The sequence below is a fragment of the Diorhabda sublineata genome, chromosome 7 (assembly GCF_026230105.1).
Source record: "Diorhabda sublineata isolate icDioSubl1.1 chromosome 7, icDioSubl1.1, whole genome shotgun sequence".
NCBI classification, from domain to species: domain Eukaryota; kingdom Metazoa; phylum Arthropoda; class Insecta; order Coleoptera; family Chrysomelidae; genus Diorhabda; species Diorhabda sublineata.
The window spans coordinates 12,185,812-12,329,990 of record NC_079480.1 but is presented as its reverse complement, the minus strand read 5'-3'; the positions used below and the strand labels follow the sequence as shown (position 1 = coordinate 12,329,990).

At 32.0% G+C, this 144,179-nt stretch overlaps 3 protein-coding genes and 1 non-coding gene across 11 annotated transcripts; 3 read left to right on the top strand and 1 right to left on the bottom strand.

Annotated features, from left to right (window-relative positions):
- Positions 1 to 26,307: 26,307 nt before the first annotated feature.
- Positions 26,308 to 125,131, top strand: LOC130446506 (multiple C2 and transmembrane domain-containing protein). 7 transcript variants are annotated; one of them, XM_056782806.1, is made up of 16 exons: positions 40,100 to 40,206; positions 43,946 to 44,121; positions 44,792 to 44,988; positions 53,201 to 53,345; positions 60,473 to 60,603; positions 61,918 to 62,035; positions 82,924 to 83,093; positions 85,476 to 85,640; positions 99,242 to 99,393; positions 101,956 to 102,111; positions 104,594 to 104,780; positions 104,912 to 105,185; positions 105,258 to 105,540; positions 105,878 to 106,204; positions 108,651 to 108,858; positions 120,609 to 125,131. In XM_056782806.1, exons 2-16 carry the CDS (start codon positions 43,953 to 43,955, stop codon positions 120,768 to 120,770), a joined length of 2,844 nt encoding a protein of 947 aa, XP_056638784.1. In that variant the 5' UTR covers positions 40,100 to 40,206; positions 43,946 to 43,952; the 3' UTR covers positions 120,771 to 125,131. The 7 variants fall into 7 exon arrangements, with proteins under 7 accessions (XP_056638787.1, XP_056638786.1, XP_056638784.1 ...); XM_056782810.1 differs by having other exon boundaries at positions 120,594 to 120,696; XM_056782807.1 differs by lacking the exon at positions 40,100 to 40,206 and adding an exon at positions 41,493 to 41,596 and having other exon boundaries at positions 43,825 to 44,121.
- Positions 51,218 to 51,291, top strand: Trnan-guu (transfer RNA asparagine (anticodon GUU)). Its single transcript has one exon. It is a non-coding gene; the product is annotated as a tRNA-Asn (tRNA).
- On the bottom strand, positions 64,266 to 81,069 carry LOC130446507 (uncharacterized). 2 transcript variants are annotated; one of them, XM_056782814.1, is made up of 5 exons: positions 80,930 to 81,069; positions 75,466 to 75,744; positions 70,101 to 70,370; positions 66,462 to 67,478; positions 64,266 to 64,508 (listed from the first exon to the last, which is right to left on the bottom strand). In XM_056782814.1, exons 1-4 carry the CDS (start codon positions 80,949 to 80,951, stop codon positions 66,496 to 66,498), a joined length of 1,554 nt encoding a protein of 517 aa, XP_056638792.1. In that variant the 5' UTR covers positions 80,952 to 81,069; the 3' UTR covers positions 64,266 to 64,508; positions 66,462 to 66,495. The 2 variants fall into 2 exon arrangements, with proteins under 2 accessions (XP_056638792.1, XP_056638793.1); XM_056782815.1 differs by having other exon boundaries at positions 75,466 to 75,741; positions 80,930 to 80,952.
- Positions 125,132 to 126,475: 1,344 nt separating the features above from the next.
- LOC130446738 (golgin subfamily A member 7) lies at positions 126,476 to 133,519 on the top strand. Its single transcript, XM_056783146.1, has 3 exons — positions 126,476 to 126,753; positions 128,141 to 128,293; positions 128,465 to 133,519. The coding sequence occupies exons 1-3, from the start codon at positions 126,607 to 126,609 to the stop codon at positions 128,603 to 128,605; spliced, it is 441 nt and encodes a 146-aa protein (XP_056639124.1). The 5' UTR covers positions 126,476 to 126,606; the 3' UTR covers positions 128,606 to 133,519.
- The last annotated feature ends 10,660 nt before the right edge of the window (positions 133,520 to 144,179 follow it).

Below are 144,179 nucleotides of genomic sequence, written 5' to 3'. Positions count from 1 at the left end.
AAAGAATTGAAAACAAAAATCAATAATGAAAAATCTCAAAAAGAGAGTGCAAAACAAAAATGAATAATTGAAAAGATCAAAAAGAGATTGGAAAACAAAAATCAATAATTGAAAAATTTAAAAAGGGAGTGGAAAACAGAAATCAACAATGGAAAAAATCAAAAAGAAAGTGGAAAACAAAAATCAATAATGGAAAAGTTCAAAAAGAGAGTGGAAAAGAAAAATCAATAATGGAAAAACTCAGAAAGAGTGGAAAACAAAAATCAATAATGGAAAATCTCAAAAAGAGAGTGCAAAACAAAAATGAATAATTGAAAAGATCAAAAAGAAAGTGGAAAACAAAAATCAATAATGGAAAAGTTCAAAAAGAGAGTGGAAAACAAAAATCAATAATTGAAAAATTTAAAAAGAGAGTGGAAAAGAAAAATCAATAATGGAAAAACTCAAAAAGAGTGGCAAACAAAAATCAATAATGGAAAATCTCAAAAAGAGAGTGCAAAACAAAAATGAATAATTGAAAAGATCAAAAAGAGAGTGGAAAACAAAAATCAATAATTGAAAAGATCAAAAAGAGTGTGGAAAACAAAAATCAATAATTGAAAAATTTAAAAAGGGAGTGGAAAACAGAAATCAACAATGGAAAAAATCAAAAAGAAAGTGGAAAACAAAAATCAATAATGGAAAAGTTCAAAAAGAGAGTGGAAAAGAAAAATCAATAATGGAAAAACTCAAAAAGAGTGGAAAACAAAAATCAATAATGGAAAATCTCAAAAAGAGAGTGCAAAACAAAAATGAATAATTGAAAAGATCAAAAAGAGAGTGGAAAACAAAAATCAATAATTGAAAAATTTAAAAAGGGAGTGGAAAACAGAAATCAACAATGGAAAAATCAAAAAGAAAGTGGAAAACAAAAATCAATAATGGAAAAGTTCAAAAAGAGAGTGGAAAACAAAAATCAATAATTGAAAAATTTAAAAAGAGAGTGGAAAAGAAAAATCAATAATGGAAAAACTCAAAAAGAGAGTGGAAAACAAAAATCAATAATTGAAAAATTTAAAAAAAGAGTGGAAAACAAAAATCAATAATGGAAAATCTCAAAAAGAGAGTGCAAAACAAAAATGAATAATTGAAAAGATCAAAAAGGGAGTGCAAAACAAAAATGAATAATTGAAAAGATCAAAAAGAGATTGGAAAACAAAAATCAATAATTGAAAAATTTAAAAAGGGAGTGGAAAACAGAAATCAACAATGGAAAAAATCAAAAAGAAAGTGGAAAACAAAAATCAATAATGGAAAAGTTCAAAAAGAGAGTGGAAAAGAAAAATCAATAATGGAAAAACTCAGAAAGAGTGGAAAACAAAAATCAATAATGGAAAATCTCAAAAAGAGAGTGCAAAACAAAAATGAATAATTGAAAAGATCAAAAAGAAAGTGGAAAACAAAAATCAATAATGGAAAAGTTCAAAAAGAGAGTGGAAAACAAAAATCAATAATTGAAAAATTTAAAAAGAGAGTGGAAAAGAAAAATCAATAATGGAAAAACTCAAAAAGAGTGGAAAACAAAAATCAATAATGGAAAATCTCAAAAAGAGAGTGCAAAACAAAAATGAATAATTGAAAAGATCAAAAAGAGAGTGGAAAACAAAAATCAATAATTGAAAAGATCAAAAAGAGTGTGGAAAACAAAAATCAATAATTGAAAAATTTAAAAAGGGAGTGGAAAACAGAAATCAACAATGGAAAAAATCAAAAAGAAAGTGGAAAACAAAAATCAATAATGGAAAAGTTCAAAAAGAGAGTGGAAAAGAAAAATCAATAATGGAAAAACTCAAAAAGAGTGGAAAACAAAAATCAATAATGGAAAATCTCAAAAAGAGAGTGCAAAACAAAAATGAATAATTGAAAAGATCAAAAAGAGAGTGGAAAACAAAAATCAATAATTGAAAAATTTAAAAAGGGAGTGGAAAACAGAAATCAACAATGGAAAAATCAAAAAGAAAGTGGAAAACAAAAATCAATAATGGAAAAGTTCAAAAAGAGAGTGGAAAACAAAAATCAATAATTGAAAAGATCAAAAAGAGAGTGGAAAACAAAAATCAATAATTGAAAAATTTAAAAAGGGAGTGGAAAACAGAAATCAATAATTGAAAAGATCAAAAAGAGAGTGGAAAACAAAAATCAATAATTGAAAAGATCAAAAAGAGAGTGGAAAACAAAAATCAATAATTGAAAAATTTAAAAAGGGAGTGGAAAACAGAAATCAATAATTGAAAAGATCAAAAAGAGAGTGGAAAACAAAAATCAATAATTGAAAAGATCAAAAAGAGAGTGGAAAACAAAAATCAATAATTGAAAAATTTAAAAAGGGAGTGGAAAACAGAAATCAACAATGGAAAAAATCAAAAAGAAAGTGGAAAACAAAAATTAATAATGGAAAAATCAAAAAGATAGGTAGGAATAAGAATATTTTAGATAGAAAAATGGAAACAAGGAACATAATTAAAATTAATTGGATAAAGCAAATGAAGACGCAAAAAGAGAAAAAGGTTTAGAACGGAAAGATAGGGGTTGAGGTCATTTATTTCTTTTTTAATAAATAAATAAAAAGTACGTATTCCTTACTTTTAAGGATCAATTTGAAGTACGATACATATTTGGAATCAGCTCATAAAGTTAAATCCGGTAATTTAAAAAAAGATGGGGCTACATACATAGACCTTGTTCATTAGAATATAAAAGAAGAGTAGAAAACAAAAATCGATAATGGAAAAATCAGAAAGATATGTAGGAATGGAAATATTATTAAAAAAAAATGGAGACAAGAAACATCATTAAAATGAATTGGATAAAGCAAATAGAGATATGTGAAATATGGTCTGTTTTAGGAATAATCATTTATTATTTTATTTTATAAATAAATTGAGGTATGTATTCATCGATTTGAAGTATGATACATTTATGGAATCAGCTCATAAAGGAAAATCCGGTTATTAAAAAAAAGATGGGCATTCTATATAAACAAAGCGATAATAAATGTAAACAGGGTCTGAAGAACATAACTTAGTCATTGAAACGTGGTTCAGACAATGAAATTGTGGGTATTGGTAGCGGTAACGTCAAAAATGTGTTCGGTGAATCATTCCTCAATGTTTTAAGAAATTTATCAGAAAAATTGTGTTCAGTGCTCCTCATCATTATCATCATCAAGCCTTTCAATCCATTGGATTATGGCAATCGTTTATAGCGCTTTAAAACCTTTTTTTGTGAGGTGGATTACTCTTAGTTTTCTATTTTTGTTTTCTTTATAATTTATCGTTTGCCTTGGTTGCTTTTGTTATTATTTTTCATGTTTTCCAAAATAAGTGAAGTTAATTTCTGCTTGCAGCTTCATTTCTATTTATAAATTTTGCTTCGTTAAGATTTTCCACCCCATCTGAGTTCATACAATCATTAGCTTATACCTGCGAGGATAATCATTTAGCTGATCTCAATCAAATTTTCTTTGCAAGCAGCAAATACATTCACAAAACAAACAATTTATTTTAGACAGCACTCATCTTTTAATCAGAGATAATAGTCATATTTTAGATCTGTTGGTAAATTTCATCGAGGATATTGAAATAAATATTTAGGTAGAATCATTGAGAATTTCTAGTTGATAGACTCACTCTCTAACTCACCCCATCTGAGTGTCAATTATACTGATTATGATAATACAAAACACGTGACACAAAAAAGCTGAGAGAATTAAGCAACCAAAGAATCATCATAATTAAGAAAATTAAAACTTGAAGTTACTTAGTAAGAGCAACTGTTTTTATGACTTTTTTTGATTGTTTTGGTGCAACAACGAATATTATCCTGTAACCGAAAAACAAAGCATAGAAATTCTTATGGTGGTAGATTACGGCTCTAGATTCTAAAGTCACAAAGAAGCAGAATTTGATGAAATAGGAAGCGTGAGGGTTGCTTTTAAATCTGAAAGGCCAGGATTAAGCAATGATGCAAAGCTAGATATTTTTTTATCATTAGAAGACTACCCTGGCGCAACTACAATAGAAATTGCTTCACAATAACATGCTAGTCGTTAGAAGTGAAGTTTTTGAAGAAAGAAAACTGCACCCATACAAAATTTAACTTGTTAACCAACGCTCAGGAGACGATCCGAACAGACGTTTGGAATTTTGTAAAATCTTTATGAGGCATTGTAATGAAAATACAAATTTTGTTAAGAGTGCAAAATTTTCGCTACTTAGCTCGAAAGAATCCCCACTAGATTCAGAAATAACACACCCAACCCTCCCAAAAAATTAATGGGTGAAAACATTGGGGGAAGATTTATAGGTACTTTATTTTTCACTAGAATTTAACAGCAGATCGATATTTGGAACATCTTTCTTCATTTTTTTATTTATAGAGTCGCGTCCAACCGACCACACAATTTAGAAAACATTCTAAGGGAACGAATTAGACATGGAATTATCGAAAATTCTGTTAGATTTACCATCTAGGCCCATGTCAGATAGTGAACGGGACACAGTTTCCTGAGGTTATAAGCTTCAAGTTTACAACTATACTTTTTAAATTAATTAAGCAACCCAATTGAATATGGTACACCGCGAGGTTAAGAAAAGCAGAAATTTTCAATGTCATGATCTAAATTTGTATAGATTCCTTCTGTAAAAGAAGTTATTTTATTTTCTACGCTTCTATTTTGACTGGATTAAAATTGGAAGTTATATCAATCGAAAGTTGAATTAAACGTGTTTTTAGTAACAATACAAATATTTTTACAATGCTTAATATTAAGGGAACATTCGAACTCATTGGTAGATACCACATTGTAGTAATATATATTAATCAAAAAAGTTAGTTGCTTACTTAATTCATAGAAAGAGCTTTAATTATTTTATCACTTACGTTTTCTTCACCAGAGGACTTATTAATTATTAAAGTTTTTTCAAAAGCCACATGACGATTTATCTGGAAAAAATAAAATAAAATAAATAAATAAATACTCACCTGAGAATATTGTTATTGTTGGAATACTCTGTATTCATTTCGTAATGCACAACCTCGAGACAATGTTTACTAAATGAATATACCTTCAACTCTTCTACGTTACACACGCATTATCACATGTTTGTCGATTAAATTATGACATGTCCGACACTTTTCTCGAGTTGGAGGGAAAAAAAATTTGAAGAAGAAGCCTCCGTTCCTATTGGTGTCGCGTCGCAGACTGTTTTTTTATTTTTGCGGTCGATATCGGAGGAAACCTGATGATGGTGGGCCATCATCATACTTGGAAGTCGTATAACGTTTCCTCTTTCAGGTGACGTTACTCAGTAGCACGTGCTTTGCGTTAGATACGCGGTAGGATAGGCCAGATTTAGAGGTACCACCCGCGGAACTATTACGAGGGGAAATGAACATGTAATATAGTTCGGTATGTGATATATACACAAGTAATTCTACTGATGGAGCATTGACATCAGATTTACAAACCTTGAAAGAGTATTGAATACATCAATAACACTAAATACTTTTTATGTCATACGAACTTTGTGATGATTATTTAAGTTGGTGTAATCTCTTGGGGATATATAAGAATTTTGTTTCAATGACGTCCAGTTTTTTATTACTGCTACTTATTCATTTCTGATCTCTTTATTTGAATAACATCGATTGCCTTTTTCAAAAGATTAACTACAAGAAATACCTAATAGTTTCTTTAAATTGACCGTACTAAAAGTGGACGCAAGCTTTATTAACTGTGTTGTTTTTAGGGAATTATTGGAATCAATGTGTATTTTTTGCTAAAATCAGTTCTTTCAAGTAATAATTTGAATTTTTATTTAGTTTTACATCGGTAAGTACAAATATAATACATCATCAACTCGTTAACTTTAGATATTTTATAATACCTAATAAGTGGTAAATAGTATTTATAATTGTGAACAATTCTTAAAACTCTATAGAATTTTTAAAATTGCGTCAAACAAGTGTCTGATTATACTTGTAACGGTATATTAATCAATAATTATTTTCAAAAAATGGCCGGAAAACATCTAAAAGGTGATATCAGACAGTTTACTTTTTATTAATTTTTGTCTTTCATTTAGTATCTTTCATTAAGAATGAAACGTCTGGGCATTAAACGAATCAAAAGTGATGAATGAATTTATTAGTGAACCAATCCAGCGATGTTTGATTTCAGGCATTCGGCATCAATCACTCGCACTCCGAATGAACGAAAAATCCAAAAAAGAAACGTATGAACACGAAGAGAACGTTCACTCGAGTTCGTTTGACGATATATTCGAGGAAATCAGGGAATAAAATTCATTTTTTTGTCATTTTGTGTGTGTCTTGAGAGCATGGAATGAAAAAAGAGAACATTTACTTGAGTGATCATTCATTCGAATGAGCCGAAAAGTGAACCGTCTGATATCACCTTAATTCACATTATCACTTGTTTTAAAGCAAACAATGTGAGCCCGGTTCGAGACCTGAACTATTAAGGTGATATCAGACGGTTCACTTTTTATTAATTTCTGTCTTTCGTTCAGCATCTTTTATTAAGAATGAAACGTCTAGGCATTAAACGAATCAAAAGTGATGAATGAATTTATTAGTGAACCAATCCAGCGATGTTTGATTTCAGGCATTCGGCATCAATCACTCGCACTCCGAATGAACGAAAAATCGAAAAATGAAACGTATGAACACGTTCACTCGAGTTCATTTGACGATATATTGTTTCGGCTACTACTCTACAATTTCGAATTTAATGCCATAGAACTTATTTGGGCCAATTGAAAGATATATTATACTAAGTGTATTGATGGAAGGGTCTTGAGTATGTGGAAAAGTGAAGTGCAAATATTTGGGATAATTGTGTTAGACACAAAAAATAATTGAAGACTGGTTTACTCGAGATCGAAATTTGGAAAATATTGAATTGAACCAATAATAATAAATATTGGTGAAGCTAGCTAAAGCAAGATTTTCAGCTGAAATTCCACCGTCTTAATCAAGTATCCTGCTATCAACGTTACGTTAGTGTGAAGCTACTAAAGCTTCTAATATAAATCAGTTTATGAAATTTTTGATTTTAAAATTTATTCACCCTGTATATTAATATTTTTATTAAAAGAGTTTTGCCAAGTATAAAATTTAAAAGTTAAATACCTAATAAATTACCAATTCGACCTTTGGAATATTAGTCATAATGATTATTTCTACTGAGTACGCAGAAATTATGATTTGGTTCAGATGAATACTGGTGCCGAAGTATAAGTCACGTGATGGAACACTTCCAACGATCCGAATTTACTTTTGTTACATCGTAAATATAGAACCAAAGTGTTATCGCAACCCTCACAGTCGTGTGTGTGGAGAAATAACTTTTACATCTCAGCAAAAACAACATTAATGATTCTTAGCAGTCTTTGGAGCTGTTCAATCGGAATAAATTAGAATTTACACATCGATATGTTACAATGGATGGAGCATGCCTCTATCATATCCAATCCATAGTCAATCTGGTGGACTGCATTCGATGAAATGATCTCAAAACATGGAAAGACGCAAAAGTCGGCTGGCATTAGTATTTTGGGTTATACATGATATAATATTCATAGGATATCTTAAAAAGAGAAAAACCATAAACAGCGACTATTAACTATCGTTATTGGATCGTTTGAGTGAAGAAATCGCGTAAAAACGACCCTATTTGAAGAAGAAGAAGAAGTTGCTGTTTTATTAAGACAATGCACGATAGCAAAATTGCAAGAATTAGACTTCTAATTGTTTCCGCATCCCCGTATTTTCTAGATTTGTTTTCGCGACTTTTTCTGTTCTTAGAAATTAAAAAATATGCTCAATTATATTAAAGTGAATGTGAAGAATGATAAATTTAGCTATTTAACTTCTACTTACTATTGTAGATTTATTGACCGTACTCAATGTCTTACTTAAGCGGTTCCATATGTTACTTATCCTTATTTTTGTATTGATGTGACTCTGACGATCCTAAATATAATGAATTATAGCTTTTGTATACAATAGGATTAGTATTTAAAAGTGTAATTACCAGCATAGTGCTTTCTTAATAGTCTTGACATACAACGAGAGTTAGATTATTGAAACCACTTTATTTATTTATATTTTATGTTAATAAATAGTTTTTCCAAAGATTTGAATCAAATTATTTAACACATGCGTAAAGCTGTGTCTGCTGGGTCACCTGCTTTTCTACCAGACCGGATAGATTTATGAATTAATTTTTTCCAAAAGTCGTTAAAAAAGGACTTTCTAGCATAGGCAATCCTAGCACTTTAAGTTACAGTCACATATTGTTGTAGAAGGTAAATTTCTTTGTCTTTTAGTTTACATTCTATGTACTTTGTACGGAATCACATTCCATGTGAGTGTGACATTTCTCCAGGTGATTTTGTGTAATGAAAAATTTTTTTTTATTATTGCTAAAGGTAATAAAGCATTATTCAAGTTTGCATTGCAATTTTGAACACAACAGCTATCGGAATATAAAATAACAGGCAATAATATTTAACTAAAAATATTTTCTAGAGGGTCTACTGAGCATGGAGCAAGAACAGAGGCTTCAAGCGTGCTAGTTGCCTCATCGAACCTTACTTGCTAAATTGTATAATGTAAAATTATGTACGCAAAATTCACCTTTCTAATAAATTGCTAGCTTGAAGATACCAGGCAAATTTTAGTGATTCAACATCCTGTATGAATACATGGTAAGCTTCGGACTGAGCAATAGTTTGGTCAGTTTCTCGTTTTAAAAATATGACAGACTAACGTCTTGTGCGTTGTTGAGAAGCGAGCCGGCTTACGCGCTGTTACTACTTTCTGAATTACAGCTTCTGATTGGCTGAAACCTATATTTTGTTACCAATGATTCGACGCGCAATGACTAGCTCCATCGAATGAAATTAAAATGTGAAAACCGCCAATTTTCGATTTGAGTGATGTCGTCAGCTAATGGATATTTGGTACTGCATTGTCTGCCATGGTGTTATTGCTATGTTTATTGTAGATTTATTAATGAATCTACTTTCTGAATACTGTTACAGAGACTGAAGATACACACCTTCAGATAACTTGGTTATCGAAACGCGCGTCAGACAGTGTAATTGTGAGTGTTGGTGTAAACAGTCTTCAGTTTCGTCGAAACGTGCCTCGGTCAGTGTAATTGTGCGAACGGTTCCAGAAATTCCAGCTTAGTTGTATTTTATTTGTCAAAAATAACTCCTATATATTTATAGTTTTCACATCTTGTTATAATTTTGTTGCTTTCTAGTTGTATGTCGGTTGTGACCTCTCCTATATCTAAGTATTGTGTCTTTTTTACGTTCATCTACAACCTCCATCTTTTATATTATTTCTTTAGTTTTGGGTGCCATGTATTTCGAGTTATCTCTATCGTTTGCACATATTAACTGATCATCTGCAAATTGGAAGGTGCGTAAGTATCTTCGTCGATTTGTATCTGTATTCTATGGTATTTCTTCTTCCAATTTAGAACTTTTGAAACATATATTTTGAAAATTGTTGGGAAGATGCAGCACCCCTATCATTTCAGGCCTTTGTTGATTGTCGATTATTTCGATACTTTATTTAGTTTGGAGATTGTGACCAGAATAAAATTCTATTTCAAACAATTATACAATGAATAACTATTAAAACATTCATACAATATTTTCCAACGCGTTTTTTCTACTTTATCTTCCGTATAAAGTCAACATTACAGTTTTGTATCAACCGATAAATTAATGAATATGAATATGTATATTCACGACGGAAAAACTTTCTCAATATCTACCATATGTAAAATAATTATACCATATCATTTTTTTTCTCTTCAACTGATTAGCTACTACAAAAATTTCACTGTTTACAAATCGTAACTTCTAACGGTTTCTTTTTCAGTAAAACAACGGAGTCCCGTATTTACCTACATTAAGTGAATAATCTACATTGATACCCGTATGTTCCAGCAGAAATCAATTGTTTGGAGAAGTAGTTAGTATATACAGTGTGACATATTTAAATTGGACACTCACATGTAAAATAAACTTCTACACGAAATTTCAAATTTTTAATCCAGTGTTTTATTAGATGAAAGTGAATTTCCATTCTTACTTGAAGAAGAAAGAAATTCTGTGGAAGGAAAAAATAATGATACTTCATGGCGTCCCATTTTAAAGTAGTATTACAATAGACAAACTGACGTTTATTTTCAATCAACCGTACTTACGAGGATAGTCCCATAAGTACCAACAAAGAAAGCCTAAAAATTTTGTTGAAAAATGTATTTATTTTTCAAAGTAATCTTCTTTTAGCTCCATATATTTTTTCAGCGATGTTAAATAAGCTAGATACCCTTTTTATAATAAGTATCGTCAAGCTCCTCATTAACTGCAGACATCACCTCTTCTTTGTTGGAAAATCTTCGACCACCGAGCCATTTTTTCAAGTCTGTGAACAGAAAATAATCCGAGGGAGCTAAATCTCGTAAATAGGGTGCATGAGGTTGCAGCTCAAACTTTAATTCATTAATTTTTTGCCATTGCAATAATGGTGCATCGTCTTGAAGAAACAACACTTTCTTGTTAACCGTTCTTGCTTGATAATACTCGCAATTGATAGTTTTTTCTTTTTCAAGATAGTCAATGAAAATTATCCCACGTGCATCCCAAAAAACGTTGCCTTCAGATGAAACGGTTTTTGTCTTCTTTGGAGCCGGTTTTCCCTTTTGAATCCATCGTTTTGTTTCGGGTATGAAGTGATGAACCTTCGTGTCATCCATGGTTATGAAACAGCGCGAAAAAATTCGGCTTTATTTCTGTTAAACAATGGATGGAAACATCTTCACGACGCTATTCCATTGTAAGCAAATGCGTCACCCATTTGCGCACAGCTTTTTCTTGTCCTAATTTTCAATTAATATGAGTTGTACCACACTTTTTGAAATGACTACTATGTCTGCTAACTCGCGCACTTTACGTCAATGATCATCCAGTACCGCTTCGTTGATTTTCTGCAACATTTCTGTAGTCGTCACCTCATTTGGTTGAACATTGCAATGCTGGTTTTTGCAAGTCGTGCGGCATCGTTTAACCTCTGCTATCCAATATTCCACTGTTGATAACGAAGGAGTAGTATCACCCAGAGTAGAATCTTGATTAGCTTTTATATTGATTGGGATAAGGCATTGTTAATAAAATACTAAACAACGTGAGGTCTTCAAACTTGAAACATATGCTGTATAGATTGTGTACTTTCTAATACAGTGATATTTTACAAGCAGCTATCGTCATCTTTAGGTTAGGCCAAAACCTAAGACGCGACTTGAACAAGCTAGAGTAGCCATGTTGCAATCTAGAGCTGCTCAAACACATGAACAGCGTGGGAATCGATTGAATCAAGATTGTGAATATCATTCTCAAACCGGTGACAAATGCCATATAAGACATGACCAAATAGAGTCTATCTCTTTGCAATTTGATTTTTCAATTAAACAATAAATAGAACATCAAAATTTTGATCACAATATTTTACTAATACAATTACAAGGATAAAATAAAGTCCATTCGGCCTGTTACGTTTTTTTCAAATGTTTTGAATCTTCCTGAGTTTACTTATTGCAGCCCCGTATTCACTTTTGTTCTGATTATAACGCTCAAGTTTTGAAGAAATTAATTTACTGTCGTCCTCACACTATATGAGAAAAATTTAATAAAATCTCCGTGTTGATTCTAAAACGTCCTCTATCTACATTCTATAACCCCAAAATCCAGGTCGAAATCAACGTTAATTTTAGTAAATTTGTGGTGTTATTCTTTCTTATATCGTTGTTCTACAGCTACGTTGAAGTTAGCTGCAACCGAGGAATCAACTGGTGGACCACTCCATTAAAACCATCCTCAACACTTTGTTGTTTTACTTTCCTGGCTGGATATTCTTTCTCAGGTAATGGTATTCGGCCTCAGTTGAAGTATTTAAATACCTGGTACTTCGATGGGGTGAACAATTAATATTGAATTCAACGCCGTCAGCTTTTTAACGAATGACTCTAAAAGTAAGCAAAAAAAGATGAAAAATTGGGAATACGTTATGAATCAAAATAATAAAAACTACACGGACACGATTATTCAAATTAATATTTGTTCATAAGAACAATAAAAATTCATAAATACATCTAAATGTTCTTGATTTTACGTCTCTTTTATTTTAATAATAATTTTTCTAAGAAATACATTGAAAAAATTTATAAATTTATCAAAATGTAATAACATTCGAATTGATTGTTCAAGAAAGAAATTATATCGAAAATAAGAACTGTGACATGGTAAATCGGTACGTAACTTCTTATTTGATTTTCTGATTTAATTGAGTCACACAGTATATATAAATACCTGTATAAATAACAATATGTTATTCATTGGGCACAACCAGAACTTCATATAAGAACCTAAATGGAATTTTGTAATAATTTAATATTGTTTTATTACAGGAAGTAGATAGCGGATCATAATTTTCTGTGACACACACAATAAACCCAGAAAAATACGAGGGAGCTGAAAGTGTTTCTCAGTAAGATCACTGTTAGTATACCGAGTTTACATTAAAACCAAACAATTTTTTGTATATTTTATTTATATAGGAAATAGATTTTTTATTAAAGAATATTACAAACTATAAATAGTCTCGTTTATGGGTTTTTTTAACTTAAAAAAGTTTTCTTTAACAGATATTTTGATAAAAATCGAAATTGGTTAGAATTGCCAAGTTTTTTATCTGTTGCATCAAGACAATTTATAAAAAAACATAGTACATAGTAAATTAAATATAATAAACAAAAACCTTACATTATGTTGTGAACTAAGTTTGTTTATTTATCTAACGCTTTTAAGTTTATTAAAAAAAGCAGTAGAGACTACTATTTTCTTCTTTCTACTGTATACAGTCTTAAAAATTTCAAATATATTGTTATTCTTAACAATTTGGTTTGAGTTATTTATATTTTTCATCTGTAGCATCTAAACCTTCCAATATTCAACATTTTGAAGTCAATTCATTGGCCTATAATGATTTTGGTGACAGGAATTTTAGACCTGATTTCAAGCATGTCTTAAATGGCGATATCATGAATGCAATCGTTTTTTCCTACCACCTTTAAAACCAGATATAAATGGTTACAAAATTTTTTAAAAATATTTGTTTTTTAAGTGATTTTCTCGAATGAAATTGACTTGGTTAATCTCATATGATTTCCCAGCAGTTTTATGCCTTGGTTCTCCTTGCTCTTTACTTAGTTCTCCTTAATTGTATTGGAATGGATCTAGGTGCTTTTGGGATAATTTCATACTCACATCAAATCCTAAATTTTCAAATAGAACCAGCTTATATCCTACTAATTCTACATAGTTGTCAGCCTTATAGTATCCGAGGTAATTTTGTACAGCTGCTACCAGATTTTTTCACAAGCCTTCTCACATCATGAATAGAAGTCTCCAATTTAGTGGTATCTTTTATTAATCTATATCTACAAAAGAGGATGTCCTGAGTGACTGACTGATTCATTCACTCATCAACGCCCAGCCAAGGCTATTAACGATAGAGACATGAAATTTTGAGGGTATGTTTGTATCGGTGTGTAGAGGTGCACTAATAAAGAATTTTGCGAAATTTCGATTTTAAAAGGGTAAAACGGGGTATGTTTGCAAATTCGATTTTTTCGTTTTTCGAATTGAGATATCGACTTCGTTTTTGCACTAAAACATTCTCGGTACAAATACCTAAAAACCAATTTCTGCGATTTTCAATTCATTTGATGGAGAATGCAAGGAGTTTCGATCTATAGATTCTGTGTTACAAGGTCCAGGTTTCCCGCTACATAGACTTATTCTAAAGGTTGAAACACCGATAATGTTGTTACGAAATCTCAATCCTCCTAAACTGTGCAACGGTACGAGACTACTTGTGAACGCTCTTCAGAAAAACGTAATCGAGGCTACAATTATAACCGTTGCAATTTAAAAGAATGCTATTCCCTATTAGAGTCTGTTTTACGACGACAATTAATAAATCACAAGGTCAATCTTTGAAAGTGGCAGGAATCGATTTGAGAGAGACTGTTTCTCCCATGGTCAATTTTATGTAGCCTGTTCACGAGTAAGTTCTCCGTCAAGTTTAGTTATTTTAGCAAAAGATGGCAAAACAACTAATGTGGTTTACATAAAAGTATTGACATAAATTATATATCATCATTGTTACTTTAATAATAAATCATTTATTTAATAACTTTATGTTAATTAAATGTATGTATGTATTTGTTATATTATTTAGCGTATAAATAATAAATGTGTGCAATTTTTAAATGATAATTTGTCTTTTCTTTATAACGCTTCCAAATTGAATTTATGCATAGGATACATAAGTCATTTCTCATTGAATAATCCCTATATTACGCGAGGTTCAATAAATCTCGGTCGAAGCCGCGACGGGTTTTGCTAGTCGACATATATTTGAGGTCCATCAAAGACACCTACTTTTAGGTTTTCAGTTCTTACACTCCTGTGAAATAAACTGAAAACATTGATCAGCTTTGTCAAAAGCTTCAACAAATTATTTCATCGGTCCTAATTTTATATGTAATGGTGGTAGAATGTTTTTTTCTCTAGATACCAATGGTTCATTCATAACATTTCTGTCCTCAAAAGCATCCCATCTCTGATATACAAATTTTTTTGAGTTCAATGACGTGGCTTGGTTCTAATATCCCAGAGATTGATAAAGCATAGGTATGTATAGTACAAACACTCTAAATGGCTAAATAAAAAATTAACCATCTTGAAATCGTTGCAGTATACCCAGCTTAGTTGCGTATGTTTCATTTTCTGAAAAAATTTTGAAGTAACCTCATATTTTTCTTTCATTCATGTTGGAAGAGCAATTGGAAAGGTAGCATATTTATTTCCATGATGTTGAAGGTCTGTTTTGTTCCTTCATTTAATACTGGGACGTCTTTTATTCCACTCACTTTACAGTAATAGAAAAAATTTTAATGAGATAAAACGAACTGCGATAAGTTTTGTTCTTGTACAATATGTAGACACTCCAACGTGATGGAATGCAGTAATGAATGCAGTTCTTCTACCATGATATGGATATCTGAAATTACTCTCATACGTATAGTAACTGATGCTTTTGGGAAAAGATGACTAACAAAAAATAACTACCGAAATCTTAAAACCAGTAGTGACGCTGAGGGTCAACTCCTACAGTTGCCTTACCTCTTGGGCTCCAAATCTCTGTAAATTAGCAACAGAATGTAAATTACCCAGATGACAATGGCCTAAGAGAATTCAAGTAATGTTCTCTTACAAGATCCAACGGATTTTCTATTTGACAAGGAAATTCAAGTTCAACTTGTCCAGCAGATGGAGAATAACATCAAAATGTGGTCAAACAAGTCTTTACATGGTGAGATCTACCACATGAATGGATTACCTATGAAGATATGGGTTTATTATGAAGTTTAGGCTAGTAGCCTTACCGCGATCCAGTTTGCTGAGCCGTACAAGATAATAACCGTACATATCAGCACAGTTCGTGCAATGAAAATTATGAAATTACAAAGCATAATCACCGAATCAAAGATGGAAAGCTACCCAAGGCTATTAATGAGCTAGCTGGTGAAAGAAGGGTAGAGTTGTTCTAGATACTTGAACATACGGTACTCGGACACGAATCTGTAGTGATAATCACTAACTAGCGAGTTAAGAGCACCTTAAACTGTAGGAAAGGGAAAAATAAGAAGGCATTGTTCAAGTCATATGGCTGCAATTAATAGAGAATTACAAATTACGAGAAAGCTGGATATCACTGAAAAATTACTGGTACTGCCGCTGATCTGCACTATCGTTTTAATGGAATGGGGGACGATTATAAAAAATTATATAAAAACCCTTCCTGTCAATTTTGTTTGATCTATCTATCATATGATTAGATACCTCATTTTATAAATTTATTATTTTTATAAATACTTTTGAAAATATGTATATATTAAGCGAGAAAGTATTCGTTAAAAGGCAATCGAATTATTATAAATTGGATGGTATTTAACATTGTTATTTAGACAGATACATTTGATTGTAGTTGTAAATGGAGCTTATAAACAAATCATTATTATACCTCGTTAACTTGCTACAACTGAATATTGAATTATAAAACGTAAATAGACGAGTAAAATGTACCTACCTGTAAGGGCGTTTGGTTTAAACAGAGTACCAGACGTGATATCATCCCTTTTTGTATCCTATTGGTTTTTTTGTTTGGAAAACGACATTTTGAAAGCAAAAACCATAAAGGAGAATAAATTATTTACAAATAAAACAAAAGAAAAAAACATTTCGATTCCAAAGTATCTTTATAAATAATAAAGGTAGTCAGAATAGTCTGAACTAGAGTCATCATTTGATTTCATTATGAAGGGTTGTAAATAGGGTAATTTCACATATTCATCTTCTTCAATAACATGTTCAACACAGTTTTTCCAAAGCTCTTGGCGGTCTGTTGCTAGAAATTTCTTTACGAGTTCTACAACATCTTTACTCAGTTCTGGAGACTGATTGTGTTTTCGTAATTCTGATTGAAAGTTTGCCCATATTAACTCTATTCGTTCTGGGGGAAGGCATGGTAGGGGAAATTAAATCGACTGAAGCGTTCATAGTGGTCACTTTGAACATTACGGGAGGCTATTATAACCGAAATTATAAACAAATACACGTTAAAATTTTTTGTTTGTTTTAATTATAATAAATAAAAATGGGTCACCAGAGTTGTTGTGTAGTGGATTGTAAAAATACTAGCAGAAAAAGTGAGTGCAAATTTTATAAATTTCCAACCGCTACATGGAAAATAAATTAATAGAATCGGTGGATAGCTGCAGTTAAAAGGTTCGAGTTCACCTTTGTTATCAAAAATAATAATTCGGAGTATTGTAAATATTTTTCTTTGTTATAATTTTCCATTTTTAAACCCTATTTACGTAGTTGAGCTGCTGTCAATTTTACTAGGATTTAGCATGTCTGAAACCAAACTTTCAACTGGTTTGCTGCATAAAACTTTGATATTATGAACGTTGGAACTTGCAGAAATTCTTAAGCGTCTAGCTTGAAACCAATTGTTGCAAGAAGATTGCTAGATTGCTTAACAGTTTCACAAGACAAATTAACTATTTCATCATCCGATAATTGCACGTTTTTCAAATAAAACTTTCGGAGGTTTGTATCCAGTTCATACTTACTTTCATAAATAAAATACTCTTCGCAAAAAATTAATAAATTATTGACACATGCAGCACATTCTTTTCTTTTTCTAAATTGAATTCTACTTGGGTCAACAGAGAATTGATGACATTTCTTACTGTATGTTTATTTTTTTTTGTCAATTGTGCCTCCATGATTCGTTTTAATGTTGAATCGACTTCAAATTTAGTTACTGAAACGTTCTGAGGTTCATGTAATCTAATGTACTTAAGTGGAATCATGTTTACTGCATTCTGTTTTATATTTATCATTATATGTACTTACTTGTGTTTTTGGCTTGTTCAAGATAATTATAAAATTGTAGTAAGTATTAAATTTTTTTGACGACTAACTACTATTTATTATACTTTTTTCCAAAATTTTTCCGTTTGTTATTGAAAAACGTAATAAAACATGCTCTAACAGCCTCCTATAGTTCATATTTACTGTGGCGCTGCAGTCACACTCGGAGCGAATAGGGTTAAATATGCAATAGTAACGAGGTAGTCCGAGAGTATAACCTTGTTCATGCATAGCTTGTCAATATAATAAATTTTCTATAATTTTAGACCTTTAATGTCTTACGTATAAAATCTTGAGTAGCTTTGTTAACTGATTGTTCCTTGCATAACTGTCTTGTGCAATTGATATTGGAAGAGCCATACCAACCTTGGGAATGGTGAGTTGAGAGCTTAATTTCTCCAATTATCTGCTAAAGGTCATAATTGTCTACTACCATGACTATATTTTCATGAAAATATTTCAAATGCAACTTTTTATATTTATTTTCTGTACATATATTACTTTTTGTTGCCTCGGTGTTTAGAATTCTCCGAGAAAAGAAAATTAGTAGTCAGATCTTGTAAATTCACCGACACTTAGACATATTGTTTGGTGATAATCGATGTCCAGCTCGTATATTCCATTGGTACCTACTTAATGAATTCTGCCGGAAACCTTTACATACGTGACTTCCATATGTTGTGTTGTGTTGATGACTTTATACGGTTGAATATTTTATTTCTGTATATTGTTTCTGTATCTTAGAATACAAATTAAATACATCATAAAATGATGACGAATACTTGCCAGTTACTAAGGGACAATAACTTATGCGGTATTGGTATGGAGGAATCGTAATATAGCCATAGAGGAAGATACCATAAGGTTTTTAAAGGCAATGACTTTGTTTTTAAGGAATTTAAACTTACATTTTATCACTTAATTGATGTTGCATGCGTAAGAATTATAATATAATATACTAGTGAAAAATCGAAAGATACACCCAACTCAGATATTGGGCGTTAGGACTCGAAATTCTGCAGATGTGGGTGGTGAACATAGGTTGATACAAGTGAAAATCCGCTTGACAATAACACCAAGACGTGAATTGAAAAAAATAACTAGACAAAGAATCAATATAGAATCACTATGGGAATATTTCACAAAAAAACTATATCAAGACAGAATTACACAAAAGCTACATCAGAACCCAATGAATAAAACAGAAGACTTAAAAGATAGTTGGAATAAAATAATGAATAATATACAATATGCTGCACAAGAAGCCTAACACGCGACATAATACATAAGAGAACACCATGGTTTACAAAAGAAGTGAAAGATAAATGCAAAGATAAACAGAATGTTTATTTGAAGTTCAAAATGCAACGAAACCCAAGAACAATACATACTAATCCGAAATGAGACTAATCTACTAGTAAGATTGACTAAAGATGACTATTAGGAACGGTTCTCCAAAAGATTAGAAAGTGATTTTTATGGTGCTCAGAAACAAATGTGGCGTTTCCTGCGGATACAGCGGAAAGAGATAACAGAATTTGCAGAAACTAACAAAATACCTCAAGAAGAATGGGAAAGATATGTGACAGAATTATTTAAAGGAAATGACAACCATAAACATATTAATATATCACAAATAAGAGAAGAATTACATATCAGTCAGCAAGAAGTACAAAAAGCCCTTGAAGCTCTGAAAAATAGGAAGTCACCCCGGCAAGACGGTATACCAAAAGGGCTACTAACATACGGAGGAGACAGTTTAACAAACAGCACTTACGAATCTGATCCAAAAAATTATACTGCACTGCAAGATACCTGACAGATGGAGAACTAGTACAATGATTCCGATGTTTAAGAAGGTGATAACAAGTGCCCAAATAACTATAGGGACATAAACTTATTGGACACAACTTTGAAACTAGTAATAATAAACAAAATTAACGCAATTACATTTTTGTCGGAAGAACAAAAAGGCTTTAGATCCGGAAGGTCATGCGTGGACGCTGTATTCATATTGAAACAAGTAATTGAGAAATCCATAGAATATAACCAGCATATCTGTGTTTCATAGACCTTCAGAAAGCGTTTGACCGTATTCAACTTGAAGATGTTATACATCTGCTATATAATAGAGACATCCCGATAAATATAGTTCAGACCATCGAGAACATCTATTCCCATAACCAAGTCCAAGCCAGAATTAATAACAAAATGACAAATGCTGTACCTGTAAATAACGGCATCAAACAAGGTGACTCATTAAGCCTCCTTTTATTCAATAAAATAATGGACGACGTTATAAAAAAAGTAAGACAGGACAAAGGATACCAGATGGTAGCAAACAACTTAAAATACTTTGCTACGCGGATGATGCCGTACTGTTCGCTGAATCCGAGGACGATCTCCAGAGACTAGTAGACATCTTCAACACAGTAGGTTATGATAATTTCAGCTGAGAAATCAAAATGCATTACAACGTCTAGGGAACCTATACACTGCAAAATAGAAATTGATGGTCATGCAATACAATAGGTACTAAAATTTAGATATTTAGGAATAGGCATAACGAGCTACGGAGATGTCGAGAATGAGGTGCGACAGCAAGTCATCAAAAGAAATAAAGTAGCAGGATGCCTCATCAGCACTATTTGGAAAAATAAACATCTTACAAAAGAGAGAAAAAGCAGAATATATAAAACAACAATTAGACTTATAATGACATACACAGCAGAGACAAGATCCGAGACAACAGAAATGAAAGGACTCAGGAAAATAACAGGGTAATAACATGGGGAAATAAAAATGTGGAGATATAGTTGACGTTCAATAGAAAACAGTATAACATTTTTTAGAATATAATTTAATGTAATTGTTATAGTTCAAATGAGGTAGAAATTAATCGTTTTTTCTAATGTTTTTAATAGATTCCCTCTAAAGTTAATATATTTTAGACGTTACATTTTGTACGTGTATCTATTTTTGTGAAGCATAACAGCGCGCAAAATATGAAATGATACTGTTACGAACAAGTCCACAATATAAGCCGTGAAGCCGGTCTTGTCCGGTTATAATGAAAGTCTAAAATTTGGCAAAAGCGGAATTCGTTTGAGGTTTGTATATGTTTTTTTCATAGCGATGATTAATTTACATTTTTTCCAACTAATTTCTAGGAGGTTTTGTTAATCATTTGCTTACTTTCTAGGATTGTAGAAATATCGTTTCTGCTATTTATTCGAGCTTGTTTAGATGTGAGAGTTAATTTATAATAAATAGTTAATTATATAAGTTAGTGAATAATTAATTATTATATAAGTTATTGAGTCTAGTGTTAGTGTTTGAATAAATCAAGTGAGTAAAAGACAGTGTTCATAAAATCACCCCACCGATAGAAAAAGTATAAATAAATAAAAAGAACATTAGAATACAAAATTGTAGTTTTTTTCCTACCAATTCCTATGTCCTATTTCCAGACGCACTAAGCACTAAAAATATTCTACAAGTTTTTTTTTCTATGCTGTGTGCCCATGAAAAACCACACCACCATTCTTCTCATTATAATTTTGTACTGAATAAACTGATCTCCATCACTATTAATCTAACAGATCATCACAACAGATCTTCCTGTCTAAATGGTCGAATAAACTGTTCTTTAAAATGGCAAAATCTACCACCAAATAGATAGGAACATTCGAAAATAACTTAACAATATTACAAAAAACGAACTTCAACTGAAAACCCAAATAAATCTTACCTTAGATCCATTTGCGGTTTGTGACATTACATGCACTGCCTCTGTAAGCCCCGAAATCCTGCTGATAATCTCCGAATTTTCCTTGACTCTATCCTAATAATCTACAGTGCTCATAGTGGAAGTGTTTTTGGTCTATAATTGTCGCAGAGCTTTGGGTCTCTTTGTAAAGAATGGAATGATCAGTCCCATATTCTATTCTATAGACATATTGTTCTTTTATTATATCCTTAATGACATCGTATTTTATTTTTGTTTGAAGTTATATATTTTTGTAGTTAGACTTTCTTCGCCTCCATTATTTATTAAACCATATCTTTCTGTTGCTTACTTTTGCTTTAGCCGCCCAATTACTCCAACGTATTTTTCATATGATGGTGCCTTTTCGTTAGTATATTATTGTTCAATTGTTTCTTTGAAAGCGACTTCAAAGAATGTTACCAAATCCTTTCTTTTTAATTATTATATATGGACGTATTTCGGGGTGTGACATATGAAGACTGTTTGTATCTTTTATCAGCCTTGCTTGTAAATTTTCTCCCTCATTGTCGATGTGGTTAAACCACGAAAAGATTATATCTTTTAACTAAATCTATTACTATTTGTTATGTTTCAAAATTCCTTTCTTCTGTGGTGGTGTTATTTTAATAAACTTAGTTTTATTCTCATTACATCATAGGTTAACAAGTTCTTGTTTTTCTTGGTATATCGTCCAAGGACGCTGGTATTGCATTAGTTTTTGGTGTCTATATTCTGGTCCAAGTAAAGTTTTTTGGTCATATATCTTTCAATTGTAGCTCGTATAATGTGTAATTTGAAACATAGCATAATTACATAAACCACAACATTTTTTCTGAAGTGTAGGATCCTACTTATGTTTTTTTTAGATATATATTAGTTTTCTTAGATATGTAGTTGAAATATGCAGATATAAATTAATCTTCTACATTTTGTTTTCTATAAAAAGTATTATTTTTGCTTATATTGAGCCTTTTCTTATAAAAGGATATTTTAAAGTTTTTATAAAACCTAGGTATTCTCACATTCTTATATATTATATAATAATACATAGTGACATCTGTTGCTGGCTACAATAATTCATTGTGAAACGAAAAAGATGGCTACGGTTAAACATTGAATCTAGAATGATTGTTGATAGATGGCGCGGAAACAGTGTTGCCAGAGCTAGTACAATAATTGTACAATTTTAGTACATTTTAGTGTATTTTATACGCTAGTACATTTTTCCTTTTTTCTAATACATTTTCCCTGCGTTCGTTTTCTCCCAATTTCTCCCACTGGGAGCATGTACTATACCAGAGGCGTTGATATCCAATAAGTTATTCTATAATAGAATACAATTTTATTTTTGAGTTTGAAATTTTATTTTTTTATTTCATTACTTACCTTTTATCTTTATCGTTGATTTCTGCAAATATAAAGTTATTTTATATTTTCGTTTAATAAAATAAACTAGAAATTGTACTAGATTGTAACAATAATTAGAAAACAGAGCCAAGTTGATTTATATTTATAACGTGAGATTTTTGTACTGCATTACTAATTTTATCGGTAAACTTTATATAAATTTTTCATCCTTAAAATAATAATTGACACAGTCTATAACATTTTTGGAAAAAAAAAATTTAATTTGAACTTATGTTTATACATCTTTCTATAATTTTATTAAATTTGTTTAAAGTTGGTACAATCTAGTACATTTTCTAGTTAAATTGTGGCAACACTGCGCGGAAAGCAAAATATTCATACACAAGATGGATGCAATGATGCTGTTATTTAATCAAGAAAAACGTATTGAAACGAAGACTTAACATCAGAGCCGTAATTCTCAGGTCCTCGTTTGGAGTGATATCGATGTCGTTGAATGCAAGAGTATCGAAATTCATTCTCATGCTCTCTCCTTGCAAATAGATATTTCCAACCTATCATTTTTATTGAAACAGTGTTTTAATAATGTTATAATTGTAAATAAATTTTCGCAGTGTTAATTTTTCAGTTTCTGCAGTAAATTAAGGATAATTATAAATTATTGGGAATTCCCTGTATGGATTCTTTGTGTTATACAAGTGTGGAAAGCTCCGGATACTAGTGTTCTATCATCTAAAGGACATTGTTGACTTTCAAACATTGCTTTTCCTATTTTTTGATATCAGTTACACAATAAAATAAAACAATTAAACACCACGGCGGAAATCGGCGCGATAATGCGAATAATATTTTCTCTCTCGTTCGGGATACTTTATCTATACTGCGCATACTTGAGAATGCGCAGAACCGAGCTGGAACCTCTGAGGTTAGAGAAATCGTTGATTTTCATAACCAAAGTGCAAGAATGTTGTACAAAACAATACTACCAATACAGAGTGATCAAACGTATTCTGTACTCATAACCTCACAAAATTAACGAATTAAATTAAAAAGTTAAAAGTTGGCGAACTCTTAGTTTAATTTTAATGTCAATTTTCTTCATGAAGTACAAGTGGTATTTTAGTGTCTTCCAACAAGTAATTTAATTTGTTAATTTAATAGTAATTTTTAATTTAGGCTGCATAAATCAAGTTTGAATGATTTATAATTGTAGTCATATATAAAGGATAGATATAAAGTAGTAATTGATGATCTTCTGTGTATTGGACCGTTGGAAGAACTAGAAGAATCTGAAGAAAGTGTTGCAAAGCCCCAATGAGTGTTTTAATAGAACTTCTAATACAACTCAATTTAAAAAAATATTTCAGCTAACCAAAGAAACTTTCAGTTATGTTTTGAGACAACAATAATGTATCTGGTCGAACCTGTAAAAACTAAAGTAGTAAGACCTGTTTTAGTTTTTATTTGGTTTCGTATAAATTATAGGTAGTTAATATAAAATTGATATACTATTGAAAGTTATTAATGCTTTCTAAATGTTAAAATGAAATGATTTCATTTAGTTATTAACAAAATTGAACTTTTTTCGTACTAGTAGTTACCAGTAAGATGTAGGTAATAATTATTGTGGTATATCCCAATCATCAGTGAGTCGATGCATTCAATGGACAGGAAATAATGGATGCATTCATAAAATTCCCCCAAACAATTCCTGAGTTGAATGATATTAGACGAAAGTGAAAAATGTTTTTGAGAATAGAATTTTTTGCGTTCTTTTGATATCACGAGTACAGAACTAGAATAGAATATTGTGCAACAAGTGGGAAAAGTTTAACTTTTCTCACGAATGTGGAAAAGTACTTTTCCCACATGCGAGTTTACCGCTCGTGAAATAATATACTATTAACTTTTATTGAACATTTTTTTTGTCAACTGCTTTGTTACTTAATGAATATACTGTTCTGAACTCGTCCAAGACATAGGGTGTGAAGTCGGTTCTATCCGGTTATAATAGAATTCTTAATTTTGACCCGTTTCATGCTTGTTTTTATATGTTTTTATCATAGCAGGCGATTTGTTTACATTGTTTCTTTTCAACTAAATTCTAGATCTTGTTATTTATATATGTTTTTAGAATTCAAAAAATGCGTTTCTGTTATATATACAAAATATTCTATATTCAAATGAGGTGATCCCGTCTCTAGGATAGATAGAAAACTGAAAAATATTTGGGGTTTGACCACTCATCCGTATTCAAGATAAATTATAGACATTTTCTACGATTTTGCCGCAACTATTGGCAACGTTGTATTGAAAATTTATACGAATATCTTTTGGAAGCTGATACGTTCAATGAATTTGTTTTTATGTCTGACTCCCATACAGGGCGCTAGTTACACGGCTCGTATCAAGTAGTATACCTTTTTGGTGTAAAATTAAATGATGTACAAGTTCACTTCAAATTTTGCTGATTAAATTTAATATTGAAAAAATCATGTTCAATACTACTTGGTATAGACCGTGTAACTAGCTCCCTCTATGAGTATCAGACATAAAAACATGTTTATTGAATGTATCAGCTTCTAACAACAAATTTGTTTAAAATATTTATACAATGTTGCCAGTAGTAGTTGATGCAAAATCGTAAAAAATATGTATATGTATTTTTTTTCTTCAATGCACTTTATTTTGAATACGATTTTTTACCAAGCAAACCCCAAATATTTTTCAGTTTTCTATCTAATTCTAAAGACGGAATCACCTTTTCTGGAAACACCATGTATATAAAGCATGTTTAGCGGAGTTAGTTTAGTTTATAATAAATAATTATAGTGAAATAGAAGATTAACCAGTGAATTTGCATTTGAATAAATTAGAAAAGTAATTATACAAGTAGTGATAAGATAATTATTTTATAAGTTAGTTAAGTCAAGTGTTTAAATAAATTAAATAAGTAAAAGTCATTCACACCACGAATAAAAAGAATGTAAATAAGTAAGAAAAACATTATAATACTGTGTAATTGAATTGAACAGCAAAATCGTAGCAGTTCTATTTCTTATGTGTCAGAGCTAACGTAATTAATCAAATCGCCTATCGAGTCCAAATGATTTGATTCATCAATTACCAGATTACTCGTATCCATCGTTTCCTACGCAGGATCTGGTTCATTTTACTGTCGGTTTCTCCTGATTTTAACCTGCATTGATCACGTGACATAACGTATTGTAGGTATACAACCCCGAACGTCAATATATATTTTTTTTTATCGAAAACATTTGATTATTATTATCTCATGATCTAATTAAATTGGATCTGACTCATTTTATCGACGAATAGTTTTTTTATTATGCTTTTCGTAGTTTCATTGAGCTTTATTATTTTGACAGATCGATATCCTGGAGCCGTTATGTCAGTAACCACGCGGACGTTGGGGGTATAGCACGCTTTTCTTCCCTTATAACCTAAAAAACACGCGGCGGACTATATTCTCGGTAGAACGATGCCCCTATCGGCTATAAATTTTCGTTTATTTATGTATATTTATTATCGTAAATCGTGGTGGAGATTTTTAAGATTCGGAAGTGTAGTTATGTAATTAGAAGTATAAATTGTTACTTTGATATTTGCATCTTCCTTAGAAATGATTCCGTCTAAATACTGTGATTCTACTTCTTCCAGTAAGATGTATTTATTTTTAAATATTGTGTTTCAATTGAAAACGGACATTTCATTCGGGAAATTACAATAATCAACAAAGTGAACAAACAAACACAACTATAAAAACAAAACCACACACTCCCATACATTATTCAAATATGACTTAGGGTAGGTATTAGAATATTGAATACTTTAATAACATGACTTGTTGATAATATTCATTTATTTACAAATATGGATTTATACGAGAATATTGATGAGTAATGACAGTTATTACTTTTGTCAATGGATCCTTATTTCACACCATCACGCGGAAACGGCTGGACCGATTTTTTTTGTTGTTTTGGTTATCTACAGGTGAAGGTTTTTATGAAAGAAAAAATTTAAAAAATGGCGCGGAAAATTAGAAAATTTGAGAATACTTTTTTAATAATACTAACTTCTACTATAACCTTATAATCCGGTCAATTTAGACATTCGAAGTTACATAAATTCCCGTCAAGCTGAAAATCAGAAAAATTGTTTAAAAAATGATTGAATATAGAATTTGAATGAGCCCCATCATTTCCGTGTATGGATAAAATTTTATTCAAGGTCAAACGTCAAAAAAATGAGTTTTTCAGCAAAACGATGAGTTTTATCATAAAAATACCTTAGACGAAAATTGTAGATCATAAAATTATCTTAAAAATGTATCAATACTTTTTTTCCTACAAACCACTGTTTCTGAGATATAACGATTCAAAAAGTTGTAAAAGTTGTCGTATTTAATGGTTTCACCAATATATTTTCAGCAGTAAACTTTTCTTACAACATTGAAATGAACCGAGACTTGTTGTGAGTATTTGTAAGAAATTTCTGTTGACTGGAACTGTCATAAGTCCATGAAATAAATTATCAATTGACGAAGATGTTGCTAAAGTTCGACGATGTTGTTCTGCAGCTTTGGTATTTCTCGTACAATCATAGCCATTAAATACGACAGTAAATCTGAAACATTATAACTTTTATAACTTTTTGAATTGTTATATCTCAGAAACGGTGGCTCGTAGGAAAAAAAGTATTGATACGTTTATTGTAGATAAGTTTATGATTTCTCTGATTTCGTCTTTTTTGACCTTTGATCTTTTTTTCTTCTTCTTCTTCCTGCTGTATATAGGCATCATTACCTGTTTTTCTTCACGTCATTGCCTCTGCTTAGTCACCTGGGAGGTTGTCACTCCATCTTTTCCTAGGTCTTCCAAGGCTTCTTTGTCCTGCTGGTGATTTGTCCCTTGATATTTTCACAATTCGTTCTTCCGTCATGCGGTCAATGTGCTCATTCCATTTTATCTTTCTATCCAGTACCCAGTCATTGATGTTATCTATCCCGCATGTTCGTCTTATGTTTTCACTCCTTTCTCTATCCATTAGTTTTCTTCCCGCTATTCTTCGAACTATTTTCATTTCTGTAGTCTCCAATATCCGTTTCGTTTAAGAGGTCTCAGGTCGGGTCTCTGCTGCATAGGATAATATAGGTCTGATTGCGGTCTTGTATATGCGGGCTTTTGCTTCAGTTCGAATGTATTTATTTCGTCATATTGTCTCATTTAGGTATGCTTCTGCTCTTGAGGCTCTTGTAGCTTGATTTATTAATTCCGTCTCCACGTCCCCGTGTTCAGACCTTTTTTTCCACACACGAAAATGATAGGGAACATCAACATTTTATTTTCAATTGTAGTTTAAACAATTTCATTGATTTGCATCTCGATGGGAATTTATGTAGCTACACTCTTGGTTTTTGTTCTATTTCTTCTTGGTCTATTTTGTGACTTATTGGCTGGAAGACTGTAGTGAGATGATTTGCAAATAAATCAGCTTTTCTTTGTTGCTTCTAGCCCACTGTTCGTATTCGTTTTTTGTCCAGGTAGGGTTGTTACCTGGGTTTTTTTTAAATTTTATATTGGCTTCCAAATGGAATTACCTATTTTTGTTAATTTATCCCTTTAATTTATGACTAAGTCGAAGTTTTTTTTTGTCTACAGGAATGTAGCTCATTTGCCATCTTGCCTGAATCTGTTTCTTTTCGTAGCAAAAACTTATATAGATATATAGTTTTAATAACAAAATTGAGATTTCTAGCAGAATATTGAATTGCCCATTGTGGAATTAACTCCTCAAGAAATATCAAACCTTTTTCATCAGCAGCAATGTTTGAAACATTATCTACCTGATGGGTTTTTAAACCCGATGGGAAGTCCATTTAAGAATGCTTGCCTTGAGGATTGTATGGAAGAATCCACCACTTGAAGAAGATATTCTCGAAATGTTCGCTGCTTTAGAAATAAAGTAATCAACAGTCTTGTTATCATTTTCTTGCATTTCATTTTTATAATTAATCACAATCATTTGTTTTTCTCTAGCGTTTAAATGAAGCTTTTTATCTCTCTTCTTAGACGGAGTATAGCTAATATCAACATCTTCATCATTAGTCTCCATGTCAGACATGTTTTTAGAAAATTACACAACAGACAAATACAAAAAATCTAACTGCAGTATGATAATACGATGCCGTCCCTGCACTATACCTGATCTAGCGGTTATAGTAGCGATGCGACACTTAACACGCGACTTTTTATTTGTGGTATATTATGGTGCCTCTGATTTGGACCAATAACGATGTCGCGCGCCACGTTTCGCCCAGAATGTTCACGTGCTGATTACGCACTGATCATTTTTTTTTCGATAAATAGACTTTAGTCTCGGAGTTTATTGCCAGCCCTTGCCATATTGTTGAAAAAATTATCAATATATTTCCAGATAGTTGTAAAAACTTAACTTTTAACAGTGACGAATCGTCTTTTATTTATATAAACAACTTTTTCTTCATGTTTCTACGTACCTTAGTATGTCTCCTTTCATCTGGTTGTTTATTTCGGGCTGCATAATTGCTCGATATTCTTTTTCTTGTGGTTGTTCTGGTCTTCTTAGTATTTTTAGTTCTTCTTCGCCTTTCTGTGTTACGTTCATTACTTTGTGTGCCTAAATTATTGTGGCCTTTATTATTGTCTTGTAAACTGAATGAGTTGTCTTTTCTTTTTATATGTCTCTGATTTGATGTCTTTTACTATGTCTTCTTTTTTTATCAGATTTCTTAGTTCGTGTTACATATTCATTTTCTTGTTGTTTTAGACCTAGTATTAATCTCAGTATTTTTTCTTTCTATTATTTTTAGTTTTTCTTGGACTCTCTGATTTAGGCTCATTACTTTGGCTGCTTTGGCCTCCTTGTTATGCCTAATATTTCCAGTATAATATGGTACCTGCTTCAATGACCTCATTTATCTTTTTATTTCTTCCGTTTTTCTCGTCTACTATACCTTTAAGTTATTAGAATGTATTTGTTATTTGAAACGTATATAAACTTTTATTTCTGTCTCATTTGCACTCATCATATATTTTGTTTTGTCTTGGTTATTGCGTGGTTTTCTGGTTTTTGATTCCTCACTTACCTTTGCTAATGCTTCTTCTAAACCCCACCACACTAAAGCAGAAATAAGTAAAGAAAATTCGGATTGATCCATCAAGAAAAACGCTTTCCAGCGGCGGATACTTTCATTTGCAGAAAATTCCACACAATGACTCGCTTACACGATTATCAAATAGGAGCTCAACACGGCTCAAATTTTAGTGGAAATCTCTCAATGCATGTATTGACATCTTCAGGTCGAGGTCCGAAACTTTTCAAACAATCCTTATTGTTATTGAAAGAAATCGAAATTTACTTCAATGCAAAATCAAAATTGACTTGTTTTTTTTCTCAATTTTTGTTAGTGTTTACTAAAAGGACAATATCAATATCAGGATATTTGTTGCGTGTAGCATAAAAAACTAAAATAGGTGGTCAGAATTCTCAAACAATTTATCAAATTCGCGTGATGCATGTCAAGTGTTATTATTGCACCCAACAAAAAATCAATATTTCAACAAATATATGAGACCTTAGTACTGGTCGCATGGGGGAAGGAAGTTTTTATAAATTAATATTATTTGGTTTACGTAACAAAGTGGAAGTTTCTCGTGAAATACCTGCTTAGTCAATTATTCCTGTTGAAAACAAGATTTTATTATTCGATAGTCTCCCTGAATTTCAATTTAGTTGTTCCATTGATATTCTAATTTATGAATTTCATCTTTTGATGTGGAAATATAAAGGAGGTGTCGAAATACGATCCCACGGTTACTATTACATCGACTTGCAAATGGTTTCCATGCTTGATTTTTTTATTGCAAGAGTACTCAAGATGAGAGAGTGATGAAAAATTAGTTTTTCTTGTATAAAACACAGAAGAAGCATACTTTCTTTTGAATTTTTAATTAACGTATGCACGAATGATGCTATATTCTCTTACTCTCACTCCACTGCCACAACTTTTTGTTATTTTTCTAAGGCTTTCGATAGTGGTAATCATAATATTTCAATAAACAAATTGCAGTACTACGGTTTCAGGGGAATATCTCTCGCATGGTTTAAGTCGTATCTTTCCAACAGAAATCAGATTGTAAGGGTTGATAGACATAACGATATCATCTTGCAAGCCAATAGAATGTGGAATACCCCAAGGCTCAATACTAAGCTCTATTTAGTTTCTTCTGTTTATAAACGATATCGCATATCTAGACATCTCTAGTGACCTAATCACCCTTAAATCATGGTGCGATTCTAATCTTCTCTGTTTCAATGTTTCTAAAACCAAAGTTTCATCATATAAAAATACATTGCAGCCTTTTTTATCAACCCTCTGTCGGTTGCAACCTTATTTTATTGAAAAGCTGTCGCAATGTATCAAATTGATACATCTAACTTTAGCTTAGAATTACACTAAGAGCATTAGTTCTTCTATCAAGCTTAGTTGTAGATTAAATCCAACATTTATTTTGCTCATTCTTTTATTTGTTTGTTTAAGTATGTTGTGATCACAAAAAAATATATTTCTGCCAATCCCCGGAAACGTAATTTACGGGTAAAAAATTATTGACAGCAATGTCGCAATGTATCTGTTTGATACATGATTGTAAAATTTACTAACGAGTCAAATGTGTCTGGTTTTAGTTGTTGTGTTTTTTAAATTTATTTTCATAATTCATATTTTTAGTATGATTTGAAATATTTATGAAAAAAACTTACACAAAAATATAACCTCCGTAGGTAGGAATTCATATAAAATGATATTATTTCTTACATTGTAGATTGGCAACATAAATAAAATCTGGCATTCTTATATGACACAAACAAAAAATATGTATTTTTAGAAATATAAATCTAAATATCTCTAAATAAAAATATTTAGAGAAGCGATCTTTTATTTAGTCTTCTTTTTCTTATAACCTTCAGTGACATGGTGTGCTCACTGGAGTTGTATGTTCGCCACAAATATATCGCTTACAATTCTTGCAAATGGTTTTGGTCAATCTGGTTGTTCATGATGTGTAACATTAAGCACAGCGACGACGCTTTGTTGGAGCTACGGTATCTTCTGCAGCCACTGGTCCAGCTTCTTCATTGGGCTCTTCCGCTGGTTTGAATCTTCTGAGACCTTCAGATAGAGAACGTCTTGTGTCATAAGACTTTTTGTGGTAAGTTGTGGTAAGGCTAATCCGTGACTCAGTTTCCGAAAAAACTTCGAATATTCTCCTGTCCATTTCCGATTGAAATAACTTGGGCATTGATGCCTGCAGAGCTTATCGACAACGTCGACTTAGTTTTATTATAATATATGACCATCTCTGGTATTGCAGCTTGTACTGACTCCTGATCTATGGCATCATCGTAATGCTAAGGAGATATAACAAGAACATTTTGATTCTTTTTTGGTAGGTAGGAAACAAGAGTTGGTTGTTCTCCAAAACCAAACATACTTGACTGTGGCGGTCACCCCTTGACATTCAGTAGTTCTACTGGCAGTTCTCTTTTATTTCATAGTTCAGTAACAATTTGCTCATCTGTAAACCAATTATCCGCCATTTTTATTGGCGTGTAAAGTTCCTACCAGATATAATAGGCCTATGAAAGCTTTGAGTTCGGTCATGTCCGTATCATTTGCATCAAGTTGCCGGCCAAATGATCCTTTACTTCAAGTTGAATGTACTGATATATGAACTTGACTAGGTATTCCTTGTAGCATTTCATCAGAAAAAATATGACTCCAACATTCTATAGGTATCTTAGCTAGTCGTGCTTCATGTATTACTCTTGGGAGACGTGTTACAATATTAGAGCCATGGGATTCCATAAAACTCAAGTACAAAGATTTTATGAGAGCCTCTACAATAAACGCAAATTTGTACCCAGCCGAATATATAATACGAATGAAAATGGAGTGAATACTGTACCAAAGAAAATACCAAAAGTAATATCGGTGAAAGGAAAAAAGCTGGTGGGAAAAATAGTTTCTGCTGAAAGAGGCTAAACTATTACACTAGTTTGCACAATGAGTGCAGCTGGGAACTATGTTCCTCCAGCATTTATTTTTCCCCGAAAGAGAAACCAAGGTTATTTGCTTAATAATGCACCCGAAGGTAGTATTGGAATGGCTTCTGATTCAGGATTCATAAATAAATCTGTTTCTAGAATACCTACGCCACTTTAAAGACGATGATCAGCCAACCAAAGATAATCCTACCTTGTTAATTTTGGACAACCATAGCAGCCATATCTCTCTGGATGCTATACTGTTTTGTCGTGATAATGGCATTCACATGCTTACTCTCCCATCTCACAGTAGTCACAAGATGCAGCCCTTAAATCGTGGGTTTTTTGGGCCTCTGAAAATAAAATTCGCTTACGCATGTGATAAATGGCTAAGCCAACATCCAGGCCACGTGATTGGACAAACAGAAATATCTCAATTGGTGAATGAGGCCTTCCAAAAAGTAGCAACGCTTAGCAATGCTGATTCAAGTTTCAAAGTTTCTGGAATCTGGCCAATAGACAGAGGCATTTTTTCGGAGGAAGATTTCGTGGCAGCTTCTGTAACTGACATGATTCCTGCCCAAAATTTAGAAGAGATGTTGCCAACTACAGCAGTACAGGAACCTTTACAAGAAGATTCAATTCCATCACGCGCACGACATTTGACAAACTTCGCAGCATCCACCCCTTCTACACAGCCAACACAAGAAGTTTTGTAAAGTGCAGTAACGACTTCATACCTTGACATCATCGAATGCTGACAAGCAAATTCAAGAAAACTTCTTACAAATCTCCCAATCATATTCAGCGATAAACACAACTATGACCAGTCCAGCCACCACTGCATTTACATCAACATGTGTAGCACGCGCATATAATTCATACCATTGTCGTCTATACAAGCTCTGTCGAAAGCAATATCACAAAATCGATGACGAAAATGCAAAAAGTTAATAATTGCTACTGATAGTTCCTTTAAATCTGAGTTAGAAACTAAGAAAAAAGAGGGAGAAGAGAAATTATCCAAAAAGAAAATACGACTAGATTTAAAAGAAAGACTAAAAACTAAGAAAACCACTTCAAAATCATCTGAGACTGCCAAAAAAAATAATATTAAAAGTGCGCGTTTAGAACGGTTTTTGTTTTCTATAGTTTCTTAAAATATAAGCTACTGACAATACTGTTATTGTGTCTAAGTTGACGACAAATAAACAGTCTTTCTAATTAACACAGTTTTATTCCATTCTACAAGTAATTTCAGAGTTTTTGAAGCGTCAAAGTTTAAATGCGCACACTTGATCCACATGATTCTATGCGGCTCAGTGCGTCGTTCTTTGCGCGTGGTAGCTTCATCCATCTTATAGTTTTGTCTTTTCCGAGGTAAAATAAATATAAAATAACATTAAGCTATAATAATTAGGCCAAATATAGCTTACTACAGTCAAAGTAAAATAACACTTACGCGTTATGTCGCAATGTATCAATATGAAACAATAGGTTCGTTACTAAATACACTCAATCACTACAACGTTGAGAATATGACTGAGCGATAGACTAATACGGCATAGGAAGGTACTATGAAGGAGGAATCTCTCCAGTTTAGGGTTCTTTAATCAAATTGAATATTGGCGACCGACCGAGGGTTAAATAACACCACCACAGACATCGTTGAATCTATAAAATTCGTAGAGGTTATTGTGGACAATTCATATTGCCGCCTTATCTAAAAAATTAAGAGGTGGATAAGATCAGTTTCCAAAGAACTGATCTTATCCATCTTCTTAACAGTTTATCGTGCCCTTTTCTTTTGGGGTACGTGTGGTGCGAATTTGAGCGAATCTTCAAACTACAAAAGAGAGCTTACTCGGACTAAACAGCAGGACTAACTGCAGGGACTTCTTTAAAAGATTAAAAATTCTAACTCTTCCTTGGATTTAGAGGCTTTCAATAAGTAGTAAGTAAAAGCTTATTTTAAGTGATTTGATCATCTTACACAAAATACATGTTTATTTGAAAGTACTTTTTGTTACAACCACCATACAGGTACATGCTTATGAAGTTTTACGGTCTTAGTCTATTATTATCAATTCTGTTGTGTCTTTTCTTTATTTCTGTTTTTTTTTCTTATACCATAGTCTAAAATAATCCATGATTTATGTTTTTTTATATCTTAGCAACTAGCTACAGAAAGTAGTTTGAAATTAAATACATAACACAGAGAAAAGTAAGAAATATTTATACATTATAAACTTCTTCAAAATTTTTATTTGATTATACATTAAAAAACATGGAATTTATCATATCGTCGGATCACCGCCCAAAAATTCCTTTTTAGATTTTGTTTAAAGTGTGTACTTGCATTTAATCACTTTAAATAATTTATGAACTCGAAGTAGTGTTGAAGTACGTGAAGTAAATTTATTTATTGATACCACATACTCATCTTCTTCTTTGATAACAATTTCAACATAGTTTTTTCAAAGCCTTTAGCGGTCTGCTGCTAGAACTTTCTAGTTCTATAATCTCTTTACTCAGTTTTGGAGACTGATTACATTTTCATAATTCTGATTTTACGTTTGCCCATATTAAATATAGGGTTAAATTTGCAATGGTAAAGAGGTAGTCTGAGAAGAATATAACCCTTTTCTTTGCACACAAATTTTCTCTAACTTTAAACCTTTAATAACAGTAAGAAATTCTTTGTTTGTTGGGCCCTTTTCACAATACCTGACAGAGAGAGGAATATTTTTTTCAGACTTAAATGCTAAAACGATTACAGACTGTGCTGGAATGTTAGTCAAAAGCTGCTCATGAAATCATAATGCGCTTCCCTTTGCATTCGAATATATTTAAAACAACTCTCTCTATTTATTTAAAGAAATTTATGAATTAAATGAATCTCACCAAGTCACGCCACTGTTTATCGCAGAGTGTCTGGTAGGAATATTTCAAAGAAATTATGTACATACAGCTTCTGCCAATAGCAATTCATTTATATTTACGATTCGATGTTTTCATTGGTAAACAATGGAGATGATGAGTCCACGTGGTCTGACGTTTTCTTAGATATTCACCGAATTTATACGGGGAGTAAACATTATTTTTCATTTCTAATTTTGGTATAAGTGCCGTACGTATTATGAAAAATTGATTGTTCCTCGCATAACTGTCTACTGCAATTGTGATATTGGAAGAACTATACTTGGTACTGGGTAATTTTTGGTATCGAGTGAAATTACTTATTACTTCAAGAGCTATCTATTAGTACTTCTTACTTATTAATTCCGGGAAAAATAATTTATTAGGCTACATGTACTGGTTGCTGAGAGAACTTTTTCCAAATAGTTATATCAACACTGTTTTCTAGCTGCGAAAAATTCCCTGTTTTGTTTATCAGTTTTACTTGTACTGTTTGGTGGGTGCCCATAGTTTTTTGCAAACTATTTTGTTTCAATAAACTGATAAAAACCTGATATTTTTTAAATATCGTTGTATGTCAAGGTTATTACTGTTTTTAAGCTATTGCTTTTTTCCTTTATTTTGATAAGCTATTGATTAATAGTATCTAAAAATACAAATGAGTCACTTTATAATCATCAACTATTCGAAACTATTGTAACTAACCCACACATTATTAAAAGTTGGAATACTAAGAACAGAAATTAACATTATGCAATGGAAAGATACAAAATCACAATCCTTATCTCAACTTCAAATAACTGAGATCAACAATTAAGGAAAAATATTAAAAGATATAAATGAATAATGAGACATGGCTGCTGGATGCGTTATGCTTAAATTTATATCAGAGAAATGGTAGCCCTTGAAATAATTATGGAAAATACTAGCTGACCCGGCAGACATCGTACTGTCCCAATGATAAATAAAAGATCTAAACTTTTGTATGGAATAAAACTTTTGTACGAAATACACTGTAAATATACAAAAGGAATCATTTTTTCATTAAAAAAAATTAAAAAAGCTCGGTATGAATGAAGTTTTCTTATTTATTATTATTTTCGATTAATTACTCATGATGTTGCTTAATTACAAAACGGAGTTTCAATTCCATATTGACAGACAAACACAGTTATGATACAGTCTGTCAATAAGTTGTCTAATAAACCTTATTTTTTGTTTTGTCTTGTGGTGCGTTAATTTATGATTATCGGAAAATCCAGACGTACCAAACGTTTAAAATTGAATAGTAAATCCGTTATAATCATTGGTACACACGGGATCATGACATCCTTTTCTTTGTAATTCCCCTTTATGATTGTTGCCTCAATGATGATATTCATCAACTTTGTCACAGTGAATCTTGTTTCATTGCACAGTCGATGTAGATTAATGTTATGCAGCATGATGGCAATTGATACTACTTTTAACTGCAAATTGTGAGGTGGTAATCCATGGTAATCCAATTCCAGTGAATTTAAAAACCCCGTGGGATAATTGACTACGTTATCCTGGTTCATAACGGTGTCGACTGATTTGAAGGAAACCAACTGTCCCGGAAGAAATTTCTGAATGGTCGCATTGAGATCCTCGACATGTTTCACCCAGCCAATTATGGTTATTTAACTGTTACGCTATGTCTGGGAAAAGACGCTAAATAAGATCCTCTTTTGAGTCTGGGTAGTCATTTGCATTTTGTTGCAAAAATATTCGCATGTTAGCAATAAAGTGTCACTATCATAAAAGACCAACAAAAAAGAGCACATAACTTGGTATGTCTTTGTCTGAGGTATCGATCGAAATAGAGAATGAATCGACATATTAGTTGGTTATCAAATGTTAAATATTATGTTTGCATTCAGAAATTTAATTTTTGACAAAATATTAGGGGAAAACAAAATTGTTGTTTTTATTTAGAGCATTTTCATATTTATTCAACGTTTAAACCCTCTCTGGACTTTAACAAATAATTCAAGTCCAAAATTAGCCAAATCGGTCCAGCCGTTCTCGAGTTTTAGCGAGACTAACGAACAGCATTTCATTTTTTTACATATAGATGTATTTAAATTATGTAAAATTTATTAATTTATTAACTATATGCATAAAATTGAACATTTTTTGTCTATGCGTTATTCTTTTAAACAATATAAAAAACAAAATTAAATTTTGATAATTTGTGCTTAGATTCAACCGAAAGGAGAAAATTTTTAATTTTTTAAATTGTTTGTAATTTTTTTAATTTTAAATATAAAGGTTTCTATTCACTGAAAATCGAGTTATCGATGTGGCACCAATAGTTTTTGCAAAATGGCAATTAAGCCATAGGAGGCCCTTTTTTCAAAGGGCCATTCTTGCTCACAGGATCGTCCTATCATCATTTGGAAAGTCGCGTTGGAAAGAAAAAGAGTTGACTAAAAATCCCTCATCTTAGTTTTTTGAATTTTTGTTTTTTGACCTCAAAAAAGTGTCCATAAAAGGGGTAAAAAAATTTATAAACAATTTATTGGTTTATAAACATTATATAAAAATATCGTAATACCAATGTCATAATCGGAAAGCTGGAAGTTTAATTTGGGGCGAAGCCGCGAAAGCGAGTGGGGATAACCAGAAAAAGCAAAGACGGCGCTCTCAACAATGCTCAGACAGACTGCGGGTCGCTGAAAAATTTTAATTATCTCAGTAACTATTGGGCCGATTTTGATTTGAACAGTTATTCATACTGGCATAAAATTCTTTGCATTCTAGGTGAAAATATTCAATTTTCTGGGGAAATATTTCGTATTTACTGCTTTACTTGAATAAACTTACGAAAAAAAGGCTTTTGGAGACAAAATTAATAGAAAAAAAACAACGCTATCGTGTTCTAGGGGTTAAATAAAAGTTATGTGCATAAAATTCAACATTTTTGGAGTGTACTCCTTAAGAATCGATTTGCATATATAAGGGGCCCGGTATGAGAAAAATGTGAGGAGTAAAATCTATCGATGAATGACTTTGTTACGTTTTTGGTGCGCACCTTATGATGCGCAACTTTCTAATTTGTCAGTGTCGACATACTCATATTGCAGTTTTTATTATAAATATCAATAATTAATATTGTTATTGTGAAGTTTTAATTTTTATCATTGTGTTCCGCTAAAGTGAATTGAAAGTATTTTCAAATAACTATGGCAGAAAGAGGTGTAGATGATATTGCCGGAACATCTAGCAAACACGTGGTTGCAAGGTACGTTATAATTCATGTATTATATGTATGAGCATGTGCAATTTGTGTTTATTAAATATTTTAATAATTATCGATGTAGTTCATATAAATATATATTTGAAAACAACACATAAAATTAGATAATCAACCCAATATGAATTATCGAGATTATTGACTATTGTAAAAAGTTTAATGTAAAATATTTCGTCGATTAGTTATAATAAATGTATATGAAATGAATAAATTGTATAAATATATATTTATATATGTATATTATTTTCATTAATTAACAAATTTACCCTTTTATACAGTATCAATCTTTTTTAAGTTAAATAAACTCTTTTTGCGTCTGGTTAGACTATCGAACTTAAGGAGTAAACTGCGTCGGAGCTGACACACACAATTCTCTACAATATTGCATAGGCTCAGCGCAAAACACAAAAAACAAAATTTGTACCGATTTTTAGGTGTTTTTATTGTTTAAAAAAATAACGCATAGACAAAAAATGTTAAATTTTATGCACATAACTTTTATTTAATTACTAGAACACGATGGCGTTGTTTTTTACTGATTTTTGTTTTTACTAGCATTTTGTGCGTCCGTCTGTCTGTTACATCGATACCTCCTCACAGGAAGCATGTAGCAGTTTGGGTCTTTTCGAATTTAATTCTTGTATAACTGTAGAAGAAATTGAGGCAATATTAGGAAAAGATTAATAAAATTAATTATAATGTGATTTTAAAGATAGTTGAAAATTTGTTACTAAATTTTATCAACGATATTAAAATTAATATTTAGGTAGAATCATTGAAGAATTCTGTGGCTGATAGACTTGCTTTCAAGCCGTTTTCTTTTACACATACAATTATAAATGTAATTATAAAAGTAAGTACACTTGTGGTTTATTTTTTTAATTCTTATGGCAAAGTTTCACGACAATACTTTTATATCATACCTTCGTTATCACAAACTTTTATCATTTTTGTTATTTCCTATAATTTGTAGTTCGTTTTCAACTAGTATTCTACCGGCGCGGCGGCGGTTTTAACGGGCGTTTAATGTTTTTAATTTTCGCGTTTACGTTTTATATTCACCGTTTATGTTGTTTCAATGGAAAGGATAATTGATTAATCAGTTGATGGTATCTATTGTAAAATTATCACGAAACCTGCTTAAAATTTTGTTTAGTTTATTATTGTTTAGTGTATTTCACTCGAGTTGTTTTATTCAGAACGTAATAAAACGATTGTAGTTTTCCTCTAAATAAGATTATCAAATAATTAATTAAATTCTCTTTTTCTTTTCGTATATCTTGGAAAATGAAAATCAATTTTGCTGCTAATTATTCATTGAAATTATACTTTGGTGTTGCTTTTTGAGAATTGTTCTATTTGCTTTTTAAATCTGCAATAAGTCTGATATCAAAATTTTGAGCGGCTGTACAATATTTTTATGTTTGGTTGTCAATTTTAATTGGAAAAAAATTAACTATCGAATTATTTGACAATACGAAGTGGGCGTACTTTGGATTACATTGTCGTTAAGTTCTTAAGGTAAATTTACTTAATCTTCCACCAACGTCAATTTAAGTTCTTAGAAAATATTAGAGGCTGGATTTTTTTGTTGAAACATTTTTTCCAAATTATCTCCATTTACATCTATCGGATTCATCTACAGTGATCGTGCCAGCCAGTTGTTTAACCGTCGCCGATAAGTTTGTACACGATTTCTAATGCTTTTAATATGTTGTTGATTAGTTCTTCAGGTAAATTGTCACAAACTTCTACCACCTTCTTCGCAGATAGCTCCGGTCATATTCTATGGGATTCATGTACTGATCGTGCTGACTAAGCCATTTGAATGATGCCTACCTGATTAAGATAGTCTTTCACTGTATGTTAAGTCTGGAGGCGTGCGTTATCATACATGAAATTGTCGCTTATAAATGAAACAAAAGGTATAAAATTCGATTTAATCAATAGACCTCAATAGTGTTAATCACAGCTCTCAAACATACCGTTATGACCCACCACCATATGACCATATGTCTGTACATTTTCTTACTCCATCCTCGGAACTTGCAGAAAAACTCATTTAATAAAACATTTAATCGTCTTTTAATTTTCATTTACGCTGACTTTACGGGCTTTTTCTAAAAAATTTCGGTTCTGTACAGCTGTTTGATGATGATTCGTGAAGTCAAAGATGCCAGTTGCCCGATTTCTATTCAGTCTCTCTATAATTTCAGACGCTGCGAACACCTAATGCAGTAGGAGGATTCTTCCACAGCCTTAGCTGGTGAATCACTCATTATGCATCATAACACCTACTAAAGTTCATAGCAGAATAAAGAACAAACTTTAAATCAACAAATTCTTCAACAAGTGTCAATTATCGTCCAAGCTCTCAAATTAAATTTAGGATCAGAAACAATCTGTTATGAAGATATTAGCATTTAAACTAAAACTATATATAAATTATAAAATGGAATTTGTTAGAATGGGTATTAACTCCCAAAAGTAATGTTGAAGGTAATAGTTATTGGAAATATCTGGATTGAAATAATTTTGAACATTGATTATCATAAGTTTAGAACAAAATTGATTATATGTTTGGAGTTTGGAGGAAAAACAAGACATTTGCATGAAAGCTTTGAGCCTTGTTGTCAACATTTTCGTTACCTATAATACATATATAAGTGATAATTAGAAGCTATACATCATTTTAATGTATAACATCTATTCTATATACTATAGAGGGTGTCCTATTTTCTTCTTTTTAAACATAAAATCTTGAAAGCTCAACAATTTGGTTTCTTACCAAATGAATCTAATGACTTTATGTTTTCCATTCTTAAAGGCCGCTTGACATGATGCAATACAACTAGCAATGCAAGACGCAATATTTCTTGATATAAATCATGCGCAGATGAAGTTCATCTGATTGTTTCATGCAAGATCTTGACATTATCTTCTTTGTACCATTTTTATTGCGTGCAAGTTGCAATCTAGTTATTTTTGGCTCAACAGATAAGCTGACTTTCGTAAAACTTAGCTCTGTTATTTTCATTGTTAAACTAGGTACAAAATATTAGATAAAATTTGAGGTTACGAATTTGTTCACTTTTACTGTTTACAAAGACTCTCATGCAATTTCTTGCTCGTTATATTGCATTTTGTCATACTATGCGCCAATAGGAAGTAGGATTTACCTTGACGTTGCTAATCAGCGATATGTTTTATCTACACACGTATTTTTAACTAAAGTAATTTTCAAGTACTCAGTAGCAAATGTGAGCAACAATTCTATGATATCGACATATGCATGGAGCATTGCACATGTGCAAGTGGAGTCCACGGAAAACTCCGTGAGCATCAGGCTGCTGTGTTTTCTTTTTATACTGATCTTATTGCAACTGAGGTTAAAATCATAGGTACTTGATGGCAGCTTTGGCATTAGGATATAACGCCAAGGAAAGGGACTTTTATGCACCGCTTGTTGAAAGTAAGCCCATCAGCTGCTCAAATAATACAGATTTAAATGAAATAGGTTTAAATTATGAAAATTATGGTGCTGTAAATGAAAATACTGAAACAATATCAGTCCCAGGAAGCAAAAATGATAATGATAATGAGTTTAAACATTTCCTAGAACAGCATACTAAGTTTGGTATATGTAAAGTACTTTTTAAACAGATGTTTAAAAAGGTTAGATAAATCTAAAACAAAAAATAGTTCGGATACATTTTTAAGTACGTGCGGTAGTACCTTTGGCCTACGCAATCGAGCTGGTGCTTCAAAGAGTTCAACCGACATCCATCTCCAGTCGCACTAAACATAAAAATGTTACTGTAATAATTTAAAATGTTTTATATAAATAATAAACTAATAAAGCCTGTATTGTTCCTTTTACCATATCTTTTCTTTTCTATCAGCAAGCTAATGAATGAACGTGCACATGCTTAGATAAAATATACCGCTGATTAGCAACGTCAAGGAAAATCCTACCTCCTATTGGCAATAGTGCGCATAGTATTCCCAGGGAGACAAAATCGACCCGCGATTAGCAATGTTTGTACAAAACGTACCAGCGATTAGGAACAACCAATGAGAGACCTTAATTCATAGCCTATTGTTAATCAATGATAAATTCTGCCTAAATGCCACCAGCTAGTGATCACGACTAACTCTCCTAATAGTAGTATTCTCGCCCAGTTTACGACTCCGCGTGAACCCGCCTTAAGAAGAAATGCAAACTTAGTGGTTATTCAGTGGAAACAACATGGAGGATTTTCGACGCCAGTGCCTTCGATGGTACGCGGCAGAACTAATAATTTTCGCTGTTAATTTAAATTTTTAACACAGGATATTTACGGTATTCTATATTATTCATTTTCACCGGGTTCTGATTCCGCGACGGTGACATTACTTACATTACATTACATACTTCTCTTTTTATTTAGAGTGTAAAGTAACAATTATTGATATTTGTCGACTTCATTTGAATCGATTATCGAAAGTTACGCGACTTTATTCGAGCGACACTCAATCATCGTTTTGGGAAGAACTCGTATATCAATTTGACATTTTTCGTGTGATTAATGGTACTTTGAAAACTTGTGAGGTTTTCTGTGATTTTCTCTTATGTCTGATGTATCATTTATAACTGTAAATTGAACGCAACAAATATTATTTAGCGTTAAAACCCTATTCATTTTGAAGCTCCCCAATAGTTAATTTATCCAAAAATTCTCGTGTAGAATGAAACCAATTAACTAACTAGGTCTACTTCGAGTACAATAACAGGCAAATATATATTTCCAAATACACTAGTACTTTTTGCTGAAAAAACTCAATTGTTTTATTACAAATAATAATAAGCTAGAGAATGGCAAGCTTGTCGATAAATAAACCTGAAAAAATGGAAATGTTGAGTAGTATTCAAGAGGAGATAAATAAGGATGAAACTGATGTGATAACTGAAGAAATTTCGAAACGAAATAACTTTCAAGAGACGGATGAACAGAAACTATCACATTCTGTTGACGAAGAGAAAAGTAGGTGAATTTCAAGCAGTGGCAATTAAATAATATCCTATTAAATTACTGAATTTTCTTAAACATATGTTGAATTCATTATAAAATGCCGTAAAACGTTCTCTTCTCCTTATTTGAATGGATGCCGCATCATTTTATCATGTTAAATCGGTTGTGTGCAGCGTTTTCTCACTATACGGTCTTAAATTAAATTAAATTAAATTCCACTAAAATCCATTTTCAAGCGATAATCGTGTGCATGCGTTTTGCTAGGTCACCCCTTAAGATCAGATTTATCTTTTGCATTTTTATCTTAAGTTCGTTTTTTTTCTTACTGAGACATTACTTAATTTTGACTGTCTCAATTTTTTCTCGTAAAACCACTTTTTGTAGTTTGATATACCTAAATAGTAACTGAAATATCTGTACATCACTTTCATGAAAAAATCAAAAATAACCTGGAACGGAACTGGTCATTAGTCAACATTTTCCACCACTAAATTTACGGCAATATCTTTCTTCATTAAAAGCTTACTGGCTACTGTCTGAACCTATATTGGTCAATTCCTCGATTTGTGAAACTGCCCAATGATGGACACCAGTTTATGATAGTTCAATACGAGATTTCGAACATGCCTTTAAAGTTAAAAAGTATTTCTAAAACATTAACTGTTCATTGATTTGATTTCAGAAAGAGCTCTGGAGATATGTGAGCTGGACAACATGTCATCGTCACCCACGATGGGGAGTAGACAATTAAGTAAATCGACATCGGAGTTGAGTAGTCCCAGAGAAGCACCGGATTTTCGACCACAATCCGCTGCACCTCCAGAAACTTCTCATTTATCAGTTTATCAAAAAGCACACAGTTTTCTTGCACAAATAAAAGTAAGTTGGTATTGGATATGAAAGTTTCGAAGGGGATCATATGATAATGTTATTAATGAAACGTTCAGCTCTCCAATTATCTATTAACCATTTTTCAATCAACAAAATCGTATCAATAAAGATAACAAAAAAATTGTTCACATTTTATTATTAACATATCTGCATAAAAACCAACACGTAACAGAGATTCCAACTTCCAAAAAGCCGTAAAACTATATAAAAAAATTTGTCATAAGAATAAAAAAGCCACCAAGGATATTTATTGTAATGGAGACTCGCTAATTATCGTAATGCTGTGAAAGAAACATAGTCTGTTGTGAATAATCCAAGAAATAATGCTTCTTTCTCAAGAACTCCAACAGATAACCTCAATAATTACTTTGTAAATGTAATCAACAGTTTAATGAATTCTATAACTCCTTCTCCGTGGTCCGCTTTCATTTCATTTCACTTTTAGCAGAACTTTGTGTCATAATTAAATATAAATTCTCCTCTAATACCGATGGGCATACATGTCAAGTCTGCAGGAATACACATTGAATCAACTTACCACATTAATAAACCTTTCGTTTCAAAATGGCACTTTTCCAAATTATCTTAAACCGGCGGTAATTATATCTTTGTATAAAGGAGAAAGCAAGGATCGCAAATAGAGAAATGATGCTATATTCTCTCTCCAAAGTAATGTTTACTCCAGTATAAAGAATCAACACTGCACTGCAAATAGCTTGTGCACTATGTGGTTTAATATGAAAATATTTTCTTTTAATCAAGTGAAAGATAAAAAAAAATAGGATTTTAAGGTTAGATCACCTCTAATGAACCCTCCAAATGGTTCGATCGCCTTTTACTTTGGTATTTTTAAGTTAGAGGGTTACATGAAATTAATTTATGTCTCTACTTAGAAGCCCTGTAATTCCTCAGAGACGCATCTTGGTACAGAGGTAAAATGCCCCCAATCGTCACATTTTCGGCTCCCCTACATCCTCTACTCATTTTTAAACCATCCAATGAAAGTCTAATTATTTAGAGAACTATTGAGCTAAATTTTTCATAGTTATGGATAACATGACTACAAAAACTGTTTATTCTTTGTTCTAAAGTCTATTTTATGATTTTTTAGTTAATTATAAAATAAGAAAGAAAAAGAAAAATAGTAATAATATATTTGATTTTTTTCATAAGATTGAGGCCTTTACGTTCACCTAGTTTCGCTAGATGGTACGCGAGTGATAAATAACGATCAGGTATTTTGTACAAGTCTAGAAAAACGTCTTTAAGAAAGTATACATATGGTGCTGATGTTTTTTGTTATATATGTGGTCAATTTATTGAAGTTTTGATATACACTACACATTTAAGACATCTTCTATTCTCTATGAAGCCTGCAAACCATTTTTTGATTGCCCAGTTCAGGATCAGGACAAGCTAAATGATTCTCATGTTGCTTGTAGTTATGGTAAAACATGTTTAAGAGGCAAGCAGTTTTCAATTATTCGAAGATTCAAATGTAGTAGACGGAAATTTTTATTTCCATATTATATAGGTCGATTTCGAAGTAAGAAGAGGTCCATGGAATTTGAAATACCAAGGATATATCCCTATGAACACGACTTGACAGGAAACACCAAAAACATTACTATTAGTTCCAATGAAAATAATTCCAATTAAGAGATTTTGCATACAGCAAAACAACTATAAAACCATATTATAAATACAGAAGAATTTAACGATTTGATAAAAGATTTAAATATACCAAAAAATAAAGCGGAGCTGTACTTAGTTTTTGCAATGACATTAAACGATTAAAAGTTGTTTTATCACACAACGAAAATAAATTCCTATATCTTCCAATCGTTTACTCAAAACATCTTAAAGGAATGGGGGTGAGATTACAAAGCGGATATATAAAGTGTTATCTGTACTCTGTATCCCTGCAGGGATAGCAGAGGGGATGATAAGCATTATATTCAACGGTCATAAAAAATTTTAGAATTTTAGAAATTTTAGAATTTCATTTCAACCGGACAGGGAAGGCTTCACGGCCTATGTCCTGGACTTGTTCGTAGCAATATGTTTAAATATTTTGTGCCAAAACTATTGGAGACATTTGTTATTTTGTGGTATGCGAACTAATAGGATTTAGGATATAATTCTTTCCTAGAACATTATCAAAAAAAATGAAGTAGCTATTGACTAGCTGGCTCTCTCCATATCCTCTATCAGGTCTAATCTGGCTTGATATGTAAATTACACCCCCTGACGACTATTCGAAACGGACGTCACAATGTCAAGGAAAAGAATGGAGAAATTTAATGGCCTTCTGAAGCGTAAATTTGCACTATGGAGGAGTCGATATAACACGACAAAACGTACCTTGAAACTGAGCTCTCGAAGAAGATGTTGCTATTGGGTATCTGCATAAAGATTCTTCCTGAGGATTGACTTTCGAAGTCGTCTACAAAGTCGTGTAGTTCCCGATGTATCAAGTTATTATTGAACACAGATATTAAGACAGTTAGTCTTCATTCATTTTGGTTTCTAAGAATTTCCTTTTTGAAAACAATAAGTAGGGAGAACTAAGTATCATCGAATCATTCTATATACAAAGAGGACAAGACTTTTATAAATAATATATTAATTCTTGAGAATGCCAATGGACCTTACTTATTGGTACGAGAGGTATTACTTAAGTATTGAGATAAGGCAACACTGATGTGAATAAGTCAAATTTGACATTGCCATTATAAAGTTCGGCATTTTATTAGTGACTTTCGACGTGGATTAAATCAGCAGCAGTGTGCCGGGTAACTCGCTTCGACTTTTGGTGATGAAGCACTATCTCGAGTCACCAGTGATGAATTTCGTGAAGGTCGTCCAAAATCGGCTTTTCTGCCAGAAAATATTGTATGAATATTTGGCTATTCATAAGATTATATATATTATATAGCAGCAATCGACTATATGGGAGTTCAAATAACAACAAAATTTGTTGTGCAGGAAGCAAATAATCGCCTACTTTTTTGGAATTACAGGACATGTCGTCAACTTTCCATTAGAACAACCTAGAACGGTCAATTCTGAATGGTACATTATCATTTGATTGCCAGAGATACTAGAAAAATCAGAAAAACAATCGCAGATGACGAATCATGTACCACCACATCAATGCGAGCTCTCACGTTAGTCAACGTTTTTGAACAGTCAGAACAGTCGAATTGATGGATTATCCACCGTACAGTCCTTGTTTGGCTCTAAATGATTTCTTCTTATTCACGCAGATCAAAAATAAATTGAGAGGTCAACGTTTTTTTACACCTGAAGAAACGATTGATATTTTGAAAAATAATAAAGCCATATCCAATTATAAATATTTGTTTTTATTTGTATATCTCGAAACTTAATTAGCAACCTTCGTATTATGGTTTATAATATCTGACAACTGACAGATAAAATGTATGACAATGAGATTTTTCAAAGTTAAAGCAGTTTCTATTGAATGATTTTTAAATATTTACATATTTTGGTCTATATTGGAAGTTCTCTGATTTTAATAAAACTGAAGTGAATCAAAGTACAAAAATAGTATTAACTGAAGTGAAATATGTGTGGTTATGTATAAATTTTTAGTTATGCATCGGTTAACCTGCTATATTCAATACGCTTCGACATATTCTAATTTTTGTGATGAACTTAACAGAGTGGAATTGACGTCCACAAGCGTTCGCGTCATTACCTACTATCAATATTCAGAAACGTCCAAAGCCAAGTTACGCTTCCGTAGTCTTAGTAATTAAAAATCAAAATGTTAAGAGAATATTTGGGGTCGAATCCACGTCTAATTTACATAATTTATTGGAAACATTTTAATTACGTTTATATTAATTGGAAGTTAAAAGTTACTTCTTTACTTTTTTGTTGATTACTTATTTTGCATACTTAAGGTGCGAATCAACGTAAGTCTAGTTTTCAAAACAACGCGTGTTTTAAAAATTTAATGGAAACTTCAACAATCCAAGAAACATTGAGTCTATTCTAAATTTCAACCTTTTAAAAAATTTTAATTAGTTTTACGTGTATGTAAATAAATTTTTTATCTCGATTCTGGCCTACTTTGAACGATCAGATTTAATTTAAGCTTCACAAACTTATGCATATATAATTCGATCAAAATAAATTATAGCTTGAAAAACTAAAAGACTGCTTTTAGCAACAATTAAAACAAAAAGTGAAAAATTACTTCGCGGCACGAGACTAAAATTACTGATAAGAAAATTAACACCACTATTATAAAAAAAGCGTTGGGTGCTTTCTATAACATTTTAAAACATCATTCGAAACCGTGTTTCAAATGAAATTAGTAAAAAATTATAACGGGTAACATCGAATCCTAAATTTCAAAATTTTGAGAAAGTTGGGTGAATGGGAAAAGCGAGAATAGATGAAAGGGAAGACCTACTTATAAGTAATTTGAGGAGAGGGAAAAATAATTGAGAAGACCTGGAATGGGAATCGAATCCAGATCTATCGGTCATGCGATAGTTATTCTTAGTCTATCAGACCGTGTTGGTCGAATGTATCAACCCATCCCTTGGTCGAATTGTTGAACATTGTGCTTTTTGGATTTTGGTCTACGAGGATGGTCCCAAAAGTATCTGGCCCAACAAAGGAAATACAAATATTTGGAAGCGAAGTATAGTTATTTTTCAACGTAATCTCCTTTTAGCTCAGCGATGTTCAATAAGTTCGATAACATTTTTATAATAGGAATCGAGAAGCTCCTCAAAATAACCATTAACTCTCTAACATTGCCTATTTATTGACCGCCCATCCATTTTTTCAAGTCTGGAAACAGAAAATAAACCGAGGGGGCTGAATTTAGCGAATGGGGTGCAAGGCTTAATATTGGTGGGGCTGAAGCCTTTCAAACAATATTCAAAAATTGACCGAAAACGTTCAATAATGATGGCTGCCAAACAGAGACTGAACAATGTGGTGTCTTCAAACTTGAAACATTTGCTTCATAAATTTTGTCAGGCCAGGTACTTCTAGGTACTTCCTTGTATATAAAATTATGTCATAATGCACAAAACTTATTAGTAGCATACATTTTTTCTTTTATGGTACATGCGAAACCAACGTAGCATCTTGCATGAAGGAATCTATTGGCATTTTATATTCAAAAATTTTCTTGACGCGAGTACGATTTCCGTGGCGCTTGGATTTTTCTATGCGATTTTGTAAATAGACCCAAAATAAGTCGAAAATGAGGAATAAAATTTTTCGATATCTCACTTCGTTTTCGAGATATGGATACTTGAAGTTGGAAAAATTTATTTTTATTTTATATTTGTATATAACCTAACCTAACCTAATCTAACCTCACCTAACCTTCTCGTGGTGCACTTGAGTGTAAAAAGTTCAAAACTTGTGAATTTTTTACAGCCAAAATTGTCTAAAAAATTTTTTTCTTCGTGTGAGGATTATTTTAGTTTTATTTTATTATTAATTTTTTTTCTTATGGGGGACTTCATATTGAATTTGAAGTAATAAAATATTCATTTGAAACAAAGTATTGCATGCCATCTGTTCAATAAAGCGAATTTTGAACTAACGTTTGATTATAACTTTAATTATCGATATCTCGAAAACGAAGCGAGATATCAAAAAATTTCATTCTTCATTTTCGATTTATTTTAGCCTAATTAAGCCAAATCCTTTTAAATCGCTGTGCTACGTACTTTACCCTCTTCCTTTTATTGTTAAGAGAAGTCTCATCCGTGGTAAGTTTATTTTCATTGAGATTTAGTGCTAGCTCAAATGAAGAACACCAGTTATCCATTGTACCGGTGTGGCTATAATTTATTATTATTAAATTATAATAAATCACCTCCAAAATTTTGTCGCATGAATTGAGAAATACCCTATACATAGAAATGTTAAGAATAACTTTTAAAAAACTTTATTTTTTACACAATGACTTACTTTCTCACAATTTTCTGTTAATGATAGTTATAAGTTTGCATAAATAAGTAAAAAAGAACAACAATAACAATTTGTATGAGAGAATATATTTTAGTTTGGGTATTTTTAGATAAATGTAGTATATTTCAAAAATTCCTCTATAAAATATTTTCATAACTGATGAAAAGTTACTATAATCATAATGAAATAATAATATATATCTATTCATTGATATATATACGTGTATAAAATATTTCCACTCATGGCCTCCGTGGCGCAATCGGCTAGCGCGTTCGGCTGTTAACCGAAAGGTTGGTGGTTCGAGCCCACCCGGGGGCGGAATCTTTTTTATTTTTATCGCAATTTTTAATAATTAGAAGGTAGATTATATATTAAATATAGGGATGGAAAATCGAATGTCACAATTTATTAGAAATAAATTACTTATAATCACTATAAAAATATAACGAATTTATACAGGGTGTTCCGGTACTGGTGACAAAAAATTCTGGAGTGAGTTGATGACGTGAAAATAATGCTGTGACATAAAAAATTTCTCATACGACCCCTCGTTTCTGAGCTATAGGCTTTTGAATCTGCGAAATTAGAACTGAAGGCGGCTCATGCCTAATGATTAACAATCCGTAACTTTTACAGGGACAACCTGTACAATCCAAAGATGGCGAGAATAAATGTTTCGTTTTTTTTAATCTTTAAATTGAAGATAAAATTTATGATTTAGGAGATAAGTAGATTTTTAGATCGTTCTACATGCCAAAGAAACCGTTCGCTATAAAGTGAAATTTGAAGAAAATTATCATAAATTGTAATTATTAATACTCACAGGAGGTATTAAAACACAACCAAATATTTCTTGGAGAAATAATGAATGAATAAATAAACATTTGTTCTGCATAATATCGGAGATTATCCAGACTGGCTTACGCTGGTTTCTAGTTAATACATTTGTTGGAAAAGTACTGTTTACTATTTTTTTTATCAACGTCACTTTGAATATTGAATCCTATGAATTTCAAATTTTACAAGAATTTTGTACAGCTCAAAGCCACCACAAATCTCAATTAATTATTTCCCAGGCGATGAATACATAAGTATTCGAAAATTATTTCCAATAACACATAAGATATTGTTGAAAAGAAAATATGATGATTAGGTAATTGAATCAAGTTTATTTTTTAAAAATAACATCATCTAAATGACGGCCCTCTCAAAGACGACACTTCTTTGATCACGAACGCAGATTCGTGAAAACTCTTGTCAATAAATCTGGAGTGATAGCTGCCATTTTCTGGCGGATATTTTCCTTTAAAGGCGTCAAGTCAGGGCTACGTGGGGGCCTGGGATATAAGGTCTGTCTCACAGCCGCATAGAGTCATTTGATGTGTGGCAGGTCGCTCCGTCTTGTTGGAACTCTCTCGTATTCGCGATTCATGATCTTGCAACTTCTGGAGGCAAATATCCCTCTAACATCGCAACATAGTGAAGAAGAAAAGGCCAATAATTCTTGAGATTGTTGCCCATACTGTTGCTTTCGGACTATGCTGTTTCATTTTTGGATTTTTTTCGGTTCAATAACAACAATTTCGTCAGTTTACGAACCCATTTGAATGAAAATGAGCCTCATCTGGAAAAAGGATGTTGTCAAAAGTGGAAAATCTTCAGCAAATGTCAACCATGTTCCAAAGTCGATTCCTGCGTTAACTGGAACTTATAAGGATGCAGCTTAAGATTCAACTTCAAAACTCGCTATAAACATCGTCGCGACAAGTTTAAAGCCGCCAACGCCTCCGAGTAGAGAAATGCGGATTTTTTCCTTAACCCTATCAATATTGTTTGTGGTCCTAGACGTTCTTGGACTACCTTTTGCTGGTGGTTAAGTTCGAAACGCTTAACCCATATTTCAATCACATTTGCACTTGGAGCTTCATTAATGTGTCTTAATCCATATTCTGAACGATAAAACGTGTAAACACAAAAAGCGCGATGCTTTCCACCGAAGTGACTAATGGCTACTAATACTCCACGAGGGCAACTATCCAACCACGCTAGGCTTCGCTCGCCCACGTACCGTTTACCTCGAGAAAAAAGATGATTCTATATTCACTTACAATATGATGCAGTTTGCAATATTTCTATACTTAATTAACCTTAAAAAGTAATTAAAAGCTAAAAATAAACTTCTGTTTTCTCATCAGCACCAAGTTTTAAAGTGTATTTTGTGTTGCAGAGTCGATTAGGACATTCTAGTAAGCGCGAACGTCGACATAAATCTCCGGGTCGTCAAGATAGTACTGACTACGCGGCCGATCTCAGTAGTGAGCATAGCACCCCAAGCACCCAAAGTCCAAGGCACCGGTTACATAACAGAACAGGTAACGTAGGTTCATAAATTTACGTTGAAGATTAATGATAGCTATTTAAATATTAATAAAGAAAAAATGCTTGAGAGTGAAGTTGCAGTAAAATTAATAGAAAGCGATAATGTCACTTTATGCTTGTAATACATACAACATTTTGTCGATAATAGCTAAATAAAGTGAAAACAAGTAAAAAAGTCTCCACGCGAGAGACTATAGCTAAATAAATCAATAAAAATATTAATTATTTAATAACTTTGTTTTCATTATTTTTTAACAATCATTAAAATTATTGATTTATCTGATGAAAATGACCTCAAATGAAATGAATCCAATGAAAGCTAGTTAACGTCTATTGTCATTTGATGTTGATCGATGTCTTATGATGTATGACCATGTTTATGATGTCTAATTTATGTTTTTTGAGTTCATTTGGCTAATGGGATCCCATTTTCGTTTATTTAATAAATTTTTTTCTGATACAACCCAAAATTTCTTTCGGTTCATGCTTTCTTTGAGGATATATTATTACTACAAACAGACGGACGAACAAAACGATTGTAAAAATATAATTCTATTTGAAAGTTGTTCATTCTGTATTTATTTACATACAATGACATTTCATAATACAATTCAATAAAAGTCTATTGAAAAAAAAGACGCAGGAAGATAATTTTTTATAGCTCTATGGAATTTACAATTTGTTTCTAAACAATAAGTAAATAGTATGACTTTACAAATTAGAGGAGATATTTCCATTAAAACATCTTATTAGTCTTTTGTTTTGACTACATGGAGGATCACTTAATTGAATTTAGTCAAAATGTATGTATGTTTGAAACGTTTTAGACGACGCACTTCACTCTCGTATTAAATAACTCACTAGCGGGAATATTTAAAGTGATTTAATCCTGTCACTTACTTAAGGACTAATATTCTCAGAAACTTATTTTAGAATCTTTGTACGAAGGTTGTTTTTATCTCAACCTCCGATGGGCTGTGAGGAAAAGACGGGTAAATATATAAATAGAAATAAGATCAGTATTTGTCGACAAGCTTTGTAATACTGTGACGGTTTCTTTGAGCTCCACGTCGTTGTGTTATACAAGCGCTGTTAGGACAGGCATTGTCGTGGATCAGAACAATCCCAGAAGTCAGCCTCAACGTTTATTTTGAATAGATCTTAGGAAGTTTTACAATATGAAACTCCATTAATTGTTGTTCCAAGCTGCATGAACGTCGCATACCTTTGAGGTCCTATAAAACATTTGACATAATCTTACGGCTATTGAAGGTTCGTTCGAATTTTGCGAGCCACGTTAGAGAATTTTTATGCATTGTTGTGATTGTCGTTTCGTTAGGGGAGTGTCTCATTACTTGTCTTAATAGATGTTAAAAGATCTTCTATATCAGTATTGTAACTGCCAAGAAACTCCAAAGTTGTACTCATTTAGTGAGTTTTGTGGTTGTCAGTCAACATTTCTGGCACCCAGTGAGCGCAAAATTTTCTGTAGCGTAGCTGTTTAGAACGATAGAAAACAGGGCAGATCTTCAAGCTTCCGGAAATTCCATCGATGGCAAACCTTCCAGTTTCGCTGAACAATGTCATTGCACCCTTGACCTCCTTTATCATGATTATCAATTCGTTCATCTTTGAATTTTCGACACCATACATAAACAACGTCATCACCAATAATGGTCAGGTAATTTCCATACACTCGACTCATTGTTCGATGAATTTTCGCTACATTGTTTCCTTCTGCCTGCAAGAAACGAATAAATGTTCACAATTCACGCTTGGGTAGAGAATTAATAGCGAGAGCCATGATTATGTGACCGCAACTCAACAGGAAATAACCTGTTGGAATCGCCAGTGACAGAGAATTTGAGCGAAGTCGCTTGTTATGAACACCAATCACCTTCTGTATTTCTTGCCATTGTATTGAAAAAAACAAACCTTCGTATAATTTCTAAATTAGATTGGGGAGCAGTTTTATAAATTTCATTTAATAATAACAGCTGTGATTTTCTCCCATTTATCCAGTTAATATTTCGGAGTCTAAGTCCCGGTTGTTTCCTCTTGTTAAATAGATGTATTTTCAACGTTCGTTGTTTTTTTGTCGAGATGTATACCCACGTCTGAGCTGGTAGTTATTCAGTGTGACTGGAGGGCACTGGTCTCTTCTCAGTGTAAATGTAATGTGTTGATATTTGAATTCGTTCAAACTTACTTAAAAGGGACGTATATTTTGATAATGAAAATTCACTGTAGCCACAATAATTAATTTAAATTATAACTTCTACGTAAAAAGGAATATTTTTTACACACTTACAAACTTTGGGGCTTGATTTTAAGTTTTTTACATTTGACACTATACTTAAATATCTCTCTTTTCCACTAAATTCTTCTGACCACGGATATAAAACAGATTTTTAAATAAATTTTCTAACAATATAAAAAGCGAAATTAATTTATTCAACTGACGTACGAGGATGGTCTCAGAAGTATCTGGCGTTAGAGTTAGAGAAGGCGGTAGTTGCTTGAAAAATACCACTGTATTAGAAAGTACCCAATCTATACAGCAAATGGTTCAAATTTGAAGACGTCACGTTGTTTAGAATTGGTGAACTTGGAGACAATTGCTCATCGTTATGTGATAAAATAATTTGATTTGATAAGCATTACCCCCACTAATATGAAAGCTGAACTTGATTCTACTCTGGGCGAGACTGCTACTTCGGTATCAACAGTTAAATATTAGGTAGCACAGTTTAAACGAGGCCGTACGAGGTTTGAAGACCAGCATGGCAGTGGTTGACCAAATGAAATGACGACTCCAGGAATGCTGAAGAAAATCCAGAAAGCGGTACTGGATGATAGTCGACTGAAAGTGCGCGAGATAGCAGACATGGTAGTCATTTCAAAAAGTGCGGTACATCACATATGAACTGAAAATTAGGTCAAGAAAAAGCTGTGCACAAGATTGGTACCAGGTTTGCTTACAATGGAACAGCGTCGTGAAGATGTTTCCATCCAGGGCTTAGTAATGTTTAACAGAAATAAAGCCGAACCACGGATGACACGAAGGATCATCACTTCACCGCTGAAACAAAAGAACAATCAAAACGATGGATTGAAAAGGTAGAACCGGCTCCAAAAAAGGCAAAGACGGTTTCATCTGCAGGCAAGATCGTGGCGTCGGTTTTTTGGGATGCGCGTGGGATAATTTCAATTGACTATATTGAAAAAGGAGTATTATGCGAGTATTATGCGAACTTATTGCAACGATTGGTCGAGGAAATCAAGCAAACCGGCTGCATTTGGCTAAGAAGAAAGTGTTGTTTCATCAAGATAATGCACCAGCGCACACGTCCCTTATTGCAATAGCCAAAATTGATTAATTATAGTTTGAATTGCTACCTTATGCACCCTATTCACCAGATTTACCTTCCTAGGATTATTTTCTGTTCCTAGACTCGAAAAAATGGCTTGGTGGTTGAAGATTTTCCAACAATGAATACATGATGTCGGCAGTTAATGACTATTTTAAGGAGCTTGATTACGTTGAAAAATAAATATATTTTTTTCCAAAATTTTTGTGTTTTGTTTGTTGGGACAGGTACTTCTGGGACAATTCTCGAATTAAAAGGTTATTTGATATGATGTTATAGTATGGGTTTATAGAGAGTTGAAAGGGAATGTTTAGTCAGAGAGTGAGTGATATTTATAGTTATTTTAAAATCTCATTGTATACTACCCTTTTAATGTACCAGTGAATATCGTAACAATTTATTTTCTAAATATTGAAACAAACTATTTTGGTCTCGCTTCTGAACCACATGAGAATTTTAAACCGTTTTCTACATATATTGGTATTTATGTTCACCGGTTGTTTGTCATAAATTTCATCGTTTTCATCGTTATTTCTTATTATTATTTTTTTATTGAAAAGACAAAGTTTTACAACAACATGTATTTAATTGACTTTAATGGAATTTACATGTATACATTAAATTAGTTGTATCAATCGATAACTTCAAGTTGTTGAATATTTTCAACGGACGTGAAAATACCGAAATTTCATACAGCATAATAAAATACTTCAACTTCATGTGAAATAAGTGAGTTATGATTACAGGAAATCCAATTTGTTTCTGAGCGGTGTTAGATTATTATATTTTATATGGGTAAGTAATTTAATTCACTTTTTACACAAATTATGGTAATAAATGTAATAAAATAATAAGAATAAAAATATGAGCTTTGTTTCTTTGAACAAAATTGAAAATAACTCACATAACTCAATTGGAATAATTGAGGTAAAACATTAAACATTGAATTTATATATCAAATAATAATTTTCCAAATTACATTACACATTGTAATAAATTTTGTGAATTTGCCTTTTTTTAAATTGGAATTGGTTAAATTAGTTCATAACTAATAACGTTGAGATTTTTTTGAAATTAATTAATTCAATTAAAAAATCTATGCATACATTACACTATTTATATTTGAATAATTTTGTTTTATTAATCATATTATTGAGTAAGATTGTTGTTTCTAAAAACCTTTTTATTTATATATTTATAATCCATAGAATAGTAAGCATCTATCAGAATATAATTTTATATTCCTTTGTAAGATGTAATCCGATTTATATTGACGAATTTATTTGTTAGTGTTCTATCGTGGATTTTATCAAATATTGAATTGAAATAAGCTTTTTTATTAAAACATTGATGGGATATGTGGTCAGACCAAAAGATTTGCGCCTCAATAATTAAGGATTCATTAAACACCCTTGATAGCCCCGTACTGGATGAATCAGACAAATTAAGTAATCAAAATAATTACTATTAATGTTAATTATAGTTATTATCAAGGTACTTAATTGAATGTTGTTGTTTTGAAGAAAGTAAATTATGAGAATTGTAATCGTTGTAAATAATTTAATATTTAAAAATACTTGTTGAAGTAATGCGTCATAATTTCTCATTACAAAATCAGTCCATTGGAAAGTTACATAGACCTTGCATTTATCAAAGATAACAATTTTTTTCTGATGTAAAGGGGGAGTTGTTAGAAGCTTAAGTTCAATTTTCTAGGGTTGCAAAAATCCGCCATCTTAAAAAAAGGGGTGAAATCGAAAATTATCGTGTTTTTTTGTAGGAAATGGAATTTTCTACAAATTTGCTCTCTTGACTTTTTATCGTGAAATGGAAAACAGATCTAGATCAATATGATGAAGAATTTCGAGGAACAAATTTCACTCATGATTTTTTAAAAGCCTTTTAGAGTTGGCAGTATCACTTGGAGCTTCATATTTCGGTTGAAGGGCTACACATCGTTTTTCCATTATAACGGAAAAATAATATATTAGAAAAACTAACAAAAAATATTTTTCTTTGGGAAATTTGATTCTTCACAAATTACCACTCTCGACATTTTTTCGTAAAATTGAAAACAACAAAGGTATACACAAAAAACGACAAAAGATAAAGAAGTAAATTTCTTCAGGCCGCTGTATCTTTTTTCTTTTCATTTTCCGGAAAACACTTCTAGTTTAATTTGATAAGAATATTTTTCTTTGGAAACTTTGATTCTTCACAAATTACCTCTCTCGACATTTTTTCGTAAAATTGAAAACACCAAAGATATTCATAAAAACGAAAAAAATTAAAGGAGCAAATTTCTTCAAGCCGCTGTCTTTTTTTTCTTTTCATTTTCCGGAAAACACTTTTAGTTTAATTTGATAAGAATATTTTTCTTTGGAAACTTTGATTCTTCACAAATTACCTCTCTCGACATTTTTTCGTAAAATTGAATACAACAAAGGTATACACAAAAAAGACAAAAGTTAAAGGAGCAAATTTCTTCGTTGTAAACTTTTTCCTTTTCATTTTCTGGAGACAGATCCAGATTAATTTGATAGAGAAATTGAGACAAACAAATTTCACTCCTGATTACGTACTATTGTTAATTTACAGCGTTTCAAATTTGACAATATCACTTATTGTGTAATATTTGGGTTAAAGGGCTACACATCGTTTTTCCGTTATAAAGGGAAAATCATTCATCACAAAAACTAACAGAGAATTTTTATCAGATCAATTTGACAGAGAATTTCGAGAGAAGCAAATATCACCCTTGGGAATAAATTACTTTAAATCGCTTTAAAGTTTTTGTTTTCAATTTACAGAAAAAGGTTTTTGAAGAGTTTTTCATAGAGCATAACTTTCAGTATAGAACATGCTACAGCGCTTCAAAGACGACACCATCACCGTGTACTCTGAAATAGACATAAAAAAATTTGTTGCTTTAGGAAAATTGACAATAATTAGTTATGAGTCTGGGATATTAAGCAATTTCTCGGATATGAATTAGCATCTTTTTCGTCACGGACGGTCGTTTTCTCTTGCACAAAGTGGTTTGGGATTGAAATAAAACCATCAAAGATATTTTTGCATTATAAATTAAATATGTGCAAAACCACTTTGGTTTATCTACGAGCATAATATTCAATGGCTGAAATTGCTGGAACAAAGTCTTGGGATCTTTTGCAACGCTCTAAAAAAAATCAATAGACCGAAGTAAAATTTGATGCAAATATCTTTCTGTAGTTATTACAAGAAAAATTCATCGGCAATGCAAATCCAACTACATAGAAATACAAAAAACACCTTTATCGTAGGCAAGTTTTACTATTGATCAAGTCGAATCGGATTCTGATCGTTCATTCGGCTCTCGTTGCATCGAAATCCGTCTTCACTGCTTTCAACACAAGACACAGCTTGTTTACATTACCTTAGCGTTTATCATCAGGTTTAGTTTTGGCTTGCGAATACTAATGCCCCTCCAAACCACCAAAATCGGTATTTTGTCGTTGCAAAGGCAACTGCGGTCCAATGTGTGAGTGTCGAAATTTTGTAAATTTCTGGCATAAAAAAGTAAAAAAAGGATGAAAAACCTCTATAGTTCATGGTTAATGAATTAGTCATATTCCATTTGTATAAAAATATCTTTTGTTTGGTTTCATAAAATAATAAATTTAATCAGAACTAAGAAAATCAATTTACGCGATCGGAAAATCATATTTCACGTGAATAAAAGCAATTTCAGCGTTATTGTTTTGTTTCAGACTCTCCTTTGAGCCGAACTGGAGGTGGTGGTGGCACCGGAGGGGGTGGTGGTGATACAAGCTCCCCAAGCGGATCCCCTAGGCCTAAGGCGCCAGCTCCAGGAGCAGTGTCAGGGCTTGATCTTTTGCCTGTGAGTATTTTAATTATTCACAAAATTTATTTAGTATATATACAGAGAGGACTACAGAAAGAAGTCTTAGCCGGTATTTATTATTGCTTACGAATTCTCAGCCCTCTCTTTTTTAATTCCTCAACCGTTTAACCTAAAATAGACAATGAATAATTATGGTATTAGGTTATATGATTTTTCTCTTTAAATCTGAAAGAAATTTTAATTATATAAAAGTTTTAAAAATGTGCTAATTTTTTTGACGCTGTTGAAAGATTGGAATTAACAAATGACAGATATTAGATTGGCTGGAAAGTTAGTAGGATGACACATAGGTAGCGCTACTATCCATACGATTTTCAGTTAGCCCTAGCCTAAACTAAAAACACGTTTATAACAGTAAATTGGAATGAATTGAGATTACTAATATTCCAAAGATATCAAAGGAACGTATTGGATATATTGTGAATGAATATTTGGATATGCAAAAGCTCCGTTTAAAATGGATACGTCGCGAGTTAGTTAGTTAGACCAAAAACAATAACGAATTGATGATTTTGAGCAATGTTTGGAGCTGCTCAATCGTGATAAACCCGAATTTTTGCGTCAATATCTGACAATAGATGAAAGGAAAAATAATTGTTTCATCAAGATAATCCACCAAGTCATAAATCAATGAACACGATGACAAGATTGCATTAATCAGGCTAACAACTGCTTGAGCGTCCATAGTATTATCTTGATCGGATCCCCAGCGACTTTTTACTGTTTTCGAACTTCAAAAGGATACGCGGATACAGAAATCTAACACCGACAGAGAAGTTGTTACCGAAACTGAATTCTATTTAGAGGCGAAAGAAAAATCGTGATATAAAAATGGTATCTGAGCATTGTCTGACCACTTCAGTTGTTGTATCGCATGTAAGGCAACTATGTTAAATATTAAAAATGAATTCTTTTGCCAAAAAAAGAAGATTTTTTCCATGCTAGCCTATGAACTTTTCAGACCCCTTATAATAGGGGGTTCAAGCTCAAACAATTGAAACGATATCTGTCGGAAGAGAACGGCAAACCACACACAGTATTTTGCTTACTTTTCCTTATACTTAGATATCGAATTCATTATTGAACTGTGGATATCTTCTGTAGTAATTGGAGATAAGAACATAAGATATAGAAAAATTTTAAGATAGATAAATAGGAATATTAACTTGGGAATTAAAAGTGATGTAATTTATTGGTATTAATGCCCTAATAACTTATTGAATAAATGAATTTCCACTACTTTTTATTCTACTAGAGTTAGTTAAGATTTTAATTTTGGTATTTTCACAGTCCACTACTAACGATGACGTCTCCAGAAGGAGGGAGTTGGCATTGCGGCAGCACTCCTTTTTTCAGTTGCGTATCCATTTAAGAAGAGGGCAAGGCCTAGCCGCCATGGATAAAAACGGTAATATTCCATTATTTACATTAATGTTGATTAAGTAAACAACACGCAAATAATGCGGGGTGGGTGTCCTATTTATCAATAATTCATAATAATATCATCAATATACAACACTGTAAAAATGTTTAATCGGTATTGGTACCTTCGTGAAATTTATAGAGTGTTGTTTCGATTTAATTTTACCTCAAAGTAATAATACGGACGTGGAGAATAAAATTCATAATGAAGTTTTTAGTGACCAAAGCCCTTATTAGTCAACACTTAATAAATAATAGTATGAAAAAGTAAAAAGGCGCTCCAAAAGGAGACTTCAGTAAGTAACAAAATGTAAATATATTCTCACACCTAAATGATGTCTAATCTAGCCTAAACAGCTACCACTCTATTGCAACAACTTTTTGTGATTTTTCTAAGGCTTTCGATTGTGTTCATCATAATATTTTAATCAACAAATTGCAGTACTACGGTTTCAGGTAAACATGGTTTAAGTCATACCTTACCAACAGAGGTCAGATTGTAAGGGTTGATATAACGATGTCTTCTTGCAAGCCAATAGAATGTGGAGTGCCCCAAGACCCAGTACTAAGCCTTATTTTGTTTCGTAGATATGATTTTTTGAATATGCGTATGTTTTACATCGATATTTGTGCATACGTATTTCCGATAATGGTTGAGCTAGCTACATTCCGAATTATTTCCAGTTACATCGTACCTTTATTAAGATTTCTTCATAATTTCAACTCAATGCCACAATATTTTTGGTAGATATGATTTTTTGAACATGCGTATGCTTTACATCGATATTTGTTGACACGTATTTTCGATAATGGTTAAGCTAGCAACGAATTTTTTCCAGTTACATCTTACCATAATTGTGTGCCCCAAGTCTTAGTACTAGTCCCTGTTCCTTCTGTTTATCAACGACATTGCCTATCTAGACCTCAGTGGTAAATATGTCTATTTGCAGACGATGCTAGTTTCCTTTGGAGCAGCCCTGATCTCACGGCACTTCATAGGACCATATCTAGTGACCTAATCACCTTTAAATCATGGTGCGATTCTAATCTTATGTGTCTCAACGTTTCTCAAACCAAAGTTTTATTATATGAAAATACATTGCCGCCTCTTTTAATGAATTACACCACCATTGACGTAGTTGAATCTATAAAATTCTATGGACAATTCCTTGAAATTGGAGTTACATATTGCGGCCTTATCTAAAAAATTAAGAGGTGGATAAGATCAGTCTCCAACGATCCAGCTATCTAACAGTTTATTATTCCTATATTGAGTCGCATCTCCCTTTATGCCCTTCCCTTTTGGGGTAGGTTTGGTGCGACTCAATTTGAGCGAATCTTGAAACTACAAATGAGACCTGTTAGATATTTACTCTGACTAAATAGCAGGGCTCACTGCAGGGACTTCTTGAAAAGATTAAAAATTTTGACTATTCTCCAATTTCAGAAAGGTCGATGCATGGCTATCCACTTAGGAACGCGGAGCACGACCTTTACCTACCTACTCCACGTTCAGAATTTTTTAATGGCTCCATATTTTACAGAAATGCAGATGTGCAAAACAATGCACAATCACTTGTCAATTGAAATCAAATCGATATCATATTTTCCCGCATTCCGCAATAATTTGAGGGCATACTTACTGGAAAGTGCCTTCTACTCTGTAAACGACTTTATTATAATAATAATATTTAATTCCGGGTATGCTGCATACTGGTTTAATTTTTGTTATGGACTTATATAAGGTATTGATTATTACCTATAATTTCGTTACTCATTGTGGTTTTCTTCTGTATATTGAAATTTTATTTTTATCTTTATTAAGTTATTTTTATGTTTGTTTTTTAGTTATTAAAAACTTTTTCTACAAATTGTAACAATTTTTTGACAATAAGGCAATATATCTTAAATTCTCCCAGATTCGAAAATACTTGCGAAAATATTTCGAATTGAGGCGAGTAGAATAGGTTATGAATGATTGCCACATTCAGTTACACAGTTGAACAATATGATTATTTCCTAAAAATCGGCATGAAAATCTTGTTTCTTTCCATTTAATTCTATTAATAGTAATAGAGCAACAATTTAAATTATTTGTAATGCTGAAAAATTGTCAGCTGGTTAGTTACTTAGTTACTTAAATGCCTAGTCACTAAAAAGCGATTTTTATCGAAAAATTTGCATTTCACTTTACTGATTTCGAAAAAAAAACAACATTTATGCTATAAATAAATTTTATTTAAAAAAATTAAAAGGGTACAATTACACTTCATTAGCGTAATACTAAAACGATTAAATCTAACACGAACATTTTAAAGAAATATTTTGCTATAAAATTTTTGTTTATCGTAATATTTTTCATTAAAATCTTCTTGGGTTCTTAAATTTTCCGTTGATGATGTTGAACTTTCTACTCTTATTGAAATTATTAAATTTTTAACATGTATCTCTCCATTTATCTAGAATTAAATCATACAGTTAATAACGAATGTCAATTCGATAACTTGAAGACAAAATTAAACTAACAATTTATAAATATAAAAATAAATTTCTGTAATTTCTTATTCTTTAGACCATTTGATATGTTTATGCTTCTAAATGTTTTTTGATAATGCACTTATTGTCCAATTGTACCACATTTTTTTTCTTATGTTTTCGCTTAGCACTGAAAGATTTAGTGAAATCCTCGAACCACATTTACAACAAATAATTTCACTTCTTGTCACTTTACAATCAATTAAATAATTGTAATTTGGCAATAAGTGCATTAAATGGCAATTGGTTTAATCAAATTCGAATATATTTACAAACTGCATATCTAACCCAACCTAACCAACTTTTTCTTGTTCAGCGCAATTTTCTTTATAACATACCAAAATTTCAACGAAATGAAGGGGTGTAACCTAATCTAGATAATTACCAAAATTAAATTAGTTTTGTCTTAAAAACAAGTTTCTAAAAAAACTAATTTTCAATCAGAAAAAACCTAAAATCAAGACGATTTAGAGACATAAACTTTAAAAATTTATGCTGAGAATATGTCTGGGATTTTCTAGAGAACACGGAACCGTAAAATGAAAATGAACTAAACGTGGAACAACGAAGAGAACCAAGATATGAAGATGAAGAGTGGCTGAAACCACCACCACTTGAAGAAGATAGTCACGCACTGGAAACACAAACAAACAATAGGTCACCTGGATCTGATGAAATCCTCGTTGAATTATGTAAATCAGCTCACAGAATATCTTCGTCAATTAATAATGGAAATCTGGTCGAAAGAGGAAATGGAAAGATTGGAAAAACTGCAAAAAAGTAGAAGACTACTCCCATATGCTGAAGAATTAATTATTGAGTACTAAACGGGGTTCAAACCAGATGGATCCACATCACACACCAACACACACATAACGTCTAAAAAACTTTGACAAGGGCGTTGGGAAATAACGTAGGTATTGACTAAAAATGCATAAATTTTATGCTGGTTCATGGTTATATCGACAGATATAAACTGTCACTAATGAGTTGGGAATAACAAAAAACCCGATACGAATGGTGGAAGCAACTATGAAAAAGGCAATGCACGCGGACAGTATCAGCTGACCAATCGATTCGGTTTAATTTGGAACCTTAAACAGTATGATGGTCTATGTGCTATATGATGGAAATAGCTGTGGAATATATCATGAGAAACATCCTTAGTTATAGAACAACACAAGTAGCAGCAGATACAGAGACGTCATTATAATGAGAGAGGAAGAAATAGAGCTGCATGATGAAGCTAATCAGGTAGGACTATCAGTAAACATAACAAAAGCCCTTTCAAACATAATGCTCCATAAAGTTACAGTAGTAGATGACAATCTGAAAAGAGTAATAGATTTTACAAACCTGAGCGTACAACTTATAAAGAATGGCGGCGAAAACGCCTAGAACAGAAAATGATCAAGCAGGCAAATGGGGCATTCCGTGCGCTACTACACATTTTTAGATCATATAAACAATAAATTCAGAATAAACGAGAGTATTTTAAGACATATAAGACGTGGGTCTCAATACAGATAATTGCAAATATAATCATGAGCTGTATACAAGAAACTACAGTTTACGGAATTTCTAATAGTACAGAGATAGCAATGGGGAGACTATATAGTGTGAATGGATGTAGATAGAATAGAATTCCGATTTTGAAGTGAGTAGGCCTATTAGAAACACTAGGAGAGGTGACAGAAAGAAGTAGCTATCATTATGATGAAGATACTCAATTGGAAGAGGACTGGAACAATTCGGGAAGAGATCAAGGTCCGATGGGTTGTAGAACCATAGAATAAAAAGAAGAATCTATGTCTGAAGTGGTCAATTTAAGAAAAAATGCATTTTCATTGACGTAATATTTGAACAATTGTACTTACATCGGTATTTATTACGTTAAATATTCAGTTATATTCATTGTCTCGAATTGACTGGTACAAATAAATCCCTCATTGCAATTCCATCGATATCGTCAATGGTATTATTGTCATTAAACACTGGAAACTGACAGCTTTGTGTTGAACTAATACTATTACATTGTTGATTATAATAACCATTGTCTTCTGATTTCAAAACTGCCTCATTTATAGGTTGTAAAGTAACACTTGATTGAAGCTCACATGCTAATACGTTTAAATTGTCACTTTCTGTTGTTCGATTACTGATAATGCCGTCATGATTTTCGAATTCAGTTTCGGGTCTTTCTTGGAAATAATGCCAATCTTGTTTATAATCCGATGAAGTAGAGCTCACAGTATTCGATCTTGGTCTACTATATTGAGGGTTAAACGTCATTTGATTAGATATGTAATTATTCTGTGCTTCTATATTATGATTATCAATAAAATTTGTAGTGTATTCATTTGAAAAGTTAACGTTAGTACAAGGATTAGTACTTTGATTATTATAAAACTCATTGGACGTATCTGAATTGGATCTAGACAATTGAGGATGCTGTTCGGTGTAATAAGCAACATTTGTAAATGTTTTTGGAAAATATTGAGGTACAAATTTTTTTTCACAATTCATTTGGTAAGGCATTTGATGTTCTAAGCATGTGTAATTGTATGACGGTGGAACATATTCACAAGAACTTCTATTTTCTCTTAACGACTGTGTTCTAATTAACTTATACTTTTCAGACGACTTTTTAGTTATTACTTGTTTGATTTTTTGCATATATTTTTTCACTCCTTTTTTAAAACCGTGTGCTATTTTGGATGGTTTTTCGGTGTTTTCATTACAATAAGAAACTGCTCCTTCATAAGATTCAGTCAGTAACATATCTTGTGAAGGAATAGATGGTAATTGTTGATTGTGCACCATGAAGAACTGTTTGTCCCCTTCTCTTAACTCTTCTAATTGTTGTAAATTCAAAGAATTGGGTCTTCGTTTATCTGTAACAAAGAAAACATTGCCGGTCAAAAGTATTCGCTCATTCTTGCTGTTTAGAAGGATGATGGAAGTGTGATAAAATTTTGTAAATTTATAACCATCTAGTTTGTTGAAAAATTTAATTGAATGCATAAGTTTAACGAATATAAATTCTTTGAAGTGCTTAAATTATACAATAATTTTTTTGGAATTTCAATCAATTTTAAGTACCTTAAAATTTTTTTTTAATTGACAGACTCGTTTTCTAGGTAGGCAAATTAATATCGCCGAGCGGTGAGGTTATTTTTAGCGATAATATAAAATTATAAATAATTGAGGTACAGTTCTATAATTTCTGACATTTTTTTATTAAATTTCCTCCTCTTTATGGATGTTTTCTGAAAATAGGAAAATATTTATAGTTTACGAGACCAAAAAACCAAACAATAGTTTTTGATGGTGTTCAAATAATAATAACATAAATTTTTTCATGATCTTCAACTTTGATAAATGTTTGTAAGTGGATTTCATATTGGAAAAATTGATATTTCCGATATTTTTTTTATTTAGTTCATTTTTTGATGCATTTAAGATAAAAATGAGATCTAAGCTTGAAAAACAAAATTTCAGTTTTTTGGTTGATAAAAAAAATTGAATTATAACATTAAAAAGTATCGTTAGTTTTATGAACAAGTAGCAATTTTAAATACACTAATTAAACCATTGTAAAATTTATTCAACGTTACGTTACAATGCATGAAAAAAGTATGAAAAAAGGAATCATAACCTAATCTAACTTAACCAAACCTAAAATTGTTTTAATAATTTATGAAAATTGTTTGAATTATTATATTCAATTACTTCTTTTTTGATTTATTCGTTTATGTATTTTCTTTCTGGAAAAAATACAACATAATTCGAAAAAAACTTCAAGTCAAATTATCGGAAACAAATCCGTGAATTTACGGAATGGGTTGAAATTTTGATTTTCAACCTAAGCTAACTTAACCAAACCTAAAATTCTTATAATAATTTGTGAAAATTGTTTGAATTATTATATTTAATTGCTTTTTCTTTGATTTATTCGTTTTTGTATTTTCTTTTTGGAAAAAAAGTCAAGTTTTCGGAGAATTTAAGGAAATGTTTGAAATTTTGACTTTCAACTTTAAGTCTCAATTTTATTTCATATACGCCTAAAAAATAAACAAAAAGAAAAAAAATATTGGGAATATAAATTTCTTGGTTTTTTATGATAAAAAACTTAACTTTTTACATACAACAATCTAAATAATATCCTGGATCTAATAAGCTAATTCACATAATTTCAGTAATAGTATATTATAGTAAACTAGCTGTGAACGATTCAGAGTGTATGCAATTTACATACTTCGGAGTCGAGATCACAAGTGCCAGAAATCTACAAGAGGTACGAACACAAGTAAATAAGGTCTCAAGAATATCTAGCTACTTAGGTGACCTCATATTGAAAAACAAATATATGTCTCCCGATTTTGAATTACGGATATACAAAATAATCGTAAGACCTCAAGCGGATATAAAGCACATGATGAGGGCACCAAAAATAAAAACATTGAGAACTATTAAGTGAGTGAGCCTATGACATCAAGGAGCAAAACTTGGGCTTAATATTCAAAGGATGGAAAACGAACTTCAAGGAGACCTTCCGGTCGACGTTCCAAGAGATCGCATCTAATGGACATCTACTTCTCAAGAGGCTGCATAGAAAAAGAAACAAGATTACGTCTTAGAAAAGGAGAAAGAAGAAGAAGAAGAAATATGTCGAATTAACACCGATTTTATCTTGTAGACTAAACTATAAAATTGTGAGAATAATGGAGATCAAACTGATGGAAAAATTGTTTGAAAATTCTCAATAAGAATACAAAACAAATAAAGATAAACGAATTTGATACTCAGGTAAATAAGCGAGATAGGGAGACATTGCTAGATTGTTTTTGAAAAGAATCGGAACTTATATTTATATATGATATGATGAATTTAAGAAATGCCCTTATATAGGAAAACTTTTCCTTTACTGGGCTGGGGTTATAATGGTTCTAAAAAGTTTTTTTTGGTGTGGTATCAACCCAATGTGTGTTCGTGTCAATCGACCAACTCGTGAGAAACAACAAGGAAAGAAAAATATAACCTAAAATAATAGGAACAAAAAATTGGCTTGAGGAACCAGACAATTGTCAATATAATAGATTCCTTATTGTAAGTGTGGGTACAGCTGCGGCTGCATTATTCTTAATATTTTTTTCATAATATTATTTATTTGAATATGGTAAATTTCAGAAATGGCTCTGATATAGGACAACTTTTTCTCTACAGTTAAATTGTAGTAGATTTTAGAAGGGATTTTTTTCTAGTATGGTATCGACGAGTTGGGCTTTGGGAGAGGGTGTCACCTGATATTTATAGGGGACTTATCGAAGTAGACTAGGGAGTTTTTCATGGGCCGTCGCTAGCAGCCGAATCTTTGTAGTTTCCTCATGGGTTTAGAAAAAAGGGGTAGTCTAGTGATAATGCAAGGGGCAAAAAGAAAGAAGAAAAAGGAAAATTTAAGTAATTGGAAGAACAAAAAAAGAGTATTATGATACATTGAGAAAGTTCTGACTTACCGCAATCTTTAGGTTTTTTATTATAATCGATTGTCCAATAATGAGTTCCATTGAATTTTTTCCTGATAAAATGTTTTTGAAGAGACAAACTATGACGTACGGAATTCTTCCACGACGATTCTCCGTTGGTTCTTTCATTTATGTCTTTTATGCTAGCCTGTATCCAACTGTAAATCTGATTAAGAGTCAATTGTTGTTGAGGTGATGTATTTATCGCCATCTCTATAAGATCTACGTAACGATAATCTCCGAAAATGTTGCGTCCAGTACCTAAAAAAAAAAAAAACAGATTTAATAAATTTACCAACTACCAAATTCATAGGTACATGTACAAGCTTATGAACTTGTTCAATGCTTCATTTTAGAAAACTAATTGATTTCAGTCCTCTCATTATTTTGTAACCAAAACTTCAAATCGCATGAAAAAGTTAGCTGAGGACTCCAGTCGTTCTTTTTCCGTAGATCTGATTTCCCCGCTGAAGTCTAGAGCAACGTGCGAAGTTTATAGTAATCTTTGTGCACATGAAATCAGTGCACATGTAGCTCGCGTTAGTTATAATAGGAATTTGGATAAAATAACGTCTATAAGACGTCTTGAGACAATTGATTATTCTTCCATAACGTTTTTGGCCTTTTGACTTCCTCATTTGATCTCTATTCTTAGAGCATTTTTTTAAATCTGAGAAGAACCCTCGGAACTATATAATACTAATGCATAAAGCAAGTGACCACTCAAGACTTCTAGAAAAATTGCTCACATCCAAGTGGTTAAAATAAGATTTACAGAATTGGGAAACTTCAAAGATTTTAGAATTCCATTACAGCTCTGCGAGAAAAGCTATTTCCTACATAGAGAAATTGAAGGAAATATGGAATTGATGAAATTGCAGAAAATCGTGAAATGGCGGTGGCTAGATTTTCATCGTACCATTGCAAAAAAAAACCTGATTGAATTGTTGAGAGCACAGTTAAAGGGATAAATTTTAAGAAGAGCTTTTGAACAATTGTTTTTGGAGGTTGTAAATAATAAGAAGTCTGAAAACCGGGTAAATGTAGTAAAGCATATGATTGAAGAAGAGAAAATATGGAAGCTGATATGGTGACTCTTTTTCTTAGAATGAAGTAGATAGTAGGTTTGGATTTAGAGCCGCGTAATACTGAGCATGCGGTAGTGGGAAATAGTCATTGTAGAGATATTTCTGCTCTACACAAAACGAATTTACTCAAACACTATGAAGCTGTAGGTTTATCATACTCTCATAAGTCTATTATAAGTAGGTAGCAGCTCAGATGGGTGCAAAACTTTAGATCGACTGGAAACATACTGGATAAGAAGCATCTAGTGTAACGATTCAAATAAATTCTGGAAGGTTAAGGGAATCGGTAGTAAGAAACTCTAAACTAGACGACAGCAACGAATCACTAGAGAATTCTCTCGAAATGCTCATTCATTGTTAACTTGAGGCAACCTTTTCACATCAATAGTTGATTTTTAAATTTTGTTATCAAAGAGTATTTATTTCTTTTTTATTATGAGATTTATCATATTAATTACTTTTATATTGAATACTACTTGAATATCTTCACAGATATTCAGTTTCATCACTTTATCCAAGCTTTTCAGGATACTACTTTTATTTCCATTTGTTTGTCCGCAACAAATAGTGACATTATAACGAATTAAAAACATGACTACCAGTATTGCATAAAATTGTTAGTTATTTAAGTTTAACTGAGTATAAAATAGTGTTAAATAGTAAAAAACATTATAATGCATGTATTGGAAATGATATATTCCAATGAGAATGTTGGTAAAAGTGAGACTTCATTTTACTTTAGTGCACACTAAATATTAAAAAGTAAAAAAAAATATAATTCATATACTCATATACTGAGGTAAAATTGAGACCTTTGTTTTATTATTTATTTTTTTATTTTTTTACTATTGCGCAAAATTTTCAATTTTTAACTTTAACTGAATATTAAATACTGAGAAAAAATGATAATTCATATATTGGAAATGATACATTCCACTGAGGTAGAAGTGAGACTTTTATTTTTTATTCTATTGTGCAAAATGTTCAGTTATTTTCAATTTCTAAGTTGAACTAAATATTAGATAGTGAAAAAAGTTCAAATTTATATGCTAAAATGAAGCATTCCACTAAGTTTTGGGTGAGACTTTCATTTTTCACATTATTGTACAACATTTTCAGTTATTTTCAATTTCTAAGTTTAACTAAATATTAAATAGTGAAAAAAGTTCAAATTTATTTGCTAGAATGAAACATTCCACTGAGGTAAAAGTGAGACTTTCATTTTTCACATTATTGCACAACATTTTCGGTTATTTCCAATTTCTAAGTTTAACTAAATATTAAATAGTGAAAAAAGTTCAAATTTATTTGCTAGAATGAAACATTCCACTGAGGTAAAAGTGAGACTTTCATTTTTCACATTATTGCACAACATTTTCGGTTATTTTCAATTTCTAAGTTTAACTAAATATTAAATAGTGAAAAAAGTTCAAATTTATTTGCTAGAATGAAACATTCCACTGAGGTAAAAGTGAGACTTTCATTTTTCACATTATTGCACAACATTTTCGGTTATTTCCAATTTCTAAGTTTAACTAAATATTAAATAGTGAAAAAAGTTCAAATTTATTTGCTAGAATGAAACATTCCACTGAGGTAAAAGTGAGACTTTCATTTTTCACATTATTGCACAACATTTTCGGTTATTTCCAATTTCTAAGTTTAACTAAATATTAAATAGTGAAAAAAGTTCAAATTTATTTGCTAGAATGAAACATTCCACTGAGGTAAAAGTGAGACTTTCATTTTTCACATTATTGCACAACATTTTCGGTTATTTTCAATTTCTAAGTTTAACTAAATATTAAATAGTGAAAAAAGTTCAAATTTATTTGCTAGAATGAAACATTCCACTGAGGTAAAAGTGAGACTTTCATTTTTCACATTATTGCACAACATTTTCGGTTATTTCCAATTTCTAAGTTTAACTAAATATTAAATAGTGAAAAAAGTTCAAATTTATTTGCTAGAATGAAACATTCCACTGAGGTAAAAGTGAGACTTTCATTTTTCACATTATTGCACAACATTTTCGGTTATTTTCAATTTCTAAGTTTAACTAAATATTAAATAGTGAAAAAAGTTCAAATTTATATGCTAGAATGATAGATTCCACTGAGGTAAAAGTGAGACTTTCATTTTTCACATTATTGCACAACATTTTCGGTTATTTTCATTTTCTAAGTATAACTAAATATTAAATAGTGAAAAAAGTTCAAATTTATTTGCTAGAATGATACATTCCACTGAGGTAAAAGTGAGACTTTCATTTTTCACATTATTGCACAACATTTTCGGTTATTTCCAATTTCTAAGTTTAACTAAATATTAAATAGTGAAAAAAGTTCAAATTTATTTGCTAGAATGATACATTCCACTGAGGTAAAAGTGAGACTTTCATTTTTCACATTATTGCACAACATTTTCGGTTATTTCCAATTTCTAAGTTTAACTAAATATTAAATAGTGAAAAAAGTTCAAATTTATTTGCTAGAATGAAACATTCCACTGAGGTAAAAGTGAGACTTTCATTTTTCACATTATTGCACAACATTTTCGGTTATTTCCAATTTCTAAGTTTAACTAAATATTAAATAGTGAAAAAAGTTCAAATTTATTTGCTAGAATGAAACATTCCACTGAGGTAAAAGTGAGACTTTCATTTTTCACATTATTGCACAACATTTTCGGTTATTTTCAATTTCTAAGTTTAACTAAATATTAAATAGTGAAAAAAGTTCAAATTTATTTGCTAGAATGAAACATTCCACTGAGGTAAAAGTGAGACTTTCATTTTTCACATTATTGCACAACATTTTCGGTTATTTCCAATTTCTAAGTTTAACTAAATATTAAATAGTGAAAAAAGTTCAAATTTATTTGCTAGAATGAAACATTCCACTGAGGTAAAAGTGAGACTTTCATTTTTCACATTATTGCACAACATTTTCGGTTATTTTCAATTTCTAAGTTTAACTAAATATTAAATAGTGAAAAAAGTTCAAATTTATATGCTAGAATGATAGATTCCACTGAGGTAAAAGTGAGACTTTCATTTTTCACATTATTGCACAACATTTTCGGTTATTTTCATTTTCTAAGTTTAACTAAATATTAAATAGTGAAAAAAGTTCAAATTTATTTGCTAGAATGATACATTCCACTGAGGTAAAAGTGAGACTTTCATTTTTCACATTATTGCACAACATTTTCGGTTATTTCCAATTTCTAAGTTTAACTAAATATTAAATAGTGAAAAAAGTTCAAATTTATTTGCTAGAATGATACATTCCACTGAGGTAAAAGTGAGACTTTCATTTTTCACATTATTGCACAACATTTTCGGTTATTTCCAATTTCTAAGTTTAACTAAATATTAAATAGTGAAAAAAGTTCAAATTTATTTGCTAGAATGAAACATTCCACTGAGGTAAAAGTGAGACTTTCATTTTTCACATTATTGCACAACATTTTCGGTTATTTCCAATTTCTAAGTTTAACTAAATATTAAATAGTGAAAAAAGTTCAAATTTATTTGCTAGAATGAAACATTCCACTGAGGTAAAAGTGAGACTTTCATTTTTCACATTATTGCACAACATTTTCGGTTATTTCCAATTTCTAAGTTTAACTAAATATTAAATAGTGAAAAAAGTTCAAATTTATTTGCTAGAATGAAACATTCCACTGAGGTAAAAGTGAGACTTTCATTTTTCACATTATTGCACAACATTTTCGGTTATTTCCAATTTCTAAGTTTAACTAAATATTAAATAGTGAAAAAAGTTCAAATTTATTTGCTAGAATGATACATTCCACTGAGGTAAAAGTGAGACTTTCATTTTTCACATTATTGCACAACATTTTCGGTTATTTTCAATTTCTAAGTTTAACTAAATATTAAATAGTGAAAAAAGTTCAAATTTATTTGCTAGAATGATACATTCCACTGAGGTAAAAGTGAGACTTTCATTTTTCACATTATTGCACAACATTTTCAGTTATTTACAATTTATAAGCTTAACTAAATATTAAAAAGTAAAAAAAATCAAATTTATATACTGGAAATGATACATTCTACTGAGGTAAAAGTGAGACCTTCATTTTTTTCACTTTATTCGTATTTGATGACCAACATTTTTATTTGGAAAACATCTGTACCTACACATTCGTCACGAAAGTATCTCTTCAACTTATAATAAAATAATTTACTAGATTTTTCAATTTCTGGTAAATATTTAGAATTTTATTAATATAAAAATACTTACGAATGGGTTTGGGTCTTTCGTCTATTGTACTCGTAGCAGCATTTTCCAAAGAAATATTTCCCTCAGTAGTAGCAGAGCTACTTGTGACATAAACATTGTTACAGTGTCCTTGGCTTCTCCATTCGTAAATATCACGTTCACTAGGATTAAATTCGTTGTTCGGTCTTAATTCCAACGACAGATTACCGTAATCTCCATCTGCATTACAGTTATATCCTTGACCAATGTAATTATTCGGAAGAGAGTAAGTTCTATTTCTGAATGGAGCTCCATTTTCTCCTTGAAAAAACCCACCATCCATTTCAGAAAATTTGTATAAATTTTCACAAAATAGAACATAAACTTACTCACTTGTTGAGCACACAATTATAGGTAAGAATGATCAGGAAACATGAGAAAGTACCGATATAGGTACCAAAATAGGGAGAGGGTTGTAAATAAACATTTTATGTGTTTTTAATTACATCCCAAGTGATATTTTGGGAATAAACAAATTGGATATCTAAACAATTTTTAGCTTATAGGACAATGTATTAGAAAAACCACTAAATTTCAATAAATTGTTGCAAAAGTACGATGTGTGTCTAGTACTAAAAGTAACAGATTTTCAGGTAACACATAGTGATGTAAATAACGAATTACTATCGTTTAGGAGCTATTTCTATAGCAGTTAAGTTACTTTTCAATCGACGTCTATATTTTGTAATCATCAAAAGTTGAAATTAAAATTACAACAAATGTATGGATGGTAGAGGGTAGGAGAAAAATCTAAGCCCATGAATTTTTTTTTGTATTATGCAAGTTGCTGAAGTTTTTAATAAAGATCTATGATATTGAATTTTTTAACTCAGCCTCCTTCATTTACAATTGCTACATTCATACCATACCCTTTGTCTACCCCATCAATATTCTGGACGTTTTTGAACTGTTACACCCTCCATAAAGATATCAAATGAGAATTAATATTGTAAAACGTTGAAATTCGAAATTTGTCATCAGTATATCTTTTATTGTTATGAAAATTGATTTCTGGTCCCCCTACATTGTAAAAAACGTATTAGGACACTGTTTCAAAGGACGTAAGCAACTGGATATAAGTCAATATACCACCCTAGGGTGTTAATAATTTAGTCATATGAAACATGTATCTTTCAATTCAAACAAGAATTCACACAATCTATATGCATAATATATACGAAATTTAAACATGATACGGGGTGGGTGGTATACTGAAGATGTGCCAAAACCACAAAGAGTAAGGTCGAGTCAATGATTCAACGCTGAATCATTAGATCTGTCTCTGAAAGAGCCTATTATTTAAGAAATCTCTCACTTGAAGTTTCCACTGTGGTAACGTACCTTCAAGCTGATATATGAACAAATTTGCATCCCTTTCCAGCTCAGGAAATATATAGTTTTCAAACATATACTCAGCAAAAGGAAAAACAATCTTCTTTCCGGAAGATTGCACATCAACATTTGGACAATTTTTGGAGAATCTCGTCCGTACATTATAATTTTATACGCATGCTAGATTCCTCATAATAACTTTTCCACTCAAACGGGAAGACCGGGTCTGTTTCTATAAAGGCAAATCATCAAGTCGTTCGGGTTTATCCAATGAAGACGCCTTCCAAAGTTTAGCTCGTAGCTCGCAAAAATGCACTATGCGTGATACAAAATCTCCATCATGATTTTTCACATTATTACCTTACATCTGGTTTTAGAAAAACTGACAAAAGAAAACGTCGTTCTTTATAAACTTCATACTAAGTTTGTAGTAGCTGAAAACTGTACATTTCATACACAAACGTCAGTTCAAATAATGCAAAACATATGTCCAAGTAAAGTTGAGTTCCCTATTTGCACGTCTAGTGAATTTTTGCGGGCTACGAGGAGACTTCTTCAGACAACTTTACATATTTAGCCTGTATTATTGAACTGTTTATGTTCTAGGATGTAAAAGAGATCCAATGTTATATGGTTTACAAAATTCTCTGACTCTATTGTGCAAATACTATTTTGACAACTACTGAACTGGGCGTTAATATAAGCGCGCTACTATTATTATTCGGAAAGTATGTAAAGTTCCAGAATTTCCTGTTCCTAACAGTATACGAGGATGGTCCCTAAAATACCTGGCATGATCTAAAGATGGCGGTGGCTGCTTGAAAAATACCACTGTATTAGAAAGTATACAATCTATACAGCAAATGTTTCAAGTTTGAAGACGCCACGTTGTTTATTGTTTGTTTGGCAACCAAATAGACCAAATGAGGTGACGACTTCAGAAACGTTACAGAAAATCCTCAAAGCGATACTGAATGATCGTCGAATGAAACTGTGCAAGCAGCATATTAACTGAAAATTTGGACATAAGAAAGTAGTGTGCAAGATGGATGCCGCGTTTGCTCACAATGGAACAAAATCAGCCTCGTGAAGATGTTTTCGTCGAGTCTTTGGCAATGTTGCACAGAAATAAAGCCAAATTTTTGCACCGGCTCCAAAGAAGGCAATTGACTATCTTGATAAAGAAAAAAATATTAATGACGAGTATATGCGAACTTATTGCAACCTTTAAGCTAAGATGGAAGTGTTGTTTCATCAAGACAATGCAGTAGCTAACACATCCGTTATTGCAATTTACAAAATTAATGAATTGAAGTTTGAATTGCTACCTCATGCACCCTATTCGCTAGATTTAGCCCCCTCGGCTTATTTCCTGTTTCCAGACTTGAAAAAAAGGCTCGGTGATCAAAGATTTGCCAACAGTGAAGATCTGGCTATTTAGAGAAGCTTGTCGATTCTTATAATAAAAATGGTATCGAACTTATTGAACATTGCTGGGAAAAGTGTATGGAGATAAAAGGAGATTACTTTGAAAAATGTATATATTTTTGTGTTTCTTTATTAGGCCGCCAGGTACTTCTGAGACCATTTCGTATTATTCAGTCTCATCGGATTTATACATGATATGTATGAGTTTTATAAATCGGGTGATTATTTTTATAAATCCCGTATGCTCAAAATAGGAATAAGTAACATCAGAACTAACATTACAACAAATAGACTAAACGATGTTATATCCTTTTCTTTAAATAGTTGAGGTAAATAAATATTTAATATAGGATAAAACAAACATCATTATCCTGTCGAGAATATTTGACAAAAGAGTTCAGTAACCAAAGAATTGCAAAATTGCATTTTCGTAAATATCATTATCTATTTGACGAATACAATTATCAATAAACGTATTTCAAAGTAATCCTCAAATTCAATTGTATCAAAGCATAGATACACAAAAACCCAGTGAACTCTCCTACTTGAGCTAATAATATGTTTTCTTGCTCACCAAACAACATAACAACATTTTAAAGTATAAAAACAACTAGGATACAAACAATATTAACAAATCTAAAAAATCGAAACTTTAAAGATTTGAATCAAACGAAATTTTTCTTCTACCAGGCAAATGAAATGTCTAAATATGACATTTTTTATTGGTCCAAATAGGGTCAGCCAATTAAATCCTCAGTGACAAATGAAAATCAAAAACTTTATATTTTCCAATGGGAATTTGATTCGAACGTAATGAGCATGCACATATTTTCATAAATTTAGAGATTTTTTGTTTTTACCATGTTTTAATTCCATCTCATGATACGTATTGAACAAAGCAAACACGTGTAAAGTATCTGTATTCTAATTACCTTTCCTGTTCTTTCAAGTTATGTATGTCTGTACGCCAACAATTATCAACAATCAATAATTTTACACAAATAAAGGAATTACATTACACCTATCGATATTCAGCAAAAAAAACTTTGATAGGTATATAGGTACTTATTGAATTATACAGGGTGTTCCAGGACTTGATGCAAAAAATTCGGTAGTAAGTAGATAACGCGAAAATAATACATAAAAAATTTTGGTAATTTTATACTTTTGGGGTCCGTTTTTTGGTTCTAGAAAATCGAAAAATCATCCGATTTTGATGAATTTTTTTAAATCTCCGTTTTTACGGCGGATTTACTAAAAATCGGAATAAAAAAAAGTGAAAACTTATATGTATTGGTTTCAGGGCTTCACATTTTCATACAAAAGCATTCATTCACGTATAATTGTTTAACTTTTTTCCAAATAATGAAAGGAAATTTTTATATTTTTTTTTCATAATCTACACAAAAAACAAATAAATTTAGAAAACAATTTATACAAAAATGTTTATTTATCATGTTTTTACAATTAAGAATATTAACAATTTCTCTTAAAATTGCCCTTTCCCCCAATATATTCGTTTGTACCTTCTGAGTGATCATTAAAGTTATATCAACAAAAACATTCTTCAAATCACTTATTGTAATCAAGTGTACAATATTAAAAGTTAACTTTGAAAAATTAAAAATTTTCATTATTAAAAAAATGGTTTCTCACTAAGGTTAGAAATGAAAAATGAATAAACAAACATTTGACAATTTTTTTCCAAAATGTTCGTTTTTTGTGTAGATTAACAAAAAAATATATAAACTGCATTTGAAACTTTCTAAAAAAGTTATGAACGATTATAAGCGAAGAAGTGCTCACATTTAAAGTCATAAAACTATATGAAATCTTCAGGTGAGATATTTCCCATTTTTTTTCCATAAATCCGCCGTGAAAACGAATGTTTGAAAAAATCATTGAAATCGGATGGCGGATGGGAGGGAACCGCGAATGTATGAAATTACTTAAATTTTTTTTATACAACCCTACAAAGCGTAATTATTTTCACAAAATCGATTGAAAAATTCATTTTTACTTTTTTTGGATTGTACAGGCATGTGAAAATTGTTAACCATTGGGCATGAGCCGCCCCTGGCCTTCAAATAGTAATGCTGAATTATCTATTCTGTCAAACACACTATATGGACATACGTAATCATACATTAAAAATACATACTACTCTCTCCCGAACTTTTTGCATCAAGTCCTGGAACAGCATTTAAAGAAAAGAAAACATTGAAAATCAATTCTTGTTGTCAAAATTAACAATTAAAAGAAATATATATATATATATATATATATATATATATATATATATATATATATATATATATATATATATATATATATATATATATATATATATATATATATATATATATATATATATATATATATATATAGGTAGTAAATTCTAGTTGGAGTTGAAACAAAGTGGATACCTATAAAGTTTTTAACATGTCACTTTGTTCGTGAAATAATCTAATGAAATGTCACTTGTGATTAAAATTGATTTGATAAGATTGTTTTTCATTTCACTACTGAATTGACTTAATGATGTCAAAAATGTTTGGTTATGAATTCGAAAATTAAATCATTCGAGGTATACTATTGAAAATTGTTAACGAAAATATTTATTGTGTCTACTACAATCACAATTCAAGTAAAAAAGGTCATTTTTATATTAAAAGTAAATATTTACCTTTAGTTATTACACTAACCATAATAAATATATTTTAGTCCAATTTTAAAATAAAAACATAGTAACTGTAATAATACAAAATTTCTGAAGTCGATTAAAAACAAATTGAAGTTTTTACAAGTAATTTGAAATTAGGCAGTGCCGGATTAAGCCAGCGCACGGCCTATAGCAAATTCGGGCAAGGTGCCCTTGGTTTGCTTTAGGTTCTTAAGTTCATGGTATTAAATTCAGATGAGGGAATAAAACCGAACATGTATGTACGTGACAACCCGTGCGTGCAATGCTAGCATTTTTTTAAAATAAACTCCCTATATTTTTTATTACTTTTACAAATCAAGTTGGTTTATCTAAACTTTATGTAAAGAAATAGTTTGGACGTATATAATTTTAAACATTTATCACATACAATCAAAGTTACATACGAACAATCAAATTCAAATATACAGAGTGAGTTTTATGTATGGAACGCCTCAATTATCTGGGAAACGGCTTGTACGATTTTTATCAATTTTTGTGTATAAGAGTCTTGTGATACGACCGGTATTATGATGATATTTACATTGTTGTCAGATCTTTCCTTTTTATGGAAAAATAATGAACTTTGTTATTTCAAATGGATTACCCAGCATATTTTTAGTTTTTCGAAAATCTTATTATTTTTCATTTAATGTTCCCTATACCTTAATGTCATAATTTCGGAGTTATGGCTACATCTCCGCTGAAGTCAACAAGAAACGTGTAATATATTTAATAGTTTATACCCTAACCGCAATCCCATAACAAGATCTACTGTCAGTAAATTAGTGAAAAAGTTGAGCGAAACTGATTCAGTAAAAGATTTATCCAAATCAGGACGCAGAAAAACTGCATCAACTGAAACGAAATCTTTAGATATTTGTGTCCAGTTAGAAGATGATCCATCCAGTACTAGTCAATATCCAGAGAACTTGATAATTCGTATATGAGTACTGAGAAGAAACTTTGATTACCCTTTTCATTGTTGGTGTTACAATATTATGGTGAAATGTGAAATGAAACTAAAAAATAATGTTAACTAACTAAGCGTGTAAATCAAACATACAACCTTAAAAACTTTAATCTGTTTTTTCCTATTATTAACTATAATAGATTCAATTTGTGGTGATGAAATAGTTATTTATGCAACAAACGAGTAGGACGGTTTGACGGCAATTCCTACAAGTGGAAAAAAGTTACTTTACTCACGAGTTTCACACAAAATTTTGTCCGTAAACTTAAAAAAATTACGGTACTTTTTTACACGCTTCTTGACCGATTCATACATTACATTCTTTATGGATGCAAATGAATAAAAAAAACGTGAAAATAATTATATAAAAAACATTTTTTTACTCTGCTATCAAATGTGACACTTTAAGTCACTTCTTGATATTAGGAAACGTCACATTTTTCATAACCTTCATATATCAGTTATGAAAAGTAGTTAGGTAAAAAATTTACGTAACTTTTTATGTTTCAAAGAAATATTTATTCATTACTGTAAAAAGTGACAATCATTTCATTATTTAAACATTATTTAAACTGTCAATTAACTCATTATTTTAATTCAATAGTATTTTAAGATTTATAAACATTGAAAACAACATTACTAAAGACACAGTTAATTAAAGTAAGTCCATTTTCTGGATGAATACTCTCTTGAACTGATATCTACATGTACGCTAAGGACTTGGCCCAGAATGTTTTCTGAAATTCTTCTCTTATTTTCCAATGAACTTCGGCTACACTATTGGATTTTCATCCTCCGTGTTGCTTTATTTTCAAAATGTCCGCTTCTAAGGCTGCCAGGAGAAACGCTGACGAGCGTCTGAAGCAATGTCCTGTTTATCCTATTTATGTAGACATCGAAGTCTACTTTAAAACAAAATTATAATTCACAAAATTCTTTCTTAGAAATCACAAAAAATAGGGCTCGAAGGTATCAAATTCTCATTATAATAAACTATTTTTTGCAGGCTTAAGCGATCCATATGTAAAGTTCAAATGTGGAGGAAGGTTAGTCTATAAATCGAGGACTATCTATCGAGATTTGAATCCTGTTTGGGATGAAAGTTTCACAGTGCCTATTGAAGATCCTTTTGTACCTATTGGTATCAAGGTATTCGATTATGATTGGGGTATTCAAGTAAGTTAATTTCTTCAACATATTGTCTTTTATATAAAAATCATGTAGTTTGTCAAGATGACGATTGTTGTAAGAGATAAAAAATTCTCGATTCCAATTTCGGTGAAATAGATATAAAAAAAAGTTTAAACAACTTTTCTCAATAACTTTTTGTCGTATACAAAAAGCGCGATCCTGTAGAGAGTCTTGAACCAAGCGTTGCAGGAATCTAAAAAATGAATATGTGAATCGAATGTCTCTATCTTTTACAAGAAACGCTTTATCTATCCAGAGGCACAGAATATAAGGATGCTCTAAATTTATTTTAATGAGAAAGTATGGTTCAAGTTCAACATGCAACTTTTTAGTTAGAACAGGATAGCTCTCAACTCCAACTGCTTCATATGGAACAAAAAGTGAAGAAGAAATTGGGTCAATGGACGAATGATTCATCGACTCGTTTTTTTAAAGCTATTGATTAGTTTCTTTTAATTATCTAAGAAAATTTGACGAATGAATCGTCCTATATGAAACTACAGAAATTATGCTTCATGTTTCACATTAAAACAACAATGAACTCTAATTTTTGATCATACGCGTATATCAGTGACATGTAATCGTTTTGTAAACGGTTTTAGATGTATCAAAAATATTTTTGAAGATCATTCTATAGCTTTAACCTCCAGTGCGTGCCCAAATCACATTGAACATGGATGCCGCCATTGGGAAAATTTGAGTGTATCGCCACTAGTGGTTGTTATGTGGTTAGCACGAATAGCCATGTAGCTACCACGGATATAGGGAACACTTTCAGAGTGGCTACCACTTTTCAATCACGGTTAGGAACTCATTCTGTAACAGAAGATGGGAGTGTATTTATGGCCACTCAGTATAACAACTTTGCACGTTGTCTTTTTCTCGTTCGATCTCTGCCTTGCTGTCCCAGTCTCGTTACTTTGAAGTCAGACATTTTCGATACTTTTATATCTATGTTAGTATATAGAAAAAGTGGCCTAGCCAACAATTTCCCAATATTTAAGTTCAGTACATAAACTAATTCAGTAGTGTCAATATTTCGATGCGAAATTGACTTAATCTCAGTTTCACATGTAACTAAAAGAGGGCGCCTCTAAATATCTTTTTCCATAGCAGCAGCATCTTGTGACAAAAACGCAAAACCGACCTAACCTGGTTAAGCCATTTTTGCACAGTAGCAACTCTGTAATTAGGCGGGATAGGTTGACAGTGATATTACTCAATTCATAAGACAATAAACCGCAAATAGTTATCGTCAGATTTGAATTTGAGTATTTCGTATTCTCTTTACGCTGAAAGAGTTGAAATTCCAGCATCGAAATTTATTTTTAGCAAAGTATTCAATGAACAATTTAATATTAAAATCAAAGCGGCTTATAATGATGAAAAACAAGACTCGGGCAAAAAAGAAACTTGCATTTGTTCAAGGCAAATGCTGCAAGAGAAGGCTTAAAAAATATATAGAAATCTATAAAAATAATGAAGATGTATGTGTAATTTGCTTCGATTTTATGAAAACACTTCCAGCCCTGTTCCAGCCACTTCATAAAATGAAAAATGAAGAAATGTACATGTTTTTGTGGTATGAAAGTATAACATCCAGAGGTCTCCAAGAAGTAGCTTCCTGTCTATTGTATTTCTTAAAAAATATTGAAAATGCAAACCTCTTATACTGTACTCTGATCAATGTGGAGAGCAAAATAGGAATATCAAGATGGCTCTTTTCTGTCAGTTTATTGTTTCTAGTTCTACTGAATATGGTATTTATAAAATTGACCACAAATTTTTTGTGAGCGGATATTCATACATGTCATGCGATCAGGATATTGGTTTAGTGGAAAAACAGAAACGGTTCTTCAAAAACATCTATCTACCTGAAGACTGAGAGCAAGTTATTTTAGCGGCTAGAAAGAGTAAGCCATTCAAAATAATTTCTATGACAAAAGATTTATTTTTTTCTTGCAAATTTCTAGAAAAAAATATTAAGAATCGTAAACTATGTGTAGATAAAGGCAAAGTTGAACGGTTAAAGATAGTGCGTTTTTATTTCTTTTTGTTGGTTAATGAGGTCGTGCGAGCCAAAAAAGAGATATTTTTCTAACATTTCGCATCAATGTGAGGAGAGCAAGAAAATTGGTGGTATTCACAACAACAGCCCCTTCGTCTAAGTTACACCACTTCTGATGCTACTTGGGCTGTTGAATATACCCTTCAAATGTAAAACATATGATTTCCGAATACTTGTGGTCTTAGGTATCTAAATTTTACGATATATGACCTTATTTACTTTTTATATCCCTCATTTTTCAATTATTTCAATAATTTTCTAATAGTACCAGTAAGTTTCTTCAACAAATTTTTTTGTAGGATGATTTCATGGGCTCCGCCATGTTGGATCTCTCCAATCTAGATCTATCGAGAACAACGGATTTATCTTTACCGTTACAAGATCCATCTAGACCTGATGCTTCGTTAGGTGAAATATTTTTATCTGTCACTTTGTATCCTAAGACTCAAGAAGATAAAGAACAGGTAAGCAATTATATAATAAAGTTTCGTTCACAATAACTAAATTTGATAATATTTATTTAGATAACTGTGTCAATGTATCCAATTTTAGGGGCACGGGAAATGCTATTCCTTGTCTAATTTCATTTCATCTACAAGCATAAAAATGCGCGTTGGTCACGCGTTCCCACAGTTGTAGTAGTTACTATCGTAAACAAAACGTCGTGGATTAAGCATCGTTTATCAAAAGAGTGGTATATTTGTGAAAGAATTTTTAATAAGAAATTTAAACCGACTGTTAAGTATAAAATTCATAAAGTCGAGATTTATTGCACAACCTATATAAATTACTAATAATAAGGGCACAACGTGGTGAAACTGTAAAGCCGGTACCACACGATGCGTCCAATGCTTTCAACGCTGGACGCTGCTTTGATTGGATGCATCGTGTGGTCGTAGTACGCATGTCATTCCACAAATGTTTTGTTTCCAAAGTTGACATTGATTTTTCCATGTTTACAAATTCACTGAAAACGTTCCCTATTGAAGGCTGTCAAACAAATACTAAACAACGTGGCGTATTCAAACTTGAAACATGTTCTGTATAGAGTGTGTACTTTCTAAGACAGTGGGATTTTTCAAGCAACTACCGCCATCTCTAGGTCAGGCCAGGTACTTCTCGGGCCATCCTAGTATGTTAGAAGTGGTAATATTTTATACTGAATATTTGGTAGTAATGCTGAAGACGTTATAGAATTTTTCAAGATGTAAAAAAGTTACTAGCCTCTAGTTAATATATGGCATGCAATAACATAAACTCAACCCTTTGTCCATTTCGAGTTAAAGAACAGTGTGTATTATAAATTTCGATAAGAACTGTCTTTTATAATGTTCGCCAAACAGCGCTAATATTTGTCCGTTTTGTTTCCAACGTTGACATTGAAACATTGGCTATAGAAGGACGGTTTTTTGACCTGCGTCAAAGGAGTACCCAACCTTAGATCGAAGCTGGAACCAACAACACACTCTTCCGGTCTGGTATGAAAAGTTACCAGTATCATCCAGTTGGCACTCATAGGACAGATCCTGTATACCAGGATTGATTACTTTTTGATGTTTAATAAAGTCTTATTTTAGGAAGAATTAATTTTGTACCTAATAGACATGGAAATAAACTGAACTGACGAGAGCAATAAAAATGGTAGCGATTTGGACCCAAGGAATTATTGGCGCCTACTTTTTTATGATACAGCGGGACTTATATTATATCAAATATCAAAATATGAGGAGGTTTTAGAGAATTTCTTGGCTACACAACTTCAATGACGATAGCCAAAGAACATGTTTTCAGTCGAGCGGAGTAAGCTCACCCACTTAAGCGACAGCAAGGGTCTATAGTCACCTGAGCTAACCCTTAATAAGAATAAAAGACTTCCTGGAATCTTTCATACAACTAGGGTATAAGGAAAGAGACTAAGAAACCGCGACGTGAAACATGATAAAGACCTGTCAGAATGGCAGGGAATGGAGAAATGTCTTATCTAGTATTTATCCGCAGACTTTGTCGGGCTGTGTATACCCAACGGGACGGACTTACCATGCGCGCGAGGGTGTGAGTGTTTTAGTTAAACATCAATTTCTTGTCAGGCCCAAATAAGCACCAAGCCCTTCCCATGCCCAAAACATATGTTCATCTGAAAATGTTTTTGGATGATTGACCAAAGCTAGTTAACGATTTTTGAAAGTTTCTCGATTCCTTAACATGAATTACATTCCATTGCCGCTTTTAGCAAGTCCTTGTCTAACGTTGTTGGTTTTTCTGATCGATTGGAGTCATAAAAATCAAAATTACAGGATCTGAACTTCTAAGGCATATGAATAAATATCGCAAATATTTTTGCTCGTAACTGTTGTGTCACTAACCTTGCGAAACCCAAAAAGCATATAATGGCGGATGTATATCTGGTATTTGGCTAGACATTTCACCCTAAATTGCAAAAAAGTCTAATATTGAATTATTTAGAAATGAATAAGTCACAATAAGCTGAAATATTTTTACTTATACCATAATATGATGCAAATAATTCGAAGAAATGAATAAACAAAGGAAGATTATATTTTTTAAGCACTTAATCAACACAAATTTCAATACAAATAAGGATTGTGGGAAATGTATTCGATTCAATAGTTGAATTAAGTTGTTTCATTCATTGTAAAGTTGTAATGTTATTATGAATACAGTTTTTTTAGAAATAGAATTTCGGACTCGAAATATATAATTAGTTTGTGATGTGTGTGATGTTTTTTTTTAAATTAAACTAAACTATCTTAAACTAAATATTGTAATAAAAACGAGATATGATTTCTTGATATGATTTATTTACATGACCTTAAGCGCTCAACAATTTTATATTTTTGTGCAAATGGCAGTCTTCAATTGATGGCTAAAATATGAGAAAAAATATGGTTAGACAGATATTTTATTAAAATAATAGATAGTACGAGGACAATAACTACGTAACTAATGAAACATGAACTTTAAATCATTCTATTTCGCATCATGAGAAATCTCTAAAGGTGGGTCCACACTATACAGACTTCTATAGAATATTGTCTGTGGAAACTAGACAGTATAGACAAATAATGTCGGTGCGATTCAAAATTCGGAGTATGCAAGTTTGCGTATTTATCGTAGCTAAGAAATTTAAATTGTATTTTCGAACGAGAAGTAATGAAAAGTCTGTACAAACATTCTATCCAAATGTTTGGATAAAATTTTTTACTCCAACTTCATAGTCTGTACAGATATCTGTACGAGTAAAAGTCTGTATCGTGTGGAGGGATCGATATCAATTCCTCGAGAGTAATTGTATCATCATTAATTTTCATAATTTAAATAAAATATTTATTTAGTCAAAATACGTACGAAAGGCGAACCAAACCTACTTTCGATTTCAGGCTTAAAACGAATTCAGGGAACTTAATTGCCACACCTCTTCATTACAGGATTGTAGAATAGTCCAGTCATTTTAGGTGGATTTAAGCAAGAATTTCGGAAAATCGAGATACCCAGTTATAAAGTCATTTGAACTTGTTCATTTGACATCCTAAAACGTCTCTCAAAATCACATATAATTCGATGTGAGCAAATCGGTAATCAAAAGTCAAAAAATCGATTTTTTGCACATTTTTTGAATAACTCGTTTCCTATGGGTTTAACATTATTTGTATTTATTATCAATATTGTAGAACATTAAATTCAGTGAATCATTTCTGAGATAGAGGGCAGAGCGCGCGCAGTTAGAATCCCGTTTGAAATCAACTGGTAGTTCCGATCAAAATAATCTCTTATAAAGTTTATCTCGATTATCCTAGGAAAACTACTTTAAATGACTGGACTAAGAAGGATTTTTTTCCGATGTAAACGTGTGGTTGAAAACTATTTGTCGAAAGTCTTTCACAGATTCATTTCTACAGGGAAAGATTGCCGAATGTAACTTTACCACTTCGGTGGCTTTGACTACGAGGATTGTCCTAGCAGTATCTGGCCCAACAAATAAAATATAAACATTTTGGAAAAAAATGTATTTATTTTTCAACGTAATATCCTTTTAAAATGAGAATCGTCCAGCTCCTCAAAATAGCTATTAACCGCCGACATCCCCTCTTCATTGTTGAAAAATCTTTGATCACCGAGCCATTTTTTTCAAGTTTGGGAGCTGCAAATAATCCGAGGGGCTAAATCTGGCGAATAAGGTGCATGGGATAGCAATTCAAACTTTAATTCATTAATTTTGTCTATTACAATAACGGGTGTGTGAGCTGGTACATTATCTTGATGAAACAACACTTTTTTCCTAGCTAAATGCGGCTATTTTTCCTCGATTTCTCCACTAAAAACGTTGCAATAAGTACGCATAATGCTCGACGTTGATAGTTGTTCCTTTCATAAGATAGTCAACGAAAATTATCCCATGCGAATAGCAAAAAACCGACGCCTGCAGATGCAACGGTCTTTGCCTTATTTGGAGCCTGTTTTCCTATTTGAGTCCATTCTTTTGATTGCTCTTTTGTTTCGGATATGAAGTGATGGATTTACGTTTCATCCATTGTAAGAAGGCGGCGCAAATTCGGCTTTATTTTTGTGAAACATTGCGAAACACTCTTTCTTCAACATTTCTGGAATCGTCACCTCATTTGGTCAACCACAGCCTCGTTCAAACTATGCTAACCAATATTTTATTGTTGATAACGAAGGAACAGTCTCACCTAGAGTATCTAGTTCAGCTTTTATATTGGCTGGGCTGAGGCATTTCAAATAAAAGTATTGTATCACATAACGAAGACCAATTCTTTCCATGTTTACAAATAGCTACCAAACAAATACCCAACAATGTCGCGTCTTCAAACTTGAAACATTTGCTGTATAGATTGTGTACTTTCTAATACAATGTGATTTTTCAAGCAACTACCGCCATCTCTAGGTCAGACCAGGTACTTCTCGGGCCATCCTAGTATGTTAGAAGTGGTAATATTTTATAATGAATATTTGGTAGTAATGCTGAAGACGGTGTAGAATTTTTCACGATGTAAAAAAGTTGCCAACCTCTAGTTGATATATGGCATGCAATAAAATAGACTCAACCCTTATATTTATACCTGACCCTAACATGGTATGATTATGTTCGGTCTCAACGCCTTTGTCTGTGGCAGTCCATTTCGAGTTAAGGAACAATGTGTATTATAAATTTCGATAAGAACTGTCTTTTAAAATGTTCGCCGAACAGCGCAAATATTTGCCCATTGAGGCAAAAATGAGCCACGAATTTTCATTGAAAGAGGCTTTACAAGCATCCCTGAAAGTACAGCTTGGAAATTTTGAATAATTAGATAGCTCCTAAAAAAACACGAGAAGACATATGTGTACCAAAGTACCTTAATGGAATGTATGCAGAATAAAAAGTGCCATCGTTATGTCATTTTCAAGGAGACTGTTCCAGGAAATTGATGGTGAGATCAATTTTTCCACTACAACATTGTAGCGTACTCCATGTCGTTTGGTGCTTTTATTTAAAACAATAAACAAAAGGCATAATGGAGTCACAGCGTTCGGAAAAACTCAGAATTGAATATATGGAAAAATTAAATACAGCTAGATTGGAAAACGGAATAATAATCTACCTAGAAGAGATTTGACACCCATGATACACCCAGGGAATTGAAACGTTGAAATTTTTTAAGTTACCTCGGTACATGTTGAAAAGAGCTTATTTAAAGTTGAAACGCAGATTGTTTTGTCAAAACAAAATAGAAATTCCCTATTTGTAGGTATTTGCGGTAGATGAATTATATTCTTTTAAATAAAAAAATATACAAAATGTTCATTAGAATTTTCGTGCTCATTTTGAACATATTTCGTAGTTTTTATAGTACATATATATGCGCATAATATTTCATCAAAATTTTCTACATATAAATCCGCTCTTCAGTAGTTATCATGTTGGCAAAAATTAATAATACATTGTTTTTTTCCTGACAGTTGTAGATAAATTATAGTATTCTATTCGCGAGTAATAGCTATTACAATTACACAAAAAATCATCACTCGCTCTCCAAATGATAAACGATTTTACACTTACCTTCAAATTTGATTCAGTTGATGTTACCTTTAAATAATAATATCTCGTTTTCACAAAACGATGTCGTCTTGAAGAAAATGTCAGATAACAAACGCTCTTCTTGTCGAGATTCATTGTACTCAGGTGGATTTAATTCTTTTGTTTCCAATAATTTCGGTATGGAAGATTCACCGTAACCGATTTGAGTACAAGCATGGCATAATTCAGATTTCGCACTACGTTCAATTAACAAAGTGTTCAAATCCTTGATAATTGCGAGGGCGTGCTTCAATTTACCTTAAATAAAAATCATACCAATTATAAATTGAAACAACTCTCAGATTATATTATCAGAATAGATAATGTAGAGTGAGCAGGGGCGTTGCTACCGCCGTATCAATGATACGGGGCCCCCGGGCTACAGAGGCCCCTTACGTGTGTAAACAAAAATTAGTGAAATGTCTCCATTTCCGGCAACTATTTTGGATACAACACAAGACTTTCTGTAGTTTTTCGATACATCTCGATAACAGAAAATGATGATAATGAACCTAAAGAATTAAAAATCTGTGAGTCCTTTTTGGGGTTTATAGCAGTATCCGATTCCAGTGCAGAAAGACTTAAAACTCAAACTTTAAATACGATTAAAGAATATGGAATTAATTTGTCTAAATGTAGAGGACAATATTATGATGGAGCAAATGTTATGTCGGCTTTATATGGAGGATTACAAGCCCTTATAAAATCGCATGCTCCGAATGCCAATTATGTTCATTGTGATGCACACGTTTTAAATTTAATTTTAAACGATGCTGCGAAACGTGCTATTGAAGTGTCGACTTTTTTCGATAATTTAGAAAAAATATATACTTTTTTAGCAATAGTTTAAAACGCTGGGTGATGTTGAATAAAGATTCATCTGAAAAATATAAATTACCCTTAAAAAGGTATGCCCTACTAGATGGTCTTCAAAGAACGACGATTTATTAACGATAAAAAAATATTTATTAATCATGAAAACTTTGTACCAACTAAATTTTATTTCTGAACGATGATGAACGATGAACGTGAAGAATGTAAAAATATAATTAACATTGTAGAGAGTTATGATTTCTTAGTGCTTGTCACATTTTTTTCTTTACTATTTGAAATCATTAATCCTGTTTCTTAAGCTCTACAACATGAAAATAATGACTTACAGAAAGCTAGTATTTTATAAAATAATGTTTTGAATACGCTGAGCAAATTAAGGAATGAAAATTCATTACAACTGTTTTTAAAAATAAAAGACGAAAGATAACGAAGCGTTTTTTTGTTATTACAAGATGAGAGATTTTAGGACCCGGAATTTTATTTCAAAGTCAATGTATCAAAATTTAAGAGCCTTTGTGACCTGAGTAATAAGTATTACAACCGGAGAAACTCCTATCTTCTTCAAACGAAGTGATAAAAAATGCTTCTGGAAAACTGTCGGCTAAATACAGTAAAGACACCTCAGTTAATCTTTATGAACAATCAATTGCTCTGAAAACATGCATGGAATTATTGCTGATAAAATTCAGTAACTTTGCATCAAGTTTTCCAGAGGTAATAACAGCATGCTTTCTATTCTTGACACTTCCATTTACGACCGCAAAAGCTGAAAGAAGTTTTTCAAAATTAAAACTGAAAAAATTACAGAAGGCCTTCGATGGGGCGGGAACGGTTATCAGACTTGTCACTATTGTCTATAGAGGCAAAAATGTTAGAAAAACTGAAATCGTCTTCAGCTATAAATGATTTAAAAAATCAATTTGCCGAAAAAAAGGCAAGAAAAGTATACATTTAATTTGAATTGTTTGGCTAGCTTACTTTCTAGGAGGGAGCGATATCTTATAATCAATAAATATTTATTTTAATTTAATGTAAGCATTTTTATTTCTTTTGTGAAATAATTTTACCCTTCATTTTGGCCCCCCAACTAATTTTGATACAGGGCCCCTCCAAAGGAAGCTACGTCACTGAGACCGAGTAATAGAATGTAAGAGATCGTAGAAATTAATCTAAATTAGACACAGACATAATTAGTAAATATAGCAGAGGCAATCTGTATAAAATATTAATTCGAACAAATTTTCTTCCAATTTACTTGCTGATAAAAGAAAGTTGATAAAATGAGAGTCATATTCGACTATGTAGAGTGATAGAACTCTTCGTCTTATTCTTTGGAAATGTTCTCAAGAAAACCGTCACAGAATTCGAATTTGAAATTCTATTTTTCACAATTAATGGATGACATTTTAGACGTGATGAATACCAGTTTTTTTATATGAAGGCACATGTTTTTTAGATAGATTTGAATTCTTATCAAGGTTATGGATCAGTAAATATTTCTACTGCAATTCTTTGAAATTTTATACAGTCCTACAAGTAAGAATAGATAACCTACAGATCTGTATTTCAAAATTCAAAAAGGTACCCTGGTACTAAGATAGAACACTGAAAAATAATTGGCGTTTGCTTAACTTCATCCGTATTCAAGATGAAATGTGTTAGAGAAAAAAAATCATACACATTTTCTCAAGATTTTACCAAAGCTACCAGCAATATTGTAATAAAGTCTCATTTTTAAAATTACTACAGAACAATCTATCTATTTCTTGAAATTTTCATAATTATACCTGAGCTAATATAAGTCTTCGGACTTTTATTCGTCTTTTAGAGAACAATAATGCAAAATCAAGTACGCTTGGTGTTGGTAAATCTACGATTTAGAGTTATTAAACAAAAGAAATGTGGCGAACTCCAAAACTACAATCTAATAGAACTCCACAAGGATTTGGATTTGCAAAGTACTTGGTGATCTGCTGCTAGAACTTTCTTTATAAGTTCTACAACCACTTCACTCACTTCTGGAGACTACATCGTGACTGTCAAACCATGTTTCATCTAGATATGTGTCTATTAGAACTTCGGTAGTCTTTTATCTGACGCAAATAATCTTGTCGCCATCGAACGATCCTTGACCATTCGGTTATTGCCTCCGTTTATTCAGTTTTTAGTGTTTAAAACCACATGCTGACAAAACTTGACGCAATGTTTCTAAACTGGCATAATTGTATACTGGATAATGTTCTTATATAAACTTTAAATTGTCCTACATATAAAATCTTGAAAAGCTTTGTCAACTGATTTCAGATTTTAAAATTTCCGCTGACTTTTTGTCTCAATCATTCAATAAACAGTTAACATTAAAGTGAAAGTTGTCAATTACAATTCTAACAATTGGTATTCAAGTTTCAACTTGACTCAGATTGTTTTAGCAAAGAAATTTCGATTCCTGGGCACCCTGAGGAAATATACATCGGCTATCTATCGATAATTTTTGCCAGTTCCCAGTTCGTCTTCCAAAAATATTTGCCAATACTTTCATACGCAATGAAGAAAAATAAATGTGTAGTTTTGATTTAAACTATGCATAATAATGATGAAATCGACAGGCACCAAAAAGAAAAGAAAATACAACCGAAAGAATTGACAGTGTCAACAAATTATGCACCGGTTACTCGGCGAAAAGGTTAACAAGAAGATAGCCGATGGTAATTTTTATCAAGTAATGAACGTATCTGGGATAAAAGAACAGATATTGTTCAATTTAGGTGGAAGCTCCATATCGAAGAAATATTTTTCTCAAAAATCTGGCTCAAGATTTAATGAAATTTCGAAGAGAGAAAATCAAGCACTATAAAATTGGGTGAAGAGTGTTCAGAATTTGTGTATGGGAAACATTCCAAAATAATATGTGAATATTGCCATGGAAGGAGTTTGAAAAGCCGTTTATTTTTTTAAAGCAAATTAGATCATCATTAAAAGTGAATTACGAAGTGAAATGAAACAAAAGCTGCCGATCAGAATAAGGCTAGCACCTGGTGGTGTTGCAAAAGCCTAAGCAACTGGCGGAAGGTTAAGGGGAGAGGGAGAGGTTTCAAACATTCTTTGGGAAAAAGTGGTATATCATACGATTGCAGAAGAGGAGACAAAAAATGGAAATTGGACAATATTACTGATGAAATGATTGAGCTACTCAAAATTTTGAGAAAAATGCATTTTCAATAGATTGATCCGTCTGAAATTGGTCTTTAAGATGTTGAGTTGATTCACTGATATCAGTTTTACATAAAACGAAGTATTTTATAATTATATAAAATAAACGCATTTATTAACGGTTAAAATGTAAATAATACCTTTATATTTCATAGCTCTTTCGATAACCTCCTGGTTTTGATTACCAACTTTTACATTTTCTTCTATAGCTTTCTCAAATTCTGTTTCCAATTTTCTAATTTGTTCTTTATAGTTACGTTCTTTACTTTCGATTTCTTTCCTTAGCTGCTCATTTTCTGTTTTCAATTCAGAAATTTCTATCAGAGACTTCTTTTGCCTTGCTAAACACTCTTTATTATTTTCAAGTAAACTTTCTTTGTTGTACTTTATTTGATGTTCAAGTTTATCAATAGCTTGATCGAATTTTTCTTGGTTAGCGACGAGAGATTGTTTTAACGTTTCATTTTCGGTCTCTAGTATTCTTATTACCTCTTTTAATTCATCGTTTCTCATTTGCAAATCATTATTTTCCTCACGAGATGCCCGAAGTGACTTTACTAAATTCATTATGTCAGCTGGCAGTGATTTATTTTTCTGAATTGTATCTAAATGATTTGTCGCATCCTTATTCGGTATCGTTGAAATAAATTGTGATATTTGAGGAGCCATATTCTAAAATTTTGACACTACTAGTTTCAAAGCTCGTGACTTTTATATTTTGATAGTTAGACTTCAAAGCGATTATAACTAATGACATAAGATGATAGAATCATGTTGAAGGTAGACATGTTGCCGCGTAGTACCTCATTTTGGAAGAACTCCAACTAATTTTTGGAAGACGGGATATCATGTTTCTAATCGAAAATATATATTTCGTGATTTTGATTTTAGATCTCTTTCCATTGAAAATCAGTGTAAACTAACAGATTGAAATTTGACGCTTCGACCTTTATCAAAATATTATATTTTAATAAAGACTGAAGTATGTCGAAAAGTTAAAGTTGAAGAAAAGTGAAAATATATCGATCTACAATCATTTTGCGCAATTTCTTTTGTTCGAACTTTTGGTTTTATAATGTGATCAAACTAGATTCAACAAAAATCAACTCGGAATTTTTCTAAATTGAAAAAAAAAGGATTTATGCGGTAAATCTAATAAAAACATATACTCCAAAATCCCCTAGCCATAACTGCTCTAACTAACAGAGTAAAGCTTGATTTGTACATCCAAAATTACAACTAAACTAGCTGACCCAGCAAACGTTGTTCTGCCATATAAATTATATCTAGGAAGTATTTTTAATCGAATTTTTCAAGAAAAAATTAGACTATTACGGTAGGCATGACTAGAAGAAAAATGTTTTGAGACTTCCTGAACACGATTATCTGTTTAAGCTACAATTCTCTTATTTTCGTCTCTCGAGTAAATGCTATGGGTCCGATTTGGTTCAAAATTAGCATACATGGCTTTTTTGGCGGCGGATTGATGTTATTAGAGTTTGGTTGAAAACAAATGAATATTTCGAGGGGTCGTAGTGCAAAAAAAGTGGTTTTTGACCTTTGCTCACCTCTGCAGGTCAAACGAAAAGCGACTGATAAATGAAATTTCACATGTAGGTTCAATTAGTTGCGAGATGATTTCCTGTCGAAGGGTCGAAACTTTCCATCTCCACCCCTCTCCATTTTATGAGTATTTTTGTTATATTTTCTTATTTTTTGGCCAGAAAAAGTTTAACTAGAGGGTTCGAACTTCGCATGCAAGTAGGGGTGATGTTGAAGGATTGTCTTTCTCAAGTTCAAAGTTTTCTTCTTCAATTCTTCTAGCACAAAACGCCTGAAATCATTTTGACCGTTGTAATAGTTGAACTGGACCGCCTCCTATTTAATGAATAATACGAGTATGATCGTTGCTATGGTGATTTTTTTTACTTCCCATTTTCGAAATTTCTTGTCATTATGACAATTTTTTCTTTGTTGTCAATTGGAATTGAACAAGAGGGTTCGAGACCACCGGGTCTATTGAAATTATGAATTTTCATTAGAGAGAGAGAGTTAACTTGTGAAATGAAAAGTTATTGAGGAATAGCAAATTTTCCATATAAAGAAATAAGATTGAGAATTGATATCATTTCCAAGAAATTCATTTTATGGAAAGATTTGTTTGTGTATTAGTTAAATTCTTTATTCGACGAAAAATTCGACTTTCGTGATGGAGCTCTGCTGCTCACGGCTTTTTTTAATTCAATAAAAATAAGTAACTCACTATAAGTGTATAAGGATGTATTTATAATCGAAAACGTTGTATAGACAATGGAATTAAGCTTTATTTAGGTATTAAGGTATTTAGGTATAAAGTATTCTTTATTAAAGTAACGAATGTATTTCAAATTAAAATTTGATAGCTATCTAGACCTTACAAATAATTATTCATATTTTTACTATTAATTGGGTGAGAATATGCCACATATAGTTGTCGAATAACCACTTTGAAATGAGCCTAATATTCCACATTAAGCTCATACTGGAATGCTAGTCGAAGAAATAAATCTACGTCTTCCTCTATGTCTGTTTATTATGAATTTACGCGTTTAGTTTGCCTGATGTTCTTGCACTTATATATATATATATATATATATATATATATATATATATATATATATGAGATTTGATTGTTCGATGACTCCAATTGGTCCCTTCAAGTCTTGCTTGCATTGCTGATTGTACATATAACCTATGAATAAATCAAGTTAAAATACTTATTTGTGAAAAACAGTGACTCAATATTGTATTCGTTTGTTTATTATTTGACTTACCTTTCACAATAAAAGAACACGTATATCTATTAAACACGTACACGTTTCTGTTTGGATTTAAAACTATTTGTAAAAAATGTCAAGTACAATATGTACAGGTACGATAATGGCCATTGTTGTCATTGAAGCTCACAAGACGTGTTTATTTACATGAGAATAAAAACTGCCTTTTCAGTTATTAATAAATAATTATTGCACTGGAACTTAATGATAAATTTACGATGAGAGTAAAATTAACATGAGAGTTGCAAATAAAAATCAAAATGATACGTATAACAGTCACTGGTACATACACGATACAAAAAGAAAATTGAAATTGTAAATAAGAATTTATCGTACTATAATTATTATATTCCATTCCAATCGCGATGGAAAAATAGGGGTTGATCGTAGTAGGGTGAAAAATTCGGAATGATATAATAATTAAAATTAACATCAAACTAAATTTTCTTGGTGGTAATTTTTTGGTTCATGTAGTAAATTGAGGATAATCATGAATTACTGGTAAATAAAAAGAAATTCTCTGCATGGTTCCTTTTTGTCACAGAAATGTGGAAGATTTTTGACATTATTTATTTCAATGTTTTTATCGTTTAAACGACATTGCTTTCTCTTATCTTTAAATCAAACACACGGCGTGAATCGGCGCATTAACAGGAATAATATTTTTATAGCCGAAGATCAAGGATGTTGTAAACTAAACAATACTAACTACCAATATAGACTGACCTGACGTATTATATACTCATAACCTCACAATATTGAGGAATTATTGTGAATTTTCTGCATGCACTACAAGTATAAGTGTCTTTCAATTAGAAATTTAATTAATTTGTAAGTTTCATGATTAATTTTTAACTTTCAAAATTTTCAAAATTTTATTTACATATCTTTTCAATTCCTAGGCTGAAAAAAATTTTTCACGTCATTTATTATTTAGGAATCAATTTATAAATTATAAGAGACTTGCAAACAACAAACTGAAAAAAATTTGTTTTACTATAATTACAAACCAAGTGAACGTTGGCTGGATACTGATAGACTACTATAAAAAATTCTAGATCAAACTTTTAGGTAAAAGTAAAATTAAACAACGAGCTTTTGTTTTCAGTACTTCCAAAAAACTAGTAGGACCCAAGACGTGAATAAAAGATTAAAATCTCAAATATGGAGCTCCGTAGTTACGATAGTATTAGTTGAGGGGAAAAATCTTTTACCATGTGATCCAGAAACAGCAACGTCGGACCCCTATTGTAAATTTAGGTAAGTTTATCTCAAAATGAATGTTATTTTCAGTTCTTTTTGTATCAATGAAATAGTTAATGTACAAAATTTGGACTATTTTTACTATACCTCTCCATCCGTTTCTGACCTCTGTTCTTTCTTTCCAGTTTTCTGATGTTACCTGTTCTATTCATTTATTTTTCGGCCTGTCTGTAATCCTTTTAATCCCCTCTCTCTACATTTGCTCTTTTAGCAAATCTGTGTGCATTTCTTCTGCACACATCCCCCAACCACCCAGTGGCGTGCCCAGAATTTTGCTCTAAGAGGCGGTCAGGACATAAGACCTATTCTGGCTCTTCTGAGAATGCTATCTGTACCTTTGGAAAAATAAATATCCTACGTAATTTTTAGCCTTGAGGTCAGATTTATTGTTAATAATAAAGTATGAAATATTCCAAAACTTTCTTGGGGTAAGATTGTATCAGGAAAAAAAACCTTTCAATACATTAATAGAAAATGATAATAATGAGAGAGATATCAGTGGTTTTTTATGCTTATGCATGTTTATTTTCTTCAAGGTTTTTACAGCTAAATGCTAAGCTCAGATCTCACGCTAATGTCTTTGTGTATATAGAACACAGTTAGAGCATTAAGTATTGTTTCTTCAGAAAAATTTCTAAGGTAATCTTTCAAATACCGGAGTCTTCATTTTAAGGGCAGCGCGAGAAAGGGTGTCATTTTATACTATGCAAATATCTTTTTCAAATTGAAATATAAGAAAAAAATTAATAAAATAGCATTCGACAGATTCTAGTCATATCTTGCAAGATGTAAATTATTTGATTTTTTTATAGAACATTATATTTTTTGGCCCTGGGGATGCGAACCCGCTCGTCTCACCAGTCGACACGTCACTTCAACCACCTGACTCTGTGGACTACTTGCTTGATATTAGGCTCGTTTTTATTCATTTCTGCTCAGCATTTGTATTCCTTCTCTATATTCTCATTGTTCTTTTTCATGTCACCCAGTTGTTTCTTCCCCCCTTGTATTTTTTCAACACTCTTCTAAGTTAATACTCAGGATTCACACCCATACAAACAGTCGGTCTGATGATCCTTTTGTACAGGGTGTCAAACTTAAGGTAACTCTTATACTTTTCCCCAAATCTGTAAGAGTTATCAAAAAAAATTATCACAAAAGATTTTGTATCGAAGAAATTTTGATTATACAGGGTCCCCAATTCTTCTGTATCGATATCAACTTTGGAATTTTAAACGTAACACCCTATGTTTTATTGCGTTTTTTAATTTAGTGGTGAAAACAAAGGTAACTTTCTTAAGACCGACCTATTTGATTTCTGCACGGTTTACGAAATATTTGAGGTTATTTGAATTTTTATTCGAAAATCATTATATTTGGAAAATTTCCCATAATAAAAATGAGGTTAACTGACATCATTTGTGAAATGAATTTTTAAACACAAAACTTTCGAATTTAGTATGAGTTCCGAATTTTGTAAATAACACAATCTCATTTTCTTTTAGATGACACACCCTGTATATTATATCATTTATACTTTAATTACCAAAGTTCTTTGTATATAAAAGAATCTACAGATTATTGACTTTTTCACTATATATTTACTATACTGGAATTTGGAATTTTGGAATATTTAATGGAACCCCCTATATTTTCAGTTTTTTCATTTAGTGGTGAAAACAAAGGTAACTTCCAAAAGACCGACCTATTCGATTTCAGCACGGTTTAGGTTATTTAAATTTTCATTGGAAAGTCCTTGCAACTGGGATCATTTGTAAAATGAATTTTCAAACTCAAAACTTTGATTTATTGAATTTTCTTGACTTTTCAGTCTAGAATCTTTTTTACTGCATGAATTTCGAATTTTGTACATAACAAAATTCCATTTTTTTAAATAGCACACCCTATAAATATAAAATGATTCATATTTTAATGCGCGTTCTATTAAATATATAATATACAGGATGTGTCATTTAAAAAAATGAGATTTTGTTATTTACAAAATTCGAAATTCATGCATTAATAAAATATTCTAGACTCGAAAATCACGATAATTCAATAAACCTAAGTTTTGAGTTTGAGAATTCATTTTGCAAATGATGCCAAAGTTACCTTTGTTTTTACCACTAAATAAAAAAACGGAATATAAATTATATAGGGTGTTCCATTAAAAATTTCAAAATTCAATAATCTAAAAACCTTCATCACCTTATATTTGACACCCTGTACAATCTTATTGGTACATAAAAATAGATAAAACTGATCTTAATCGCGTGGCTGGAAGGACCAAAACTAGTTTTTTCCCCATTTGATAATACGGTATCCAGATATAAGTACATTTTTTAAACCTAACAGAAATCGAAATGTTTGCAACGTTACTTTATGAACACCCTATAATAAGTATTAACAATAATTATTTTCATCTAATTTTCTAATGGAATAGATAAAAATAATTCCTTTTAACAAATTGATTACTGTTGTTACTACACAAAGCCAAAATTTTACTTCATTATGTCTAATATTTTGGATTTATACTTCAAACAATTATACAATTTTTAGGTTAGGAAACGAAAAGTACAAAAGTAGAGTAGTATGGAGATCGCTGAATCCAAGATGGTTAGAGCAACTGGATCTTCATTTATACGACGATGGAGATCAACAACTAGAAATTACAGTATGGGATAAAGATCGTGCAAGAGATGATTTTATAGGAAGGTTAGAAACTTTTTTATACAAATAATTTTTTTTGTTGTTTCAACCAATAATATGTTTGGTGTGCGTACGATTTTGATTCTTTTTTCTACAGTCTGGTTGCTTCTTCTAGTGTGGAGAGAGATCGTTGATGGAAATAGATTATTCTCAGTGACGAATTTTACTTTTATATAAAGATTTACGATAATTAGGAATAGAAAGCAATAAACAATAAAATAAGAATTAGAGAATTTTCTCTAGCAAAAGAAAACTAATTATATAACCTTTTCGATGTTACTGGTTTTATATTTCAAGTGAAATGAATTAAGCATCTTCTTCGCTTTAAATAAATAATCAGTTCCACATATACCACATAGTTTGTGGTATAAGTTTACCTACTGTTATGTATTATATACAAATTTGCTCCATTGTTCGATTATTTTTGCTTCTTTCCATGTTGTGCTTTTCTTTTCAAATATATTACCTATTGCTTTGTCATATGTTGCTTTAGGTCTTCCTCTTTTCCACGCTCTCTTCACTGGTCTTGACTCCTCCATTCTTTGTAAATTACCCCACAAACTCAACTGTCTTTGTTCAATGAATTTCATAAATGTCTTTTCGTATTTGTTAATTTTCGCAGCCATAAGTTGATATTAATCGGTAAATTGCTTTATAAACTTTTAGTCTTGAGAATTAATTCTCTTTTATTCATTAGGCAGTTGTTTATGCTGTAATATGTGTTTATGGCGTTTCTAATTCTCTTGGTAATTTCTGGATTTTCATTGCCTTATTTTCTATTTCTGTTTATCATTTGTTGTTTGAGTGCCATTACTGCAATCTTTTCTACATTTATTCTCATACCAAATTGCTTCAGTGTGTTATTCTAAATGTCAAAATTTGTCTGTAGATCTTAGATTTTTACTAATAATATTGTTCACATTTCTTTTATATAAGCTCATGATTGCATTTCGTAAGTCGACAACTATTTTTATTCTTTATAAACTTACCCATATTGTTACACTCGGTACTCTGTCGAAAACTTTCTTCATATCAACAAACCCAAAATATGCGTCTCTACCTCGTCGGCCAACTTTATCTATAATTTGTTTAATGGTAAATACGTGATCTTGTACACGTCTACCTTTGCGGAATCTACTTTGTGCATCATTTATTGTATTTTCTACGTTTCGTTATTCCTATGTAGTTGTTACATGGTTTGTTATCTTCTGAATTATAAATGTGATAATGTGTGATAACAATGCTATCTAAGTACCATATCTATATTTTTGTAAATAGGTCTATACCACTCTCTCCCATAGTTTTTAACATTTCAGGTGTTATTTTGTCGCATTCTGCCGCTTTTCCATTTGATCGCTTCTATAACTTCTTCCTTAGTTATCTTTCCTTTGTTTACGTCGTGGCACTTTTTTTTAACTTATTTTATTCAGTTCATTATTATCTTCTGTACCTATCATAAATTATGAATTACACCTCTTCATTATTTTTGCTTCTTCTGTAAAAATTCTACCGTTTTCATCCATTTCATCTTGTTTCTTGTCCCTTCTGGTTTCTTTTGCTGTCTCTTTCCAGTTTGTTACCGAAGTCAGACCAACTCCCTTTCTTTGCGTCAGCAACCACATATATCAATTTTTCCTCATTTCATCATATTTTTCATAGTTTTCTATTGTTCTGCTTGCAAGATATCTCTTCCAAGTGCCTTTTTCACTTTTTATTTCTTCCTTTATTTGGTTCGTCCACCATGATGTCAACTTTTTATTGTTAGTTGTTTCACATATTCTACATCCATGTCTTGCTGCCACAATCATCACCACTTTGAAAACACTCCACGTTTCTTCCAAGTTTTCTGGAACGCTTTTAAATTGCCTAATTCGTATATTTTCTATTGATTTTACTACAGTTATCTATTTTATTCTTTTTTTTTTCTATATCACTCTCTCCCATAGTTTTTTACATTTCAGGTGTTATTTTGTCGCATTCTGTCGCTTTTCCATTTTTTAGCCACTTACTTGATCGCTTCTATAACTTCTTCCTTAGTTATCTTTCCTTTGTTTACGTCGTGGCAATTTTTTTTACTTATTTTATTATTTTATTCAGTTCATTATTATCTTCTGTACCTATCATAAATTATGACTTCCACCTCTCCATTATTTTTGCTTCTTTTGTGAAAATTTTACCATTTTCATCCATGTAAATTTCATCTTGTTTCTTGTCCTTTCTGGTTCCTTTTGCTGTCCCTTTCCAGTTTGTTACCGAAAACTGTCTTACTTTGTTTCAGCGACCACATATTTCAATTTTTTCTCATTTCATTATATTTTTCATAGTTTTCTATTATTTCTATTATTTGGTTCATCCACCATGGTGTCAATTTTTATTGTTAGTTGTTTTACAAATTTATTCAGTTATCTATTTTACTATTAGTTTTTATTTTTTCATGTTCCTTTATGGGTTGCGAAATGTTATTGTTATTTTTATGAATCGTTTTCAGATGTGTATTAGATCTAACCACGTATGAACGAGAAAAAACACATAATATTTGGCAAGAGTTAGAAGACGGAGCAGGCTCCTTACATCTTCTTCTGACTATAAGCGGTACAACAGCTTCTGAAACTATATCCGATCTAACAACCTACGAAGACAATCCTCGAGAGAAACAAATGATACTTGACAGATATGTAAGTAAACTTCGCAAAGATCTTGGTGTCTGGTTACTTGTGGGGGAGGTTTGTTCGAGAAGTCCGCATTCGGTTTCTTCAATTACCACTATTATCAATAGCGAAAAATCTGTGAAAAATATGTTTTACAGGCATGGCATAGAACATTTCACAATCTTAAAGATGTTGGTCATTTGACTGTTAGAGTATTTAAAGCTCAAGGACTTGCTTCGGCAGATCTTGGTGGTAAAAGTGATCCTTTTTGCGTCTTAGAATTAGGAAATGCTCGTCTTCAAACGCAAACCGAATACAAGACATTGACACCATCTTGGAATAAAATTTTCACGTTTAACGTTAAAGATATTAATAACGTCTTAGAAATTACTGTTTTTGATGAAGATAGAGATCATAAGGTAGAGTTTTTGGGTGAGTGTCTATATTAAAAAATAAAATAGGTTTAAAAAGTGTTGTACAAATTATTTAAATCTTGTGTTATAGGGAAAATCGCAATTCCGTTGCTAAGAATAAGAAACGGAGAGAAAAGGTGGTATGCACTGAAGGATAAGAAGTTGAGGACGAGAGCCAAAGGAAACGGACCGCAAATTCTACTGGAAATGACAATTATCTGGAATCCTATTAGAGCATGTATTAGAACGTTGAATCCTAAAGAAGAAAAGTATATGCAAACTGAAATAAAATTCAAACGACAAGTTTTTGTTAAGAATGTTCTGAGGCTCAAAGTTTTTATCATGTACTTCCTAGAATTTGGTAAACTATTTCAGTAAGTGTCATATTATAAATACCTCATGGTCTGTTTAAAGAGATTGTACCTCAATCATTTTAAGAGACAATCTTATAAAAAACGTTTCATGCAAACATAAAATGTGTTTTTGATATTTTCCTATCAGTTTACTTTGACGTCTTCTAAGTTTCCAAAATCAAATTGACATTTTTCAATTTTCATTTCCAAAACCAGAGCAAGTCTTTCAAAATCATTAAAGACTTCTAAAGTTGTGATCAACAATAGTTCAGAAACCAAGACAGGAAACTATTATTAACCCCTAGTGGATAATTGTTGAGAAAAACTAGATTTTAATCTCTACGAATTCCTCTTACAGAAACTGTTTTGAATGGGAATCAAAAATACAAAGTTTCTCCGCACTCCTAATATGGTTGATTCTCTGTTACTACTTCCAACCTTGGATGTTTCCAGTTTTGATACTTTTGATATTTCTGAAGCAATATATAGTGAGATCATTGGCGGGTCCACTTCAAGTTCCTTGGGATGAATCGCAGGATTCAGAAGTGGACGATGACGACGAGGAAGATAAAGAAAAAGAAGAGAAGAAAAGTTTAAAAGAACGTCTACAGGCCATTCAGGAAGTAACGCAAGGTGTTCAAAATGCCATTGGAAGAATTGCTTCATTACTGGAGGGTGTGAAAAAGTATGTTGAATGTCAGTTTTGTATGATATGAGATTTGAAGTGATGTTTTTTTTAAAGAATATAATAATGAGTCTTGATATCTCGATATATTCTCTAGATTTTTAATAGAAATTTAGAAAGTTTCGTTAATAAACAAAGTTGTCTATGGAATGTTGCTTTTGAAAAAATCGTTCATGGTTGTTTTATAAGAAACATTTCATTTATACTGTCTCTATGTAAATTTATTACCTACAAAAACGGAGCTGATAAAAATTATACCTTCTAATACAGACAAATTATGCGATTTTGAGCTAAAACCTCAAATTAAATTGGGCGGTTTAGATTTACGGGCACGGATTTTCGAAATTTTAGGAAATTTGAAAAGCGAATGCAAAGTCGAAAACTATGAGGAATGCGAAAAAAACTGTCGTTACAAAAAATATAGAGTACGAAATTCTCTACAAAAAATTATGTGAGGTATTTGTTCCTAACCTGAAAATTTTTACCTTAAAATGGGTTTATACACTCAAAAATATTTAGAATCGCGAAAACTACGAGGGTTTGGAAAAAACATGCTGGGAAAAAATACGGCGGATGACCTATCAATTCGTTTTTACCGTTTAACGTTTTTATTTAAATCTGATGTACGACCACGATTGATTTCGGAAAAATAGCGAAACACGGTGGTTCTAGATGGTGCTTTATCACCAAAAGCCGTAGCTACTTGATCTGCACATTGCTGTTTGTTTAATCCATTCCGAATGTCATAGAAAATCATCACACGAAAATGTACGCGATTTAAATACATTTTTTGACAAATATGAATGTTTCAATTAATTGTAAACTAAATAGCACTCGCATAACAACTGTTAGTGAGTACGTTCATCATTAAAAATGTCAAACTTCATGATGGCAATATCATATTTGACATAATCACATCAGTGTTGTCATATCTCAAAACTTAAGTAGCAGTCCTCGTATTTAACGTTATATTTTTTGGAATGTACATACGATCCCAAACATGCACAAATATACATTAAACTTGTTCTATTTACGCAACATAAACTGTCACAAATGGAACGAATTTTTACAAAATGGCAATTAATTAGTTTTATCTCAGAAAAATACGATCCGCTATTGAAGTATATCATTACTCAAAAAATTATTGTATCTTTTTTAAGTATTTATTTCTGCTGTCAGTAGGAAACGATAAAATGTAGGAAGTTTCTATTTACTCAAGTTTATTGTTAGCTTAGGTGCATATTGAGCTGTCTGGCACGGTCCAGGCAGGGCACATCACAGAGCAGTATTGCCAAAAATACTGCGTAACGCGGTTTTCCTCGCATATTGGAAAGCAGTGTATTCTGTGTGTGATGTCCAAATATTTGTATTTACATAGTGAGTGAGATTCAGGTAACAAAAAAGAAAATTCTGTAACTATCTGCAAAACAGGTTCTCATGGGGAATTTGTTCTAACAAAAGAGTTGTGTAGCGGAAGGTTTTTGAACTACTTTCGTCTCGATACGAAGTTCACAGGATAATCCAACCTCTTATGTATTCTGGGAAATATAATGCTCGAAAACCTTTGATATTATTGAGGAATATAGTTTTTTATCACCAAACACTACGGAAGTTATTTTCATGAAAAGTCTCTCACCATCTGCAATGTAGAGAATTTTCATATTTCCATCTAGATTTTTTTGCTTAAATTTAATTTTCTTCTTCCGTGTATTAGGCGTAGTCGCCTGTTTTATCTTCGACATCATTACTTCCTATCCTGCTTCAAGGTTGTCGCACCACCTTTTTCTGGGTCGGCCGGTACCCCTTCGACCCAATTAGGATTTATCGCGTGCTATCTTGACCAGTTTCTTGTTATTCATACGACTTATGTGCTATTTCCATTCTTTCTTTCTTGATAAAACCCATTCGTTGACTTCATCTATTTTGCACAATCTTCTAATGTTCTCACTTCTTTCCCTGTCCAGTAGGGTTTTTCCGGTTATCCTACGTAGCACTTTCATCTCTGCTGTTTCCATCATTCTATTGGTTTTCGCCGTTTCTGGCCATGTCTCTGCGGTGAAGGTCATTATGGGTCTTGCCGTGGCCTCGTATATTCTCGATTGTATTATACAAAACTGGATAAAAACGCACCAATTGAATTAACTTTTCGTTTTGATCCATTGCAAATTTCTAGCTTACATCGGCGCAGGTGAACTTTTATGCCACAGTTTCTGTGCCTTGGCTACAAATGTGGAGCAGTCCACGTGAGAGACTTCACTGCTGTGCGCCACATTTTCTAGCGAACACGTAAGCTCAAAAACTACCTTGATCTGTGCCGCGCTGCGCTACTCTACTCTAGGTCTCAATATGCGAAGGCCTTACTGATGTCAGTATAAAGATTAATTTGACTGTACTCGTTTGTGATTCCGTTACTGATAGTACTAAATATGATTTTTTCCTTTTTTAGTATGTTCAATTTCACGATTCCTTATTTATCCTGCATAGCGATATTTCTTCTAATCGTAGCGACCATTGTATTGTATATAATGCCGATTAGATACCTTTTGATGTTGTGGGGATTAAATAAATTCTTCCGGAGAATTTTACGACCCCATTCAGTACCAAATAATGAACTTCTCGATCTTTTGTCAAGAATACCCGACGACGAGATATTGGTAAGTGATAATTTCGTAAGACTTATTACATTCAGCAAGTATATCAATCATTATCATCTATTTTTCTATTTTATTTAATATAAATAATATCTGTTATATTGATATCAGATCTACGTACCTCATAAACGATTGGAAAATGTTTTATTAGACACAAAGTTGTAAAAAACTACTAAATACAATTAATATGAAAATCAATTTAATAATAATATAGTTAAGTGATACAAAGTGTCCCTTATTTCACCCTCCATTAACGTATCGCCACGGATTACGTAATTTTAGTTTTATATTAATATGACTGTGAAAAACCATAAATTTACTCACCTAATTTGTATTTATCATTGTATATGTTAAGATTTATTACCTAAAGCAAGTTGTCAACTAACCACTCCTAATAGACGGAGAGCTAGGCTACATAAAAAAGGCTTGAAACGGTTCCCATGATCAGAGCCTGAAAGTTATAAATAAAATCCTAGTTCATTATTAAATGACTACTAAATGGTGTGAAATGTTTGCGTATGATAATGCCAGCCGGTTTTCCACGTTGTAAAACTTGCGAGAAAAATCGAAACGGTTTCCACGTAAAAATTGTTTAGAAATGTTCTTAAGGTCTCAACTAACAGCCGTAAAGCAGTGGTAGAGGTTTAGTCGCACAAAAAAGCCTTGGCAGAGGCGATTGAAAAGTTTCGGAAAACCCCCCCGAAAAATCGAGCCCTTAACTAAGAACTGGCGTAATGCGTAATGGCAAAAGTTTTTGATGAAAATAAACGCTCGTAATAATTAGATTCAGATTTCTGGAATAACTGCTTTGTTTTTTATCGCGTAGGTTAACTAGATTCAATATAATTAGATTTTTTGACTACATAACAGTTAATAACCGAAGTTAGAAACATTCTGAAGTATATAAAAAGGAGCGTCAATGCAAGTGACGAATTACGGAAGGGACAGTTAGAGATAGGACTGAAAGAAGGTCAATTAAAAAAAATGATACACGATGTTCGCACAAGATGGAACTATTGGTTTTATATTCACGGAGTTAAGTCCATTGTAGAAGCAATACTTTTGATTCGACCTGAAGCTCCACCAATGGTTTCAAGCAATGAACTGGATGGCACCAAAGAAATGATGGAATTGCTATGCCCATTTGATTAATTAACCAAAGAGTTTTCTGGAGATAGCTACTTAACGGTGAGCAAAGCTAGTTAGCTGTGTCTGTGAAGTACTGGAGAACATCAATGGAATAATACCTCAATTTTAAGAGGAATTAAAGAAACAACTAGCCAGAAAATTTGATACCTTATAGCATTCTTCAATCTTATCTATCTCAACCACTCTTGACCCCATATTACAGCTCGATGATATTTTTGCACATCGATATTTTTCAAAATACATCGATGTTGCATCCCTACTCCTAATGGGAACCAACCTTATAGTTAAGTGATTCCAAATGGCCCATAGACACTTGAAGTTCTATTAACTTATCAAATTATGTACTTACTTTTATTTTATATTGATGAGACTGTAACGACCATAAATATCCATTTCTATGATTAATTATAATAAGATTTAGTATTTAAGACAGCTTGTACACTGATACGGTGTTCTTAATAAATAGCTTTTTACAAAGTTTTGACACGAAATATGAATCATCTTTTGTAGGATCACATTTTTATAAACACTTTTATCAACTACAATTTATACAAGACATACAAAAGGTTATACAATTAACAATATAATAAAACTAAGACTAAAGTCAGACTAAGCTTTTATTTTGGTGGAATCATAAAATAATATTGATGACTCGACGTCGAATGTTCCATTAAGAGTTTTGTATATCTGAATTTCTCTTACTTTAGTGAATTAACCAAATCAGCATTAGACATAATTTGTTTTCGTCTAACTTAAAAAGGTTTATTAACCTCACGATAATCTTTGATTTTTCTAATTAGAATTCTCTCATTAATCCTATTGAGGACCATTAGGATGTGTTAGCAATATATTAAGTATCCCTCCATTAACGTATCGCCTCGGATTACCTATTTTTTTTTAGCATATTAATGTGGCACAGTAGTCACTTCTGATTTATTTATTTGTAATTTTTGAAGAAATCAAATTTATTATCGACTTCCCACTCAATTCAAAGAATTCAATAAAATCTCAGCGTCGATTCTAAAACGTCCTCTATATACACTCTACAAGGCCTACTCAAGGTTCAAATCTAAGTAAATTTGTGGTGATATTATTATATTTGCTGAAGAGTTTCGCTAATATCTTTTTAACTTTGTTGTTTATATACAGTCCTCATAAAATTTTGATTATCTTTCATAATTTCCTTTTATTTCATCAAATTTTGTATGCTTATGCCCGTAGCAAGAAGACTCGATGTGCACGTGCTGAAAGAGCTCATGAATATGTCGAACAGAGAGCAGAAAGAAATGCAGCTCAAAGAATTCGCCCAGCTGAAGTTCGTGCACGAGAACAGCGTGATAATCGACGACAAGAAAATGCATTGAGAACCAGGGTGGCACGTCAACAAAACAGATTCATATAGAGAACAAAACCGAGAAAATCATCGAACCAACCGTGCAGTAACACGTGGATCATTTGTTCGTCTTGCATTTAATTATGAACCAGAGATCAATTACTCGTCTAATTCCAAAGTTGCTATTGGTGCGATGGATAAAATATGCAATTATTGGCAACCGTTAAAATTTCGCAATGAAGCACCCGGCATGTGTTGCGCATTAGGAATAGTTGTATTGTCACCATTTCCTTCACTACCTGAACCTTCGAAATCTTTTCTTTCTGGAATTTCAAATGAATCAAAATTATTTTTGCGTAAGACACGAAAATTTTAATCTTGCTTCCAAATGACGTCGTTTGAGGCATCCAAAGTTTGTAATTTGTCATCTGATGGTCGTAATTTTGAGACAAAATTCAAAATTCACGGCCAGGTATATCATAGAATTGGATCATTGATGCCAATGCCAAATGAAGATCCAAAATTTCTTCAGATCTATTTTATGGGCAATTGTAAAGAACGATGCCAGTATAATTTCATTGAACAAGCAGAAGAGAGAGCAATTGTATTGTCATTAGAATTATTTCAAATCAAATTACTCAGCCACAGCAACGCGTGGCCGGGTCTGCTAGTAGTGTATATAGTACATGGTTCCTCGGCTGCAGATAACTCAAAACTGGCATCTGTAAAATTGCTGTTACACATGCCAAGCTAGACTCATGACTGTAGAGTTGAAAGTTATTCAAAATATTGTCACTAAAAACAGATATACTCAATCCAATTGTATTTCGACTAACAGGTATAACAAATTTTTGTAGTATTTTATTTTCGGGATTTGAAAACACAACTTGGGAAGTATTCGTTTCCGTAAACTCACTTTCTTTATAAGGTTTTGTTTTCTTCTATTTTGTTGAAAGCAAATACGAATCTAGCTTCAGTTACCAAATCCACTACTATTGTAAAAATTTTCTTTAAGGATTTCATTTGGCTTTTCTTGATCTTCAACAGTTATGGTTAATTCCATAACGCTACTTTATAGTACTGACCTTGTACTGTGACAAGGTTATTTGACAATCGACTTTGTGTTAATGTCTACAAAAACAAATTCTTCCCTTTTGCAGTAAGGTTCCCATTGTCTTCTTCGTTTCGTATTTAAGTTTCTTAAACAACATATCCAATAATCTTAATCACTACATAAGCAATTAACTTGCCCACAATTGAGTGTATAATCATATAGCTAAAGCATTCCATGAGAAATATTACGTGTGCGGTATTACTGAGCTTAGAACAGCATTGCCAAGTCGAAGGCACCGCTGCCAAATCGAGTGCAGCTTGACTAAGTCGAGAACTGCATCAAATAGATACGAGAGCCCCATGCACCTCACCTCACAAAATATTGCGCTAATCATCAATCAAGATAATCAGTTCTCAGTAGTTAAATAACCAAATTCAAAACTTTGCTAAAATTATTTATGAAGCAAAAAAATAATTAATTAAACTTGCTTTCAATAATCCGATTAGCGTACTCGACGAACGTCTATTAAGGACCCAGTATCCGTGTTATGGATATTTATGGTCTTTAGAGTCACATCAATATAAAATAGAAGTGTCCAAGGGACACTTGGAATTACTTAACTATGAAGTTGGTCAGTCAGGAGTGGTCAGTGTAAAACCTGGCTAGCACATCTTATCGTATACTAAAAAAACTATAAATTCTGGTAGACAAGGTCTGTCATAGTCACATTAATAAAAAACAAAAATTATATAATCACAGACGATACGTTAATGGTGAAGTAAAGGACACTTTGTATCACTTAACTATATGATTAGATTAAACTGATCATCAGGAGTGGTGAGATAATTCAGGTCTCAATTTTGAATTCTAAAATAGCTAACTTTCGTAAATCTAACTATAGAATGTAAAGAAGATGTAGACGATACAACATTTAAAGTATATAGTTTACTTTCAGCACAAAAAATCATAAGAATAAGGTATTTTCATTAAAAAAGGTTTGTGTTATTCTTCTTTTAGAAAACAGTAAATTGAAATTTGAAAACGATATAAATACAAATATAGTATAGAAAGTATAGAAAAGTGAGTAAGAAAAAATAATATTATGAGCTAAATTAGCCTTTCAATAGATAATAATGATTCAATATACTTGCTATTTATTTTAACGGTAGCTAATAATATAGGTCTGCGGGTGTCAAATGGAATAATGTGGTATTAACAATAGTAATAATACAAGTACAGGTGTGGACAAAACATTTGGTGAAATGAGGGTTTACATGCTTGCATTACATCATGCTCTTCAAAATTTGTTGGTGATAATACTAATACTAGAATAAGTTCGTACTAGACTTCTGTTATTTTCAGGTAATATTTTTGTAAAATACTAATTGTTTTCCTAATAAAAAGCAAAGCCTTTCAATCTTTTGAAGTAGTGACTAGACTTAAAAAAATGAATTGACTTAAAATATATATTACTTGTCTTTACGGTTGTTTCCTCTGCTCTTACATCTACTATTTCTTGTGTATTTTGTTTTATATGTGTCTCTCAAATATTTCAGTATGAAAATTGTACTTTCTAACTATTTTTTAACAATTTACCTACTATTGTGACTGTATCACTAGTTTTTTTATGTTTTCGATATCGTTTTCTGCACAGTTGTCAATATTGACAAAAACTGTACAGTTATCTGTGCAGGAAACTTCACTGTTTCACTTCCGCTCCCCTGAGTTCTATGGCAGATTCTGGGATGTCTTATCTTTTTATTAAGAGTTAGCATTATACACTGTCTTCTTGGTCTGGACGCTTAGTGTGTGTGTGTGTGTGTGTGTGTGTGTGTGTGTGTGTGTGTGTGTGTGTGTGTGTGTGTGTGTGTGTGTGTGTGTGTGTGTGTGTGTGTGTGTGTGTGTGTGTGTGTGTGTGTGTGTGTGTGTGTGTGTGTGTGTGTGTGTGTGTGTGTGTGTGTGTGTGTGTGTGTGTGTGTGTGTGTGTGTGTGTGTGTGTGTGTGTGTGTGTGTGTGTGTGTGTGTGTGTGTGTGTGTGTGTGTGTGTGTGTGTGTGTGTGTGTGTGTGTGTGTGTGTGTGTGTGTGTGTGTGTGTGTGTGTGTGTGTGTGTGTGTGTGTGTGTGTGTGTGTGTGTGTGTGTGTGTGTGTGTGTGTGTGTGTGTGTGTGTGTGTGTGTGTGTGTGTGTGTGTGTGTGTGTGTGTGTGTGTGTGTGTGTGTGTGTGTGTGTGTGTGTGTGTGTGTGTGTGTGTGTGTGTGTGTGTGTGTGTGTGTGTGTGTGTGTGTGTGTGTGTGTGTGTGTGTGTGTGTGTGTGTGTGTGTGTGTGTGTGTGTGTGTGTGTGTGTGTGTGTGTGTGTGTGTGTGTGTGTGTGTGTGTGTGTGTGTGTGTGTGTGTGTGTGTGTGTGTGTGTGTGTGTGTGTGTGTGTGTGTGTGTGTGTGTGTGTGTGTGTGTGTGTGTGTGTGTGTGTGTGTGTGTGTGTGTGTGTGTGTGTGTGTGTGTGTGTGTGTGTGTGTGTGTGTGTGTGTGTGTGTGTGTGTGTGTGTGTGTGTGTGTGTGTGTGTGTGTGTGTGTGTGTGTGTGTGTGTGTGTGTGTGTGTGTGTGTGTGTGTGTGTGTGTGTGTGTGTGTGTGTGTGTGTGTGTGTGTGTGTGTGTGTGTGTGTGTGTGTGTGTGTGTGTGTGTGTGTGTGTGTGTGTGTGTGTGTGTGTGTGTGTGTGTGTGTGTGTGTGTGTGTGTGTGTGTGTGTGTGTGTGTGTGTGTGTGTGTGTGTGTGTGTGTGTGTGTGTGTGTGTGTGTGTGTGTGTGTGTGTGTGTGTGTGTGTGTGTGTGTGTGTGTGTGTGTGTGTGTGTGTGTGTGTGTGTGTGTGTGTGTGTGTGTGTGTGTGTGTGTGTGTGTGTGTGTGTGTGTGTGTGTGTGTGTGTGTGTGTGTGTGTGTGTGTGTGTGTGTGTGTGTGTGTGTGTGTGTGTGTGTGTGTGTGTGTGTGTGTGTGTGTGTGTGTGTGTGTGTGTGTGTGTGTGTGTGTGTGTGTGTGTGTGTGTGTGTGTGTGTGTGTGTGTGTGTGTGTGTGTGTGTGTTTGGATACCTCGGGTAAACCCTTTCCAACCTTCTTCGGCAAGAAAATATTTTATCTGAGTGGTCCTTCGCCGATGTATAACTCGGCACTTGCTCATGAAATGAGGAGTTTCCGTGTCGTAAGGTGTCCTCTTGTGTGTTGGCGTTTTCTTAGCAGCTAGTGCATGACTGCTCATTTTTTTAGTGGTGCTTGTGGCCGGTTTGTTTTCCGTCTTCTTTGGGTTTTTTGAGCACCCTCTACAGTTGACCAGGTGCTATCTTCCGCAGTTCTTTGTGGCTTTTCTGTTCCGCGCATCTGTCGTGCCATTGGACGGATCGGTCAAGAAGCCAGTGAGGCGAAATAGCATAAATACGTGATCGAATCGATCCTACGGCGGTCTGGTTCACTTCGTCGAACAAGAAACTTCTCGAAATGAGCTCGTTAAAAGTCAGACGTCGTTGCTGGAAGACCTCCGAAACCAGATGACTCTTTAGTTAGAATGGAGGCAAGAGCAAGTGATCTTGCTCATCACCCCAATAGGTTTGCACCCATTTTAGTACGAAGAAGAGGGTCATCTCCTATTGAAGAGGCCCTCGTGAGGACGACGACGACGTGGCACCTAACTAATGGGACATCAACCATCTCCCGAAGGAGGAGAACACCACACTCAGACCACTGAGCTTGCCGGAGGGTTCTAACCCTACGAAAGAAAGGTACACCAGACTGCAATCCTAGAAGATTCTTCCGGCGATCTGGTTCACTTCGTCAAATAAGAAACTTCTCGAATTGAGATCTTGGAAGACCTCCGACACCAGATGACTCTTTTGTTAGATTGAAGGCTTTGCTCATCACCCCAAGATGTTTGCACCCATTTTGGCATAAAGAAGAGGGTTATCTCCTATTGACGAGGTCCATCTGAAGGCGACGACGACACATCTTACGCAGTGCACGTGCTTTGGCCGTGATGAAAACTTTGGCATCTGTATCTTTGTCCGTCGTGCCTTTTCTGCTCTACCACACTTATTTTTGTGTGGCTTCTTGTAAGATTGTTCCTCTGCAGGCTCTATTACTAGGATGTATATCAGTAGTAATTTTCGGGTGTTGTCGGGGTTTTTTGCTTATTAATTGCCATACTTGTTTTACCTTTAATCCGTTTTCCTTCAGTGCTGTCTCGCCTTCCGACGTGGGGGTGTTTACTGCCTGTCCTTTTACGACTAGCTTCCTTTTCTTCTTTTTGTTGATATCATGGCTACGAAGAATTTTTTTTAATTTTATAAAACTAATTCCCGCTTTGGTTATTCTTGCTCATATATCCGTGATATGATATGATTTGGTCTATTTGTCTTTTTTTATTTTGAAGGTTTTTGAGACTCTGCTATTATAGCGGATTAGTTAACTCAATGTTTTAAACAAGTAGATTAAAGTTTCTCTTAAGGATTTGTAATAATTTGTCTAGTTTTATGTGCCTTTCATGCCTCTATTTCAAAATTTAGAACAAAAATTGTAATGATTTATCACACAATAATCTACCATCAGTTTAATTTATCCTTTTTATATACGAGATAGGGTACTCAGTACTCAGGTGAGTAACATTTTTTTATTACGGCAAAGCATGTTCTGGGTTAACCAACATATAACCACCGTGTCATAATGAGAAGTGGTGAAATACATGGACCTTCAAGTCAACTCTACTCTACATTGTTACCCCTTTAAAAATTTCAATAGTAGAGGTTGAGAGATAAGTGTTGTAAACGATTTTTTGATACCTGGAAATACTCCCGCATTTACCCGGTTTAGAATCATAATAAAAACACGCTAATTTAGCATTTTAATTGTCGCAAAAAAACATTTATCGAGGTGCTGGAGTCAGTTTGACCAATAATTGGATTGATTGACTTCCGGCTCGGCTTTTCAAACTGGATTTATGACTTATACGAAACATCAGTTGCCCTTAAGGATGAAGATATATAGCATTTCATATCTTTACCTAAGTTATCAACCAATTAAGTTAACTTAACCTAACTTCAAGTAAACCTAACCTAACTTATTTTCACCTAATCAGAAAATGGATTTGTTACTTGATTTGTTTGACAAAGTGGGAGCTTCCAATTCGAATGTAAAGGAAAATTAAATAATAAAACGGTTATTTTCGACTTTTTTCTTCATGTACGTATTTCCCCTCTAGAATCAAGTCCCCATCATCTAAAAATAGGCCCCCAAAATCAAACCTTTGTTAAATTCATAAATAAAAAAGACAGGCAGAAGTTAAATCGGCCAGATAGCAGGTAGACGACCTTTTGGTGAAGGAAATTCGGCCAAAGAAATTTAGAATTCAATATTCGTCCATCTAAACTCAGCCAGATTTCAGAGTGCTATATACAAGAATTTTTTGGTCGAATTTACTACCTTTGTTAAACCGTAGTCATGTAGTTAATTTGGCCGAATTTAAATCCCCCGAGAAAGATAAACGTTACTGGAAATGAACAAATACAATTTGCGATATCTAATACCTTGATGAATATTCTACGAAAATGCTAAACTAACGATTATAATAATTAATACTGCTTATGGTGCAGTCATTAAAGCGAAAAATAGGGTTTTATCTCCGAATTTTTTTACTGTGAAGCGATTTGCATGAAATTTTGGAATTAGGCTCATCTCACCCTTAACTTTAAAAGTGAAAATGAACTGAGCTATGTCTATTTTTATTGAGGAGTGTAAACAACCCCTTAATGGAAAAATTGACATAAAGCCATTTTATATTTTTAATTTTAAGTTTAATATTAAGGGGTGAAGTTGTAAAGTGTTCTCTAACACAATTACCTCATAATAAAATCATTTTCAACCCCTTGAAAACCTTACAACACAAACAACCCCTGAATTGAAAAAATCACAAAAAATTACTTTGGTGTGACATAAAAAGATTTAAATGTAAAGTAAATAATATTTTATGTTCTCTACCTTAATTATCGAATTTTTAACCCACTTTCGACCCTTAAAAACAACCCTTTGATAAAAAATTGTTAAAAAAATTTATTCCACATTCTCGAAAATAATTATCATATTCTCAAGCTTTTCAACCCTTTATGCCTACGTTTCTAAAATATATGTACCATAATATGTATATATATATACATAAGACAATAGTTTTGGGTCTCTATTACTGTGTACCTTCACGTTTCTCCAAATATTTACGCTCCGAAATTTTCAGTTTACTAAGTAGAAAAAAATACGATTAGTTTTTGGACCATAACTACTTCAATTTTGATGCTATCACAACTTAACATAAAAAACCATTTTAAAGGTAATTAAAAGAACTACAACTTTTTTCATCTATATCATACAGACAAAATAAAAACGGCTTTGATATTTAATATCTCGCTTAATATTGCACTTAGAACACTTTTTAAACAATCGATTTGTGTAGTTACTTACCTGCTACAATTTTTTCGGTATAAAATTCCCGTTAAAATGCATATGCATATTTTGGAGATCTTTGCAAAAAAACCGATGAAAAACGTCAAAAAAATCCGAATTTTCAATAACCAATAACTTGAGAAGTATTGGGTTTTTTGAAAAACTTTATAGAAGATGTTTTTCTCAAAATTAGACCTTCTATCGATATCCGAGGTTATTTAAAAAAAATTACTCACCACCGAGAAAATCTGGCAACCACTCTCAGGAAGTCCCGATCAAATTTTCACTTTTGAAGTTAAGGGTAAGATCAGCCTAATTCCAAAATCACATACAAATCGGTTCTCAGTATTAATTCTCTACACAATTGATGTTAATTTTGTGATTTAAATTTTATAATACGATTTTTATGGTAAAATGTGTACTTCTTCAATTCAAGGTCACTCATTTCACCACTTTTGTAGAAAAATTTCAACATTACCGTTATTTATATTGAATATTTTTCCTTTGGACACTGTGTATCTCAAATTATATAAACTGATAGTTTTATTTCAGATCCTATATAATCAAAAAATAATTTGTGAACACTGTTCAAACAAAAAAGGATACAGCTTATTTGTAAAAATATTCTCATTTAGTGCGCATCATTAGTTGGGATAAATTACATCACTCAATCAGTCGTGTGGCTGACACACAGATGGCGCTGCCATTGTCACATCCATATGACGATCAGTTAGAGGAAAGTGACATCAATTTAAGTTAAGCTACTTTTATTATTTTCAAAACAATTATGTGTTAAATTTAATATTGCTTCTTGATAAAAAAATACTGTACAAGCTCAGCGATGGCTTCAAAAGTGTTACTTTGGACTCCAGTTGTTATTGGTTTGCTGTATTTAAACGTATTTGTATAGAAACCTACGATGGTGAAGGTTCTGGTCGTCCAATTGAGGTGGTTACTCCAGAAAACATCAAAAAAGTCCAAAAATTGCTTAAATCTAATCGTAAATTGATATTGCTGATGCTGTAAAGATATTAGAAGACAGCGGGTTTACAATTATGCACGAATATTTGACCATGAGAAATCTTTTTCAAAGTTTACTCAATCACGATCAAAAACGTGTTTATGATTTAGAGCAGTGTTTGCCATGTTGGGATGCGCATGGAATATTGTACCTCGATTATCTCCAAAAGGGAGACACAATCAATACTGCTGGAGTTGCTGAATCGTTTGAATGCAAAAATCAATGAAAAACGGCCTCATATGTCGAAGAAAAAACCACTGTTTTACCAAGACAAAGCATTCACAAGTCGATGACAACGATGGTTAAATTGAACGAATTACATTTCGAATTGCTACCTCATCCAGATCTTGTCCCTAGTGACTACTGGCTATTCGCTGATCTCAAAAAAATGCTCGCTGGTGAGAAATTCAGCACAAATGAAGAAGCAATTGCTGAAACTGAACCCTATTTTAAGGCATAAGACAAATCCGTCTAAAAGCAAAAAAATGTGTTTTTCTTAGTTAGTCACACGTCTTATTGTGTGATGTGTTTGGATGCGAACTTACCGTTATTTTACCGAAAAAATTCCTTATTATTGTATTAATAGTAACGAACATAGTGCCTAGTATATTACTAGAAAACGAGAAATAAAATGGCCTTTTCACTAAATGCGCTTATTAAATTAGAGCGTCCTCATATTTTCCTTAACCAAAACTCTGAATTACATCAGAATTGACACCCGCAGACTTACGTTAAATTACTGGCCGCTGGTTTATCGACGCACTTGGGCCGATTGACAGTTATTCGATGGTATTTGCAGTTGGACTATAAGGACCTCAAGCTTTTGATGAACAACGATAGCGGAGATAGGCGAAGAGAACCGAAAAAGAAGCAGAAAAACTCCTAGTGGTCGCTAAACAGTGTGAAAGACAGATGGAAAGTGCGCTTTGATAAAATCCATGAAAAGTCTGATTAGCATTTATATTATTAGTTTCTAGCTAGTAGTTTTGTAAATTGATAGAATGTGTAAAATATCTATTATACAAATGATGCAGGGGTTTCGAATTCAATTGAATTAGATATCGATTAGATTAAAATTCATTTCATATTTGTTATAAATTAATATAATTCATACATTATTGACACACCTCTAGAACTACTGATCAAATAAACAAAAAATCAAAATATGAAACACTAAAATCACTTTTTCATTACATTAAAATACTTTACAATTACTCCTATCTATGAATAATTTTTAATATGTAGTAGTTTACTATTCATATTTGCATAGTTCTTTATACAGTGTGTCTATATACAGAATAGAAGTCAGTTGTTGATGATATCTATAGAAACAAACATATGTGGATTGAGAAATGAAATTGGATTGCAACTTCAAAGTTTATTACCCCTTTATATAATCTATTTCTCACAACTACACCTTTCAGTTATAGGATTTTATTAAAATCCAGAATCTGTACAAGCTTTCAAAAATTTAATATTTGCTCCTCCAGGATCTTTGTCTGGCTTATAAAGACAAGCCCAGGGCCGGATTAAGATTTATAAGGCCCGGGGCTAAAATAATGACGGGGCCCCCTTAAGGAATTCGAAAACCCGGAAAAATTCACAAAATAATATCAATACGTTAGATTTGTGGTATCAACACATCAAAAAATACAGAATTATTTCCAAATGATGGGGCCCTCTTGGACCTGGGGCCCGGGGCTATAGCCGCCCCCCCAAGCCCGTAGCTTAATCCGGCCCTGGACAAGCCAATTTGTGATTAGACATTTGCAGTTTCTTCCTTTTTGACACGGAAACTACACTCGTCAATTTCTGCAAGAACTAATCTCCGCAGATGCTACCTGAAGCAGTAGTACCGTGTGAGAAGGTGTATCAAGGTTTTATTGATATTCAAATACCTACTTTTTGGATCCAGTTTCAAATTCTTCTACGGTTAGATTAAAAATTATTTTTCCTCTTTTCTTCGGCGTTTTCAAGCTAGCTCTGAGTCGATAGCATAATAGCTCAGTACTTTTGACTGACCATCATAATTGATTGATATCATATTTATTTCTAAATATCTTTAGTGAGATGCTTGATAAATAACCTAGCAATGATGAATCTTTAGTAGCAATCTCAAATACTGTAGCACAATTCCTTGTGGTGATTTGTAAACCCCCTGTGTGATAAGTTTATACTATTTATTTTGGAAATTCATGTGAAGGATTCCTTTTCCTATTCCTCGTTTTACACTGATCATCTTGGTAAATTGGTTTTTATTGATAAATATATTGGACTTATTGTTCTAGAATCAGGTATTAAAATTGGGACGTTCCATACATAAAACTCACTTTGTATAATTAATTTCATGGGCCTAAGTTAGTGAATATCCACTTGTCTTGTAACTTGTATTCTAACTTACAATTAGACTATCTATCTACTAGATGTATTATACTTCTCTACATGCTATTATGAGCTATTAAAGACGCCAATGTTGACAAAAATGTCAATCGACTCACGTTTTACAAAGGGCAAATTATTATTTTTTGACATAAATCCCAAGAGATCAATCATTAGTCCCTTGGAGCTCTATTAAAAAAGGGGAATATTGAAAATGAAAAATGCGTACTACAGTCACAATATTGGCTTTTTCAAAAAAATCGGTGGGCTTTTGGTTCACTGAAATCTCTACTTTCTCATGGTGTAAAAAATATAAATTACTGCTTCTAAATGTTCTTGATTTTAGGTTCCTTCTGTTTTAAAATTAGTTTTTTTAATAGTTTTTGAAAGACAGATGAAATTTCACGTTTCGAATTTTGTTTAAGTGTTTATCAAAATATTCTTATTTTATTTTGAATTTCGTTGTTTAGATGATTGGTGTTGCATTCAATATTACATAAGATATTTGTCACAGGTAATTCTTTGTTACTAGAAATATTTTGCGCAAAATTGGGACCTAAAGATAAAAATTCTTTCACTTCATCTGGTATGACAGTATCAGTTGAATTTTGATTTTATTTCATTTGTATTTTTAGCAATAGGTTGTTTTAATATTAGGTTATCAATTTCCTTAATATTTTTCTTTTTCCATTTATTAAAAAGTGATTCAGTTCTTTCTCGATATTTTTCTTCAAATTTCAGTAAAATTTTAACAGGAATTACCTCAATTATTTTAATTGTCATGTTTTTTAAGTCATTTTCTAATTTTCGTATTAGATAGTTGTATGATTTGGAAAATAAACTTAGATAAAACGTGGTTTTTATATTCATGCTGCAGGCGACTATTTGTAAATTTTATATGGTATAATTTTAAATTTAGAAATGTAAGTATTGACTTATCTTTTTTGCATCTGAGTAGAAAAATTCTTCGGTTTTTCTGTTTTGCAATTTTGTGGAGGATATTTTCGTAATTTTTCATATTCTGTTTGGCTTCAGTTCCATATGTAAGTTCAATGTTATGATTGGTAGGCGTTATTTCATCAAAATATTTTGATAAAGACTTCAAAAAATGTCGAACCGTCAAATTTCATCTTTTATTCAAAAATTATTAAAAAAACTAATTTTAAAACAGAAGAGACCTGAAATTAAGATATTAAAGAATTATAAATTACTAAAATGAGTTTTCTCAAAAAATGTGATTCTCGAAACTGAACATTTTTTTCAATCGTATCTAAAATTTTTATCTATTTATTGAAATTTTACACTTTTACACTATCAATGGAAAAACTCAAAATTTCATGTTATATTCATAAAAATAAGTAATTACAGTGTAAAATTTTAATAAATAGCTAGAAATTCTATATAATGATTTGAAAAAATTTCTCTGATTCGAATTTTTCTCATTTCTCTTTGGATATTCTGAAAAAAATTACAATGTATATTTTTTACACCACCATAAATTAGAGATCTCTACGAACAAAAAGCCCAAAAAATTTGTTTAAAAAGCTGATACGAGAGAATGTTCATTTGAAAATAAAAATAAAGTAAAAATGAGTATTTTGAAAGAAAAAACAGTGTTAGGAAGCCAAAGGTAAGTTTTCTTCAGTGAATATCGTATAAAATTTTTTCAAATGATTAAAATAAGTTATTAGAAAATTTCAGATAAATATTGAGGGTGTGTAAAAAAACTTTGAATACGTTGTAGAGTATGTTATTACTTACATTTTTGTAACTTTTTTTCATAGTTTTACCTCATATCAAGTTAAATCGTTTTTTACCCTTAAAAATTCATCCCCTTCCACTTCCACTTCCATACATCATTTATTTTTCATTTTCGCCAATAGATTTCATTCTAATACTATTTTCTTGTTCGTTTCAAAAATTATCAACCCTGGTCTAATTCGTATAGATATAAGGGTATATGGAAAAATATGCTTAGATATAGGAATTCAAATATATTTGATTAGTGTGTCGTTGAATTTATACATTTTTTATTAATTAATTAAAACTATGGAATTGTGATATATAATGTCATTTTCTAATTTTTAGATAGTTATACGATACTGTGAAATATTTTATCTAATTTCCTTTTCAAAACCGTTTTAGGAGTCTTTTTTACCAATTAAAACTGTTATTGTATTCGTAATCCAAAATTTGCACTTATTTTTGATGGCACAATTGTTTAATCAATGTTTTTATATTATTATATATGAATTAAAATAGCTTTACATTCTGTCGCATTTTGAATGTCATCATGTAGCTTATCCTTGTAGATAAATAATATGTTGCATTCAATATTTTTCCTAAAGTAATTCTCTCCACTCAGCTCTCTAAATTTGTTATATTGTAAATCAAATGTTTCCTAAAGTTAACTGAAAGAAGTTAATAGTTTTGTGATGCTAAATTTGTAGGTGTTTTTCTTTTGTTTCCATTTTTTTAATACTTTCCTCTCTACATGAACTGGATAAACTATTATCAAAACATAATTTTTATTGTTAACACGTTAACTGCCGTATGTATCAAAACATGTTGCGTACAGTACCTCACCCGCGTATGTAAACATTAAATCGTTTAAAAACGGCAGTCAACGTGTTAATTATTCCTTGAGTATTTTATATTGAATTGGATAAGATTTTATGAAATAGTTGAAAAATACATATATGGAGAGAACTTTCGTTCTATTTAAATTTATTGTCTATTTGTAAGTTGATGTGTATTAAGCTTATTTATATTTTTAATAAAAAATCAAACGCTACCAGTTATCTATTAATAAGTACAATATTTTACATTTTATCGATGTTTTATATGAATAAAATACGTGAATATTGATATTCATTTATTTGTCCTTTATATTTTTCCACTTCCTCGTATTTCCATTTCATTATATACGAGATATAACCACAAAGTAAATTCCATTTGGTTATACACAAAAAATATGTGCAGATACTGAAAAAATATTATTGTATAAAAATCTACAGCTTTTGAACTAATTTTCTACATAGTTTCCGAAAATTTTTAGGAGATCGTCATAGCGTGACACAAGTTTTTAAATGACTTTCAAAGATGGCCTGTGTTTTCAACCATGTGGTTATATGTTCTTTCAACTCGTCGTTCGCGTTGAAGAACTGACCACCAAGGAAATATTTAATGTGTAAGAAGAGATGTAAGTCGCTATGAGCGAGTTCCAGACTATAGGAAGGATGATAAAAGCCTGTAGGAGTTTTTTGTCAAGTTCGTTGTGTAAAATCGGGTATTATCGTGGAAAAACAACAACACCTTTTGACAGTAATCCTCGGTGTTTTTGAATTGCTCGCTGCAATTTCTTAATGGTTTCTTCTTATTTTGACTTGAATCAATCAGCAAAATGTCTTTTCTGTTCCAGAAAGCGGAGCACATGAGTTCTGGAGGTGCCGTGATTTTCTAAGGGTTAACATCGTTGATGACGAAGCGTACCTCCATTTCATTTATTGCCGTTTAGTTTCTGGGGTGTAAGATAATCAAGTTTTATCCCCTGTGACTATTCGAGAAAGAAAATCATCACAGTCTCTATTATCGCGGGAAAAAAACTGGAACGCACTGTCCATCCGTTGTTTTTTGTATTTTTAAGCAAGAATTTTGGTTATTTACGTGAGAAAAGTTTTCGAAATTCCAGATTTCAATATGAATTTCATGAATTACTGATCGTCAGTTTTGCGGAAATTCGAAAGCAGCAATTTAAAATGGCGTTTGAGTTACATTGTGAATATACCTCGTACATACATTGCGGCAAAAAGTGATTACATCAAAGCTAAATATGAAAAAAGAAAAAATTAAGAGGATAATTAGTTTTTTCTACTTATCCATGTTATTTCATCATAGAGAAATCTATACAAACAAGGCAATATATTTGTGTACATTCCACTAAGCACTCACGTCAATAACGTTCACGACCACGATTTTTCCCTTTCCACTTATGACTTACGTTTTGAGCGTTGATCTAAATATTAACGAAAGGCAAAACAAAAAATATAAAGCGAAAGCTTTAAATTATGGTGTCATGGGTAATGTTCTCGCCGTGACCTCAACGATGGTAGTCACTATGTGGAACGCCCAAAAGAGAATTTTAAGCGTTGTTAACGCTTAGTAGAACGCACTAATACACCACAGAATTCAATAAGCGTGGTTGTGACATTTGAGGTTTGACATAATTGACAATGACAATCAAAAATGTCGAGTAAAATTTGTTGATCTACAGTTTTAGTCATAATTAGATTTATTCTTATTATTTAAGTATTAATTTTTTTTACAAAATAGGTCAAATAAAGATGAGTAATCACCACAATGGTGCTAGAACTGGAGAAACCGAACAAATGGCACAATCTCAATGTCTGAAAGTATTTATTCAAAGAGATTATAGTGAAGGAACTCTTGTAAAATTTCAAAATAGATTTCCTCAAGAACTGGAAGGAAGAGTAAGTTATTTTTTATTTATTCCAGTATATTACTATCTATTATTGTACCCATTCTACCAACTAAGGAGAGTTTAATTTGCATCAATTTAAAAAAATATGTTTGAATTTGATTAGTATAGAATGAACCACTCCTACCTTATATTATTAAATACCATACTAAGCTTGATTAGGTACTTAAATAATTTATGACTTATAAAATTTATTGCAGCATTTTGTTTTACTATTTGTTCTGTGTGATTATTATTGTTAAACTTCATATTTCTGTCTTAAATTTCAAAATTAATATTGATGAGGTTATATGTATTCATTTAGGATCACATTTTAAAGTAGATCACTAACACTTAATTGGTACGCCACGAAAGAGCCAAAAAGGGACTTGACATCATCATTTTCTATTTATCCAAACTTAAAGGTGTACATGTACATTCTTTATCAAAATATTGAAGAAATAAGGGTCTCTATTCATCTCTTAATTTTCCTTAGAGTACCTTCCTTTTTATACAGTTTAGGGAAAATGTATACTAAGCAATATTTTTTTGTGCATAACAGTAATTGTCAGGAATTTTAAGTATTGCCATACCTGAAAATAAAGACTATTATGAAAATAATTTTGAAATAGATATAATGGGATGTTGAAAACTGTAATATATAATTTTGTCAACACTTTGACTGCCAAAGTAATTTTCACAATTTTATTTAATCGCATTAAATCATTAAAAATACTAATTTAAATACAAATTTACTACTGAAAGTATACAAAATGTAGGCTTTTAAAAAAAGTTTTATTTCTTAGGTCTGTATTTGAAAAAAATTCTCGGTGGGATAAAATATAAGATATTTCGTAGTTAGCATGTAAAAAACTAATGTTCTACTTAAATAAATTGAGGTGATAACTTTTTTTAATATTCAATGTAAATTAATCTGTTAATTACTTTGGATTTTCACATGATACTAGTATATTGTTGATAATGAAATAGTCGACTTAACTAATTTTTATCTTTGTGATGTGTATATACAAGGAAATATATATTATATTCTTTGTGCTGTAGTTGTATTTACTATATCCTTATTTTCAAATATATTCTTAATTTCATAGTTCATAAGTCCTTTATACTTATTATATACTGGTCTCTTTTTTTGTGTTATTTTTGTTGCTTATCATTGTTCCTAAATACTTGAAGGTGTTGACTACTTGAAGATGAGGTCGTTTATCTTTACTGTTTCTTGTTTGTGAACTTTCCTCTTTCTTTCAATTTTCGTATGATTCGTCTTTTTCTGATTTGTTTCCAACCCTCTTTTTCCTGCCTCTCTTACAATTTTTTTCTAAAATGCAGGAAAAAGATAATTTGTTTAATATTCTTTTTTGTTAATAAATGTTTTTTTCTAGCTGGAGAGGCAAGCATTTGAGACCACAGTAAACAGACTGAATGCTTTTTTTGCTGAAGCTGAAAAGGCTACTTGCTCTACATATTGTGAAGGATGTCTAGCATGTTTAACTGCATATTTAATATATATTTGTAAAGAAACACATTATGAAAAGGTAATTTATCTTGTGTTGCAACTGTTTTACAATGTCTTACTCATTTTTTCTCTTTTTTGTCCATTGCAGCATTTTCCGCTAGTATCAATTACTTGTGGTGTGAAGTAATTTAACCCTATCCGATGCCTAATCAAGATTTTTCTTTTAATAATGATTTTATTTATTTTTTAGTGTTTGAAGAAGGTATCTAAATATATAGCTGAACAAAATGAAAGAGTATATGAACCTAGAGGACTTAAATTGACTGATCCAAGCTTAAGAGGATTAAGAGTACTTGAAATCAGCTGTCTAGATCGTCCGCCTAATGCATGACTCACGTTATCCCACTCCACGCAGGAGTTTTTCATGTGAAACTTGAAATATTCCAAAACAATTTTTGGTATACATTATTATCATTGGTAGTAGCAAAAAATATTCTGCCAAAGTGGTGTAAGACTGGTAAATGCCAAACAGGCTAACTTTTTTATATTTATACAATTTTTGTCAAAATTTTGTTTTGGGAGGTGTTGGAAGAAACATTTTCTATTGTTCTGCACCATTTTAATTGTTATTGATGTAGGAATTTAAAATATGTTTAAGAAACTGTTGAGCTCTTGAAAATTTCAATTCGCATTCATCATATCTTTTTTTTGTGTTGAAATTTGAAAATATTTGTCTAAATATGTATTAATCTCACCAGTTTCTTCTCTAGTTTTTTTTTATAAGCGAGTTTTCATTGTTGTGAAAATCTCATTTTAATTTTTTCAATATGACTTTTAGATTTTAACCTTAGGACTTTATAACATTTGGTATATATGTCACTAAGCATAAATAAAAGTATTCCAAAATTATGAAATTTTTACAAAACTTATTAGACAAAAATAATCAGGTTTACTTAATCCTAGCAGTAATGTATATCGGGATGAATAGATCCTGGTAGTACTCAATAGCAAACAAAAATATAATTATCAAAGGCTTATAATATTTTATTCAAATCTAAATTATTAATATGGAGTAGAACACTCGATATAAAGTGATACTAGGGTCATTGTAAAATCCGTTACAAAAAATCATGATAATAAATCTAGATTTTTTGAAAAAATTAATTATGTTTAACCCTATAGTGTGCATTTTTGCAAATCTGATACACCATTCTATTATATAACCTAATTTGAGTCTGACCCATATAAACTCGTTAAAACGATTCGAGTTCATAAAAAAATGCATGCATTTCAATGACAATTTTGATCAAAATAATACAGAACTAGATCACCTACATAAATTATGCCCTGTCATTGACCAACTGATTAAAAAATTTCAAAGCATTACATTAGAAGAAAACTTTCAATGGATGAACATGATTATATGAAACAATATATGCCTGCTAAAATGGGGCTACAAACTTTTTATTTTATGTGGAGCTAGTAGATATTCATATAACTTTGAAATTTATACTGGTACACAAAATGACAAAAATCATCGCCGTTTAGAAGAACCTGATCTAGGTGCAAGTGCCAACGTGGTCGTTAAGTTAACCAAAATTGTCCCACAAGCATAGAACTTTATTCATATTTTTATTTATTATATTTATATTTTTATTTATTATATTTATAATCTAATTTCACAACTACTACACGTCTCTGCCTTTACTACACTATCTCGCTAGGTAGTATTAGACTTAATTGTATTCCAAACTGCAAAAAACATAGACCGTGGGATATCTGTTGAATATGTTTGTGATCTTGAAGGTATGGAAATATTATCCGTTTCCTGGAAAGATAATAAAAGTGTTTGTTTGCTATCAACTTATTCTGGAGAGTTACCAAAAGGAAAAATTGATCGATATGACAGAAAAGCAAAGTTTGGTCTCAGTGTAGTTCAAGACTATAACCTCCATATGGGGTGCGTCGTTACAAAATCAAAATAAAATCTAAAAAGTGGTATATGAGGTGTTCTACCATCTTGACATGGCAGCTGTAAATTCTTGGTTGCTTCACTGAAGATTCCTTGCACGAAAGTATATGAAACTTACAGATTTTAGGTCTGAGATTGCATATTATTTGTATAATGTCACTTTTAACCATATAGTGAAAAGGGGTAGGCCATCGGATCTTGAAAAAGAAATACAGTAAAAAAATAAAAGGTTAACAATAATATCCCACGTTGCTCCAAAAGATGTAAGGCTGGATGGCAAATCACATTGGCCATTGTACAGAAACGGAAGGCAGAGATTCGAGTTTCTCAAATGTACTTTTTTTACTTATATACAATGTTCCAAATGCAGATCTCATTTTTGTCTCAATAAAAAGAATAATTGCTTCCAGTAGTTCCACGATACTGAGTATGTGTCATATCTGGTACAATTTATTTTTTTTTAAATACACTTTTTTTATAAGTCTATAATTTTTTTACTCTTTTTGGTAGTTAAATCGCCCGCCAAAGCACCAGAAAATATATTTTTCAGTTCACTAGAAAAAATAGCGCACTATAGGGTTAATATAAACGTAAAGGTATTCATGTTATGTGGATAACAAAGAATGCAATGTTGCGTTTGGCTGCGATTTTTATTTTCAGATTTTTAGAGGATTTACTAGATCTGGGGACAAAAAAATAACAACTTTGATATCATAATATATTTGCTAGTAGTTAAACAACAAAGATATTTCATTTTTCTTTTTAATCTATATTAAATAAGTCTTTGTTCTCATATTTCACATGCAAAATCACAGTATTGTTTATTGTTACTTTGTATGTTTTATGAAATAATTTTTCACCTCAAATTATTTGAGTTGAATGAAATTATAATAATATAACTAAGTTGTTGTTCTTAAATAAAAGTAGTATATAAATGACATAAAATAAATGATTAAGTACTAGCTTTTTTCAAAAAATTTGACTATACTCTCAAAATTGAGAACATAAAAGTAACAAAACTTGTAGGAACAGTAACGTAGTTATATTTATATAATTAATTTATAAACTTTAATAATAAAACTTTCTTTTTTTATAATAATTAGACTTCAAAACTTGAAAAAAACAGGCACGCTTTAACTGAGATCAAAAAAATTAGCTTTTATTTTATTTTTCAAATATTTCTAAAGGAATAGGGAAATGGTAATATACCCTTTTACCCTTAATTACTTTTTTAAGTTCGAAAACAATTCTTAGTAAGCTTTCGTATTGTTCATAAGATACATTGTTTTTGACCAATTTAAATGTTTTTCCGGTATCATGAATAGACTTCAAGAAAACTATTTTCACTTCTCCCTATTCCTCTACTTTACTTTTTCAAAGTAAATATATCCGTTTCTCAAACTGTAAATTTTTACTGGAACCTAGACCCCTTCTTTGATTTTACTTGGATGAATATTTTCCCTTTCAGGGATACTTGGTTTTGTGAACTACCAAAATGATGTGCTTGTATCTCTTCCTGCAGCTTACAATTGTAATTCTCTATATTTCTATACGTTGTTGAAATATCCACAAAAAAGTACGTATCTTCTCCAAACGAGGTCTGAACCGTTACTAAATTCAAGCAAACACCTGTTAGAAGCCCGACCGGCGCGATTCCAGGTGATATATCTGAGCGGCGGCGTTGTCGAATATTTTACAAAATACAAAGTTTTGTCTCAAGTGACTCGACCTGATGGTAAATACGGGTATTATCTCTTTACTATATAATTTATTTTTTGAAATTAGCTTGGTAGATATATATCCCCTAAAAATTGAAAGGGCTGAACTTCTAGTAAAGGAATATTTGTACATTATATATAGTATTCAGCCTATCAATAAAGGATCCTTCATTAAACTGTAGGTCCCTTCTATCTGTAATAGTAGTTCGGTCAATTTAGACATTCAAAGTTACATAAATTCCCACCAAGCTAGAAATTAGTAAAATTGTTCAAAATATAATTAAAAATGAAATTTGAAAGTTCTCGTGTATGAATAAAAATTTATTCAAGCTCACAGTAAAAAAAAATGAGTTTTTAACAAAACGTTAAGTTTTATCATAAAAATACCTTAGGCAAAAATTGTAGATCATAAAATTATCTAGAAAAAACGTATTGATACTTTTTTTCTGTGAGTCACCGTTTCTGAGATATAAAGATTCACGAAGTTGTATAAATTATAATCGTCATAATATGCATGAGTACGCTACGTATATACATCTCTAGAGTTGTAATATATGTTGAAATATTTTTCTATAGATCATTGTAACTTATACTTAAAATATAAAATATAGTCTAAGCTCTCCCCTCTCCCCTCTCTTTAAGTCATTCTATCAGATCAGTGAAATATATACTTTTTAGCATGTGATTTAACTCACCCTACCTTAATATAACGCGCTCAAGAATTTCTGTCGATCAATCTTCGTCAACTAATCTGATTTTTGACACACCTGTGTTCGGAAAAATCCGCGAATGGGTGCGAAGAACATTCCAATACTCCCTGTCATTGCGACAGTTCCTCATCCTAATTCGCGTTACAGTTTCGCGCGTTAAGTCTTTCCGCTCCCCTGAGTTTTCTGGGAAGTCTTATCTTTTTATTAAGAGTTAGCCTGTTAGCTATATACTTTTGTCTTCTTGGTCTGGACGTCTTAATGTGTGTGTATTTTCGCTGCCTTGAGTAAACCTTTTCAAACCTTCGGCAAGAAAAGATCTAATCCAAGTGATCCTTCTTTACAGTTGTCCCCGATGTATAACTCAGGACCTGCGTATTAAAAGCGCAGTTACTATGTCAGGAAGTGTCCTTTTATGGAGCCTGATTTATTTATGGCCTTATATATAGGTCTCATATTTAAATCGGTTTTTTTAACGGGCGTAATTCCAAGAAAGTAATCTTTCGGAAAACTAAAAAAAATTTGTTTAACCCTGCTGTTTTTCGTGTTTTTTCCGCAAATTTCTCTTGCACTCGCCCTTTTTATGATTGTATTTGCTTTCAGAAATGTAGAAGGGTAAGTTAGGCATAAAAATAAACATAGACATTTTTTTGCGTAAAAAAGTATCAATTAGTATAGTCATACCTACATAATAAAAAAAAATTATTCTCTAATCAGTTACCTACATTTTCCCAATATCACAAAGTACTAATTCTCTTATAACAAACCGCAGTATAAAAGTTAGTTGGTACATATATGTCATGTAATTATGGAAAATAATACAAACATACAATTATCTTAGTGTAAAACATTATCAATAAGTAGTCATACCTAAATAAGAAAAGTTTATTTTCTAACCAGCTACCTACATATTCTACAAATCAATTTTCTCACAGTAGTAAAAGAATATACCCTAGACTATATACAAAATTGAGGAATCTAAAAGCAATGTTTCTTCACTAATGCAGGCATCATAGTAGTCAATTCGCTGGGTATATTGGGAATTAGTAACTTCTCTTTTTGAGAAAGTCATAGGCCAGAGACAATGCTATGCTTTTCAAAAAATCAAATCTTAATATATTATGTGTATCCCATACCGTCAAGGTTATAGAAAAAGGAAACTCACCACTATACGAAGCGTATCCCTCTATCGCTGGTGTGGCCAACACGCTTGCCGGGAGGTGACGGAAAATGTCAGGGTACCCCAAAACCCAAATCCGCCCACAGCGATAATGGCGGCAAAAAATGGAACCTATAACGGTATGAAATACTGGTGTGTGCACAGCAGGGTTATATCAAAATATTTTAAAAAAAACGTCAAAATGTAAACAAATTCAATTTACAACAGGACTCAAAATTTTACACTTTTATCTTTATCCATAATTTAGTTATATGGCTCTACTAATCTGAAAGAACATTTTATCCTTATCTTTATTTTTTCCTTTTGTTTCTTGTACTATACACGATTTTGGACTTACCCCTTCAAAAAAACCCTTTTGGACTTGCGCTCTATTAAAATAAACCAAAAAATTAAAATGTTTAACCCATTTCCACTCGTGATAAAATCGCCATTTTAACAAAAATTGATGTATTCTGATGTTTAGACTACAAAACCCGAAAATCGAAAAAAATGGATTCACGCTCGTTTAAAAAAACCGATTCATTTGCTGCAGGTACTTAATCGGTAATCCCCGATTATGCAAACAATCGCATGTAGTTCTGCACGCTAACACAGGTCCCTGTGAATGGGTGCTAAATGTGGCTATTGTCACACAGATGTCGTCAGTGATATAAAATTCAAAACGAGTATAATGCGTTAAGCAAAAAAAAATTTATCTCACACAGACTTAACCAGATAAATTTCGATATAATATGTTAGTTGGATTGTATATTTCTCTGATCCCAAGAACCTAAAGCTTGTCATTGCTGGATTCGAAAAAAACAACTGACGCGTTGAAATATCAAAGGGATCAATTGCCAAAAAATGGAAATAAAAATTATTGACGAAAAACGTTTATTCGTATTTTTACATAAACGAACATAAATAATTTTAACTTATGCAAATCCGCTACAAAAGTTTCGAAGCTCAGGGTGAATGGAAAAACTTCGAATTATCGAGGATTTCGATATAGCCCGATCACTCATTACAGTTTTCTTCTGCAAGAATTTCCGCAAGATCTAATAGCACATCGAGCATCACGAAGTGTGGGTTCTGAATCCGGTTCCTCGTCCTAGCTGTCCACATTGTCCTCGCTGTCATCTTCTGCGTCTGTGGAAACGGATAGGATGATGTCTGCATCGTTTAACTCTCCGCTAGATCATCGTCAAAACTTCAAAATTCCTTGAAAGTGAGCTTTTTGTAATTTCGCTCCATCGTGCAGGAGTTTCATCTACATTAAGTGGTGCATCCACAGCAATACCATCCTCTTCAACTGTTCCTTCACGATCTTGATATTTCCGTTTTAACCCGCATTTCTTGGAACCATTCTCAATGGTTTTTTCTGTCACATTTGTCCACGGCTACGAAGCCATCTACATGACATCAAGCAAGTTAATTTTTGTGGGATTTTTCTCGTCGATGTCAAGGAGAAACTGGCGCACCACTTCTTTCCTGTAAAGGAAAGTTTTTTATTATACCTTGATCAAGAAGCTGTAGTTTGGATGTGGTGTTAGGAGGTAGGAACTCAATTTTTATGTTTTTGAGTTTGGGAAGATCTTCATGTGCTGTACAATTGTCTATAAACATGATAATTTTTTTTCTTCGCATCTCCTTGTCTAGGTCCGTTAACCATTTGCCAAAAATGTCGGATTTCATCCAAGATCTTTGGTTTGATGTGTAGTCCATTGGCAGGCTTTCAACCCCTTTGAATTGAAACATCGAGGATTTTTTGCTTTTCCAATCATCAATGGCCTAAGTTTCACAGTGCTGGTTTGGTTTGCTGCAAGAAGTACTACTTGCTATTTTTTCCACCATGACACAAGTCCCCTTGGAATGATAAGGTTTTGTCCGGTAAGCACTGATGATAAAGTCCAGCTTCGTCAGCGTTAAATATATCTTTAGGATTATACCCCTTGGTTAAAAAAAAGTTTTTCACTCCACTGTATACACACATTATCGTCTACACTTGCACTTTCCCCGGTAATTTTTTTGAAAACAATTTGATTCCTTTTTTTAAGTTCTGAAGCCAGCCATTACTAGCAAGGAAATTTATTTTACCGAATTCTGTTGCTTTTTCCTGTAAGGTTGGACCACTTATCGATAAGCTTTTGTCGCGACACTGTTTCAACCACTTCACAACACGCTCGGGCTCTTTAATCCTCTTTCATGACAAGCAAGCTTGATTTTCGTACTTCTCCCTATTTTCCAGAATTGTAGATAGGGTGTTCGCGGGTATTCCAAACCGTTTCGCTTTTTTCAACCCCGGCATTTACGGTTTCAACGACTTTCAGTTTTTCTTCATAGGAAAGGGTTTTACGCTTTGCCATGTTTTGACACAAGACGAAATCTATTGCACAACTGTTAACAGAAACTGAAACAAATATGAGTGGGGTAGTTACAGGCTTACTTGAGAAAAAAGGCCGTTCTGAGAAAGACAATGCTTCTCAGAACGCTCTGGTCATGTTAAACGCTTCATATTTTTTGGATTTGGCTTCGATATGTAGAGGAGAGGTGTAAGCTAAGGAATCTTGGAAAATTCGAACGAAAATGAAATGAGAAAGTGGTCTTATGCTACATTAAGCAGATTTTGATAAAAAGCTTGGTGTTCCTCTTTTTCTAAATAAGGTATCATTGATACTGAATACACTGTTTTACATTACCACTACACCAACAGTCACAATTACACGCCAACGGTTCCAAAAATTCCAACTTAATTAAGGTATTGATAATAAATGTTTTTCTTTATTATCTGATACTGTATTGTCATTTTGAAGTTTAGATAAATCAAATGAATAAAATCAGTAGGCTGTTTGCCTTGTTTGAAAATCACAGTCTGTGTTCACAAAGCTAGTTCACTATAAGTTTGTTTGGTAAAAAGGACACAAGGTCCTTTTATTTATTTATATGAGATGGACAACCTTACCGATGTTTATGTTTTTCATTTAATCAAAGAATCTGTTATACATTTCATGTACCTCAAACCTACCTATGTGGGCACTAGACATTATAACGTCGTTGAGGTCATCAGGTACCATTACTTTGACTTTCCTTTTGCGTTTTTCTATTAAAGCAAAGTCGCGGTCACATTGCAGAAAACTATTACCACTAACTAAAAACTGGTGATCTATTGTTTCAAATAGTCCACAGCTTACTAGGAAAAAGTAGACAAAAACCATCATACAGTTGTTGTTCTGAGCAGCACAGTTGTCACTCCAAATTATTAAATGTTGCCCATATTTAACACCCTTAATAAACGGTAAATCCCTCATGTCAAAGGCACATACAAGATTTTGTAGTATCAGCAAAATTTACGCAGAAGTTGAAACATGATAACTGACTTAAATGTCAGAGTGTGTTAGTGTAGGGACAAATGAAACTTGCTCCATGGAACTAGTACTAGTCGTACTGTCAGGTTCTTGAGACTATAAAATGTTTGCTTTCATAGCAGAAGTAGAGGGGTCAATTTTTCCGTGGTACAGCTCCTGCTGTTGTTTGGCTAAATCACTACCTTCATTTTTAGCCTGAATTTCACACTATAATCTGTCACTAGTTTTGCACGTGGCGGCTTAAATGAAAGATTTGGAAAATATTTTAAAAACATGCGAGGGTAAAACCGTTAAGTTACAAAACTTTCTGGGTACCGATCTTTAAATACTTTAAATGTAAACGAAAACTATTTAAATCCGAACTTAGAAATTCTCTAGCAGATGTGGCCAGAGAATAGTGAGACTCATCGCGCGGAATAGAATTTACATGTTGCCTTATAAGTAAAATATCATTATCAGTGAACTTACTACCACAAGTACGAGGTCTCTTGTCGACGACAAACATTGTTTCACTTTTTATTAATAATGATAAAAAATCTTTTCCTTGAAAGTCCAAAAATGTTCTTAGAAATTTCCACAAGATTTCCAGTACCATTGGAGGAACAGTATAATGCATTGTAGCCTGTCTATAACTGTCACAAGCATTGTATGTCACATATCTATTCCTTTTCAATGGTCCCACTTGGATAAGTCCCATCAAAAAGTTTCCTTGTGTACTGTGCGGCGTCGATCGAGTGAATAGCTTAAATCTTCGTGTGACCTACAACAGTTACAAATTTTGGTTCATCATGTTAATTAAGATAATACCTCACCTTTATACTTGGTTGAGGTTTTGCTGGAATTTTCTTATTTTTGCGGGTCTGATATGCTTTTCCAGACACCTTTAGCTTTCTTTAAGCCTCCATACCTTTTTTTGTCGTCCATTTTTCATATTATTTTTACTAACGTAATAAAATAATAGTAACAACACAGCCAATGTATTTGATAAATTTGCTTGTTTGGCATACATCTAGTCACGTCGTGGCACCCAAATACCGACATGGTACTTGCATATATGTAATACTCCTATATTGCCATTATTCTCTATAAGTGCTGAGGACGACGATGAAGTGAGACAGAGCGGGTGACTTTTGGTCGTTCTGCGCTCGCGCGACTCATTGGCGTAGTCACAAATAGATATGTTACTTGCCCGAGAAATGTTGATGCCATTAGTGGGAAAAGGTAATGTTTGTCGAGAGGCGTTTTAAACGCACATTCAAGATACCTAAACAAATGCGTACATTTATTATTCACATGTATTGAATGCGAACGAATAGAAAATTAAATGCAGATAATAAATGATCAAGTATAGAAAATAAATTTGTAAGCAGATGCCGAATAAATAAATGTATAAAGAGAACAAATCAAGATCGGGGGAGATGGAACCAATATACTCACCCTTATCCTAGAGCACGTTACCATTTGAGATATCCACTGGATTATTATTTAATGCAAGTTTTGTAATATTTAAGATGTAGTTTAGTTATTAGTCATCTGGCGCTTTGCATATATGCTGTAGGTGTGGAAGGAAATTTTGCAATGATTTGGGATAATAAATATGTATAACAAACTGATAATAATTATAACTCATCGTTGACGTAAATTAGGATCCTTCGGAAAATTACAGGAATAAAAAATAATTAAACTACAATATATCAACACATAATGCTCATTTATATAATTTTCAGAATGTACTTACCTATACAACGAAAGTTATCACTTTTCGTGGCTTTACGGTTACATAAATAACAAATATAACCCATTTTTTATTAATTTTGACGTCGAAAACACTTTTTAGATTTCCAAAACATGATCACTCATAACCTCACAGCACCTTTCAGTAGAACAATCAATGGCGTCGTAAAGGAATGACGTGTTTCAATATATTCCTATACATCTGTTGTGTACTCCTGCTTTTATTCGCGCTTGCGCACTGCATGCAAAAGTGACTAGCCATGAGCGCTGGCAATATAGGAGTTATGGAGGGTAGAGGTAAGGGGTACCATCTCATATGGGAGCAGTGTTGCCACAATTTAAAAGCTGAATGTAAAAATTGAACTAGAAAATGTACTAGATTGTACCAACTTCAAACAAATTTAATAAAATTATAGAAATATGTATAAATTTTTTTTTTCCAAAAATGTTATAGACTGTGTCAATTATTATTTTAAGGATGAAATATTTATATAAAGTTTACCGATAAAATTAGCAATGCAGTACAAAAATCTCTCGATCTAAATATAAATCAACTTGGCTCTGTTTTCTAATTATTGTTACAATCTAGTACAATTTCTAGTTTATTTTATTAAACGAAAATATAAAATAACTTTTATATTTGCGAACGCAGGGAAAATGTATTAAAAAAAAGGAAAAATGTACTAGCGTATAAAATACACTAAAATGTACTAAAATTGTACGATTGTACTAGCTCTGGCAACACTGTATGGGAGCTTAACTTAAAAACTGTCCGCTTGTAGACGGTAAATTATAATTCAAAATTTGACCAGAATGGCGCTCCTGTCGGACGAGATATCATATGATCGTTTAGTTCAGTCTTCTGTCCGTCTTATTTTAATATGCAGTGTTAAAAAATTTTAAATGACTAGAGTCATCGCTTTATTTAAAATTTATACTCATGGGATAGTAGCGCCTCCCTAACGTAAAGAATTTGATGGACACTTTCTGTAGCACAGAGATGGTTCTCCTCACCTCTACCCTCCATAATAGGAGTATTACATATATGTGTACGCGCCATCTGGCAATGAAAAGTAAAAGTACAAAATACACCGTTGGTAGATCGCTCCTTTCTTAAGTCGTGCCTGATGACTTTTAGCTACTTTCTATGATTACAACTGAAAATTATCAAACTTGGCCCTTGACTCCTTTGATATTTGAATGCTTCAATTAACTTTATTGAATTATCAATTAGTGGAGTATAATTGGATATTTTTAATTTTTAAATTGCATTTATTTTATATGTGTTCGTCGAAAAATTGTAAATTTTAAGTTTTATTCTAAGGTAGTGAAGGTAAATATGGCCCAGCGAGTAATATGGCCCAAAATCGCTAGCACAAAAAGTAAAGTATTTATTCGCAGTTTGACATCAGTAGGAAACTGCGTATATGCCCCTCCACACACCATTGTATCGGTAACCTTTAGACGCCTCGTGTTTGCGTGTTGTAATTAGTTGGGTTATATCTGCCGCGCTAAGCGCATGCTGGTATAACTTTTTCGCTAATTTCTTAAGCACATTTTTCTGTAAGAATCAATGTGAACGCCATACCCAATTAACAGAGGTAAGTGTACATAGTGAAGTAGCTACACACAGAATATTTATCAAGTGATGAAACTATAAGTGTTGTTTTTACCCATTATGTTGTCTGGATGTACTTTCGTTAATATGGCCCGACGATGTGATGGGTTATAAAGCCAGCGGAATGTATTACCTTAAAACTGTTTTCTATTTCTTTTGTTTGATTTAGATTTGAGATGGGGAAGATTTGCAAAAACCTGTGCAAGCATTGGTCTCAAGACCAACTTGAACAAGCAGTAGCAGCTATCAGAAGCGGAGAATATCAAAGAAATGTATGTTCTAGATTCGAGGTACCAAGGCGCACGTTGCGGCAATGTTTAGTTCAAGGTTTGTCAGAAAAGAAACTGGATCGTCCAACCATATTAAATCAGGAACAGGAGAGAATTTTTGTGCAACGAATTGAGTGATACTCTCAAATTGGATTGCCTCTCACTCCCAAACTTGTGCGACATCAAATGTTTCGATATTGTGATATCAACCACATTCCCAATAACTTTAATAAAGAAAAACAGCTTGCTGGAAAAGACTGGCTTGTTTTGTTTTTAAAAAGAAATGGCGATTTGTCCATTCGCAAAGCACAGCCTATGAAATCTGCCCGTGCTCAGAAACTTAACAAGGCAGTTGTGAGCGACTACTTCACCAAGATAACTGAACTTATGACAACATTGAATATTAAGGATAAACCCCAAAATATATACAACATGGACGAGAAAGGCTACCGCCTCACCATACACCATCAACAATGCTTTCTGTCCGAGAGAGGAGTACGGCGGGTTCTTATGGATGGCACCTAAAGGCTCTATGACGACACAACTCTTCAATGACTTTCTAAGACATTTTGCTCAGTATAAATCGAACAGGTATACACTGCTTGTATTTGATGGAACTACAAGCCATTTAGATTTTACCAGCAGAGTCTCTTGGTATCACTTTATTCTGTTTGCCTTCAAATACAACGCACGAGCTCCAGCCATTGGATAAGGCTGTATTTCGCTCTTTTGAAGCAAACTGAGATCAGGAACTTTTGAGATACTGGGATACCTTCCCACAAAGAAGCCTGAACAACAGTAAGTTCATCATAATATTTTCCCGTGTTCGGCACAAGTGTATGACGCCGGAAAATATTGTGAGCGGATTTAGAGCTACAGGATTGTTCCCTTCTTTAGTAACACAAAGACCCTTGCCCCATGAAATAAATGAGAGTTTTCCGAGTTCAGACGATGACAATGTCCCACTGGCGACTTTAATTAGAAGAAGCACACCATTTCCTCAACAATCTTCTCCAACTAAGACAATGAAGGAAATAATGTTGGAGAGACTAGAGTTAGACGGGGACATGGCCAAGCAGCTAGGGAATATCCAACTTCGAAACTTTCAGTTCCTTCAACTTCCAAACAACGAAGTTCTATCCCACAGTCTACGTATAATGAAGCTAGACAGGAGTCATGTTTATGTGCAGCTTCTGAAACAGAAGACCAACTTGATATGCGAATATGTTCAAAATGTTTTACTTGGTATCACGAGGAGTGCGTTGGTCTTCAGCCTAACGACGATGAAGAGTTCCAATGCTGTTGAATGTTTCCTTTTTATATTTTACTTTTTTATGAATTAGAATTAGTTTAATATTTTGTAAACTCATCTTAAATAAATTAAAACGACATCAATATTCTTTAAGTTTGAAGATTTTTACTGTGGGCCATATATTCGGACCAGATGTATAATATGGCCCAAGTGTAATACAATAAAGTATATATATATATATATATATATATATATATGTATATATATATATATATATATATATATATATATATATATATATATATATATATATATATAGATTATCTATTGATAAAAATTGTCCGACCAAGCACCATAGTTTTAATAAAAATATATTAAGGTGGGCCATATTTGCCTCCACTACCTTATTTTTCTTGTGTTGTCAAATTTTTTAAGCATATTTGAAATTGTTTATAATATTTTAGTTAATATATGTGCTAGTTAGTAATGTTTTTTTTTAATAATCAGACGAGGGTCTATTCCCAAATTCCGTCCTTACCGCCTATCATTATCCTTCGACAATAATGCATCTGCTTTATTTGTGATCCAAATCATCCACCCGTAGTTGAAAGCTTTGCCCAAACTAATCGTCGATTTTGATTTTATAAGCAAAGGACATTGGTAAAGTGATTTATCCACTGATACCAAACAAATTTTGAAGTTATGGTTGAGGAGATTCAAAATTTTTTTACATAATTAAAAATCTTGAAAGTTTTTGATCATAATATACAGTATTTTCTGATACTGGAGTCCTCACTCTTACTACTTTTTTACTGATTATTTTTAGTCAGGATATATTACCTCATCTAAACCTTATTTTGACCATAGTGATCTAAGTATAAATTGTTTCCCTTGCATTACTCCCTATTTTACTGAGTTTGAAGTTTCAACTAGCCTAAAAAAATTAAAACCAATTGAAACTCTTCTCTACCACGTGAAACTATCCGTATGTAATGAACAGCATGGTTTTTATCCTGGTAGATCACGAGTTTAATGTGCTTAACGCACACTTGAATAGCGGTGGTCAGGTTGATGTCAACTATACAGATTTTTCCAAAGCTTTTGATAGTTTGGATCATACCTCTCGGATAAAAAACACATAGAAATGAACGCATCTTCTGGAGTGCCCCAAGGCTCAGTACTTGGGCCACTGACATTTGTAATGTTTATAAATTACATTGTCTCATGATTAAATTCTAATGTTTTGGTTGTTGGAATGGGCTCTTTTTATGGTTATTTCGCTAGACAATAGTTAGCTGCTATATACCGAAAGGTAGGAGGAATTTTGTCAACGAGACCTGACAATCGAATAGGACTGAATGAATAATAAATTTTCACTTCATGCTTCGCTTTCCAAGTCTACTGTACACAAATATGGATTCACAGATATTGAACACCCACCATATAGCCTTGATCTAACCCTTTCCCACTATTCTTTGGTCGCAAAGCTGAAGGTCAACTTAAATTCAACAACGACGATGAAAGTAAACAGACGATGTACGAACATTTTAACTCTGCATCATATTTTCAAGACTTTCTGAAAAGTGTATGGAAATTATAGAAGAATATAACGAAAATAATATTTTTTTATTTATGACCTTACTTTGTATATTATAGTGTATTTTTTTGAATCAGAAAGTAATAAAATGAGGAAGCACTTGTAATTTTTATAGGTCAAAACCCTTTTTCTATTGTTCTGTACAACTTATGGTTATAAAAGACTAATATAAGTCCGAAAACTTGTTTTAGCTCAGGTACGTTTATGAAAGTATTGGGAAATATTTAGATTATATTAAGTTTTTGGATTAGTAAATAAAAATAGACTATAAGCTAAGAACTTTTGGACGCACTACGTACGTAAGTGATTATATTTGAATATATATGTAACTTGTATAGACATATTCTCTGGGGTAGTACATAATAATTAAAACATTTCCAAAATAATAGTAGTACAGGGTGTCTCATAACGACCCAACTACTTTAGTTGAAAAAAAAATACATTATACTTATTTTTATATGTATGTATTGGTGTTAATTAAAGAATAAGAAACAAAAATTTAATTTTTAAACACGACATCACTTAAATATCGAACATCACACTCCTCAAACCGTTTGCGTACATTTTCAAAAAC

What these genes read in the sequence shown, in the direction of transcription:
- LOC130446506 (XM_056782806.1), top strand. Translation starts at nt 43,953, where the DNA reads ATGGCAAGCTTGTCGATAAATAAACCTGAAAAAATGGAAATGTTGAGT. An exon ending in AAATGATACTTGACAGATAT is followed by an intron (nt 104,781 to 104,911) that starts GTAAGTAAACTT and finishes TATGTTTTACAG; the next exon opens with GCATGGCATAGAACATTTCA. An exon ending in GAATTTGGTAAACTATTTCA is followed by an intron (nt 105,541 to 105,877) that starts GTAAGTGTCATA and finishes TTCCTCTTACAG; the next exon opens with AAACTGTTTTGAATGGGAAT.
- LOC130446507 (XM_056782814.1), bottom strand. Translation starts at nt 80,951, where the DNA reads ATGGTTAGTGTAATAACTAAAG. An exon ending in CGAAAGACCCAAACCCATTC is followed by an intron (nt 70,371 to 75,465) that starts GTAAGTATTTTT and finishes TTTTTTTTTTAG; the next exon opens with GTACTGGACGCAACATTTTC. An exon ending in TAAAAAACCTAAAGATTGCG is followed by an intron (nt 67,479 to 70,100) that starts GTAAGTCAGAAC and finishes TCTTTGTTACAG; the next exon opens with ATAAACGAAGACCCAATTCT.
- LOC130446738 (XM_056783146.1), top strand. Translation starts at nt 126,607, where the DNA reads ATGAGTAATCACCACAATGGTGCTAGAACTGGAGAAACCGAACAAATG. An exon ending in CTCAAGAACTGGAAGGAAGA is followed by an intron (nt 126,754 to 128,140) that starts GTAAGTTATTTT and finishes GTTTTTTTCTAG; the next exon opens with CTGGAGAGGCAAGCATTTGA. An exon ending in AAGAAACACATTATGAAAAG is followed by an intron (nt 128,294 to 128,464) that starts GTAATTTATCTT and finishes TTTATTTTTTAG; the next exon opens with TGTTTGAAGAAGGTATCTAA.